Source organism: Lampris incognitus, chromosome 7, assembly GCF_029633865.1.
Source record: "Lampris incognitus isolate fLamInc1 chromosome 7, fLamInc1.hap2, whole genome shotgun sequence".
Classification (NCBI taxonomy): Eukaryota; Metazoa; Chordata; class Actinopteri; order Lampriformes; family Lampridae; genus Lampris; species Lampris incognitus.
The window spans coordinates 19731693-19875103 of NC_079217.1; the positions used below are offsets into that span (position 1 = coordinate 19731693).

Sequence of the window (143411 nt, forward strand, 5' to 3'; positions counted from 1 at the left end):
CACGTGATGTACATAACAACGTCAGTGGGAATCCGGTCGGTGAATAAACACCCAGCACGAGAGAAGTCGTCCTTGCTTTATTAATGTTTTAAGTTAACATAGCCAGAGGGCACAGATCATTACAAGAGTGTGTTTATGTGGGTGCATGTGTGTGTGTTACAATATTTACATCTACAATATTTTCATCTACAAAAGGGGGGCCCTGCAGAAAAAGTTTGGGAGCCACTAAGTCATTTCCTTTTCTGAATCTGGTGTAATCAATGCATTTTTAAAAGTCTTATGGACTTTGTGCGTGTGTGTGTGTGTGTGGGGGGGGGGGGGGTGAGAGCGGGGGATGGGCATTAGATAGTCTTGTTCTTGGGTACAGCAAAAAGTCCTCAGTGAGAAAGTACGAGTTCTTTATTATTATTACTATTATTTATTTATTTATTTATTTATTTGGAGAGTGTATGGTGCATACATGTGCCTTCCTCTTGTAATTCCAATGGAAGCTTATGGGTTCCTTTATTATGGGTTATATATGGGTTGTGAATTATGTGTTATGGGTTCCACTTGTACTATATATGTATGTTTTGCAAAACCTTCAAATTATTGCCTTTCTGAATTTCTTTCAAAATTAATTTTAGATTTAAAAATGCCCCCCCCCCCCGCCCAACCTCAACAAGTTGTTCCATTTAATTCTTTAGTCAAATATAGTCAGATTAAAGAAAAGCCCTGCTATGAGTAGTATCATGGTATTTTTTGATATAATGCTAAAATGCCTTTTTGATTAAATAACGTCGGCCCATGAATGCAGCCCATGAATCTGAGGCGGTTCCATGAGATAAGGTTTACTCGTCTATGCTTCTACCACTTAACAGCATCACAGAGGTCAGGCTGTTGTCATAGAGACAGTTATTGCACATATGGACTTCCGGTAGACAGCATTATGAAGGTTGGCTGTTTTAGCGACAGTCTAGTAAAGGAAGAAGAAGAAGACACTGGACAGCACCTGTGGTTTGATCCCTGGTAGGTGATGGAGGCCTTGAAATCTGAAAGATTTGTAAACCGACCGCTCAAAGTATGCACTTTAATGGAACTACCCAATAGGGCTGGGCAATCTTGGAAAAAAAAATCAACAAATTTTTGACTCAATACCTCAATATGATGTGATAATATTTTTGGGTATGACCACTGGCGCTTTTGTAAGATATTTACACATATTTGGAGATATTATCATTACTGTTGTAGTAGATAGGATGACAAAGAAGGTAGAAGCATTCGTTCTTTGCTTCACTACTTTAAAACAGTTGAATCTTTTCACAAACTTGTATCACATTATTGCACTGCAGCGTTGAAGATCAATGAACCAAATATTTATATCACAATATTACGATAACCAAAATCCCAGTTGATATCATGTCTTATATCACAACACTGATATTATATTGGTATAGAGCCTAGCTCGACTACTTCCTTTGTCTGTGTCCTGAGCATAGCACAAAAATAACTACAACACTGATGAAGAATATGTTTATCATTGAGACATATTTTGTGTCTGGTTTTAATAAGTTCAGTCAATTACTTGGCTTCTAGTAATTCCATTAGTCTGAGTGGACATCCCAGGCCAGAGCAATAGCTGAGCTTTATTCAGTACAATAAAGTACAGAATGCAATGATTTGCAAACGGGCATCAGGTTTTCTTTCAACTACAAACTACTTTCATACAGGTACATTGTGTATCCTTGACCTCTTCTGATACAGTGCTGTTACAGACAACTGCTAAAGTCTGTCAGACTACAAAGGTCAGAATATCTGTCTGTCAATGATGAGATCCTTCCACAGCGCCAGGATCACCATAGGCCACAGTAAGGTTGGAGCTCCATGGAGCAGCAAGTCTGTGGTATTGGGGCAGAGTTTGATGTGATCTGAGGGTAAAAAGGGGAGATGAAGGTCAGTGTCATTTGCTTTGCTCTCCTCTTTTATTCTCAATGTGTTAAACTGTACGCATAAGGTGCTTCTGCAATGGATTAAATTCCTGCAATGTACTTTTCTAGCCCAGTGCGGCGCCATACACTATATGTCATGCATGATCATACCAATATTGCAATTCAGTCTCTTTGTGGGACACTGATGATGGATCAGTTCTGACTGTCATGTCATAATGATTGTGGCAACACACTTGTGTTCAGTAGTTCAGGACAAAAAACCCTGGAGTCAACATCCATCCATCCATTATCTGAACCGCTTATCCTGCTCTCAGGGTTGCGGGGATGCTGGAGCCTATCCCACTAGTCACTGGGCGGCAGGCAGGGAGACACCCTGGACAGGCCGCCAGGCCATCACACAGGACCAACACACACACACAAACACACACACACACATTCATACCTAGGGGCAATTTAGTATGGCCGATTCACCTGACCTGCATGTCTTTGGACTGTGGGAGGAAACCAGAGCACCCGGAGGAAACCCACGCAGACACGGGGAGAAATTGCAAACTCCACACAGAGGATGACCTGGGATGACCCCCAAGGTTGGACTACCCCGGGGCTCGAACCCAGGACCTTCTTGCTGTGAGGTCACCGCGCTAACCACTGCGCCACCATGCCTCCCTTCGCTACATTGGAGTCAACGTCTTAACTCCAAATGGTTTTTATTTCCATTTTGGCAGCACCTGAATTTAATTTTACTGTATGTTCAACAGATAGTGCACACTAACTTTTCCCTTTGCGTATCTTGTAATCTATGGTGATGTTCTTCTCTTCTACGCGACCCTTCCGGGTCAGCGTGCACCTGTAGCTTGTAGTTTCATTGAAGTGCTGCAGATGGTGACCTGGAAGAGTGAGGTTACATGCATCCTTTGTTGCTTTAGCCAGCAGGGCGCCATCCCCCGTTTTAAACACACAGTGGAAGGGCGGAGAGCCGACACAGGGCGCATAATAGCACTCCAACCTTAAATTGATGAAAGATGTTCTCCTGGATTATTTTTTGAGGAGACCATTCTCCTATAGCAAACATGTCAAATGTCAAATGAATGGCAGTGGTGTCATTGACAATGGTATTAGTAGTCATCTTTAATGGCTGTTCATGTGTATGTGGATGTGAGCGAATACTCATGCGTTAGTTGAGCAGACAGGATGTTTGAACCTTAGGCTGTTGTTGCTGGTACGGCACGCAGTGAAAAGGCCAAAATCCCCTTGCTTCTTTGAAGAACTTGCACCTGAAATAAGATGACAAGATGCTTTTACACAACCTTTTCATTTCCCTTTTATTCAGTGTGAACTAACCTTAAAGAGTAGCTAAACACCAGACCATTTCAGTGAGTTTGCTGAAATCCACAGGTTAAAAACCATGGAAAGGTTAAAAATGTCAGGCTGGTCTTGGTACTCTTTGATGTTAGCATAGCAGGATAAACACAACTGCAGCTAACAGGTGTGTCAGCACATGTCAGCATTGACAGACAGACAGAGCCAGCACTAACAATTGATAATAGTACTGTCACTGCTGACTCTTCGGCAAATCTACATCCAACTGACCCATTATTAATGTTATTAGCTGCAGCTATGTTTATCATGCTATGCTAACATCACAGAGTATCGATACCAGCCCGCCATGCCTTTAACCTTTACATGGTTTGTAACCTGTAGATGTCAGCAAACTCACTAAAATGGTCTGGTGTTGTATCGCCACTCTTTAAATGTAACTCTGCAGAAGTTATGTAGAACATAGAAAATAATAATAATAATTTGATAATATCAAGATAGTGATGATAGTGGTTCATAAAGTACTTTGCATCTAAAAAAAATACAGAGGTCAGGACTATCATTGAGTACATATATCATGCATATCTATATCTATCTATCTATCTATCTATCTATCTATCTATCTATCTATCTATCTATCTATCTATCTATCTATCTATCTATCTATCTATCTATCTATCTATCTATCTAATGTAGGTCAGGTGAATCGGCCGTATGAAATTGTCCCTAGGAGTGTGTGTGTGTGTGTGTGTGTGTGTGTGTGTGAGAGAGAGAGAGAGAGAGAGAGAGAGAGAGAGAGAGAGAGAGAGAGAGAGAGAGAGAGAGAGAGAGAGAGAGAGAGAGAGAGAGAGAGAGAGAGAGAGAGAGAGAGAGAGAGAGAGAGAGAGAGAGAGAGAGAGAGAGAGAGAGAGAGAGAGAGAGAGAGAGAGAGCCCTGTGATGGACTGGCGGCTTATCCAGGGTGTAGAGACTAAGCCTACACTTAAAGTCCCTGAGGGGTTGCTAGACAGGCACCTAATTGACGTGCCTATGGCCACTTCGTGATACGTGTGTCTATGAAATAAAGTTCAGACTTGTTTAAGTTAAAACGTTGTAATTTTTATTGCTCACCACGATGTTTCAGTCTATAATCCATAAAGCGTCATACATCCACAAACAGCCCAATATTCCAAACTCACACTTGTATCGCTTGCCAGCCCAGCGTGGCCTGCAGCAGCGAAGCGGTCAAAAAACTGTGTGCTCCCCTCCGTCAAGTAACACCTGTCACCTGCATGAATGTTCCCACGGTATGGCTGTGAGCTCATAGCAATTAGAGTGACACCTAGTGGACCAATCAAGTGCTTACAAGATGAGACCAAATGGCTCCTACACTGGGTGTCTCCCCGCCTGCCTCCCACTGACTGCTGGGATAGGCTCCAGCATCCCCGCGACCCTGAGAGCAGGATAAGCGGTTTGGATAATGGATGGTTGGAAGGATGGATGGATGGCTAAAACCAACACGAATTAACCTTCACACAGCAAATAGGCTTCACTGTCAAATTTTAATTAGAATAGCTGAACAGTATGCAGATCTTTTGGAAGGTATGGCATGTAAATAAACGGGCAATTATTTTGTGTATTTGAAAACTAGCAAAAAAAATCAACTAACAGCATATTGCATTTAAAAACTTGACATGACTGGAATCCCTAATTTCAAACCGCCGAAGCCTGTAACTATCATGCACAGGAATATTTTCTGTCCCCAACTGCAAAGTCATTCAAACCCAAAGAATGGAAAAACAACAGTAACAAACGGTAATAAAAACAACCAAATGGAATAAGGAATGAACGAGTCAGGAACACTCATGTGCTGGCAGGGGTAATTCAATCCACCCAACAGAGAACAGACCCGATTAAGGCCCTTTCTACTGATTGATAAGCTCGTTACAAAGGCAGCAGCACACAGTAGTCAACCCTGCTGCTAGGACCAAAACACTGATATGTCGCCCTGAAACTTGTACATATATGGTCCCTGATTTGTTACTCCTACCTTTATCCCATCCATCCCTTATCCCTTATCCAGCCAATCACCAGCATCCACAAAAACCTAAATACATACATGAATTCATTGTTAAAATATCTATATCTACATTTCAGTTAAATCATGCATTCAAAATACTTGCACTTGAAATCATGTGTCTTCTTGGTGATTCTAATGCATCTTACCTATAAAGAGGGATAGTAGAGTGAGTGAGAGGAACATATTTTCCAACACCTCTGTGTAACTTGACAGATAAAAAGGAGAGACATGTAAAATACACATTGGTCAATTTGATGAGGCACTTTAAGGATCCTTAAAGGTACATTACTATGTCGGGGGCAATGTAAGGGTTCAACTCCACAGTAAATACTGAGTAAGCATATGTAGTATTGTCTGGATGATTCCGTTTTGATACAGAAACGCAAATGCACACATGCACACACATGCACACACACACACACACATGTGCCTGAACAGACATCCATATAGAGATATATTTCAAGATAATCTGAGCTAATTGCGTTTATTGCCCATTGGGTGATTGCCCGGCAATAGCTTACAGGAGACAGCAATAAATCTGAGAATCGATGAATTTGTCAAGAGCAAAAGTTTGATCCATAGCTTAAATCACACTCTATAGAAGAGCACTTATGTCAAACGCTGATGTCATGCAAAATGTTTCAGTGTCATACTTCACTTACCAGGAACGATGCTTCGACAGTAAGTGCCGTATTCAACAGGTCTCATGCGCTGTTTCAAGTTAAAAGACAAGCTACTTTTAACTAATATTCACACACACACACACACACACACACACACACACACGCACACACACACACACACACACACACACACACACAACAGGATTTTTTGTTCTCGTATTTCAAGTGAGACACACACAAAGCCATGCAGAGCTACCGTTTAAGGAGGTCATAGTGCAATGTATTCCAAAGTCTTACCGTCTGTCAAAAATGTTTGCCGGTTTTTGTTTTTTTTTTCTTTTTCTTTTCAAGCCAGCACTCTCACCACGATTTGATTGTCTTCCTTAATCATGAATGTAGTGTATTGCAGTAGACGAGTGCTGATATCATAGAATCACTGTTATGGCCTGGGCAGGGCACAATGAGGAAAGGCGTTAGGGGAGGGGGAGGGGGACCTTAAAGAGCTACTGTTCTGTCCAGGAAAGCGCGTGTGCGTGCAAATAAATATTGCTCTCCGTTTTAAATGACATTAAACCATACATAAAACATTGGTAACCAGAATCAGCACATTGTCAGTGACAGAGGCGTGCAAGATTTATTTTTCCTACACAAAAGTGTTTATCACCGATAACCGAATCGAAAATTTTACAAACCCATCTTGAAAATCTTGTAGATTGAGGTGACAGGTTAGTTATCTGGGGGCGTTCTGATGGGACCATTCATTCTTTCAGACCAACTTGTGTGTTGGGAAAAAACGTTCCCTGTACATAGCTGCCGCCAAACATGAAGAACCATGTTGCTAACGTTAGCAACTATGTTAGCCATGTTGTAATCCAGGGGTAATAAAACACCCTGAAGAGTGGCTTCAGATCATCTGAAGGAACTGGAGTGGTTCTGAAAATGTGCATGATGTTCAAGTCATTTGTTGTTGTCAGTTGCTTTCCTGTTTTTAATTTACGTCTCTGCTTTTCTTATCTTGGAGTCAGGCATCACATGGGCCTCTATCCGGGATCTATGATCGAAGAGGGACCAGCACTTCTGTGATCCAGCAGAAGTAAACATCGTCGTAACGAAGGAAAATGTTATGTCAGCCAAAACTGACAGAGATATAATCATTTTTGAAGCTATTCAGAGAGATCCATTGCATTGTATGTGTATTCGAATGGTCAGTGTCTACATTATAGTGACATTCTCACTTTCTTAATACTAACGGATTTACAAGGTGTTGTCATTTGCTAACCAGCCCACACTTTTTCACAGACATTTTCTAATGGTGAAAACCTACGTTCTAGTCATTGGTGCATTAGCTCCCGTAGATACTGGGGGCTGTTTCCCAATGACAATTAAATTGTGTACGTTTCCTGGATGTGAGTCTCTGAAGACAAATAAACAACCATCACCCTTTCGAAATAAAAGGTTGAGGGTTTGGGCATTTGAAAGGAAGCTGAGGTAATGATGTCAGATGAAAAAAGAAATGAATGTTGAAATGAGAGTCAACAGGACCTGCTGATATAATATATGACAGCTGAACGGATGGGTGACGGATGCTATTATGATTATTATTATGATTATGATTATTATTATGCTGTTATGATAATTATATGGATAACTATAACGTAATTTTCAAATCATTATTATATTCTCTTGGAATGATAGAAAAGTCTTCCAGCATGTTGTTTGCTCATGTTGTTAATTTTGCAAAACAAATAAAGCCTTTTTATTTTAGCTATTAAATTAAGCCAAGTCAATTTTATTTGTATAGCCCATTATCACAAATTACAAATTTGCCTCAGTGGGCTTTACAACAATACAACATCTTGTCCTTAGACCCTCGCATCGGATAAGGAACAACTCCCTAAAAAACCCTTTAACAGAGAGAAAAAATAGGAAGAAACCTCAGGGAGAGCAACAGAGGAGGGGGCGATAGTACAGCGACCATGCAGGACACATACCCACATCTGGCTTCCCACCCACAGACACAGCCAATTGTGTCTGTAGGGACGCCCAACCAAGCCGGAGGTAACATGGGGATTTGAACCGGCGATCCCCATGTTGGTAGGCAATGGAATAGACTGCTACGCTACCCGCACGCCCTTAATTGCATTTTTTTCTGATCATTTTATGCCACTATTATAGTATAAGCCTAATCATAGTTTATTAATACACGTATACCATATGAAGAAGAAGAGCTATTTATTTGCACTGAACATTGAACTGAACTGATCCTGTGGTTATGCAGGACCTCTTTCAATGTTGTATTCTGTGAATTGTGTGACCACAACGTCCAGTGCACATTGTCTGTCTTGGGAGAGAGTGCTTTGAGTGGCTGCTGCAGCTAGAAAAGCTCTATAAAAAATGCAACTTGATTGATTGATCTCTCTCCCAAGATGGACAGACGTGCAATGGATGTTGTGTGTGCACAATTTACAGAATACCACATTGAAACAGGATAACAAAATTATATGGATCATATGGATTATATGGATAAAATACAAAATTTGATGAGGAGGATGTCAAGCAGCATCCAGGCGGCGACCACCATCACCATGGAGACCTGGCAGGGGGCCAGACTACACGTGCACACAGGGGAGACTCACATCACACCATTCACACACACGGGAGAAGAGACAAGAAAAAGCAGTCACACATCAGATAGAGAGAAGGATACATTAAAACAGGATAACAAAATTATGTGGATTTATAAGATATATAAAAAATGTGATGCGGAGGATGATAACTGCATCTGGGTAATTTAAGAATGAAATAGAGAATTTTCTATTAGGATAGAATGCAGATTATTTCAAGAGTTACAATAATTTTCTTCATTTGTTGCAAGGCAAACCCACAAATACAATAGACAACATATGATAGGCTATGAATAATGTAGTCTCCCTTATGATGGAGTGACTGACAAGAATATTGCTTCCTTGTGACCTTCACTTACTTAATTCAAACAGTCTGAGTGTGACACAAATCCAGCAAGTATTTTCAGTTACAACATCACCCTATTTGTCACATCTCCCCTGGGGCTCTCAGAAATGACGGAAAAGAGTCAAAGTAAACATGACAAACTGTATTGTTAGACCAGGGTTCCCCAATTAGTTTTCCCCAAGGGCGAAATCATGTCATGCATGCCAAGCCAAGGGCCAAAACGTCCAAGTTTTTTTTCTATTGCGCCAGCAAAGGTTGTTTTATGTGCATATGTTGTTGTTACTGCTATTACAATTATTATCATTATTATTATTATCATTATTACTAGTAGTAGTGGTAGTAGTAGTGGTGGTGGTACTAATAATTTAAGCCTGGGATTCTTCTCTTCAGACCTGTTTCAGAAACGGTTCTTTCTTATGTCAACCAAGGACTGATTTTGAAGTATTTCCTGTGGACATTCCCTATAATCTCAGTTGGTTACATAGTGGTATCTAAATACCAGGCAGGGAGTGTCATGGCACACGTTCTGTGGCCTTCAAATTCATATTCTTTAGCACCCCTTGTGGTAGTTTGTTGTAAAAAACGGTGATAAATGTAAAGTGTTTTCTCAGTGGTCAGTCCAGATCATGTGACTCATAGATTAGAGGTCAACCAGGAAAAGACAGCAGTTTGCAAGACTTTCTCCATGCATCAGACAGAAAGTTCCACTCTGTTTATCTTTACGTTTGTGCAGAGGGCCGGGCAAGATGGCAGCCAGCGAGCACGTTTCGTTTTGATCTCCACAAAGCTTTGAGTACCAGCTGCTTAAACTTCGAATAGAAGGCCCGAAATATCTACCTGAAGGACTGTCACATGCAATGAAATCACATTAAAGACACTAGACCAAAACAGATTGATTACTGGATGAAAGTCGGGATGAAAGCCGTAATCGGATAAGCAACCGAGGTAAACTAACATTAACTAACCTGTGTTAAAGCTAACGTTAATCTGCCTGCCGAATGCCAACATGCCAAAATGAGATAAGGAGAAGAGGAACCTTCTTATGGACTTTAACGATGAAGGCACAATTCTGCTGTGCTCACCTGTACCTGAAACCCCCATTTCGAGTCCTAACGCCAAAAAACAAACAAACTACTACTACTACTATTTTTGGCTGCTCCCGTTGAGGGTTGCCACAGTGGGTCATCCGTTTCCATCTCTTCCTGTCTTCTGCATCTTCCTCTGTCACACCAGTCACCTGCAGGTCTTCCCTCACCACATCCATAAACTTCCTCTTTGGCCTTCCCCTTTTCCTCTTCCCTGGCAGCTCCATATTCAGCATCCTTCTCCCAATATACCTAGCATCTCTCCTCCACACATGTCCAAGCCATCTCAATCTTGCCTCTCTTGCTTTGTCTCCAAACACCCAACTTGAGCGGTCCCTCTAATATAATCGTTCCTAATGCTGTCCTTCTTCGTCACTCCCAGTGAAAATCTTATCATCTTCAACTGTGCCACCTCCAGCTCAGCCTCCTGTCTTTTCATCAGTGCCACTGCCTCCAAACCATATAACACAGGTCTCACAACCATCTTGTAAACATTCCCTTTAACTCTTGCTGGTACCCTTCTGTCGCAAATCACTCCTGAAACTCTTCTCCACCCACTCCACCCTGCCTGCACTCTCTTCTTCACCTCTCTCCTGCACTCCCCGTTACTTTGGACAGTAGACCCAAAGTATTTATAATCATATGCCTTTGTCACCTCTACTCCTTGCATCCTCACCATTCCATCGTGCCCCTCTCATTCACACATGTATTTCGTCTTGCGCCTACTGACTTTCATTCCTCTTCTCTCCACCTTTCCAGGCTCTCCTCAACCTGCACCCTACTCTCGCTAAAGATCACAATGTCATCCACGAACATCATAGTCCACAGAGACTCCTGCCTGATCTCGTCCGTCAACCTGTCCATCACCATAGCAAACAAGAAAGGGCTCAGAGCCGATCCTTGATGTAATCCCACCTCCACCTTGAACCCATCTGTCATTCCAACTGCACACCTCACCATTGTCACACTTCCCTCATACATATCCTGCACCACTCTTACATACTTCTTTGCAACTCCCGACTTCCTCATACAATGCCATACCTCCTCTCTCGGCACTCTGTCGTATGCTTTCTCTAAATCTCCAAAGACACAATGTAACTCCTTCTGGCCTTCTCTATACTTCTCAATCAACATTCTCAAAGCAAACATCATATCTGTGGTGCTCTTTCATGGCATGAAACCATACTGCTGCTCACCAATCGTCACCTCTCCTCTTAACCTAGCTTCTATTACTCTTTCTCATATCTTCATGCTGTGGCTGATCAACTTTATACCCCTGTAGTTGCTACAGTTCTGCACATCACCCTTGTTCTTAAAAATCGGTACCAATATGCTTCTTCTCCACTCCTCAGGTATTCTCTCACTTTCCAAGATTGTGTTAAACAATCTAATTAAAAACCCCACTGCCATCTCCTAAACATCTCCATGCCTCCACAGGTTTACAATCAGGACCAACTGCCTTTCCACTCTTCATCCTCTTCATAGCTTCCCTCACTACTTCCTTGCTAATCCACTGCACTTCCTGATTCACTATCCCCCATCATCCAACCTTCTCTCTCTCTCATTTTCTTCATTCATCAGCCCATCAAAGTACTCCTTCCCCCTTCTCAGCACACTCTCCTCGCTTGTCAGCACATTTCCATCTCTATCCTTGATCGCCCTAACTTTCTGCACATCCTTCACTTCTCGGTCCCTCTGTCTAGCCAATTGGTACAAGTCCTTGTCTCCTTCCTTAGTGTCTAACCTGTCATACAACTCACTATATGCCTTTTCCTTTGCCTTTGCCACCTCTCTTGTTGCTTTACGTTGTGTCTCCTTGTACTCCTGTCTACTTTCTTCATCTCTCTGACTATCCCACTTCTTCTTTGCCAACCTCTTGCTCTGTATAAGTTGCTGTACTTCCTCATTCCACCACCAAGTCTTTTTGGCTTTCTTCCTCTGTCCTGATGACACACCAAGTACCTTCCTAGCTGTCTCCCTCACTATTTCTGCAGTGGTTGCCCAGCCAAACGGCAACTCTTCTCTACCACCCATTGCCTTTCTTAACTCCTCCCTGAACTCTACACAACATTCCAGCTTCTTCAACTTCCACCATTTAATCCTTGGATCTGCCTTCACTCGTTTCCTCTTCTTGGTCTCCAAAGTCATCGTACAGACCACCATCCAATGCTGCCTAGCTACGTTCTCCTCGTCACCACCTTGCAGTCTCCAATCCCTTTTAGATTGCGCCTTCTACATAAGATATAGTCCACCTGTGTGCACTTTCCTTCACTCTTGTACATCACCCTGTGTTTCTCCCTCTTCTTGAAATATGTATTCACCATAGCCATATCCATCCGTTTCCCAAAGTCCACCACCATCTGTCCTTCCACATTTCTCTCCTTGACACCATACCTACCCATCGCCTCCTCATCACCTCTGTTCCCTTCACCAACATGTCCATTGAAGTCCGCTCCAATCACCACTCTGTCCTCCTTGGGTACCCTCTCCACCACATCATACGATTCACTGCAGAATTCTTCTTTCTCTTCCATCTCACACCCAACTTGTGTGGCATATGCGCTGATAACATTCATCAATACACATTCGATTTCCAGCTTCATACTCATCACTCTGTCTGACACTCTCTTCACCTCCAGCACACTCTTGACATACTCTTCCTTCAGAATTACCCCTACCCCATTTCTCCTCCCATTCGCACCATGGTAGAAGAGTTTGAACTCACCTCCAATACTCGTGGCCTTACTCCCCTTCCACCTGGTCTCTTGCACACACAGTATGCCTACCCTTCTTCTTTCCATCATGTCAGCCAGCTCTCTCCCTTTACCACTCATAGTGCCAACATTCAAAGTTCCGACTCTCACCTCCACACTCCTACCCTTCCTCCTCTCTCACTGCCTCTGGACATGCTTTCCCCCTCTCCTTCTCCTTTGCCCAACAGTAGCATAGTTTCCACCGGCACCCTGCTGGTTAACAGTACCGGTGGCAGTCGTTGGTAACCCGGGCCTCGACCACCGGATGCCCTTCCTGATGCAACCCTCCCCATTTATCTGGGCTTGGGACCGGCACTAAGAATGCACTGGCTTGTACATCCTCAGTGGCTGGGTTTGCATCCTCAGTGGCTGGGTTTCAAAACAAACAAAACAAATATAGCGGCAAGCAGTATTGCAAAAATGTTGTGATGATTGTATGTGACATGTTTTGTTAAGTTAGGACAATCACATCACTAGATATAGGCAATAGAATCACTATGGGTCGCACCTTACATTTTGATTGACATGTTACTTCGAAATGGAATAATATATCAAATTTCTTTTGACAACTTTTTATCAGCATTGTCTAGAGATGACGCATACCAAATTTCATGCGAATCGGATTAACAGCCTCAGACTAGTTTATTTTACTTTCACTTTCGGTTTTTTGAAAATGGCGGGAAAAATTGGCAGGCGGTAATTAGCGTGAATGGATGAGTTAGATTCGGAACCTTCCAAGGAATTAGAAGAAAAATGTCACACAGAACCCGAGATATGACCCAAAACGTAAATGTGCTTATTGTAGCGCCCCCTAGAGGTGTTTCGAGGTAATATCTCCTCTGTAAAATCGTTAACAGGTGTGGAACCTACTTCTCAAGTTTGGTGTCTGTGCAACGTATAGTTTTTGCTGCCCTGACACTTTTTCGGCAGAATTTTATAGAAAGAACGATAACAACAACAACAACAACAACAACAATAATAATCCTTAGGAAAACAATAGGGTTCCCGCCCCGCAGCTATCGCTGCTTGGACCCCTAAAAACCGATCAACCAGCCAAGAGCGGAGAGTGTCCAATGCGGACATTTTGAAAGCCATCCAGGAGTTGACGAGCAGATTTACCAAACTGGTAACAGCAAATCAACAAAAATACAACGGACATCGTGGCTATTAAAGAGAATGTCGAGATCGCCAGATGAAGATGTCTAATGAGAAGGTGCGTGCTGTGAGTCGGCGGGTTTAGTTTACTTTAGTTTGTTGTTTATTTGACAGGGACAACGCACAATTTTACAATTGCACCAGAGTTAGCCGGCAGCTAATTTGGTTTCTGAACAACGCAGAAAGATGGAAAACGCGGAACGCTACAATCGGCGTTGGAACCTGAAATTACTCAACCTCCATGAAGCTGTCAACGAAACCGCTGAAGATACAAGGAAGCAAGTTTTCGAAGTCTTCCGTCAAATTGGGCCAGATGAGAAAAATAAGCTTGTCTTTTTCTCATCGAAACTGTACACCGGATCAGACGCCCCAGGGAAGACAAGAGTCCGCGCCCAGTGATAGCACAATTCACCATGCGCATCTCAGAGCCGGCCCAAGACTTTATGGGGCCCTAAGCAGAATTTGATTTGCCCCCCCCCCGAGGGGGCGGGGTAAACCCAGGAGGGACTACACCTCAATTAGCTAGGTATAATGATGTTGGAATATAACTGCAGACCGCAAAATGATAATGTACATAATGGAAGGCTGTTATCAGAAGCAAGTCTATGCAACAGAACTTCTATTTCATAATGGTACCATGGATGCTGCCTGCCCTTCCACTACTCACCTAAGTTTTTCTTAGTAGATGATGATGCTGGTCGCGTGGCTTGGGTCCTGGACTGCTCCGTTGGCACGTGGACACTGCTTGGCATCCTGTGCATCATATTCTTCACACATTTTATGTCCATTACAATTCTGTTATCCTCTTTCAATGTTGTATTATGTAAATTGCGTGAACACAACATCCATTGCACGCTGTCCGTCTTGGGAGAGAGATCCCTCCTCTGTTGCTCTCCCTGAGGTTTCTTCCTATTTTTTCTCCCTGTTAAAGGGGTTTTTTAGGGAGTTTTTCCTTGTCCGATGAGAGGGTCTAAGGACAGGATGTTGCGTTGCTGTTAAGCCCACTGAGGCAAATTTGTAATTTCTGATATTGGGCTATACAAATAAAATTGATTTGATTTGATTTAGTCACATACTAATGGGATATCATTCCACCTGGCGCTAGGATAGGTCGAGGATCGAGGGATAGGCTATCCCATTAGTATAAGACTAAACAGAGCCTTAGTTCATAAAACCGTGGTTACGTAACCTTCGTTTCTATTCATTACACTAATCACCAACAAGTTATTTCACACAGAAGAAAAATCTTGACAGTCTAACAGTATGTTGCGTTATAATATGTTGAGAACTATCAAGGACGTGATTCAAACGCGAAGACCAGCTATGTTCTCTAGACTTTTAACTGACTAGCGAGCTAACAGTCAGTTATCAACCATAATTAATGCCTTCTTTGGTGTACATACATACAACATAACCTAGCTAGCATGCAGGAAAGTTTGCATGTTGTTTAAATATCCTAAAACAGCATTGACATCTTAAATCATCATAGCTCTATGAATAGTAACAATAGACATTTCTATCTTAAAGGGGTAACTGTCGCTACTGGTATATTTTGTTAGCTAATGTTAGATTAAAGCACTAGTCATCTAGGTAGCTAATTATGCTAGCTGACATTAGCTCACCATACCTTGGCTCGTTTGAGGCATCTATTTAACCAACGCAGGTACCAATGGAAACTGTCGAATCTGCTGTGGTGACCACCCGGGAAACAGGGAACAAGCCGCATACGCTTCCGATGGCCTTACGGTCGCTCCATCCCGCTTCTGACACCAATGTAGCGAATTCGGGGGACAACGCAACAACAGGAACTGCCGCGGCCGGGACGCGAACCCGTATCGCCCGCACCGCAGGAGGCATTGCTAACCGCTCGACTAAAGGGTCAGACCCGCGAGCCAGCGGCCAGCGTGTCTACTTATCCATGCACGTTACACTGCCTTTATCTTGCTGTTTTTTGTCCTACTCTGCTTTCCTCTTCTTTCGCTTCTCTGCACCAGACGGATAAACCCTTTTAGGTGACATATTGTCGCGATGTACTTGCTTACAGTTATAATGCGCATGAACCTGACCCCATCTCTGCCGGCGGAAATGATTAAAACAGTAGCATTAATTTGTCAGTCTGTTAACAACATGATATCAAAATATTTAGTTTTTATTTTTTGGTGATTACTACTGATATGATATATCACACGCACACAATATATATATATATATATATATATATATATATATATATATATATATATATATATATATATATATATATAAGGTAGTAATGTAAATCCGCCACAGGGTGGCACTGTTACGCTGTATGTTCCCCTGGGAATGCCGCAAATGGCGATGTTTGTCCCTTTTGCAACACCGTACCCCTAAGTCTTGTCCCGGGCAAAAGGCTACGTTGATCACATGTTTTTTTTTGTTTCTTCTGCCGGAAGCTGTGAGTATGATGAGGCCAGCGGCCAGCTGATTGATGAGAGGTGAAGTGTAAGCGAGTGCCAGTAAAGTGTCCAGGTCTCAGCCATGATCCCAAGCCTCCGCCTCTTTCCTTTTCCACGCAAACATCATACTACAACAAACACAACGCAGAGTCCCAGGGCGTGTAGGGAGACGACGGCCGAACGCAAAGTGCGGGTTACATCATGGTGCCGTGACCCGGATCGTGGTGCTTCGAGATACAGAGACTCGCGTCCTCGCCTTTGCTGCTGCATTGAACTGCGTTACCTTCAGTGACTGGACAGTGTGGTGGACTGAACTACTGTCATCGGCGCTGCAGCATTGGCAAGATACTCACCTCTTCAAATATCCTTTAAAGACTGTTGAAAGCTTGCTATATCCATTTGAGGACTTTTTATGATATTTCGATAAACTTAACTGTTATTTGAGTTGTGTAAAAGTGTGCTATGTGAGATCCTGCTATAGGAACACTGTGTTTAACATTATGCTGATATATATCATTCATAATTTTTTGGTTTTGGTTAAGGGTTGTGTATTGACCATCTGATTTTGACTCAAGTTTAATGTGAGTTTTGAGTTGATGGTGATTATTGTTTTTTGATATATTTACTGGAAAAAAGGGGAGATTTTGCATACACAGCTAAACTTATTCTGTGAACACAGTGAATCATTAATAGTCATCTGTTTTGACACCAACAGTTACACCAGTCATAATGATTTAGAAAAAAAATATATCAAAATGTTCAGTGACTATGCAGATTATCAGTCAAAGCAAGAAGGTGCCTCTGCTGCCACACCGGGTTCCCAACTGCCCCCGATGCCCACAGCCAGCCACAACTGTGACACTCCAGCCCAGACACAACCCCACCTTTCAAGCAAGGGCATAACAACCACCAGTGCTGCAAATCAACAGCAATCAGTGAGGCCAAAGCTTAACAACTACTTCACTAGCCCCACCACCACCCAACAGCTGATCCTCCCTCAAGACCACCACAGCAGTCAGCAGCCCCCATACCCAGGACTAAGTGCACCACTCACTCCACCACCCCCAATACTGTCACCTTACCCTATTCACTACTCCACTCCAGCTCATGCACCCACCTTGCCAGCCTCTAGAGCTCCAATGCAAGCACCTTCACTATGTTTTGACAGCAGCCCAGCTGCCAAACCAATCCACCGAAACAGCAGGCCAGACTACAGCCTGCCCAGTGCATCCCTTCCAGCTGTACAGATATTAGTGGAACCTAATCCCCCGGCCCAAGCCAGTGTGAACCAGCACACACACCCTTTGCCCATTCACAGCCTCTCGTGCCCCACCTCCACGGAAATGCAAACTGTACAGCGGCCGACCATGACTCACCCAGACACCCCTCCTTACCAAAGCCCTGCTGCCGAGCCTAAACCCCAGGTCTACACTGGTCCTGCATATAATCCCCCTGTGCCCCAGGCCCTCATGCCAAGCTTTCAAATGCCACCAATGATGAACATTATGAGCTACCCCTCTTCTACTGGCCAGACCCTTCAAAGTTTGCAGCATGGATCAATCCCCCAACTGCATATGTCACAGCCTGTTGCCCTCTACCCCCAAGAGGTGACCACCCCACTAGCAGTGCAACATGTAGCCCCTAACCACACAGCCCCTGCCTCAGACCCTCGAGCTATCATGTACCACAACACACTCCCACAACACGCTCCACCACCCCGCACATGCACCCACGTCCATATGAGCCCCCAATGAATGCTGCCGTCAGAGCCGCAGCCAACACAACCCTTCCACCAGCTGGTGGGTTCATGCAAACTCATCAGGTAAAAAATGTCCAAATCTTCACTGGCAATCCAGACAGCAAAATACTTGTAGAAGACTGGGTTCGTGATACGCAGTACCTTCTGGAGGCAATCGAGCTCCCCACACACCTCCGCTTTTCGACTGTTGTGCGACACCTGAGCGGTGAGGCCAGGAAGCTAGTCCTGAACCTACCCCCCCACGACCAGACTCCAGAGAAGACGTATGAGGAGCTCAGGGCTGAATACAGCGACACACAAGGCTCACTTGATCCACTAGCCGACTTCTATGAGCGCAGTCAGAGGTCCGGAGAGTCTGCCTGCTCTTATGCTATTGCTCTAGAGGCAACACTGAGAGCGGTAGAGGAAAGTCAGAGAGGGGGCAGGCAATTTCCTGATCGTGATAGTAAACTCACTCGACAGTTTCTAAGAGGGCTTATAGATGAGCTGGTGTATGCAAGGATCGCACCAATGAAGCCCAGGCTTTTGAGTTTCCGGGAGCTGCAAACAGAGCTTAGAAACCTTGCAAAAGAGACTCAGAAGTTCCAGTCACAACACAAGACAAAGAAAGCGCTCACCCAGGTGCAGGTCACATCAGAATGTGATACCAATATGAGGTCAGAGAGGTCAAAACACACTTCAGAGTGGACAGAGCTTAAAGATATGGTCAAGAAATTAGCTCTTAGCCAAGAAGAACAGATGACCAAGTTGGCTCACCTTGAGTTGAGAATTGCTGCACCTACCCCTGCACCAGCCCCTGCACCCCCACTAAGGCCCCAACCATCTCCCAGAACAGTTACTCAGGGCTCCAGTGTTGTTTGCTACCGGTGTGGGAAGCAAGGGCATATAGCCCGAGTATGTCGAGCGGTGCTCCCAGATCCCAGTCCGCCCTGGACTCACCGACCCCAGCCTGCAACCTCCGCGGAGAGCACCACGCCCCACTCAACGCAGCATTTAAACGCCTAGAGCCTGTGGTAACTGGGGCAACCATGGGCAAGCAGCAAGACCCCCCACTGCAGGTGAGCGATACTGATGATGGAGTAGAGGACATTCCTATTGTGGGTCCCAGGAATGAGGACGAGGTGGAAGTCAATGGATTAAAGTGCAGGGCTCTTATCGATTCCGGCTCTCAGGTAACCAGTATTACTCACGGATACTGGTGCAACCACCCTGACCTCCATGGACAGAAACTACGGCCCTCTAAAATACCCATAGCAGGTGCAGCAGGTCAGGATGTGCCTTACTCTGGTTTCCTGCGCATTAAGTTGAAAGTGCTGGGGAAAGAGTTCCAGAGTGTGCCGGCTTTTGTTGTCCCTGACTCTGAGTATCGCTCCTCCGTCCCACTTGTGGGAACTAATGTCGTCCGTGCCGCCAGGAGGCACCTCCAAGCAACCTATGGGGAGCAATATCTTCAGCGGGTGAAGGAAAGCCATCCAGAGTGGTACACAGCTTTACTGGAAACTGGCGACACTGAATATACAGGAGCAGACAACATGGTGGGCCCTGCTGTGTACACTGACCGTAAAATACGCATCCCGGGAGGGAAAGAGATGGACTTAATGTGCAAAATCAAAGCTGGCCCACAAAGAAAGACATACACAGCGCTAATTGAAGGCCACGCCTCCATTCGGCTTCCCCAGGACCTTGTGGTCGCCAAAGTTCTTGCAGATGTGAAGAAAGGCTGTGCTCCTGTCAGAGTGATGAACCTGTCCCAACAAACTGTCACAATCAAACCACACACACAGCTGGCCAGCGCCTTCCTGGTGGACAGTGTTGTGGATTTTTCAGCCACGGAACAGGGTTGTCATCAAAATGAGGAGAACAAAGAGACATATCTGTGTCTAAACCAAGTTGTGAGCAGTGGTGGGGTGGACATAAGTGAAGCAGCAGTGGAGAATGAGCACCAGCGCGCCCTCCTAAAAGAGCTTGTAGAGAGGAATATGGGGGTGTTCTCACAGCACTCAATGGACTACGGCCACACAAAAACAGTGCAGCACAAAATCCCCCTGGTCGACTCAAAGCCCTTTCGACTCCCGTACCGCAAGATTCCCCCTTCACAGTGGCAGGATGTGAGGAAGTTGCTGACAGAAATGGAAACAGCAGGGGTTATCAGGCCTAGTAAGAGTCCATATGCTTCGCCAGTAGTGATTGTTACCAAGAAAGACGGATCACTAAGATTATGCATCGATTACCGAAGGCTTAACGCCTGCAGCACAAGAGATGCATTTCCACTGCCCAGAATAGAGGAGGCCCTGGAGGCTCTGGGTCAAGCAAAGTATTTCTCAACACTTGATCTCACATCTGGATACTGGCAGGTAGAGGTGGCGGAGCAGGACAAACACAAAACAGCATTCAGTACTCCCATGGGGCTGTTTGAAGCCAACAGAATGCCTTTCGGCCTTCAAAACGCTCCGTCCACCTTCCAGAGACTCATGACCTGCTGCTTTGGTGATCTGAACTTCACCCATCTCCTGATCTACCTTGATGATCTGATCATATTCTCTAAAACCTTTGATGAGCATCTGGAGAGGCTGCAGCTGGTGTTCGATCGACTGAAGGAGCATGGCTTGAAGTTGAAGCCTTCCAAATGTCAGCTTGTGAGAAAGGAGGTGCACTACTTGGGTCACCTGGTGTCTGCGGAGGGCATCAGGACAGACCCAGAGAAGATCAGCAGAGTCAGGACTGGGCGAGGCCCACGAATCGTAAAGAGGTGCTTCAGTTCCTGGGATTCACCGGATATTACAGGCGGTTTGTGTGCAGTTACTCCACCTTAGCCGCGCCCCTGTACCGCCTTACCGCTGGTGACCCTAGAAAGAAACGGAGAGGGGGGAAGAAGAGGTTAGTGCCTGACCCGCCCTTTGTCTGGACTGATGAGTGTGAGGACGCTTTTCAGTCACTGAGAGAAAGATTGACAACTGCTCCAGTGTTAGGCTATCCAGACTACAGCCTACCCTTTCTGCTCCAGACTGACGCCTCGGGGGAGGGGCTTGGTGCTGTATTAGCCCAAGTTCAGGACGGAGTCGAGAGAGTCATAGCTTATGGCAGCAGAGGCTTGAGCCCAGCAGAGACGAGGTATCCTGCACACAAACTAGAGTTCCTCGCTCTGAAATGGGCAGTGACCGACAAGTTCTATGACCATCTATATATGGGCGCAAGTTCTCAGCCCAGACAGACAATAACCCCCTCAAGTATGTCATGTCGTCTGCAAAATTGGATGCTACAGGTCAGCGGTGGGTGTCTCGGCTGTCAGCATTTGATTTTGATGTGCAGTATCGAAGGGGACAGAATAATGCGAACGCTGATGCCCTCTCCCGGCTGTCTAACCAGGAGGTCACCCAAGTCCTGCAAACCTGCCCTCAGCTTGTATCAGCCAAAGTACAAAGGTGTGTAGAGGAACAATCTCCCCAACAACTGGAAAGCTCCGCTTCAGAGGGACCTGAGCATCAAGAACCTCTGTCACACACGCTCGGTGAATCCTATCAAGATGTGGGGATGGACTCTCTACCTGCATTGACAAAACAGGAGATTCGTGCAGGGCAAAAAGAGGATGCTGTAATCGGTCCCGTTTTGCACTTTAAAAGTGTGAACCAAAAACCGAGCCGCAGCGAGAGGATTGGTGGTGGCAGGCAGGTTTGCCTTCTCTTAAAAGAGTGGCGGAGGTTATTAGTAAGGGATGGAATAATGTATCGTCAGGTCCAAGACTGTCAAAGGGGAGTAGTAGAGCAGTTGGTACTACCAGAGAGATTTCACACATCCGTCAAGACTGCACTTCATGATGACTCAGGGCATTTAGGGTTTGAGAGAACGCTGCAGATGATAAGGGAGAGATTTTACTGGCCTAAGATGTTCCAGGAAATCAAGGCTTGGTGTGAGCAGTGTGAAAGGTGCTGCCTCAGAAAGACTCCAACAGCAGGCCTCAGGGCTCCCCTGGTCAGTATTCACAGCAGCGCTCCAATGGAATTTGTGTGTGTAGACTTTCTGACTCTGGAGAAATCAAAGGGAGGCATAGAAAATGTGCTTATTGTCACTGACCACTTCTCCCGGTACGCCCAGGCCTATCCCACTAAAGACCAAAAAGCCTGTACAGTGGCGAAGGTACTGTGGAAGAACTTTTTCTGTCGGTTTGGATTCCCAGCAAAACTACATGCAGACCAGGGGCGTAATTTTGAAAGTGCTGTGGTGAAAGAGCTGTGTAAGTGTACTGGTGTCACTAAGACACACACACAACCCCCTATCACCCCCAGGGTAACGGCACCACCGAAAGGTTCAACCGGACTCTCATGGACATGCTGGGGACACTAGAGCCTCACCTGAAACCCCGCTGTCATGAGTATGTGGATGCAATGACACATGCGTATAACTGCACCAAACATGACTCTACTGGGTACACACCGTATTACCTAATGTTTGGTAGACATCCACGACTCCCAGTCGACCTGATTTTTGGGCTTTCTACCACCAAAGAGCCATGTGAGTATAGTGAATATGTCCAGACCCTGCATGACTGTCTGTCGGAAGCTTATACTCAGGCTAACCAGGCCTCACGACATGCAAAAGAGCAGCAGAAAAGGTACTATGATCAAAAGGCAAAGAGTCAAGGTTTCAGCCCAGGGGACAGAGTCTTGGTCAAAATATGTCATGTGGAGGGACGGCAGAAACTGGGAGACAGATGGGAGTCACGCCCATACATTGTGGTGAAGAAACAACCCAGTATACCTGTGTATGTGGTCCGAACAGAGGATGGTGAAAAAGAGAGAGTGGTTCACCGCAACCTTCTTACACAGTGTATGTTTCTTCCGGTGGAGCGGGCTGGTGCAGCAACAAGTGCAGGAGTTGAGTCTGACATGGGGGACTGGGAGGTGGATGGCGTGGAGGTAATGGGGGAGGAACCCGAAAAAGTGAGTCAAGGGGGGGAAGAGGACATAAATGTCAGTGACACCAACGCACTTGATGGCCCCAGCCTGAGGAGGAACCCACAGAGAACTCGACGTCCCCCAAAGAAACTGTCTTACGAGTCACAGGTGGTGAGATCAAAAGAGGAACAGCAGAAGATAGAGAGGGGCTGGACATTGTGGCAGAGGGCCATAGCAGAGAGAGTAGCAAGGCACGTATAATCCACGGAAAAAAAACAAAAAACAAACAAGTTTTATTGATGGTTTATTTACTTTGATTGCATTTACACATCTACATTTCATATGCAACTCATGGTATTAATACGTCACTTTCAGTGTGATCTGTTTTAATGTTTATGCTCATAAGTTTTATTTGTTTTGTTTTGTTTGGTCTGATGGCTGGGACGCCATCAATTAAAGAAGGGGTAGATGTAAGGTAGTAATGTAAATCCGCCACAGGGTGGCACTGTTACGCTGTATATTCCCCTGGGAATGCCGCAAATGGCGATGTTTGTCCCTTTTGCAACACCGTACCCCTAAGTCTTGTCCCGGGCAAAAGGCTACGTTGATCACATGTTTTTTTTTTTGTTTCTTCTGCCGGAAGCTGTGAGTATGATGAGGCCAGCGGCCAGCTGATTGATGAGAGGCGAAGTGTAAGCGAGTGCCAGTAAAGTGTCCAGGTCTCAGCCACGATCCCAAGCCTCCGCCTCTTTCCTTTTCCACGCAAACATCATACTACAACAAACACAACGCAGAGTCCCAGGGCGTGTAGGGAGACGACGGCAAAGTGCGGGTTACATATATATTAGTCCATGGGCCAGAGCCCAAAATTTCCTATTTCGGTACACTCAAGGTGGCAAAACTTACTTATAATTTTTGAAAGGATCCATGTCTGTAGATGATATTTTGGTATGATAACCATTCCTGAGTGGCAGCTGTATCACAGTTATCAGCTCATGAAGTTAACCACCCCCTAAAGTAAATTGCATTTTAGACGCTGGTGCATATCCTGGTTTAGCCTCATGGTCAGGACATTTTTCAATGTTCTATAATATTGTCTTTGGTATCATTTTAAAGGGGACCTTCTTAGCTTTCATTCAAGCCCTGTTGTGGATATTTCTCACAAATATAGAGGTCACTTGAGCTCTTCAACCCGTCAATAACACACATCTTTCTGCAATGTTCGCCTAAACTATATACTTTCTTTTCGCCCTGTGGCATCTAGGAATATCAGGGACACAAAACACAAAAACTGGAATACTCACAGGACTGTAAAGATTCAGGAAATGTATAATATACCCATACTATTTCATTGTGTGAGGTGATTGTGAACCTTAAATTAGAAGGGCATTATTACTAAGAAACTAACTAGACCAAAGCCAGTTAGTCCATGGGTCAGACCAGATATCGATATCACCCAAGGTGACACAACTTCACTGGTGCCATTTTATTTGGTACACTAACAGAAATAAAATAATACATGATAACCTTTCCAAATGAGCAGCTATTTCATTTTTCTTTCAGGAAACCTGTTTCTGTGCCTCTCACGATTGTGTATTTGCCCAGATTTTTACAAATATAGCATTTCAACACCCCTGGTACTGATTAGCCTAGCTTAAACTCTGGGGCAGTTCTTAGTTGGCCAACAACCAAGGATAACCAGTACTGTGTACTTCCATCCATTGTGCTAAGCTAGGCTAACGTGCAGCCAGATAGCTTTCTACTAAACACATATAGAGGAAACTGGTATCTATCTTCTTGTCTCACTCTGGAGAAGATTGTAAGCTAATTTCCCATAATGTTAGCATGTTCTTTTAATGTATATGTTAATATGATTAGTTAAAGTGGCTACGAGGAACTTTCATCTTGTGTTGATTTTAGCGGCCTCATGTGGACAAAATACAGCTGTTGCATAGCAACTAGGTAATGTATCTATTTGTGGCTATGTAAGATAAATAATGGTAATATGACGCTGGTGAAGCAAAGTAAACTTTGTTTTAGTAGTGTTCATACACCTAAGTTACATGGATTTGTTTGTATGTGGCAGGTGAAAACTGACTGAATATGGCCACTGGTGAACAAGCAAGTTTTTACCCAATACCAAAGCGCCCACGGGTGGAGTGCATTATCCACTGTTCTGATGATACAGATAAGCTGGTTTCACTACAAAGTGTCGACTCATGGAGAACTCTGCTCAGGGCAGCTCAGATACGAAATCATGCACCAGTTTTGAAACTGGCAAAAGACATTCCTGAGGGACAGATTCCAGCAATCTACTACCACAGAAAGTGTCGCAGTATCTTCACTATGAAGCAAATTCTTGATGGCCTCCTTGCAAAAGAAAAGAAAAGTTGTGTCTCTGCTGAAGAGAAACAATCTAAGAGAGTAGCTCGACATGCTCCAAGTACATCTAGGACTTATGATGCAGAGTGCATATTTTGTCAGAAAAACAGCAAATATTCCAAGAGACAGAATACGAGAGAAGTACTGGTGCAGTGTCGAGAACTGCGAGCTGATGCAAAGATCAGGAGTGCAGCCACAAAGAAAAGGGACAGCAGAATCCTTGCCATTGTGAGTAGAGACCTTGTAGCAGCTGAAGGGCACTACCACAGGTCATGCTATAGACTTTACACCAAAGAAGAGGTTTCCAAAGGAGAGGTTGCCAGCAATGAAGATGATGATGCTGCAGCCCAGTATGAAGCTGCTGTGAATAAGGCATACAATGAGCTGTTCCTCTTCATCAGGGTGGAGCTTTTTGGCAATCCTCAAGTGATGACAATGACTGATCTCTCTTCTAGACTGGTAGCTTCAATGAACTCCCAAGGCATTGCCCAAGTCAAGGAATCAACCAAGAAGCACATAAGGCGAAACCTGGAGAGTGAGTTTGCTGGAGCCTTGCAGATATTCCCTGATGAGAAAGGAAAATTCCTCCTCTATCCCGATAACTTGTCCATGAGGGAACTTGCCAAAGAAAATCAGTCTCTCAAAAGGGAGCTGCAGACCCTGAAAAGTGTCAGTGCACAAGATGTTATAGCCAAAGCAGCCATCAAATTGAGAGCAGACATTAAAAGTCAAGATGTTCCTCAAACCTGGCCGCCTGAAGTCAAACCAGAAGCAGAATGTCCTACCATTCCAGAGTCGCTCATTATCTTCCTGTACTCTCTACTCACAGGCTCAAATGATCCTGATCATGCATCCCAGAGAGTGCAGTGCCTTCTGCAGTCATTTGGCCATGACATAGTATATGCAGTGACATGTGGAAATACCAAGCCTTCCAAGCACATTGTTCTGCCATTCAGTGTCAAATCGTTGACAGGAAATGTAGAGTTGATAAACATCCTCAACCGACTTGGTCACAGTGTGTCCTATTCACAGATGGAAGAGATCAACACTGCCCTGTGTCTCCAGAAACTCTCATCATCAGGGAGTGGCATTGCCCTTCCAGCTAACATCCATCCTGGCATATTCACAACTTTAGCCTGGGACAATATCGACCGTCTTGAAGAAACTGTCAGTGGTGAGGGAACATCTCACAGAGTCAATGGGATTGCTGTGCAAGCAAAGCCAGTCAACCCACTTCCTGTCCAACCCATGCCCACTGTTCCCAAAACAAAGAAGAGAAGCACTGATGGACCCCCACCAATGTTAGCAACTTACAATGCTGGACAACGGGTAGGGCCACCACAAAGCAAAAAGTCAGATGCCGATACTGCAGCCAATACTAAGCTTGCCAGAGAGAAAAACCTTCTTCGGGTCCTAGCACGCATGTCACAACAAGAAGAACAGTCAGTCAGCAGCTGGACAGGCTTCAATATCCTGACTCGAGGAGAGATGACGGTCATCCCCGACAATATAGGCTATCTGCCTACCATCAATGCTCCAGCGACACAAATGTCTACTGTCAACGAGGTGCTTAACCAGTCACTGAGCATCATGCAGTGCTTAGGCCTGAGGAAGATTGTCTGTGTCTTTGACCAAGCCCTGTATGCGAAGGCTGTCGAGATCACATGGAAACACCATGACAAGTTCCATGATATCATCGTTAGGCTTGGGGTATTCCACACCATCTGCACACTGCTGGCAATAATAGGAAAGCGTTTCCAAGATGCTGGACTCAAAGACCTCTGCATTGAGTCTGGCATGATTGCAGAAGGCTCAATTGCTGGTGTTATGGATGGCCACAAGTACAACAGGGCAGTGCGACTACACAAGCTCCTGTATGAGGCTCTCATGCGACTGACCTTGAATGGTTTCCTGTCCTGGTTGGAAGAAACTCACAGGAATGACATGGTTCACCTGAATGAGACACTGAAGACCATTGACAGCCTTGGGAAAGAAGTCTCAACATGCTTTGAAGGAGGTCCTCGAGAACAGCTCTTGTACACGCATCATGGATCTATTTGAAGTCTACCGTGAGTTCCTTAGAGGTGGAAACGGCAGCCTCTCGAACTTCTGGATGTCCTATTTGGACATGGTTGAAATCTTGTTGGGGCTCATCCGAGCATCCAGAGAGGGAGACTGGATGCTACACTTGGCTAGCATTCGAGCAATGATCCCATGGTGCTTTGCTTATGACAGGATGAATTATGCACGCTACCTCCCCTACTACTACGCCCAGATGTCTGAGCTGCCCATCACACACCCAGATGTGTACACAGAATTCATGGAAGGAGGCTTCTCAGTCCAACTGGGCTCCACCAATCCCTTTGGCCGAATCCCTGTTGACCAAGCTATAGAAGAAACTGTGAACAAAGACACCCAAACAGCTGGAGGGACAAAGGGATTCAGCTTGAAGCCAGGAGCTGTGACCAAATATTATCTCACAGCTGAGTATAGAAGCATGTACCTCAGACAGCTGAGAGACCTGACAGGTCAAGGCAGGTGCAAATGGTCTCATCCAGATCTACAGAGTCCAAGGATCAAGAGAGATGAAGCAGATGTCCAGTCTCTCATGGACCTTTTGGAGAATAACTGGCTCAATCCTATGTCCCCTGATGAGATTGATTTGGTTAGCCTCTCCACTGGCAACATGGCTCCACCTGATGTGACCATAGATCTCTTGAGAGCTCTTGAGAAAGGAGAAGAGGCCTACCAAGCATTCCAGCAAACAAGGTTAGATGCAGACCCACCACCTGTGAAATTCCACGACAAGATGACCAAGCAAAGTCTGAAAACATTCTCCAATGTCAGCACAAAACAAGCTCATGGAAAGAAAGCACAGGATGTGGTTCTGAAGGCAGATAGAAACCTTTTCAGTCACATGATCCTGGTGGCTGAAAGCAGGAAGGTGAATCTGAAGGATGTCCTTGCCTACCCATTGGACCCACTACCATGGGCACTGGCAAATGCTGATGGGTCCTTACGAAAAACAAACAAGGCTGCACTTGCCAGAGAGCTTGAAAAGAATGTATCTCCTGCAGAAGACATCCCAATCCCATCTACTTTCATCATTGATGGGATGAGCCTGGTCCAAAAAATGAATGGCAACAACAAAACCTTTGCACAGGTGGCAGAGTCAGCCTTGACCCAGGTCCTCCATGAGGGAGCACAGAGTGGGAGGATTGATGTTGTTTTTGATGTCTATCACCAGACTTCGATCAAAGATGCTGAACGACTGAACCGGGGTGGAGACATCACTCTCCAGTACAAGAATCTTGCAGGGGGACACCACGTCCAGCAGTGGAGAAAATTTCTGTGCAGTTCCTCCAACAAGACCAGTCTCATCAAGTTTCTGGTGGAAGAGTGGAAACTCCCACGATACAGAGCTATGCTGCACGGCAAGGTGTTGTACATGACCTGTGAGGAAACCTGCTAGAAGTTGACAGAAGATGGGTGTGAGGAAGCAGCAGAACTGCACTCCACACATGAAGAAGCTGACACCCGTCTGCTCCTGCATGCATTGCATGCAGCAAATGCGGGCTCAAAGTCAGTTATCATCACAGCTGAGGACACTGATGTCATGGTGCTTTGTCTTGGCTTCCAGAAGGACATCACCTGTCCCATCTACCAGAAGTGTGGGACTCAGAACCGCACACGGTTTGTCGACATCACCAAACTGGCAAGTTCACTTGGAGACGCTATCTGTGACAGCCTAATTGGCTTACATGCCTTCACAGGCTGCAACACTGTCAGTGCATTCGCTGGTCGAGGGAAGCTGAATGCCCTGAAGATAGTGAGAAAGCACACTTCCTGCCAAGAGACTTTTAGTCAACTGGGACAGACATGGAATGTGAGTGATGAGCTGTTCCAGAAAATTGAGCAGTTCACCTGTTGGATGTATGTTGCTAATAGCAGCACTGCTGAGGTGAACAAACTGCGTTACCAGCTCTTCTGCACCAAAAGGGGAGAGGTTGAGTCCAGCCAGCTGCCACCATGTAGAGACTGTCTCTTTATGCATGTTCAACGAGCCAACTTTCAGGCAGCAATATGGAAGTGCTGTCTGCAGGCTAACCCTGTGGTGCCAAGCCCTACTGAGTATGGATGGACAGACGATGAAGGCAAGCTGGCCATTTACTGGATGCGCTCCCCACCTGCACCAGATGTGGTCTTGGAAATGCTAACATGCAAGTGTGTGCATTCATGCAAAATGCCAAGCTGCATGTGCCTGTCAAATGGACTTCCATGCACAGACATGTGCAGGTTACAGACCTGCAGTAACCAAAAACAGCAGGATGGTCCAGAACTGGACTTTGAACTTGGGGAGTCAGATGATGAGAGAAACGAGCAGTTTGATGAATGACAGTGTGATGATTCTGATGGTATTACTGTGGTAGTAGTCTATTGATGCACAGGATGTTGATTCTGGACTTGGTTACCCAGAGCTTGATAACAATAATGTAACCATATTCACATATACCCATTACCCTACCCATTACCATTACATATACCCACTAATGATATGGGATTACATGTATCATTGACTAAGTATATGTAAATGTCAATGTTGTTTAAAATATTAAAATAGTTCATTACCTCACTATGGTATTCCTTTTTATCATGTATTTTGATTGTGTATTTAAACAAATGTATAGAGACCAGTTTGTGACCTAACTGGCTTTGGTCTAGTTCTCATTTAAGGCTCACAATCACCTCACACAATGAAATAGTATGGGTATATTATACATTTCCTGAATCTTTACAGTCCTGTGTGTAATGAATGAAAGGTCACGTGTTTAACTTGACCTACTCACGGGTGTACGTGCAGTGCGTGTGACGTATACAGGAAGTGAGAAGCGCATGTTATGAAGGTTGTATGTCGGATGAACGCTAGTAAAAGCTACACAGTTAAGAACCTACGAAGTCGGCTCGTTCTTGAATTATTCTTATGTCAGTAAGACAAGGCGTCTACGGGCATTACATGGTGTCAGAATAGTCTGTGTATCTGAACACGAGCGGTCATGCCGAAGTTTAATCCGCCGAGTGAATTCAAGTTTGACTGCCCCGTTGAATGGCCGGAGTGGAGACAACGGTTTTCGCGCTTCAGGCTCGCGACAAAGCTGGATAAAGACGACGGGGAGATTCAAGTGAGTTCGCTGATTTATGCAATGGGCAGCGAGGCTGAAAAGATATTCAGCTCGTTTGACTTCGCGGCGGAGGGTGATAAAGTGGACTATGATATCGTACTGAAAAAGTTCGACGGCTACTTTATTCCCCGCCGTAACATCATACATGAGAGGGCGTGCTTCTATCAACGTAGCCAGCAGCCAGGACAGACAGCGGAGATGTACATCCGGACATTGTATGAGCTGTCTGAACACTGTGAGTTTGGGGACAAGAGGGATGAACATATCAGAAATCGTCTGGTAGTGGGCATAAAAGACAAAGTGCTCTCCCGTCAGTTCCAGCTCACAGCGGACCTTACTCTGGTGAAAGTCATTGAACAAGTGCGCCAGGCGGAGGCAATAACAAAGCAGCTCAGCCTCCAAGCTAACCAACCAGAGGCCCAGCTGGCTAACGTCAATGTTGTCCGATGGCGGGACGAACGCCAAAACAAAAAGGGCGGACAGCGTCATGGTGGCAGCAGACCTGCAACCAACAAAGTAGATGAATGCGGGAGGTGCGGCAAGACGCGGCACACCGATGAGCGGAAGTGTCCTGCAACGAACAGTAAGTGCAACAAGTGTCATAAAAAGGGACATTGGGAGCGTGTATGTCACTCTAAAGCGGTGAGAGAAGTCACTGAAGAGGTTAAACAGCTGTACTTTCTGGGAGAAGTTGGCAAAGAGAGCAGTCAGGAAGATTGGACTGTTAGTTTAACAATAAGTGATGTACCAATAACCTTTAAAATTGACACGGGGGCTGACGCTACTGTTATCAACCAAGGGACATTTAAAAAGCTGAAGCCAAACATAAAACTGGGACCTCCTGACACATGCTTCATAAGCCCAGGTGGAAACATCAGCTGCATAGGACAGTTTCAAGCCACAACCAACTACAAGGAGAAACAATACTCCTTTCCAGTGTATGTGATCAAGGGGAGAGGCAGCTGTCTGCTGAGTCGTCCAGAGGCAGTGGAGATGGGTCTAGTGAAGCGGATGAATGAGGTCAGTGGAGTTTTCGGTTCAAGTGGACTGCTGAAAACAGACCCAGTGAAAATAGCTCTGGTGGAGGGTGCCCAGCCATACGCGGTGCATACAGCCAGATGGATACCGCTGCCACTTGTACCACTGGTTAAGAAAGAACTGCAGCGCATGGAAAATGAGGGCACTATTGAAAAAGTGACTCAGCCCACAGAATGGTGCGCCGCTATGGTGCCGGTGCTGAAACCGAACAAGAAAGAGGTTCGCTGCTGTGCTGACCTCAGGAGGCTGAATCGAGCGGTGAAACGTGAGAAATACGTGCTGCCCACTATGGAGGAAATAATGCCAAGGCTCGCAGGGTCAAAGTTCTTCACAACGTTGGATGCAGCAAGTGGGTTTTACCAGATCCCCTTGCATGAAGACAGCAGGGGGCTCACCACTTTCATCACCCCATTTGGGAGGTATGCTTTCTGCCGCCTTCCATTTGGTATAACGAGTGCTCCAGAGATTTTCCAGAGAAAGATGGCGGAAACTCTGACCGGGCTAGAGGGCACAGAGGTGTACATGGATGTCATCCTTATACATGGAGAGACTGAGGAAATCCATGACCGGCGCCTAGCAGAGGCGCTGGGGGTCATTGAAACAGCAGGTCTCAAACTGAACCAAGCGAAATGCAAGTTCAAACAGAAACAAGTCCGCTTCCTTGGTCATATCATCAACGAGGCAGGCATCAGACCTGACCCGGACAAAGTGGCTGGAATAGAGAACTTTCCTCAGCCCCAGAACGTGACGGAACTCAAGAGGTTCCTCGGGATGGTGAACTATTTGGCAAAATACGTCCCAGAGCTGTCCACTGTAGGTCAGCCGCTTTATGGACTGCTTAAAGCAACGACAGAGTGGCTGTGGGGACCTGCACAGAACACAGCATTCCAAGACCTTAAAGCAGCACTCGCCACCGCCCCGGTACTCACCTTTTATGACGTCACTAAGGCTACGGTGGTGTCAGCAGATGCCAGCAGCTACGGGCTGGGAGGCGTTCTGCTCCAGCAGCACGGGGAACACTTGAAGCCCGTGGCCTACTGCTCCCGACGGCTGAGTGACGCAGAGACAACGTACAAACAGATCGAGAAAGAGTGCTTAGCCAGCGTCTGGGCATGTGAAAGGTTCGAGAAGTACTTGTTTGGGCTTGACAATTTCAGACTTGTCACCGATCATAAACCACTAGTGCCTCTCATGAACAGCAAAGACTTGGATAATGTGCCCATTAGGTGCCAGAGACTGTTAATGAGGCTGATGCGTTTCAATGCAGTGGCTGAATACGCACCAGGCAAAACTTTAGCTGTGGCTGATGCACTCTCCAGAGGCCCAGAGCAGCGCTACGGAGATGGTGCTTCTCATGATGATGTTGCAGCGCACATTGATGCCATCGTGTGCCAGGTGCCTGCCACACCTCAAAGGATGCAGGAGATAAAACAGAGCACGGATGGGGATCTGCAGCTCCAGACAGTGTTGGGCTTCATCAGACACGGCTGGCCTGAGTATGTCGATAAAGTGCCGGAGACAGTCAGAGACTTTTATCAGGTGAGAGGGGAGTTATCTGAGGTAGATGGTTTAGTCATCAGAGGCAGTCGTATCGTCATTCCCACAGAGATGAGGGAGGTGATCTTAGACAGAATACACGACGGGCACCAGGGGATAGCTAAGTGCAGAGAGAGAGCTAGCCAGTCAGTGTGGTGGCCCAAAATGACAGAGCACATTACAACAAAGATACAGCAATGTCAATTCTGCAGAGAACACAAGAACACACAGAGAAAAGAGCCTTTAATGTCAAGTGAGCTCCCATCCAGACCATGGCAGAAAGTTGGCATAGACCTGTGTGAGTACAAAAAGCAAAACTACTTGGTAGTGTCTGACTATTATTCCAGGTTTTTGGAGATCCTAAATCTACCAACAACTACTAGCAGTCAGGTTGTAGCTAGGCTGAAGGCTACATTTGCACGTTTTGGTATCCCTGAAATTGTAGTTAGTGATAATGGGCCACAGCTAGTTTCAGAAGAGATGAGGAGGTTCAGTGAGGATTATGATTTCATCCATGTGACTTCAAGCCCACACTACCCCCAGAGTAATGGACAGGCAGAGAGGGCTGTTCAGATAGCCAAAAGCATATTAAGGCAGGAAGACCCTCTCCTCGCCCTGTTGACATACAGAGCTACACCCTCTTCTTCCACTGGAGCCAGTCCAGCGGAATTGCTCATGGGTAGGAGACTCAGAACCACCTTACCCACATTGCAGCATAACCTGAAACCGGCCTGGCCCAAAGAGGAACTGATCAAAACCGCTGACGCCGCAGCCAAATCGAGGCAGGCTTTCTACTACAACCGCAGGAATGGCGTGCGGACACTGCGCCCACTGAACTCGGGTGACGCAGTACTCACCAAACCTGATGGACAGAAAACATGGACAATGCCAGCAGTTGTTCACAGTCAGAGCTCCACTCCCAGATCCTACATAGTGGAGACAGCTCAAGGTGAACATTACAGAAGGAACAGGCGCCACCTGTTGGCCACACCTAAAACACTCACCTTTGTCAGCAGGGATCCTGACCATGTCACTCCAGGGGAGAATGGAAACATGGATGAGTCCCGAGCAGCAGAAAGGCCAACTTCCACACCATATGTTACTCGCTCTGGCAGGGTGAGCAAGCCAGCAATCCGGCTGGATTTGTGAGGCGTATGGACTTGTGTACTGTGGGGGATTTTTTATTTTTTTTGTGAAAAGGGGGGTGATATACAGGTTAGAAAATCATCTTAGAGGGGGAGATGTAATGAATGAAAGGTCACGTGTTTAACTTGACCTACTCACGGGTGTACGTGCAGTGCGTGTGACGTATACAGGAAGTGAGAAGCGCATGTTATGAAGGTTGTATGTCGGATGAACGCTAGTAAAAGCTACACAGTTAAGAACCTACGAAGTCGGCTCGTTCTTGAATTATTCTTATGTCAGTAAGACAAGGCGTCTACGGACATTACACTGTGAGTATTCCAGTTTTTGTGTTTTGTGTCCCTGATATTCCTAGATGCCACAGGGCGAAAAGAAAGTATATAGTTTAGGCGAACATTGCAGAAAGATGTGTGTTATTGACGGGTTGAAGAGCTCAAGTGACCTCTATATTTGTGAGAAATATCCACAACAGGGCTTGAATGAAAGCTAAGAAGGTCCCCTTTAAAATGATACCAAAGACAATATTATAGAACATTGAAAAATGTCCTGACCATGAGGCTAAACCAGGATATGCACCAGCGTCTAAAATGCAATTTAGTTTAGCGGGTGGTTAACTTCATGAGCTGATAACTGTGATACAGCTGCCACTCAGGAATGGTTATCATACCAAAATATCATCTACAGACATGGATCCTTTCAAAAATTATAAGTAGGTTTTGCCACCTTGAGTGTACCGAAATATCGTCTGGCCCATGGACTATATATATCAGCCTGTCGTTTGTGACATTCCAAGCGCTCTTGGAGGCCCCCTGCTGGGGCGGGGGCCCCAATCGACCGCTTAGTTCGCTTATGCCTTGGGCCGGCTCTGGCGCATCTTCAGGGAAAGAATCTGGAAGGCTTCAGTGAACGCCACGGTAATGAAGGAGAAGAAGCTCCGTCTCACGGAGGACCTGACATACTGGGAGAGACAGTGTTGGAAAAACCTCTGGCCACTTTTTGACAGAGCACGCAAGGAAGGGAAGAAAACTGCATGGCGCGGCCCTGACGTGATCATCGAAGGAAAAAGAGTCACCGCAGATTTAACCAAAGACATACATCATACATCAAGTCCTATTCCTTTGAAGGATTGACAAAATATAACAGGTTGGTTTAAAAGGAACATGTTGGTCTAGTTGTTAAAATGCTGTAATGCTGGTTAATGGAGCCCGTCTGCAGTTTAAAGAGTTGTTGTTTTTTTTTCTTCTGACTGACGGTACTCAAGGCTTTAAGTGGTCACTATATAGTATATAATATATATAGTCTCTCTATATTTCAGAGAGAAATTCGAATTACCCAGATGATAGAGTGGTTTTTCTGAAAGATAAACACCAAATTGAACCAACTATACAACTGATTAATGAGTTCTCTAGAGCTTCAGGATTGCATCTTAACTTAGGAAAATGTGAACTATTAAGTATTACTGATACAGATGACGAAAGCGTATGTAACTGTAACCCATATGACATAGAGGGCTACTGATTTAGAGGTGTAGTGACATGCCGCTCCTTAAGGGGCGCACTATGCAACTCGCTAGGGTAGAGACTGCTACACGCAGTCGTCTTTTCCTTTTGTTATCGTCCTGGAAATTGTGCTCTTGAACCGACGACTGAATTTCATTATACATAGCCTCAGAAAGTTAGAGTATTGACATTTTTTGATTCTGAAAAGTGTTATGTATAACCAGAATCTCATCTGAGAGCTTACGAGACGAAGGCCTGTCGAGTTTTAAGTATTTGGAACTCCGGTGAGTAAAGCACGTTTTTGTGCTAGCTTATTGCTAACCACTGAAGGGAAAACACAACGCTGGATCATATAGCTGTTAAGATACTCTTCATAAAACCAGTCATAAGAATGTCTAATGTTTGAATAGCAGGTACTTTGGTACGTATTGTATCATAGTTATGAGAATGTTAATGTTTAGAACTCACTTTGGTGCATACTGTATCATTGTGTCATGCTGAATGTTTTAGATTTACAAGATGGCTCACGCCAATAGTTAGCTTGTGCCAAGCGCTAGCTTAGTCAGTGAAGCATTGGGGAATTGTGTAGCATTAAAGATGTGTGGCATTTATCCTGTTGACGTTAAAGCCATTCCGTTTAAGTGGTTAGCGCACTTAAATGGTTTGTATTGAGGCTACACTGGGATTGCACTGCTTTTGTGTAACAGAATTATATATACACTACCGTTCAAAAGTTTGGGATCACCCAAACAATTTTGTGTTTTCCATGAAAAGTCACACTTATTCACCACCATATGTTGTGAAATGAATAGAAAATAGAGTCAAGACATTGACAAGGTTAGAAATAATGATTTGTATTTGAAATAAGATTTTTTTTACATCAAACTTTGCTTTCGTCAAAGAATCCTCCATTTGCAGCAATTACAGCATTGCAGACCTTTGGCATTCTAGCTGTTAATTTGTTGAGGTAATCTGGAGAAATTGCACCCCACGCTTCCAGAAGCAGCTCCCACAAGTTGGATTGGTTGGATGGGCACTTCTTTGAGCAGATTGAGTTTCTGGAGCATCACATTTGTGGGGTCAATTAAACGCTCAAAATGGCCAGAAAAAGAGAACTTTCATCTGAAACTCGACAGTCTATTCTTGTTCTTAGAAATGAAGGCTATTCCATGCGAGAAATTGCTAAGAAATTGAAGATTTCCTACACCGGTGTGTACTACTCCCTTCAGAGGACAGCACAAACAGGCTCTAACCAGAGTAGAAAAAGAAGTGGGAGGCCGCGTTGCACAACTGAGCAAGAAGATAAGTACATTAGAGTCTCTAGTTTGAGAAACAGACGCCTCACAGGTCCCCAACTGGCATCTTCATTAAATAGTACCTGTTAGAGCCTGTTTGTGCTGTCCTCTGAAGGGAGTAGTACACACCGGTGTAGGAAATCTTCAATTTCTTAGCAATTTCTCGCATGGAATAGCCTTCATTTCTAAGAACAAGAATAGACTGTCGAGTTTCAGATGAAAGTTCTCTTTTTCTGGCCATTTTGAGCGTTTAATTGACCCCACAAATGTGATGCTCCAGAAACTCAATCTGCTCAAAGAAGTGCCCATCCAACCAATCCAACTTGTGGGAGCTGCTTCTGGAAGCGTGGGGTGCAATTTCTCCAGATTACCTCAACAAATTAACAGCTAGAATGCCAAAGGTCTGCAATGCTGTAATTGCTGCAAATGGAGGATTCTTTAACGAAAGCAAAGTTTGATGTAAAAAAAATCTTATTTCAAATAAAAATCATTATTTCTAACCTTGTCAATGTCTTGACTCTATTTTCTATTCATTTCACAACATATGGTGGTGAATAAGTGTGACTTTTCATGGAAAACACGAAATTGTTTGGGTGATCCCAAACTTTTGAACGGTAGTGTATATGTAGTGATTAAGTAATGATATTGCAATTCATACACATGTTAATGGAAAGCATATTGTAAGACGTTCTGAATGAAAATAAGTTAATGAGATCTCATGTTAGAAACAGATATAGAATGGAATACTTACTCTTCTGCACTATTTGTGTAGATTGTTTTTTTTGAACTACCAGATAGAATACATACACTCAAGGACAAGGAGCTGAACTTTTCTTTCATCTCAAACTGCTAACACTCATTGAGGGTTGTGATTTGAATGAGATTTTCGTTGGTTTATTATTTTATTTACTTTAAAGAGCTCTATTTTGCTTTATTTCAATTCTTTTATGTAAAAGTCAGCATTGTGTGTATTTTGCTGTTGTGAGGCAATAAAATTGTCAACTGTTCAACTACACATCAACACCTCTCATGAGTTAGTCAAGGCAAACCCCTCACCAAACCTAGTTGGATGTTGGCACCTTTACTGCTACCCCCAGTTTGCACCAGAGGTGCTACAGTTGTCTTTAAATTTAGGTTCTAGACCTATGAAACGTTCTGCTGTATGAAGCACTTTAATTTCAGTAAAGCTTACCTTAACTCTGAGTTGTGCTGTTTTTTGTTGTGTGTCAGTGGTTGTTTGACAAAAGTAAAGTTAACAAACTGAAATTCAGATTTTATGCATCAACATCAATACATCTATAGGGGTGCATACAACCCATTACAATACCACCTGTTAAACAATGCTTTGACGATAACACACAACTTACAGTGTACATTATGGTGTGATTTGTTACTTTATTGCATTTTGAAATTGTTGCAGAGGTAGAACATAGTCAAATTTTCTCCAAGTTTGAAGTTCATATGAGGGACCTGGAGTATAAGCCAGTATTTGGGGTGAGCATTGTAACTGCCACAATTCAAGTAAGTGTAACACAGAACATGTTGGTGTTTGTTTGTTGAGGAGAGCTTGTAAGTAAAAAGTCAAAACGAAAACATACCAGTGCAAGTCACATCTAACAACAAGAGGAGGTCCGATGACCTTATGTACAGTTAGCAGTGATGAGTGTAGCAGTCACCTGTAATGAACGTGAGACACTTCATCGCGAACCCTGCATCATTAAAAAAGGAGGAATAAAACTGGGGTTAAATATGTCGATACCAGGCCTACCTGTAAATTATATGACCGTTTGTGAGCAAGTGCTGCCCTGGATTGTCAGGAAAAATTCCTGGAAATGTCCTGGAAGAGTCCTGGAAAATGATCTCTCAAAAAGAGTGGGAACCCTGTAAAACCTTATCTGCTTCGATACACATTTGATAAACAATCCCCATCATATTATTGGTATATTACTATTGTTATTAAAGTATTCACTCACATATTAACACAGTCAGCACAGATTACATGCAATTAATCTTCACAGATTACACAAAATATTTCAATGAATTATAGACTTTTTTTTCTTTTTTTCAAATATATCCTGCTGCTCACCTATTGCTAGATGGAGCCTGTGGCCAAAGCACAGGAGCCTGGTCCATTTATTCAGAGAAGCTCCTTTCACAATGTTTGAGCCGTTGTCTGTTGTAATGCAGACAAGTCTGTCTTCCTGCAGGCTCCAAGAGGCCATCGCTTCCCTCAGTCCTTGGGCAATTGATTCTCCTGTGTGGTCTTGTGGGAAAAATTACGTTTGTAAGCATTGACTGTTCATTTTAAAACCACCTTCGATGTAATTAATTGTCAGGCTCAAGTATGGCTCCATTGTTCTGCTTGACCATAGGTCAGTGGTAGTCGCAAAGTACTTGACAGCTGTGACATCCCTCTCTATTTCCCCCTCGACATTTTGCATACAGCGCAGGTAATGCCACTTTGGAAAAATAATTGCCTGAAGGGATCACATATCTTTTGTACAATGTGTTGACCATTTTCCTGAAACCTTTTTTTTTGATTGATTTTATTTCGAACACATTAAAATAACAAAATAAAATATATAGGCAGGAATACAAAAACAAATGGAAATAACAGTGAGCATATTTTGCAAACTTTCTGTAACAACACAAGTAATAAGTAACTAGTCCATGTTCGAAAAGGGTGTAGGATGAGGTATAGGACTTTTCTGGTCCTACCCCCTTTTTTTATACATTATCAATCAAATCAAACCAAAACAAAACTTTCAAAACAAAACAAAAGTAAAAAGAAAAAAGAAAAGAAACACCAATGCATAGAAATCAAGATAAATAAAACAGCACAAGTAAACCAAGGCACCTTACACATCATGTATCATGCCATGTTATTCCAGTCCACCTCTTTGTTCATCCGTCCTATATCTGTTCAATATGTTATTTTTAAAGAGTTGTTTAAACTTACTTGATGATTTACACATTTTACACATCTTCATTTCTTTTCCACAGTTCTATAGAATTCAGTGGTTCCCAACCTGGGGCCCGCACACCCCTTGGGGGGGAGGGGCCTGAGAGCCCAAGGGGTGCGTGAGGCTTTGTCTGCTCTGAGGGGGGGGGGGAGAAGATCACAGGGGGTGTGGGAGGCTTTTCTGCTCTGAGGTTGTCAAGGTGCACATGTTAAATAAAAGCATAATAACTGACTCAATGGATAATTTCTTTTATACAAAAGTCTGTATATAAAATATTTAAAAAGATACATTTTTGGTCGTCGTCTCCCCCCCCCCCTTCTAAATTGTAGTTGGACTACACCTAGTAACCATACGTCTGTGACCCATCAATCTGCACTATCAAACTCTGAGCGGGCAGTGTGGTCAGGTAGCTATTCAGTTAGCAGCTAATGTTAGCTCGTCTTCGTTTTTTTCCTGCAGTCAGCAGCGGCACTTTATGAATGAAACAACATGGCGGCGAACGTAAAAGTGCCGATGACTCAGTGTCAAGAAAGAAAGTGAGGCTTTATCTCGAGAACTACCTTAACTTTGGTTTTATGGAAGGACAGGACAAGTCTCGGCCAGAATGTGTCATGTGTGGTGAGAAACTAGCTAATGACAACATGAAGCCAAGCAAAATTAAACGACACAAAGAGACCAAGCATCAAGAGGCTATTGATGAAGGTCAGGAATTTTTGAGAGGGAAAAGGTGGCGCTATCAAGAAGATCCGCCGACATCAGAAAAGCATTTGAACGAGCAGGCAGTGATATGCACAGAGCCACAGAGGCGTCATTTGAGTGTTCGCTATTAATTGCCAAGGCTAAAAAGCCACACACTGTTGGAGATCAGCTTATCAAACCCGCCTGTCTGAACATTGTAGAGAGGCTGTGTGGCCCACACACAGTTGATAAAGGGAAGACCGTCCCACTCCCTGATAACACCATCAAAGACAGAATTGATAAACTGGCTGGAGACTGTCAGAACCAGCTGCACAAGAAGCTTGGGAATGTTCCCTTTGCCATTTAGTTGTATGAAACTACAACAGTGTCAGACGAGTCCGTGCTCATCGTTTATGTTCAGTATGTTGACGGTGATGACTTGAAACAAGACATTCTTGTCTACCAATCTAACCACAACAACAGGCCAGGATATTTTTATGGCTGTGGACTCCCATCTCTCATCCAACAATCTGCCCTATGAGAACCTTATTGCATGCTGCATGGGTGGGGCTGCAGCTATGATTAGCTTGCTGACCTTAAAGCCGACTCAGTTTCAAATAAATATTTCCAGGAGAACGGATACAAAAAGTTTTGGATAGTCAAAGGACTCACTGTTGCACCCAGACTGGGCAAACACGCAGTTACAAGGGTTATTCTCCCATTCAGCACTACACATCTGTCTGAGACAGCCTTCAGTGCCCTTGTAACAATAAAAATAAAAGCCCGCAACAGACTCGATGTACACCAAGACTTTAGGCTGGCTGTCACAAGCATCGCACTTGATATCCCATCCCTGGTCAAAGGAATGCAAGCCCAAGGTGGCCATTAGTTTCTGAATGAACAGGATGACAGACTCAGTAAAAAAATGTAAGGAAGAAGTTATTGTTGCTGTTATTGTGTGTGCCAAAATAACACATTGCCGGTCAAAAAATCAAACAGTGTTATTAGTTTATGAATGAACAGGATGGTACAGACTCAGTAAAAATGTTACTGTTAGAGCCAAAATAACACATAAGCCTACTGCTTGTCAAAAAACAGTGTTCACAACTACATGATATGCATGGATGGATGTCAGATGTCAGATTACAATAGTACTAATATGTTGTTGTTTCAGTGAGCCTGAGTCAGATGACAACAGTACAGATATGATGTTTCAGTGAGCCAGAGGCAGATGAAAACTAGTACTAATATGTTGATTTTTCAATGAGCTTGAGTCAGATGAAAACTAGTGCTATGTTGATATTTCAATGAGCCTGAGTCAGATGTCAACAGGCCTACTCTGTTGGGTTGTAAGAGGACAACAGTATTAATAATTTGATGTTTCGATGAGCCTTAGTCAGACGACAACAGGCCTATTCTGTTGGGTTGTTAAAAAAAATGTTGAGTTTATACAACACAAGCGACATTTAAACACATGTTCTGAGGATGGAAATGAGACATTTATTGAAGATAAAGTTGGAAAAATTACAATTGATGTTCATTTTTGCAAATAAATATTTGGAATGAATCACTTTTCTCTTTGTGTGTGTGTGCGGGCTTTTCTTAGAAACAAGTAGGGGCTCCAAGGGAAAAAGGTTGGGAACCACTACCATAGATTAACCTCTTTGATGGTTATACAATGTGGTTTTGCATTTGTCCTCACTAATTGTTTTTTGAATATACATATTCCTCTGAGATTGTGTTTTACTTTCCCTCATTTGGAACAGCTTTTTGACACTGTTTGGTAACTGCTGATTTTTTACTCTGTACATGATTTGAATTGTTTTGAAGTCAACCAAATCCTTAAATTTTAGTGCTTTCAGTTTGATAAAGAGTGGGCTTGTAGGTTCTCTGTAAGTGGTTTTGTTTACAATTCTTATGGCTCTTTTTTGAAGGATGAAGATTGGATGTGTGTTTGTTTGTATGTGTTCCCCCAGACTTCCACACAGTAGGTGATGTATGGAAGTATCAAGGAACACTACAAGGTGTATAGTGCTGGTTGATGCAGAAGATCTTTGACTTTAGTATATAATATTGCAATTGACTTTGATATTTTGCTTTAATAGACTTAATATGTGGCTTCCAACATAATTTATTGTCTATTATTACTGCAAGAAATTTGATTTCTGACACTCTTTTGATTTCTACATCATTAATCATGAGTGTCTTGTTTGAGTTTGTTGACCATGTAATAAATCACGGAATGTCCAGTCAAACGGCACAGGTTAAGTGTCTACTTTATTCAGCTAACAGGTCAGCTCACATGTATGCAACATGACCTTCACGCCTAGTCTACTGTTGTAAAACCCCTTTCGTGTACAGCCACATCTCACAGTTTCCGTCACTGTCGTGCACATTAATGAATTAACTGTAATACTATGACATCTCCCCCTTTTAGTTTTTCTTTCACCTTTTTAAAGTAAACAGATATAACATTATTTTAAACATTATGTAAAAAGTGCTATTCCTCTGTAGCATCAATACAACTCTTACCACACTGACAGTAACAATAAGGCTTCAACATTCAGTTTAACATTTCACAACCTATTACACTCTGGAACTCTTTTGACATTTCCAAATAACTCCTTAGTTATATAGTTTACCATCTGGAACTCTTTTTTTTTCTTTTGTTCACCCTTTTCTTCCCCCCTATTTTCATAAATGTACGTATATCCCCCCAAAGGCCATGAGATGAGAGAACACAGTCACTCAAAAGTCCAGTCTAACAACTGGTTTAATGACCCGTCCAGACCTGGTCTGTGACAGTTTCTCTGTACCAGCATGTATGCTGACACTGGGTGTGTGTGGACCAGTCCCCTGTCCAACTGTGTCGTAGGGCTCTTGACTGGTATCCTTGCAAACAGGTGAGACAGGCACTATGCTCCCAGCTGACTCTGGAGCAGGCATCGCCTGGAGATGGCGACGGTTACGCAGGAACGTTCCACCCTGCTGTGTCTCGAACTTGGGCGTAACTTATGGGGGGTCAGGGGGGACATGTCCCCCTCAATATTTAGAAGAGGTGAATTTGTCCCCCCCAAAAAATATATCATGAATGATAATGTTAACTCCCTCGCCAAAAAAGCTAAAATAACAACACAGACAGTCAAACTACTTAAAATGTCATTCATACTTGTTTTCCAACGATTTCATACACCCCTATGCTTGGACCATACCATTTTAACCTTGCCACTGGGATTGCCGACCTCGTTGCTGTCTTGCAGTTGCTCCTGACAACCAGGAGACCGGAGCATGAATGATCGTGTAAGCAAGTGTAAGTAATGTAGCTAGCCAGCTTGCTTGTCTAGCCCAGTACACCACCCTTTCTTACCTTTGGAGTTTCTGAGTTAGATTTTCTTACGTATTTCCGGATGAATTATAGCCTTATCTACTTTATAACTTGTGTTTGGGGTTATCAGTTCAGACCCCCTCACGAACTAGCTAGCTAGCTAGCTAACAGTAGCCCCTAGACGTTTATGTTAGCTTAAATGAACTTGAGCTAATAATTTCGGGCACATGATATAACATAATAGGTACATCTACAAACCAAAGTGAAGTATTTTTATTTTTGTGAATCCAACTGTTTGTGAACAATAGCTGAAGGAGAATAAATATTTGAAATACATGATGACAGTCTACTTCATTATTTTCCTTTTTGTGTCACCATAGGCTAGCCTATCTGAAAGTTGTTTTTCTTTTACATAAATAAGACATTTCCACAATAAATTGATGTAGAAAAAGAGCAAATTGGTGCATAAAAATTCACCAGAATGCAGGAAATTAAATGTGTGATGCTCAAAATTTCCATATGTGACATGATGTGTAGAATCTCTATGTATCTAGAGTAATAGTCTGAGATAACTAAATATTTCTGTTTGTTGTACTCACACAGTTCCAGAGCTATATGCTTCCATGGCCTGTCAGGGAACAGCGTAGAGATCAATGGCTCCTTTTTCTGTGCTCTTCTTGACTCACTTGTGTTTTACCTGTGAGGAAATGCCCGGCCACCAGACAGAGGCATTTGCCCTCTCCCGACATTTTGTGAAGCCCTGATGTCCATCATGAATCCTATCAAGAATGTCTGGCCTCAATGTCTCAGGTATCACCATTCGACATCCCCTAGTAACCATTCCCTTATACTCTGAAAGTTCACTTTTCATTGGAAAATACTCTCTTATGTTACCTGGGACTTTACTCACGTGTTCAGGCCACCCTGACCTGATGTGTCTGACCACCGTCTGTAGCGTCTCATCCACTGCTGTGGCTGCTCTGATGCTGGCCAGCTTCTGTGGAGTAGCAGGCATGTTTTGAATGACAGCTGCAATGTAGCACTCCACATCTTGAGTGTGTGTCCCTCTCGTTCTCCATGTGGCGCACAGGGCTCCTTGACAGTGTGTCTGCCACAACCAGTGTCTTTCCAGGTGCATACTCAGCTATGGGTTTAAACATCATGAGCCGCATAAGAAGTCTCTGGCACCGTAATGGAACATTGTCTTAAGTCCTTGCTGTTCATTAGTGGGACCAACGGCTTGTGGTCTGTCACTAGTTTGAAACTCTCGAGGCCATAGAGGTATTTTTCAAACTGCTCGCTGGCCCAGACACACGCCAAACACTCTTTTTTGATCTTTGCGTATCTGGTTTCCACGTCAGTCAGTCTCCTGGAGCAGTATGCTACTGGCTTCCAGTCTTCCCCATGGAGCTAAAGTAGCACGCCACTGATCCCATAGCTACTGGCATCAGCTGAGAGTGCGGTGGGTTTGTTGACGTCGTAGAATGTCAACACAGGCGATGTCATCAGGAGCTCTTTAAGCCTCTCAAACGCTGTCTGTTGTGCTGGCCCCCAGGTCCATGCTGTCTTGGACCTTAGCAGCTCATACAGTGGCTGGCCCACTGTGGATAGATTTGGCACATATTTACTGAGCTAGTTCACCATGCCAAGGACTCGTTTCAGGTCCTGCACATTCTCTGGTGTGGTAAGCTCTCAGATAGCCTCCACTCTTTGCTGCATCTGGTCACACGCTAGCGGCATCGATCACATGTCCCAGGAAGTGGAGCTGTTTCTGCGTCAGCACACACTTTTCCTTGTTGAGCTTAAGTCCAGCAGACTTGACTCTCTCCAGGACTTTCTGAAGCCGAAGGTCATGTTCTTCCATGTCCCTTCCGCACACGCCTATGTCGTCCATGTACACAGCTGCCCCCTGTAGGCCATGCAGTGTCTCTGTAATTTTTCTTTGAAATATCTTTGGTGCGCTCGTTATTCCAAACTGTAAGTGTCGGAAACAGTACCTGGCGAATGGAGTGATGAACGTCGTCTGCCTGGCACTGTCGCTGTGCAAAGGGATCTGGAAAAATCCCAAGGCTGTGTCGAGGCTGGAGAACACCATTGCTCCACTCAGCTTGGCTGTGATCTCCGGTGTAGGTAAGATGAATCTCTCTCTTGACCTGTTCATTCAGTTTCTTTAGATCCACGCATATTTGCACTTTTCCAGACCTTTTCAGGACAGGCACCATAGGGGCACACCAACTGCCGGCTCTGTTACCGCCTCTATAATGCCGTTTTCCTCCATCTGGCGCAGCGCCTCTCTAACCTTGTGCATTAGTGTTACTGGGACCTTGCGCACTGTGTGCACTGCATATGGTGTGGCATTGTCCTTTAACTGTATCTTTAAAGGCTCTGTCTTGAGAGTGCCATGCTCTCCAAATGCATTATGGGCCTCCTCGACTCGCTTCACAAGGCCCATCTCTGCTGCAGTGGAACAGCTGAGTAAGTTATTGACACTCTCCCCTCTGATAACATACACTGGGAATGAGTATGACTTTCCTTTGTCCATAGTGCATGCTTGAAATTGCCCTTGACAATTCAATTGACCCCCTGGACTGCATAGTAAATGCTGGTCTGCTTTAATTCTCTCTCTGGAATTAGCATATTGAAAGTCTCTTCACACATAACACCAGCATCTGCTCCAGTATCAATCTTAAACTCCACTGGTGTTGCACCAATGAGAAGCAGCACTGTCCATGTTTCATCACTCAAGTTTGCATTCACTGATCCCAAAAAGTATGCATTCTGCTCATCAGTCTTTGTAACTTCACTCACCGATTTGCTCTTACACATTCTTTCCCAATGTCCATTTTTGTTGCACTTGTTGCATGCTGATTTGAACGATGGGTATCTTTCCTGGTTTTTGTGTTGCATTTTTCCACATCTGCCGCACTTTCCTCCGCGCTCCGTGTTTCTGGAGTCTTTGCCTCCTTTCTTTTTAGCGTTACGTTGCCATTTCGGGTTTTTCTTCCACACGCCCTGTGCGTGCACCTCTTGCACAGCTGTTGCAGCGCTTATAGCTTCCCCTTGCTTGCTAATTTGCATGCTAATGGTCTCCGACTGACGCACTGACTGTATTGTTTGTGCTAGCGTGAGATCATTCATGAGTTGCAACTTACGAGACTGCTCTTTATCTAGAATCCCTACCACAATCCGGTCACGAATATTCTCATCCCTGTTTATCCCGAACTCAGTGCTCTGATAGCTCATAAAGGGCTCTGATAAATGTCTCTGCTTTCTCACCTGGCTGTTGCCCCTGCTGCTGGAAAATGGTTCGCTCATGGATTATATTCCGTTTAGGGAAAAAGTACTTGTTGTATTTATCAATGACTATATTGTAATCCTTCTCATGTGCTGCTTCAGCAAAAGTGAAAGACTTGAAAATATTCTCTGCTTCACTCCCCATCGCATATATTAGAGAACTAACTTGTACTTCACCATCTTTCTTGTGGAGCTTGGTCGCCATTCTGAATCTCTCGAAGCGTCTTTTCCAGTCAGTCCATTCCATCGGTTTATCAAAGCAAAAGTTTTCTGGTGAGCTAAACTTCGCCATAATTCACTATATTTGTGAATATATGCCTCACTTCTGACACCATGTAATAAATCGCGGAATGTCCAGTCAAACGGAGCAGGTTAAGTGTCTGCTTTATTCAGCTAACAGATCAGCTCACAAGTATGCAACATGACCTTCACGCCTAGTCTACTGTCGTAAAACCCCTTTCATGTACAGTCAGATCTCACAGTTTCCGTCACTGTCGTGCACATTACCATATTAACTGTAATACTATGACAGACCGATTCCCAAATATTATAAATATTGTTTTGCTTAAATGTAGTGTTAGTTTATTTGAATCAAACCAACTCTTTAGTTAAGTTCATTTCCTACTGTATCCAAAAGTTGTTCCACGTTGTCCCCACTGCAAAGTAAGTTTGTGTCATCGGCAAATAAAATTATTTTTAGTTTTTTGGAAACCTCTCGTATATTATTAATGTACAAAAACAACAATGGCCCCAACACTGAGCCTTGAGGAACCCCACACTTAACCTTCTTTAATTGTGATTTAACATTATTAATTTGCATGCACTGGCACCTATTATTTAGGTAACTGGATAGCCAAGAAAGAGCTACTCCTCTGATTCCATATTTTTGTAGTTTTATTAATAATAAGTCGTGGTGTATCAAATGCTTTTTTTTTCGATCTAAGAATACTCCTAGAGCATATTCTTTATGTTCTATAGCAGTTGTTATCACTTCCACAAAATCAGTGAGTGCAAATGATGTAGTCCTATTACTTCTAAATCCATATTGTTGTTCACACGGTACATTATGTTTTGTGATAATGCCTTCATTGCTCAGTGCTCACAGTGTATTGGACACATGTCTTCGGCCAAATGGAATGCGATTACATTGGTTATTTCAGTCTGTGGGAGCTGGATGAATATGGTGACGCACTGTAGAGGGTTGCCATTATGGATGTCTGAGTTGACGTTGGACAAGGACGGGGATTCAGTGAGCTAACGTTGGCAACGTTATTCCTCTTGGCCTTCATGCATTCATCGTACTGCAGTTTGTGGTGTTTTTTCAGATGGTTGAAAAGATTAGTTGCATTGCTTTGTGGCGCACACACAATTCTACAGCACTCTTTGCATATGATTTATTCTTGGTTCACATCTACTACTACTACTTTCGGCTGCTCCCGTTAGGGGTCGCCACAGCGGATCATCCGTTTCCATTTCTTCCTGTCTTCTGCGTCTTCCTCTGTCACACCAGCCACCTGCATGTCTTCCCTCACCACATCCATAAACCTCCTCTTTGGCCTTCCTCTTTTCCTCTTTCCTGGCAGCTCCATATTCAGTATCCTTCTCCCAATATACCCAGCATCTCTCCGCCACACATGTCATAGCCATCTCAATCTTGCCTCTCTTGCTTTGTCTCCAAACCGTCCAACCTGAGCGGTCCCTCTAATATAATCTTTCCTAATCCTGTCCTACTTCGTTACTCCCAGTGAAAATCTTAGCATCTTCAACTCTGCCACCTTTAGCTCCGCCTCCTGTGTTTTCGTCAGTGCCACTGTCTCCAAACCATATAACATAGCTCGTATCAAAACCATCTTGTAAACCTTCCCTTTAACTCTTGCTGGTACCATTCTGTCGCAAATCACTCCTGACATTCTTCTCCACCCACTCCACCCTGCCTGCACTCTCTTCTTCACCTCTCTACTGAACTCCTCGTTACTTTGGTCAGTTGACCCCAAATATTTAAACTCATATGCCTTCGTCATCTCCACTCCTTGCATCCTGACCATTCCACTGTCCTCCCTCTCATTCACATCACTTGCCCTAAATCCAAAATATTTCCAAACAAGGGATGATGATCCATTTCTGTCTTGTACTTTATAGTACTTATATTAGTAATGAATGGACCGGAGACCAAGGCATAACGTTGAACTTTTACCAGGCATATCTTCAAGTCCCAACACTCGCACATGCACACTCATTACATATCAAAACCTGCTCACTACATCTCCCCCTTTCAAACTGATACTTTCAGGATCTTTACAGAAAAATTAAATCATATGTTAATAAAGCCTAATGCTGATTTTACCAACAAGGCAGGGGGACAGCTGGCACCTTAAACATCTCTGTAAACGTGAGCATATGTAAACTGGTTAAATGAACTTCACATTTCACATCTCATATCGAGACACATTTCACATCTCATTTTCCTTTTTTTTTTTTTTTAACCTATGAACATATCATGAAACGTACATAACCTAACTGAGAGTTAGGGTAGACTACCTGATCCTTTCTGTTGTGGTATGGAGGTTATTCTGCTCCGTGTATACTCACAACACTAAACTACAAATTCAGTCTTTTAACAGGCTTGACTGCCCTGCCAACTCTGGTGTGTAGTCCAGAGTCCGGCTGGCTTCCAGACGGTGAAGGCACTACTCTCAAATGAGAACGGTTTCTTCGGAGACTGCCTGTTGAGGTTTTTGATCACGTATGAACGTGGTGTCCCTGCTGATCCAGAGACGACTCCTGTGTGTGAAACATTCCGTATCCAAACTCTCTGACGTGGTTGGAGTGGTGGTGTCTCTCGTGCTCTATGTCGTCTGTTGTCTTTTAAGCTCCTGGTCTTTCAACTCAAAAGCTCTCAAGTCTGGCCATGCTGGTTTGAGAGTGCGTGGACACACCGGAAGGGGTGTTTGGATGTTGCGCCCCATCAGGAGCTGTGCCGGTGATAGTCCATGGGCAAGAGGAGTTGCTCTGTACGCCATAATCGCTTTGTGAGGGTCCTCACTCTTCTGCAACAAGGATTTCACAGTCTTTACTGCACGTTCAGCTTCCCCATTGCTTTACGGGTAACGGGGGCTACTATTAACATGTTGAAAGTTGTAATCTTTAGCAAAATCTGCAAACTCTGCAGGAGCAAACTGCGGTCCGTTGCCTGTGACAAGTGTATCCAGCACCCCGTGGCGGCTAAAGATGACTTTTATTTTCACAATCACAGCTGTTGCTGAAGTACTTGTTAAATTGGCAACCTCAATGTATCTTGAATAGTAATCAATGACTACTGAATACTGGCCCTTCTTCCACTCAAATAAGTCAGCTGCTAGCCGTTCCCATGGGCGTGAAGGCAAGGGTGTGGTCATCAGAGGTTCTGTGGCATTTTGACTCTCTTTAGCACAAATTTCACACTGATGTACCTTCTCTCTGAATGTACCTTCTCTCTGATCTGTTTTGTCAGCCCAGGCCACCACACTGCTTCATGGCCCCTGGCCATGCATTTCACTATTCCCTGGTGACCCTGGTGAATTTTGTCCAAGATGTCCTGTTGCATGCTTGCTGGAATCAGTATTCTCTTTCCTTTCATCAACAGGCCATCCACCATCAACAGGTCGTTTCTGTATTGCCAGAAAGGCTTTAACTGTGGTGCAGAACTGCTTCTTTCCCATCCTGTGTGGATCAGGGAGGACAGCTGCTTACACACTGGATCTTCTTCTTGTACTCTCTTATTTGTAGTGACTTCTCAGGTGATTTGAGCTGTGACGTCGTTCTGAAGCGCAAGGTCTTCCTCTGTTGCAGTACGCTGGAGTGGAGCTCTTGATAGAGCGTCAGCTGCAATAAGATTTTTCCCTGGTACATGTACGATTGAGTAGGAAAAACGCAGAAGTCTCAATCTGAAGTGCATTATACGAGGCGGGACGTCATCCAGCGGCCTTGAGCTGAGAAGACTGATTAATGATTTGTGGTCGGTTTGCATCACAAAGTGTAGGCCCAGGAGGTAGGTCTGAAATCTTTCGCAAGCCCAGGTGACAGCAAGGGCCTCCTTTTCAATTTGGGCATATCTACGCTCTGTTTCAGGCATGCTGCGAGATATGAAAGCCACTGGCCTCCAGTTTCCAGGTTCTTGAAGCTGAGATAAGACCCCTCCTAATCCGTAAGACGATGCGTCTGCTGACACCCTGGTTGGTTTCTCTGGACTGTACTGGGCAAGGACAGTAGATGAGCTGAGCTCGTTTTTCAACTTTTCAAAGGCACACTGCTGCGCTGCTCCCCACATCTACATGTTTTCTGCTTTCAGGAGTTCTCTGATTGGCCCAGTGAGCTCTGCGATGTTAGGCAAGAATTTCCCCACATAGTTGACCATCCCCATGAAGCGTTTTACGTCAGCCACATCTTTGGGTGGTGGCATCTCTCTAATTGCCCTAATCTTCTCAGGATCTGCTTGTATGCCCTCTGAATTGACAACGTGTCTGAGAAATTTGACCTGCTTCACTGCAAACTGACATTTGTCATTCAGAGTTAGGCCCCGCTGCTGCAGTCTTTGCAACACTTTGCAACCTGTTATCATGCTCTTTGGGCATGGCACCGAACACCAGGATGTCATCCACATGACACAAAGTTCCTTCTAGGCCGTCAAGCATATGCGTTAAACGCTTCTGAAAATGTTCTGGCACGGATGATATTCCAAAAGGGAAGCCGATTAAAACAATAACGGCCAAATGGTGTGATGAAGGTGGTGAGTGGGGCTGAATCTTTGTGCAAAGGCACCTGCCAAAAACCGGCAGTGGCATCCAGTTTGGAAAAAATCCTAGCTCCAGCTAGCTTAGCTGGCGTCTCATCAACAGCTGGAAGAATATGTCGCTCCCTGCACACATTTTCGTTCAGGCGGGTTAGGTCGACACATATTCTAATTTTTCCATTAGGTTTTGGTACTATGACCATTCCTGAGCACCACTCTGTAGCTTCCTCTATGGGAAAAATAACGCCCTTTTCCTCCATCCTTTTTAACTCTTCTTGAACTTTTCCTCTTAAGGGCAATGGCACACGGTGTGGCACAGTGAAGGCAAAGGGAGTGGCATTTTCTTTTAATTTAATTTTGTATTCTCCCTCTAGCTTACCTAAGCCTGTGAAAACTCTGGGATATTGTTCTTTGTAGCTTACCTCAGCTGCTGTGATAGCTTGCACAGGGCTGAGCAGGCAGAGGTCTTGTATCGCTTGTAAGCTAAGCAAAGGAGTCACTAACCCTGGCACAACATACACTTGCTGCTTCGCTACAATTCCATTGAGACTAATATCCGCAGTAAAATGTCCCTTCACTTCTATGGGAGAGTTACTTGGTCCACACAGTTTTTTGGTTGTCGGTAACAGCTTTCCATGTCGCTTTTGTGAATACAAATGTGCCGGGATATCTGTCACTGCAGCGCCCGTGTCCAGCTTGAACGTCATCTGCTGACCATTCACTGCAACCGATTTCTGACAGAATGCTTTGGATTTTGTACAATTCACTGTGCCCAGGAACAATGTCTCTACGCTTTCATCCAAGTCATTTTCCTTAATGTCTTCCACTCTAATTTTCGTTTTACAAACAGCAGCAAAATGCCCCCTTTTCTTACATTTCTTGCACTCAGCAGCGCGTGCGGGACATGCATTGAATGGATTTTCATGTGTCTTCCCACATCTGCCACATTTAGTATTTGCATTATTTTGCACTCTTTCCTTTGGTTTAAAACCACTTTTTCCGTGTGGAGAGTATTTCTGTTTGAACTTGAATCTAACTGCATCCATGTTTGCATCTGCGCCATCTGTGCTACTCTGTCTCAATGCAGGCTGTTGCTTTTTAATTTCCTCACTTTGGCGGATTTTTGTGATCGCTTTCACGAGAGTCAACTCAGAATCTAGCTGTAACTTCTCTGAAAGTCCATGGTCTCTGATACCTACGACAAGGCGGTCTCTGATCATCTCATCTTGGAGAATTCCATACTGACAATGCTGAGCCAGGTTATGCACAGCAGTAATAAACGCTTCAACCGTCTCACCAGGCTCCTGGCTACGTTTGTTGAATTTAGCTCTTTCGTAGATCACACTATGCTTGCATATGAAATGTTTATCGAACGCTTGCTTTACTTTGTCCTACTTTTTCTTGTCCTCATCCGTCAGTGCTAACGTGTTCAGAACGTCATTCGCCATGTCTCCCATAGTGTAAACTAGCGAGTTAACTTGATACTCTTGACTCTTTGCATTTAGTCCTGCCGCTATGCGGAATCTTGCAAAACGTCGGATCCAATTAAGCCAACTACCAAAGTCTCCAAAGTCAAATGCTTCAGGCGGACTTATTGAAAATGGAGAATCCATCTGTTTTACCTTCCGGACGCTCCTCAAACGTTGTATCAACGCAGCTCCACGTTAGCGTTAGCTCTGCTAGCTCACTCGGCCAATTCAAAAGTTATTTTCTCACGTAGTCTAACTGCACGGAACATTCCGGTCACTTGCGTCGGGTGATTGTATTTATCTCAGAGGCGAGGATTACGACTTCTGACACCATGTCTTGTACTTTATAGTACTTATATTAGTAATGAATGGACCGGAGACCAAGGCATAACGTTGACCTTTTACTAGGCATATCTTCAAGTCCCGACACTTGCGCATGCGCACTCATTACACATCAAAACCTGCTCACTACAGTTTCAAGGGACTAACTCTTCGCCTTCTGCTCCAGACATCTGATATTCATTTTGCTCTTACTCGTCTACTCTAGACTGCAGCCGCAACAACCAGAAAAATTTTGCACAGGCAGGGTTGGCGGGGTTGAACAGCTGTGATTGGAACAGCTGCGACTGATTTTTGCACAGGCAGGGTTGAACAGCTGTGATTGGTCAGGCAGGATTTGATATGCAATGGAGCGTTCCATGAGTGAAGCACGCATTTTAACGCATTAAACGTCAATATCGCAGTCAATCATGTTCATTTAATTGTAGGAAGCCAAAATCGTGATCATGATTAATATTTGATTAATTGTGCAGCCCTAGCCCATGCTCTTTCATGCATGAAACCATACTGCTGCTCGCTAATCATCACCTCTCCTCTTAACCTAGCTTTCACTAGTCCTTCCCATAACTTCATGCTGTGGCTGACCAACTTTATACCTCTGTAGTTCAGTACAGCTCTGCACATTACCCTTATTCTTGAAAATCGGTACTAGTGCACCTTTTCACCACTCCTCAGGTATCCTCTCACGTTCCAAGATTGTGTTAAACAATCTAGTTAAAAACCCAATTGCCATGGACTTCCGGGAAGATGGCGGAGAGGGTAGCAGCGTGGATAATTTAGTCTCTCAAAAATTCGGTTAAAATAATCTCACAAATTACATGTAATTTGACAGATAAAAATAAATTATGAATAGGGAAAACAAGCGAAGAAGTCGGAAAAACAAAAAGCAAGACAAAACTGAAGAACAACCTGTAAGTGAAGAAATCCCCGAATACAGTACTGACGGTAGAGAACATAAGGGAGACGCAGCAGAGAAAATGGCTGTAGTTCTGGACTATGTGTTGATAGAATGGGTGTATATTGCATCCATGGTTGATAGTTAGCTATGTTGGATAGCAAGAAAAGAGACATTGATCCGTGCACTGTGACATGGACCAACCAGTGGTGAGTTTTAGGCACCACTTAAAAGTTTTACTGACAAAACAGCGTTAGCATTGTGCAAGAAAGAAAAAAAAGGAAAATTGAGGTGAATGAATATAAAGATTGATAACTTGATAGTTTGACCTTGTTTTATAGATATTATGCATTTTACTTTTACAGACTTTCCTACCATCACCCATTACGCAGGTCTAATGAAATAAACATGTTCAATGTGTTAAAAGTGAATGATTTGCATGATTTAATACTCAGACAAACCCCTTGTAGTGTTACTGGTTACTCAAGATTTAACTACTTTCATCTGTATAAATAGATAGAAAGTACAACATACACATGTTTTACAAGTAAAAACATGAAATTAATCTTCTAACCTTATTGTAACCCATCATGAATGAATGAGGATTTTATCATTCTGTACTGGCATGGTTACTGGAAAGAGGGGTCACTTTTGGCCTCTGTACTTAAATGATATATGCAAGATATCAAAAATATTGAAATTTGTTTTATTTGCTGATGATACGAATACATTTTGTTCTGTTGAGAATTTACAGCAGCTTTTGGAGGTGACCACAATAGAAATGGAAAAATTAAAACAGTTTTTTGCCAGAAACAAATTATCCTTAAATCTGGACAAAACAAAGTTTATGTTGTTTGGAAATCACTTGATAAATACCAAAGTAAAAGTACTGATAGACAATGTCCAATTAGAACATCCATCCATCCATCCATTATCTTAACCGCTTATCCTGCTCTCAGGGTCGCTGGAGCCTATTCCAGCAGTCATTGGGCAGCAGGCGGGGAGACACCCTGAACAGGCCGCCAGGCCATCACAGGGCCCACACAAACACACACACCCATTCATTCCTAGGGACAATTTAATACGGCCAATTCACCTGACTTACCTGTCTTTGGACTGTGGGAGGAACTGGAGCCCTGCAGGAAACCCACACAGACACGGGGTGAACATGCAAACTCCACAAAGAGGACGACCCGGGATGACCCACCAAGGTTGGACTACCCTGGGGCTGAAACCCAGGACCTTCTTGGCGCCACCGTGCCGCCATTTGAACACAACTCATTGAAAGCTCACTGCCATGGGACCAACTTCAACTAGAACAAGTATATGAAAATAAATTCCTAGATGTGATACTAGACCACAAAATCTGCTGGATACCTCATGAAACATGTGCAAGCAAAGCTGGCTAGAAGCATTGCATCATGAGAAAAGCAAGTCACATTCTGGATCATAAATCATTGCACACTCTGTATTGTTCTTTTTTCTTTCTTTTTTTACCATATCTGAACTACTGTGTGGAAGTATGGGGTAACACCTACAAAACCAACATACAACCATTATGTATACTACAAAAAAGAGCCATAAGGATCGTTAATAATGTAGGATATCGTGAACACACCAACAAGCTATTTTTAAAGTCAAGTTCCTTGAAGTTAAGGGATTTAGTAGAATTCAACACAGCACTAATAATGTTCAAAGCAAGAAACAATCAACTACCGAGTAATATACAAAAAACATTCTCAGATAGAGAAGGGGAATATAATTTGAGAGCGAAATTAAACTTCAAGAAATTGTGTTCGAACAACTTTGAAGAGCATGGGCATTTCTATATGTGGGGTAAAATTGTGAGACAGTTTGAGCATGGAACTCAAACAATGTACAAACATTACACAGTTCAAGAAGAAGTACAAAGGTCTGATTTTCAAGAGATATAGGGATGATGAAGAGCTGTGTTAACTGTTAAAGGTTTACTTATCTCCAAACATTCCAAATTACATTTTTTTCATTTTCCTTTAAATGACGCCGAGTGGACATCTGAGTTGTTATATTTTTGATCATATATTTTTTTATCATATATAGTATATATATTCTTTTCCTTTTTGTAATGTATAGTAGCTGAATTAATGAGTAGGTGAGAAGGGGAAGGAAAAATAAGTGTATACTTCCTCTTACTCCTTTTCAAACATGTAACAAATAATCTAATGTATATGGAGATTTGTTCACTGAGTTTGATGGGTGGATTTGTTGATCACTTCATATTATTGGCAGTGGATTATCTGTATTTTATATCCTGCTTTTTTACATTTTCGAAATAAATCATCATCCATTCATTCACTGTTGGCCTTTAAATTTTGGCAAGACCTTGCGATTTTTGGGAAATGAAACATTCCACACAGACTAAAGGGCAATGTTACAATGCACTGGTTAAATAGTAGTGATAAAGCTCACTCAAAAAAGGTTGAATAAGTTCATCCGGATACAACATTTATCCTCTGTGAATAGTGTAATATAGTTTTGTAATGACGAGACATACAGCTAGCTTGCAGTTCAACATGTGACCATTTACTGAATGCATGCTAGTGTACACTTTATGACATCCTACTTCATAGCTACGGAAACTCAACAGGTACATCACATCCCTCTTCTTAAGATTTTTTCTTTTGCATAGAACAACCATTCAACTTTAGATATCTCAATAAAATAAAAAATCTCTCTCTGTGTAACAGTATAGTGTTTCAATTTTTTTCTACGTCTTACACAACATTAAACAAACAAAACATCTTAACTGTTAAACACTTTTGCCAGATACATAGGCTAACACTGCTTTGTATTTTAAACACCAAAACACGAACTAGCGCTTTCTCAAACATACTTTATATATATATATATTCAGCCTCTAAACATGTTTGCATAGTCCGTCCTTGTACCTAGCAGGTATAGGTTGATCTGCCTTCCAGAACGTGTGGTGTGACATTGTGACTTTGGATAAAGTCTGTCTGGTATGACCTGCTTTGGACTGTCTGCTGACTGCTTAGCCTGAAGTACAGTCTCTGGAACATGAGTCTCTGTGTCAGCTCTTTCTGCTGGGTGTGCTCTTTCTGAGGTCTTCAGCAGATGTTTTCTGTTCCTCCTGTATATTCCTCCATCAGGCGTGCGAGCAACATACGATCTGGGCTGTTCATGCCTGTTCAGCATGACTGCTGGTTGCCTCGTTGAATCCTGATGTTTTCACCCGTCTGTAGTTCTGGTAGCTGTTTTGTCTGTCTGTCGAAGAAGCTTTTCTGTTTTTGTTGCCTTTCTTTCAGTTTGCCATGTACATTGATCTTGCTTTCAGGAGTGTGCAGTGTGGTGGAGGTAGGCAGCTTTGACTACAGTCGATGACCCATGAGCAGCTGAGCCGGAGAGAAACCCACACCATCTAGTGGAGTGTTGCGGTACTCAAGAAGAGTGATGTACGGGTCACCTTGTGCTTTCTTGAGGAGACTCTTGATCATTTGTACAGTTCTCTCCGCTTGTCCATTTGACTGAGCGTGTCCAGGACTGGAAGTGGTGTGTTGAGACTCCCAGGTTTCTGCGAAACATTTGAACTCAGCACAGGCATATTGTGGACCATTATCAGAAATGACCATATCTGGATGCCATGTCTCGTGAATGTGGACTTCATTGCAGTGATAACACCACGGCTTGTAGTGTCACTCAGCTTTGTGATTTCCGGGTATTTGGAGTAGTAGTCTACACACAGCAAGTACTCTGAGCCATTGTAGTGGAAGAGATCCATTCCTATCTTAGCCCATGGTCTTCCTGGTAGTGAGTGTGAGACTAATGGTTCTCTAGGGTTGCTGCTCTTGTTCTCATTGCAGACAGCGCACTGAGATACAATGTCCTGTATTTGAGTTGACATACTTGGCCAATAGAGAATGTCCCTGGCTCTTTCCTTGCATTTGATGATTTCCAGGTGTGATTCGTGGATTTTCTCCAACATTTCTTGCCTCAGTTGACTTGGCACTATCAGCTTTGCAACCTTGAACAGTAAGCCTGATGAGTAGCTGATCTCCTCGCTGAATGACCAGTATGCCTGGATTTCTTTCGCAACAGCTGATCTCTCGTTGGGCCATCCTTTCATTGTGATCTCTCTCAGCAGTTGCATTTCTGGATCTTCCAGTGTTGCTTTCCTGAAAGTTTGTAGTTTTTCCTCTGAGATAGGCAGCTGAGGTATGATCCAGTTGACCTTCAACTCCTCTCCCAGTAGGTCTTTGCTTTGTTCGTTGAGGTAAGCACAACTCAGTGCATCAGTGATGTGCATCTCTTTGCCTGGCTTTTATGTGACTGTGAGACTATACCTCTGAAGCCTCAAAGGCATCCTCTGAAGCCTTGGCAGGGCTTGGTGAAGCAGTTTCTTGAATATTTTCTCAAGTGGTTTGTGATCACTCTCGACGTGTACCTCTCTGCCATATATGTACTGATGGAACTTTTCACATCCATAGATGATGGCTAGCAGTTTCTTTTCAATTTGTGCGCACCTACGCTGACAGTCTGTTCGAGCTCACGACCCATATGTCACAGGTCTCTTGTCTTGAAGTATGACTGCACCCATGCCTTCTGAGCTGGCGTCTACTGATAGTGTCAGCGGCTCGTTCATGCTGTCGAACTTCAGTGTTGGTGCATTTCTTAGGAATCCTTTGAGCTTTTCAAAGCTTTCCTTTTGTTTGTTTTCCCAGTACCACGCTTTGTTGTCCTCTAGCAGCTTTCTGAGTGGAGCACTGACCTCTGATAGGTTGGGATTGAACTTGGCGAAGTATTGGATCATGTCCATGAACCTCAACAGTCCTGCTTTGTCTTCAGGTGGAGGATACTGCACCACAGCTCTCACCTTTTCTTCATCTGGTTTCAGTCCATCTGCACTCAGTATGTGACCGACGTATTTTATCTCTGTTGTCCTGATCTTGCATTTCTTCCTGTTCAGTTTGAGATTGTACTTTCTCACTCTCTGCAGCAGGTTGCTGAGTTGTTGATCATGTTCTTCCACTGTTTCTCCCCAGACTAAGAGATCATCAATGATGTTGACCATGCCATCCAGGCCTTCGATCATCTGAGCAACAGCTCTCTGGAACACGTGTGATGCAGATGAGATGCCAAAGGGCAGACACAGGAACCTGTACCTTCCTATGGGTGTGTTGAAAGTGCAGAGCTTGGAGCTTTCGTCGTCTAGCTCTATCTGCCAGAACCCTTGGTTTGCGTTGAGGACAGAGAATACCCTTGCTTTTGGCATGTTTGCTACAACCTCTTCGACTGTGAGCAGTGGGTAGTGCTCACGCTTGATCACTCTGTTTAGGTCTTGTGGATCTATACATATGCTGATTTTGTTTGGCTTGACCACTGTTACCATGCTACTGACCCAGTCTGTCAGTTCTTCCTGTCTCGCTATCACTCACATTTGTTCCATCCTGCAGAGTTCCTTGACTATTTTGTTCTTTAGAGCAACTGGAACTTTCCTTGGAGCGTGCACGACCGGTGAGACTGTGTTGTCGACTTTTATCAGAATCAGAATCAGAATACTTCATTGATCCCGAGGGGAAATTTATGTGGTGTTGTCCTGGAATGCAACCCAAGCAATTGAACAGATCATCATAGTCCTCCAAGCCATGAACAGATCATCATAGTCCTTGAATGTCATCCCCTTTTGTTGTGACTTTGTAGACTCTCTTGACCATGCCTAGTTTTTGACATGCAGTTCAACCCAGTATTGTTGGAGCATCCTCATCAATGATCTGGAACTCAACCTTGTGTCTTTGTCCTTTGCAAACACAGGTGATGGACTTTTGACCTACCGGTGACATCTTGTGGCCAGAATAAGTAAGTAGTTTGCAGGTGGATTGTTTTAACTTTTCTTTCAGTTCAAGTGCTTTGAAGACATTTGCTGACATGATGTTGCACTCTGCACCGGTGTCTAGTTTGAATGTCACATCTTTATTGTTTATCTTCAGCTTCTTAGTCTATTTTTCTTTGTCACTATCCATCTCTTCTTTGACTACAGCATTAATCTGTTTCAGTTTTCCAGTCATTTCTACCTCTACTGTGCCTATGAACATGCTGTCATTTTCTTCATCTTGTTCAACTATGTGCACTTTTTTTCGGGTGGCTTTGAGTACTTTTGCACATTTTTGCAAAGTGGTTTTTTGACAAGCTTTGCACGTTTGACCATAAGCTGGGCATTTTCTTTGTTCATGTTTGTAACCAAATCTGTTGCAGTCTACATCCATTTGTCTTGAGTTTTTGCTTTACTCTTGTCATATCTTCTCTTATCTTTCACTGCATTTATGTTGTGCACTTCAACTTCCTCACTGAGCACTTTTAACTGGTTAAAGGAGATTTCACTGGCGTGACTGACTTCTACGGCTCTGCTGAACGTGAGGTCCGTCCCTCTCAGCAACCTAGCTCTCAGCTGATCGTCTCTTGCCGCACTATTCTGTCCCTCACTAAGGAATCATGCAACTCACTGAACTCGCAGTCTTTGGCCTTGTTCTTGAGATCAGTGACGTAGGCGTCAATGCTTTCTGTTTGACCCAGCGCCCTTGTGAAAAATACGTGTCAAATGTAAGGTAGGTTTTTTCTTGGCTCACAATACTGTTGAAACTTCGTCTTTAGTGCAGCTATTTTTCCTCTTTCAGCTTGCACAAAAGTAAAAGTATTGTAGACCTTGATAGCCTCCTCTCCCGCGACGTGCAGGAACGATGCACATTGTACCTTTTCATCTTTTTCTGCGATACCACTCGCGACCAAGAACAACTCAAATTTCTGGATCCAAACTTTCCAGATTCCCCTCTAGACTAAGACTCGACGGTGGCTGTAACTGTGCCATTCTAAGCTTCTTCTGACACCATGTAATATAGTTTTGTAATGACGAGACATACAGCTAGCTTTCAACATGTGTCTGTTTACTGAATGCACGACAGTGTACACTTTACGACATCCTACGTCATAGTTACACACTCAACAGGTACATCACAAATAGAACACATGGCCATTGTAACTCACACCCATATTTGCATATGAATGCAACTGTACTGTTTTTAAGAGTGGGGATAGCTGCGGCCAGTTTAGACTGAAGAGGTCACTTAGTTGAGTGACAAAACATCCATCCATTCATTATTCGAACCACTTATCCTGCTCTCAGGGTCGCAGGGGATGCTGGAGCATAGGCCGCGGAACCGGTATGGCCAGTAGGGCCGTGGCCATACGCAAATACGTTACATTCTTAAAAGTATTGCACTTTTGCGCGCTTCCCGGGCTAATTTCCACTAGCTGTAAGCCTACGTACAGTACGTAGCCTATCACAAGCAACAAACTCTGTTTCCTAATGATTGATTGGTTATTTGTGTCACGTGAGCTTAGCGTCACACGGACGTGATTTCACAGAACAAAATACCAGCGCTCTATGTAAGTAGACTAACTGCTAGTGTGTTCGCTAAATTTAAGCAATAGTAACGTTAAAATTAATGATGAAGCGTCGAAAAACAACTGATTTCTTCGGGTCAAAGTTAACCAAGGTAGCTGAGACAACCACCGTTACTCCAGCCCACAATGAGCCCTCTGAGGAACCAGAAGTAGAACGTCTAACTGCCGCCGCTACCCTCAACGTTATGAGCCTCGCCCCAGCTGACAATGAGCCCTCTGAGGAACCAGCAGTAGAATTGCTAATTAGCCCCAGAACTTGACTTTGACAGTTTACGCGCACAGTTGAATATGCTGCCAGATGCGATCCGAACGTCTGGAATTACCTTCACAACGGTAGCATCAGTAACATCTGTAATGAATGCTGCTCCGGTAGCGAAAACCCTATCGCCAGATGTCCACAGGCTGTTGAAATTGTTCTATACAATTCCCGTGTCAACTGCCAGCGCCGAGAGGTTTTTCTCAACCCTTCGTCGTATGAAGACTTATCTAAGGTCAACAATGACTCAAAGGAGACTCAGTGACTTGATGTGCAGCCACACACACAGGGATGCTTTGGCCAGTGTGGATGGTCTCGCCATTGCCAGTGACGTCATCCAGCACAACGCGAGACGGAGGAACTTCTCTGGGAACGTTTAAGACGGGGTGGTGAGCGTTGACATTTTTTAATCCTATGCAACTGGACTTGACGTGTCAAATGATTTATGCTTTCTAATCATACTGATTATACCATTTGATTGTGACTCAAGTGTAGGCTATAATCAGGACAAATAAAAACGGCAATAATAAATAATGTTATGCGTTACGAGTGTGGCTTGGGGGGGGGCGCGTTACGTCATTCGTGGCCCTACCCATTCGAAATGCATTCCGCGGCCCATTTGCTGGAGCCTATCCCAGTAGTCACTGGGTGGCAGGCGGGGAGACACCCTGGACAGGCCGCCAGGCAATCACTCACACACACACATTCATTCATACCTAGGGGCAATTTAATATTGCCGATCCACCAGACCTACATGTCGTTGGACTATTGGAGGAAACCGGAGCACCCAGAGGAAACCCATGCAGAACATGCAAACTCCACACAGAGGACAACCCGGGACGACCCCAAAGGTTGGACTACCCCGGGCCTTGAACCCAGAACCTTCTTATTGTGACGCGACCACACTAACCACTGTGCCACCGTGCCGCCCAATAAACGTTGTATCCAGGTGAACTGATACAACTGTCTTTGATTTTCTTACCTGGATTATTGAGCATGCATCAAGACAGTGATAAAGCTGTTTGATTAAGGTGATCCTAATGGTCCTAAGAATGGCCTTCTGCCAGTCCATCTCAGTTTCTGCTATGAAAAAAGTGATTTTTTTTCTCCATCCATCCATTATCTGAACCATTTGGTGTGATAACAACAATTATAGTTTAAATTATTGAAGAAATTAATGTCAGGATCGACATCTTGTTCAAGGTTCATTCATTTTAATGTCCAGTAGTCCAATATTGTACATCCCTGCATCCATTATCTGAACTGCTTATCCTGCTCTCAGGGTCGTGGGGATGCTGGAGCGTATCCCAGCAGTCATTGGGCGGCAGGTGGAGAAACACCCTGGACAGGCCGCCAGGCCATCACAGGGCCAGTCGACACACACACACACACACACACACACACACACACACACACACACACACACACACACACACACACACACACACACACATTCATTCATACCTAGGGACAATTTAGTATGGCCGATTCACCTGAATTACATGTCTTTGGGAGAAAACCAGAGCCCCTGGAGGAAACCCATGCAGACACAGGGAGAACATGCAAACTCCATGTAGAGGACGATCCGGGATGACCCACCAAGGTTGGACTACCCCGGGGCTCAAACCCAGGACCTCCTTGCTGTGAGGTGACTGCGCTAACCACTGCACCACCGTGTCGCCCCAAGGTTGGACTAACCAGGACTCGAACCCAGGACCTTCTTGCTGTGAGGCTGCGACTGAAACTTACCAGTTATCCTTTAACCTAATGTATCCTTATCCTTATTTTCAGATTTCCACCTCAAGGCGACCACGCTAACCACTGTGCCACCGTGCCGCCATTTTTTCCCCCCCACAGAGAGAAGCCGACCACTCATTAAAAGTAATTTGGGGGGGGGGGTCATCATGTTGTAGCTTTGGATTTAAAATGATTTTATTTTTTTTTAAAACAAAAAAACATGAACTATGATTAACAATGTGATCGTAGAGGACAAAAACTCTAGCATGATATCTTTTCCTTTTTACACACTGCAAAACTTTTCTTATTGATCCACACTGATAGTTTCACTGAGGTAGCAAATTGAAGAATAGAAAGACAAAGACAAACAGACTAAAATTATTAAAAAATATTCTAAGACTATAGTGAGAAACTTGCTAGAAGCTGTATCGCAAATTTACCAACGTTTGACCCACTTCTAGTGTTACTGTCATAATTACAGTTACTAACTTCTCGACATTTATCCCAGGTTAAGTGTAAATCAGTGTGACGTGATAGAGTAGTTGTGGGAATACACTGCCGTCCCATTTTCAAGAATATATGCTCACAACTGCAAATGCTCTTGTGTAATTGGCTAACTAAACATTGCTGAAACCAGTATGTAAATCATTGACAAGACTGTAGAAAGCTCATCTTGACTGCAGCTCTAGCTGAAAGTGTACACGGGTATTTCTAACAGAGTGTTGCAAACATTTAATACTGATTGCAGATGTTTCAGAGGTCTTGGCCTCCCACACGAAGTTCGCCTGTTCAAATGGGTTTATCTTTGGAGATTGACGCCCCCCCCCCCCCCCACTATGTATTCTGTGTACGGTTGCCCAACCAACTGACTATGGCAGTAAACAAAACATTTTGAATTAATGAAATAAAACAAAAATAAAACAAAAGAACAGATAACAAGAGTTGACTTTGTAATCTGAGTTGATGGGATGGGGCCCATGGCTGACAGCATGCTATATCAACCCATTCACATTTACCAACACAAAAACCATGCTATTTTTGTGCTGTATTCTGTCCCCAGATGTTAAACACTTGGAGCTGTGGTAACAGGACAGTAGAGCTTTGTGTGACTCTGATCCTCTTTAGGAACGTCAGCATTGATTTGACTTACTGTTTATAATAAATGTTAGTTAACTTTGGCTAAGTGGTTAAGTGAAAGCCAAGAGAAATGCTCACCCCCACTACCAACAACAGAAATGTATTTAATTACAGTTACTCCAACTGAGCTTCTTAAACACAAACAGCACAAGACTGATTATTCATGTAAGCTGCCTGGTGTGAAGGAGAGAAGACGTGTGGATTTCAAGCAGGGCGTTGCCAGAGAAAGAACAAAATGCTTGCACTGTCAGCTTTCCAGAGGTAAAATAATTGTAAAAAAAAGAGACTAAACTTTGAATTATTTGATGTAGTTCACACTGGCTCTCCTTACAGTCAAACTAGTCAGTCCATCGATTGAAGTCTTCACAGTAAATGATTGACTTAAGTCACATATTTGGCTGCCATTTACTATTTGGTTACTTGAACGTTTATCTTTGTTTTTGTGTGTCTGTGTATTTATGTGTAGGAGGGTAGTGAGGTTGTTACTCTCCCAGATCCTATTTAATAGAGAGTGCCCCAGAGACAGACAGAACCCAGGCAGCCATGGCTCTTTCTGGGTTGCAGATGTGGAGATGGATACTAGTCACCTGTCTAAGCTGTATTTTTACAAAGCAGGTGGTGGCAGAACCGTAAGTCTACTAATGTTGTGTTATGAACAACATCATCTAATGTGTGTTGTGGCAGTGTAGTGTAAAGTAGTTTTGACTTGTTCAGTTCATTGCATCTGCAACAGCAACAGATTTCCACTTAAAACTGGAGGATGTTTGGTTACTGCTTTGCTTGACCATTCCATGTTAAATCCAATAGGCATATTTTTGTGGTTGCAGACACTACATGGTGGCCATCCCGGCAGTTATGGAAGCAGGCTCTGAAGCCAAGTTCTGTGCCAGCCTTATGCAACAAAATGAGTTGCTGGATATGATCATCACTCTCATCTCAGAGGAGGGAAATGTGACCCTCCTTGAGGAGTCCACCAGCACCAAATTCCACAAATGTGTTCAGTTCAAGGTTGACTCTTCTGACCATTTTATTATTTTGATAATATTCCATGTTGTTCTTTTCTGATAATTCAAATTAACTTGTACAGGATGCAAGTGCACTATTATCTAACTTGGTTACAATAGTGGTGTAACACCCTTACTTGGGTGTTGCACCACTCTTAGCTGCACAATCATAGATTATTGATTATGGAACGATATAAAAGAAATTTGTTTTGCTGGTTTCATTCACATGGCATGTTATTGCAAAGATTTAATTTCCGTTTAATAGATCCAGTGGGACGCATGATCACCATCTCAAAAAAATCTATGAGTAAATGATTTAATTGATATTTCTCTATATAATCTGTTTTTCTTAGGCTCCGTCAGTGAAGACAGAACAGATACAGAAATTTGAGGTGTACGTTCGGGGCCAAACATTTCAATCAAGAGAAGTCAGGAAAGTCCTATTTAGACCCTACAATCCACTGACATTCGTCCAAACAGATAAACCAATCTACCTCCCGGGACAAACAGGTACCCTTAACTGAAAGATATTAGTCTCTGTGTGTACAAAGTATTGATGGAGAAGTAGGTAGAATCTCATTGAACAACAATCTTACATATCACATGATTTTATGTTATCTTTGATTTAAGTGGTATCCATTTAAAATGATAAATTAAGAGTGAGTGAAAAAAGTATGAAAGAAGAATAGAAGAATGAGGACATGGTACAGTCGCAGTACAGTTTGCAAATAATGATGACCGATTGGAGGAAAAACTTGCTTGTTTAATTTTCCTATCTGTTTAAAACCTTTTCCTGGATCACTTATTCTTTTTACAGTGCAGTTCAGAGTAATTTCAATGGACAGCACTTTCGTACCTGTCAATGAACTGGTAAGTGCTCAAACAATACCGGTCGCAAAACTTTTAAGACCTCATGTACCAGGCCGCTCTAGAGCAAACAATTTTAATGTATCAGGATACACCCACTGCTGCATGGTCAGTGTGAAAATTTTGATCTGTGCCTCACTGATTTACAAAAAATACTAAGACTGAGGGAGAACTGAATGTAGTTCACATGATAAGTGAGAGACCAGTTCAAAACAATGTGGTTTTTAACCTGTTACAAACTGTTATATCCAAGTAAATCGGGCTGTGCTGAGCTGAATGTCTGAAAACTTTTTTTTTTTCTTCTGATTCTGTAATAAATTCATTTACACTTCAGACTAGTTTCCGGTTATAAAAGTGGAATTGCAAACTCGAGTTCCCTGTCCTGTGAACACCTTGTTAAAAACCAAGGAAGTTTGTGAATATTTCTGCAAAAGTAATCTTTCACTTTTCACGGTGACAGAAATAAAGCACCTTTGACTAGTTAATCACATTTGTATTCTGATTAAAGAGATTATCAAGGTCCGCGGTGGTGTAGCGGTCTAAGCATCGGCTCTGTGTCGATGCAGTTGCCCACTGGGGACTGGGGTTCGCGCCCCGGTCTCGTCAGATCCGACTATGGCCGGACTCGACGAAGCAGCGATCATTGGCAACGCTGTCTTCGGGAGGGGGGCGGAGTCGGCTTGTGTTCGTCACGTGAATGCGTCTCTGTGTGTGTCGGAAAAACAGTGGTTCGGCTTGGAGTCGCCTTGTCACGAAAGTGGCGAGGCGGTCTCCTTCGAGACTGCCGGCCGGAGAGATGCAGTTGGCGAACGCATACAGTGCGAGGGTGGGTGTTTGAATTAAAATAGGGATCGATTGGCCACTAAATTGGGAGAAAAAAAGGGAAAAATCAGAAATAAATTTATAAAAAAAAAAGAGATTATCAAAAGAAAAAGACTTGTGGAGATACTTATCTGTGTGGTGAAATTTATGGAAATAAGATATCTTAAAACAAATCAGAAATGTTTCAGAATCTGACTCAACCCTCTGTAGAGGATCGAGTGATGAAAAGTCTTCCTTTGTAATAAAGTCCATTTCTGTTCTCTTCCTGCAGTATGACATCATCGAAATTAAGGTAAGACTCACCAGCGTAAGTGTGTAAATATCAATAGAATATTGTTTAGGCACAAACTTTTGATGGATGATTGATCCATGAGAAATGGTTCGGTTTCTGCTGAATGATGTCTTGTCAACTTCTTGGAAATATGTTTATGGGCAACTTGTATGCATTTAATTACGAAGAATTATTCAAGACAGAACTAGTTTCAAAACGGTTTTACAGAACTCCTACACTGGGAAAGAAGAGTATGGTACAAGCTTCCTCTGAACCTTTAAAGTACACTTCAAGCTGTTTTATAGCTTTATATTTTTTTACACTGAGGGAAGAAAAGTAGATAAGGCACCTATACTATATCAAAGGTCTGTCTGTTAATAGGGCGTCCATAGCGGTCTATTCTGTTGCCTACCAACACGGGGATTGGCGGTTCGAATCCTTGTGTTATCTCCAGCTTGGTCAGGCGTCACTGCAGACACAATTGGCCGTGTCTGCGGGTGGGAAGCCAGATGTGGATATGTGTCCTGGTCACTGCACTAGCACCTCCTCTGGTCGGTCGGGGTGCCTGTTCAGGAGGGAGGGGGACCTGGGGGAAATAGCGTGATCCTCCCACGCACTACGTCCCCCTGGCGAAACTCCTCACTGTCAGATGAAAAGAAGTGGCTGGCCACTCCACATGTATCAGAGGAGGCATGTGGTAGTCTGCAGCCCTCCCTAATCGGCAGAGGGGGTGGAGCAGCAACCAGGATGACTTGGAAGAGTGGAGTAATTGGCCGGATACAATTGGGGAGAAAAAGGGGGAAACCCCCCCCCCTCCAGAAAAAAAAGTCTTGTTTATTAAAATTTAAAATTTCTATGTATATAAAATTCGAGCAAATAAGTGTTAAATACTATAAATTGATATATTCATATCATGGGCAGTGTGACAGATTTACAAAGGCAGAAAAATATCTGTCCATGTACAATATATAAGCAGAAGTATGACAAAATTAATGTTAGGAATACTGTACTGTTAACTAGGCTGACCCATAACTGATTGACAGATGTACATTGATTTAATAAGGACCACGTTTAAATATACACTGATCAGCCAAAACACTAAAACCACCTGCCTAATATTGTGTAGGCCCACCTCGTGCCACAAAAATAGTTCTAACCTGTCAAGGCATGGACTCCACAAGACCCCTGAAGTTGTCCTCTGGTATCTGGCACCAAGACGTTAGCAGCAGATCCTTTAAGTCCTTTATATTGCAAGGTGGGGCCTCCATGGATTGGACTTGTTTTTACAGCATACCCCTTAGATCAGGGGTGGGCAATCTTATCCAAAAAGGGCCAGTGTGGGTGCAAGTTTTTGTTCCAACCAAGCAGGTACACACCTGATCCCACTAATCAACCAGTAGAGTCTTTGCTGAGGAACTTGATTAGGGGACACAGGTATGTAACTGCTTGGTTGGAACAAAGATCTGCACCCACACCTGTCCTTTCTGGATAAGATTGCCCACCCCTGCCTTAGGTGCTCAGGCAACACCTTGAACTCTTTGTCATGTTCCTCAAGCAATTCCCGAACAATTTTTGCAGTGTGGTAGGGTGCGTTATCCTGACGAAAGGCGCCACTGGCATTAGGGAATACCGTTGCCATGAAGGGGTGTACCAATGTTCAGGTAGGTGGTACGTGTCAAAGTAACATCCACATGAATGCCAGGACCCAAGATTTCACAGCAGAACATTGACCAGAGCATCGCACTACCTCTGCCATCTTGCCTTCTTCCCATAGTTCATCCTGGTTCAATCTCTTCCCAGGTAAGTGACACACATACACCTGGCTGTCCACATGATGTAAAAGAAAACATGACTCATCAGACCAGGCCACCTTCTATTGCTCCATAGTCCAGTTCTAACTCTCATGTGCCCAATTGTTAGACTCTTTCGGTAGTGGACAGGGGTCATCATGGGCACTCTGACCAGTCTGCGGCTATGCAGCCCCAAGCAAGCCATGATAAACTGTGTTCTGACACCTGTCTATCATAGCCAACATTAACTTTTTCACCAAATTGAGCTACGGTAGCTCTTCTGTGGGAGTGGACCAGAAGGGTTAGCCTTCACTCACCACATGCATCAATTAGCCTTGGGCACCCATGACCCTGTTGCCGGTTCACCGGTTGTCTTTCCTTGGACCACTGGCAGTACGTACTGACCACTGCATACCAGGAACACCCCATAAGACTTGACATTTTGGAAATTCTCTATCTCAGTCGTCTAGCCGTTACAAGTTGGCCCTTGTTAAAGTCACTCAGATCTTTACACTTAGCAATTTTTCCTGCTTCCAACACATCGACATCAAGAACTGATTGTTCATTGGCTGCCTAATATCCCACTGCTTGGGAGGTGCCATTGTAATGGGGTAATCAGTGTTATTTCCTTACCTGTCAGTGGTTTTAATGTTTTGGCTGATCAGTGTCTCTTAAAAGTGAAATTAATTTTAGTGACTTGTTTAGTTACTTGTCTTCATAAATTGTCATGGTACATCTTCCCCACCTTATTTTCCCAAACAGGATGTTCATGAAAACCGTATTGGACAGTGGTTGAACAAAACATCGGGCGGAAAAATATTGCAGCTTTCTCACAGCTTGATCTCTGAGCCCCCTGAAGGAACCTACCACATTATTGTGAGGGCTGGTGACAGCACAACCTACCATAACTTCAAAGTTGAGAAATATGGTAAGTTATGCTCCTCTTGTTTGCCATACATAACACACCAGGAATAAGGAATCCTAATTCTTTTGTTTTGTTTTTTTGTTTTGTTTTCTTTCTTTTTTTTTTGGCCTAGTTTTGCCAAAATTTGATGTACAGATACATGTGCCTAAAGAAGTAAGCATTAGCCAAGAGGAGCTCAAAGCTGATGTATGTGCGACGTAAGTAGACCTATGGCAGATTGATCTTTTCTTATTTTGAGTCTACTTTACTATGGTAGCACCTACACTACCGTTCAAAAGTTTGGGATCACCCAAACAATTTTGTGTTTTCCATGAAAAGTCACACTTATTCACCACCATATGTTGTGAAATGAATAGAAAATAGAGTCAAGACATTGACAAGGTTAGAAATAATGATTTGTATTTGAAATAAGATTTTTTTTACATCAAACTTTGCTTTCGTCAAAGAATCCTCCATTTGCAGCAATTACAGCATTGCAGACCTTTGGCATTCTAGCTGTTAATTTGTTGAGGTAATCTGGAGAAATTGCACCCCACGCTTCCAGAAGCAGCTCCCACAAGTTGGATTGGTTGGATGGGCACTTCTTGCGTACCATACGGTCAAGCTGCTCCCACAACAGCTCAATGGGGTTCAGATCTGGTGACTGCGCTGGCCACTCCATTACCGATAGAATACCAGCTGCCTGCTTCTGCTCTAAATAGTTCTTGCACAATTTGGAGGTGTGTTTAGGGTCATTGTCCTGTTGTAGGATGAAATTGGCTCCAATCAAGCGCTGTCCACTGGGTATGGCATGGCGTTGCAAAATGGAGTGATAGCCTTCCTTATTCAGAATCCCTTTTACCCTGTACAAATCTCCCACCTTACCAGCACCAAAGCAACCCCAGACCATCACATTACCTCCACCATGCTTAACAGATGGCGTCAGGCATTCTTCCAGCATCTTTTCATTTGTTCTGCGTCTCACAAACGTTCTTCTTTGTGATCCAAACACCTCAAACTTGGATTCATCCGTCCACAACACTTTTTTCCAGTCTTCCTCTGTCCAATGTCTGTGTTCTTTTGCCCATCTTAATCTTTTTCTTTTATTGGTCAGTCTCAGATATGGCTTTTTCTTTGCCACTCTGCCCTGAAGCCCAGAATCCCGCAGCCGCCTCTTCACTGTAGATGTTGACACTGGTGTTTTGCGGGTACTATTTAATGAAGATGCCAGTTGGGGACCTGTGAGGCGTCTGTTTCTCAAACTAGAGACTCTAATGTACTTATCTTCTTGCTCAGTTGTGCAACGCGGCCTCCCACTTCTTTTTCTACTCTGGTTAGAGCCTGTTTGTGCTGTCCTCTGAAGGGAGTAGTACACACCGGTGTAGGAAATCTTCAATTTCTTAGCAATTTCTCGCATGGAATAGCCTTCATTTCTAAGAACAAGAATAGACTGTCGAGTTTCAGATGAAAGTTCTCTTTTTCTGGCCATTTTGAGCGTTTAATTGACCCCACAAATGTGATGCTCCAGAAACTCAATCTGCTCAAAGGAAGGTCAGTTTTGTAGCTTCTGTAACGAGCTAAACTGTTTTCAGATGTGTGAACATGATTGCACAAGGGTTTTCTAATCATCAATTAGCCTTCTGAGCCAATGAGCAAACACATTGTACCATTAGAACACTGGAGTGATAGTTGCTTGAAATGGGCCTCTATACACCTATGTAGATATTGCACCAAAAACCAGACATTTGCAGCTAGAATAGTCATTTACCACATTAGCAATGTATAGAGTGTATTTCTTTAAAGTTAAGACTAGTTTAAAGTTATCTTCATTGAAAAGTACAGTGCTTTTCCTTCAAAAATATGGACATTTCAATGTGATCCCAAACTTTTGAACGGTAGTGTACGTTATTTAGACAAATTATCATGTTATTCGGATAGAACACTAAGCGTCAGCAGTACATATATTATTTATTTATTTGTTTGTTTATTCTTTATTTAATTAGGTATACATTTAAACAGCCTGTGCCAGCTAATGTGGTATTTGAAGTGTGCCGACCTATGCAGCGTTATGTTCCATTGATCATCCCAGAACATCCAGAGCGAATCCTTGGGATATCCCCCCCTTGCCTAAACGAGTCGAAACAGGTACAGTCTGAGGAAATATTAAAGGAGTCTCTAAAATGGCAACTCTTTTTTTCAGTGTGCATTTCTGTGTTCTGTACCTTTTAATGATTATCCCCTATGGTAAAATCCGACCCTGTCCTTACCGTCCATTTGTTAAAACAAGATTGCAAGTACATATTGACACTGCCGGTAATATTTATCACCCAGATTAAATAAAAGAACATGCCTGGCATGCTTTTCACCAACCTGAAACTATTGATTGGATTTTGGTGGTGATTCACATCTGGGTCCGAATCCAGGAATTTTCAATTTGTTTAACATTACTGGATAGGAAAGTATTTGACATTTTGGTCAATAATTTGAGAAAAATTGAAATGTTGTTCTGAAAACAAATTGTGATACCTTTCCCATGATGGTTTATCCAAAGAAGGAACTGGCCAGGGAACCAAAGGCTTAACAAATTAGGAATGATTGTTGATGAGAACAGTTCAGCCTTGGCTGAGATTTGTACTATCTAAGTACCATTGTGCTTGTATTAATTATTCACAACCTTTACAGTTATCTGAATGGAAGTTTTGGGCCTATGAAGGACTGACATGCTGAAACTTCCTGGGCTTAACTGATGTACAAAGATTTCACAGGAAACATAAGATAATGATAATCAAAGTATTCTTATTGATTATATGGTAATAATAACTGATAGCAGGCAAGATGGTGACAGCTGTGTGATTACATTCAGTTTTACTGATTGTCAAAGCAGCACAAGATAAACTATATCTTCAGACACACCAAGAGAATAGAAGTTACAGTTTTGTTGGTGTTTATTTTTGCCTTCAGCTGAATGAGGATGGCTGTGCCACTTTTACCGTCCCCATAGCAATATTCACAAAAACCCACAAGTTTCTAAAAGACATACTGTTCCTCACTGCTGAAGTGAAAGAGGAGGGGACAGGTAGGTTTTCATACTGTTTCCCTATTTTACCAATGAACATTTTGATGTGGCTTTACCATCTTTCTGTGTGATGAAATTGTTTTCTCCTGCACAGATATTAAACAGAGCCAAGGCAAAACAATATCCCTGTCTCATATTATCGGAAGACTCTCATTTATTGACACCCCCAAGGTATATGAACAAGGATCTCTTGTGGAAGGAAAAGTAAGTGCTGTTGTCTTTACTGCTTTAATGCAATCCTTAACACTGGATCCAAATATCACTCATAGTTTGTAATCAAATATTGTTTCCATCAGGTGAAAGTGGTCTACTTCAATAGAACACCCATTCCAAACCACCCAGTTTATCTTTCTAAAAGTCAAGGCTGGTTGAAGGAACACATCCAGAACCTTACAACTGACAGTGACGGTATTGCCAGTTTCTCATTAAACACAACCGGCTCTACAGGGGACATCATGCTCATAGTAAGTAAGATATAGGGTTGAACTTTAGCAGTCATGTCATTTTTCCCTGGGGCCCTTTTGTGGAAACTAGTTTCATTCACCAGCATATGATCCCAAATTCAAGATTATTTGTCATGTGTTTGAAATAGACATGGTGAGAAATGATGAAATGGTTAGCCACAAGCTCACCCCTAAACCTCTCACTTACATTAAAGCAATGACAACAAAGTAGCAGTAACATCTCTCTCTCTCTCTCTCTCTCTCTCTCTCTCTCTCTCTCTCTCTCTCTCTCTCTCTCTCTCTCTCTCTCTCTCTCTCTCTCTCTCTCACACACACACACACACGCTTGCTTGCTGGTAGTTCGTTGAGTCCGATGATGACATCCCTCCTCATTAACGGTGTGTTCTTTGATGACTGTAGAGTCAAATTCTTGATCCACAACTATTATTGCACGTTGGGCATATGAAGTCAGAGTTAGTGGGGGCAGGCATGGTTGTTTGTCTCCTTAGTCTTTTCTGTTGTTTATTCACATTCCTCTCAGTTTCCAGCTGTTCCATAACTCTCTGTGGCAGATCTCCCGCTAGTTGAACGGTTGATGGCAGCTTGCTCCAGTCTCAAGGGGTTGATACAACACTTCTTCAGTGATGTTTTTAGCTGGTCTTTGTATCGCTTCTTCTGACCACCTGCGGACCAGATGAAGCTGTCCATACAGGACTTGACGTGGCAGGAGTTCTTGGGACATCCGGATGACATGCCCAAGCCAGCGCAGTTGGTGTTCAGTGACCGTGGCTTCTATGCTCTTGCAGTTTGTCCTAGCAAGAATCTCAGCATGAGGAACACAGTCACGTCACATGATCCCCATGATTCACTGCAGACACATTATGTGGAACCGCTCCAGCAATCTTAGGTGGCGGCTGTATGTGACCCAGACTTCACAGCTGTATAGGAGAGTTGGGATGCAGACGGCTTTGTAAATGGAAATGTTGGTGTGCAGGTGGAGGTGTTTGTTTTGGAAGACCTTACGTCAGAGTTTGCCTGATCTACTACTAGACAAGATGGCGCCATTGTGTGCGGCGAGCTACCTGTCGGGTCTGTTTGGCGTATTGTTTGCTATTGTTCTGTTTTACCGCAATGCTGTCATGATGTCTTTACTCTACTCGTATATGATTTCCAAGCGCTTCTTAATATCCGAGCGTCTCATGAGTTGCTGTTAAAGCTCGATTTGGGAGATCCGTTCTCTTCCTCCGTTGCTGTCGGCTATACCGGCATACCTGCGCCTCCCACCTTGTGTTATTCCCCGTAGGAAGTACCCTAGAAGACGGGGAAAGCGGGGTGGTGTTCGGGTGAGGATCAAGGCTTACTTAACGTCCTCCCGTGGAAATTATCCTCGCCACCTTCACAGCGGATGTAACTTTTTTCCGATTCGATGGATCCTGCATGTAGTTCCAGGCATTGCTGTGGGCCAACTTCACCTGCCGGTGGAGGCTCCTCTTCCCAGGTGGATGTGGGCCCGTAGAGGTGGCGTGTATTACAAGAACCTTCACCCGCTGGATCGTGCATCAGCATCGGACAAAGAGGGGCTTACTGTCCGTCTGGCTCTCATTAATGCTAGATCGCTAGCTAATAAGACATTCCTGCTTAATGACATCTTTAATTCTCGGGAATTGGATTTTATGTTTCTGGAGGAGACCTGGTTTCACACTGGTGAGTTCACCCCATTTTCTGAACTTCTTCCCCCTGACTGTTCATTCATCAGCTCGTCTCAGACCACTGGCAAAGGTGGAGGTCTAGCTTTTGTATTTAAATCCAGCTTCCACTGCCAACAGCTTCTCCAGCTTCGAGCTGCAACTTTTTGAAATAAAGTGTAATTGTCCCGTGCTGTGCGCAGTGGTCTACCGTCCACCAAAATTCAAAAAGGACTTAATTCAGGAATTCACAGACTTTGTGGTAGGGACTATAGTGAACTACGACAGTTTCTTAATTGTTGGTGATTTTAATATCCATGTCTGTTGTAAGTCCAGACCTCTGGTCAGAGGTCTTATTGACTCTTTTAATCTGACTCAATTGGTGACTGGCCCGACGCATGAGAAGGATCACACACTGGACCTTGTGTTGTTGGCCTTTGGTTTAAGTGTATGCATCAGTGAAATATGTGATACACGTATATCGGACCATTTACCTGTGTTATTTACTGTGACACTGCCTTGTTCTCAGGTTAAATTGCGCACCCTGGCACGCTCCCTGCGCACAATTAACCCTTTGATGGCGTCTCGGTTTTCTTTGCTTTTAAAGGCTCTATGCTTCACACCCTGGATGACTCTTGTAATCTCAGTGCTGAGGACATTACCACTCTTTTTAACTCTACCAGCGCTAACATACTGGACTTGGTTGCCCCTGTTGCAACTAAACGCCCTACACCAGTGACAGAGCCATGGCTCAATGACACCACCCACGGTCTTAGCGCCAGTAATGAGAGACGACATCAATGAATCACACAACGCAGATGGAAACGTGCGGCAGCAGCCATTTTGTTGAAACAGGAAGAACAACCGAGACTGCAACGCAGGCAGACCGGAAGGGAGGCTTGATAACTATAGCAACCACAACCAATACTGGCGTCACCCCTTTTTTTCCAAAAGAAAGACCCCCCCCCCCTTCACACAGTACAACAATAACACCACAGAACACCAGGCAACATCACAGCTCAGGTTATATAACTAGACCTGTAAGGTAAGACAAAACATTATCACCAGTACACACAACCAACTGGCCTAAAGTTCGAAGTCCTCTAAATGCCGCGGCAAGTGCCGGCGACGCTCCGAGCGTTGAGGTGCAGCATCAGGTGCAAGAGCAGGCACACACTCGTCAGAGGAGCTCCCCCCCAGGCTCGACCTCGACGGGAGGAACAGTCTCAGTATGTCAGGGCAGTGCGGGGCAGGGTTCTCCAAGTCCTCATCAGACGCAAAATCGTCCGCGAGGGGTTCAGAGGCCGTAGAGGGACCTTCCACTTTGTAGCAGTCACCCAGCCTGACCCTGTAGGAGGTGCGACAGAGTTGAGACCCGTGAACTTCTGGATATTGCACCATGAACCATCCACGCTCGTGACGAGGTACCTGTCACGGGCCTTTGACTTATTCCGGTCACCATACCGGTACACCAGTTCACCAGGTCGAATGACGGGAGGCACGGCCACGCGACCAGAGTGCACCTTTGACTTCATGCTGTACGGATGGTTGGTGACACGCTCCGAGTGTTGTTTCAAGATGAGGTCCTGGTCGACCACAGGCAACTGCCTATGGGAGAACTGGTCATGCTGAAGCAGCATTTCATGGGCAGACAATCCACGTGACCTAACACGACTGTTCAGGTTGGCCGTAGCGACAGAGAGTAACAGCCCTACAGTTAGGCTCGAGACGAAGAATCTCCCCCTGAATCTCTTGAACAGCCTTCTCCGCCACTGAGTTGTTATTGACATTCTTGGCGTTGCCCACCTCAACAACTAGTCTGTGCATAGCGAGGGCCCCATCTGCTGCCAATGCAGCAAAACCAGGGGCAGGGTCAGTCCTGATCACAGCAAAGGGGCCGTCAAGAGGGCACAGACCCACACATAAGCGGGTTAAAGCGTCCCTGAGAGTGTCTCTGCGCTCGTCGTCGATGAGACTCTGTCTGAGGTCAGAGCACTCTGGTTGTATGGCAAGCCAGGCCGACCTGTTGGTGAAGGGCAGAGGTAGGACAGGTCCCATGTTCACCCTGGCCTGGAACGAACCCACAGCGCCGTTATATCCTTCAAACTCGGGATCAAACACTACATCAAACTCTCTATGCAGGGTGCAGAACTCATCTCTGATGTCAGCAGGCATGATGTTATCTGGGTCCAGAGCGACAAGGTCAGAGGACGAGGCTGACATTGTCGTTGCGGCCGGTTTGGGGGGGATCAGCTGGCACGGCGGCGTCACTGAGTGACGGGACATCTGTGGCGCGGACACGGCATAGGTGGTGGCTTTTCTGGACCAGCCGCGGCTCGCCAGTGAGATTCGGGACATGGATCTTCCTGGACACACCCTGTAGCAAAGTTGGGGCAGGCCACTGCTGTGTGTCAGACTGGTCACATGAGACATCGACTTGTGGTTCAACAGCCAGCTCACTGTCCACATTGCACAGCTAAGTAGGCAGCTCAAGCTCGATGTACTCCCCTGGCCACACAGTAGATTTATCCGGAGCGTGGAGCACGTGCGCGCGCCGTACGGCATGGCTGTCCATCGGCGTTTGGAGGGTGCCGTAGCGGTATATATCCTCGCCCAAGCAGATTTGGTGTTTGGCTGGTCTGATGGAGACGTCGTTCTTTTCCATAAAGGGAATTCCAGCCAGGATGTCAGATTCGAGATTCTCAACGATGAGGCCCTCAAAATAGAGGTCATGGCCATCTCTCTGGAATTGTGTCCGTGTCTCTCCCAATACTTTCACAAGGGACGAGCCATCTGCTTGGAATGCGGACTGCGTACTTCCTGTGATGGTGACGCCCAGCCTGGTCGTGCATGAGGCCCTCATCAATTGCCTGTTGCCCCACTACCAACGGTGAGACGCACAGGGCAGTGTCCATGGAAGGCATCGAGGTACGGGGACTGTTTGATAAGTACACGTTTCATACCACTAGATGGCGCTGGCTCCCCACTAACGCACTCCTCTACCTCATCATCAGTCTCGACCTGCTCTCCCAAAACCTGGCGCGACTTTGCCATGTACATTTTGTCTTGGGGGGGGGGGGCAGAAAGGAACAATTGCTGAGGAAAGGATTATCAGGCCTGCCGGCACATTTACAAAGGGGACATGACCTCCTTGTCTGGACAGGGATGGATTGCTTTGACTTGGGGAGTTCAGACACAGCCCCGGTGCACTGAAAGCCATAATGTAGACGAATAGCTTGCCATATGCTGTCAATAGATGTGGAGTTCCTGACTATTCCATGACGAGAGATTACAGGACAATAATTGGCTATCTGTCCCAACATTAGCTCTAACATGGCTACCTTCTGTTCTTTAATGCGACGTCGGGGCACGGGAATATCTTCACCGTCATCTGTGAATCCCCGGGCAGGGGACGTTTTAGACTTCTTCTCCCACTCCACGCCATTGTGCAGGAAGGGGGCAAACCCAGCATCGAGTGACAGTATATAAAGCAGGTTCTGACGTCAGTTCTCAAAAGAGTTCACTGTCTCGGTCTTTGTTAAACACCACTGCGTCGGTGCTCTGTGTGTCACCATGCTGCCCACTTAGCTAGCACAACTGTGTCTGAGCTAGCCCAGCTGCGTCTGGTGGTAGACGTAACTACCCTGTGATTCCCCTGGAAGGGCTACCGCGATTAATTCGGTAAATATCAGTCCTCGGGACTTAAGTCTGGTAAGTGCTGCCACCACGCCAGTAATGAGAGACGACATCAATGAATCACACAACGCAGATGGAAACGTGCGGCAGCAGCCATTTAGTTGAAACAGGAAGAGCAACCGAGACTACAACGCAGGCAGACCGGAAGGGAGGCTTGGTAACTATAGCAACCACAACCAATACTGGCGTAGATGCACACGTAGACGCGCTGAGAGAAAGTGGAAGAAAGACAAACTTCATGTCTACTTAGGAATTTTAAGAGACTGCTTATCAGAGTACCAGAGAGCTGTTAAATCTGCAAAAACACAGTTTCTATCAAACGTTGGGTCCAACAATTGTCATAGGCCTCAGGTTCTTTTTAATACTATTAACTCTGTTATAAATTTGTGTGATTCTCCTTGCATTGTGCCAACACCCACACTCTGTGAAGGATTTCCTAAAAGTTTTTATAGATAAGATCTCTGCTGTTAGGGCCCCACCTCAGATCCTGCTGTTTATTCTATGTGCCCAGCTGTCTTAGAGCAGTTTGAGCCTGTGTCCATCTCCTTTCTATCTGAGATATAAGATAAGATAAGATAAGATAAGATAAGATAAGATAAGATAAGATAAGATAAGATAAGGTACTTTTTTGTCATTGTGCGCACACAATGAAATTACATTTGGTGACTCTCAGACCAGCAGCACAAGTTTAATCAATTACAAGGTAATTGATTAGAAAAAAAAACAAGATAAAAACAAGGACAAACAAAATTTAGTATAAACAAGTGAGGTAGTAAAAATAAGTGAGGTAACAAAAATTATAATGAGACGATAAAACATAGCAGTGGCTTTTTAAAGTTCAAAATAGTGCATGGGATTATAGCACATAGTTGTCCATATTGCAGCGGCTTTAGTAGCTCTCAGCAGCTATAGGGAGGTGTGTGGGGGGGGGGGCGATGGAGGCTACAGCTCTGGGGAAGAAGCTGTTCCTCAGCCTGTTAGTCTGGGTTTTGATGTTGCGGTATCTTTTCCCCGATGGCAAGGGAACAAACAGACAGTGACCTAGGTGTGTTGTGTCTTTGCTGATGTTGCTGGCTTTCCTCTGCAGGCGGCCAGCATACACAGCATCCAGGTCTTGGAGCACAGCTCCCACAATCCTCTGTGCTGTCTTTACCATGTGGGCCAAGGCCTTCCTATTCTCTGCTGTGCAGCTGGCATACCACACTGTGACACATTCACAGAGGATGCTTTCTATAGTGTTTCTGTAAAAGTTGATCCACAGCTGAGACCAGGTTGTTTAAGTTTCCTGAGGAAGAAAGCCTCTGTTGTGCTTTCTTCACCAGGTGGGAGGTGTTGAGTGACCATGTGAGTTCTTTAGTTATGTTGATTCTCAGGAATTTGATGTTATGCACAATATCTACCTCTTCACTGTTTATGTGCAGTGGGGGTGGGGTGGTCTTCCTGGATCTCCTAAAGTCCACAATGATCTCCTTTGTTTTACTAGTGCTCAGGACCAGGTTATTGTCTGAACACCACCCAGCTAGATGTTGGACCTCCTCTCTGTAGTGTGTCTCCTCGTTGTTGGTTATGAGTCCCACTATAGAAGTGTCATCAGCAAACTTCACTATAGTGTTGGAGGAGTGAAGGGGGGGTACAATCGTGGGTGAAAAGGGTGAAGAGGGCTGGACTGAGCACACAGCCCTGCGGCACACCTGTGTTCAGGATGATAGTTGTATGGTTAGCTATCCTGACATTTTGTGGTCTGTGAGTGAGAAAGTCCATAATTCATGAACAGAGTGAGGTGGTTAATCCTAGGTTGCTGAGTTTGTGTATCAGTTTATGGGGGATTATCATATTGAAAGCAGAGCTGAAGTCAGTAAAAAGCATCCTTAAGCATTTAAGGCGTTCACATTGCCCCCTAGACAGTATTCCACCCAGACTGTTAAAGGATGTTTATACCACTGTGGGATCTCGCATTGTAAATTTGATAAACACCTCTCTCTTTTCGCAGGCTGTGTTCCAGCTGCTCTCAAACATGATGTAGTACAGCCCCTCATCAAAAAGAGCAATCTTGATCCCTCTGTTCTTTCTAACTTTTGGCCAATTTCTAAGCTGCCTTTTCTCGCAAAAGTCTTAGAGAAAGTAGTTTATGTACAATTACAAATGCACCTAAAAATTAATGGCATTTCTGTAAAGTTCCAGTCTGGTTTCAAATCACGTCACAGCACTGAAACAGCCCTTTTAAGAGTTTTTAATGATCTTCTTTTAACTGTGGGCTCTGGGAACTCTGCTGTTCTGGTTCTTGAGGGAGTTGATGGCTGCAAGTACTTCTTGAAAAGTTGGTGAGTGGTCAAGCTCTTGGATGGGTGGATGAATTGACAGCTCTTCCAGGATGGATTGGTTGGTTGGTGAGTGCTGGTTAAGTAGGGCTTCAAAATGTTCAGACCACCTTTCCAGGATCGGCTTTTGGTCTTTCAGGGTTGTCAGCCTGTCCACTGATTTTAAGGGTGTGATAGAGCAGTTCCTAGGGCCGTATATAGTCTTTATAGAATTGTAAAAGTTGTGCATATCATTTCTGTCTGCATATGATTGAAGCTCGTGAGCTTTGTTCATCCACCATGTAGTTTACAGAGTGCGCAAAGTTGTTTGTACCTCCTTACGGGCTGTTTGCCACTGCTGCCGAAAGATGGCAGATGCAGGGCAGTTGAGAATAGGCCTGTGTGCCCTACGCATGGTTTCCAGCAGGGATGTGATGGTGTCAACATCAGTCCTGATGTTTTCTGGCTCTGTAGACTATAGAGTTGATTACAGCTTTATGTAGCAATGAGGTTAGGGAGGTCCATTTCTGATCCATGGAATTGTCAGAACTCAGAATGGCCTCAAACTCTAGTGCCATTGTGCCTACAGAGCAATGGAACTCATTCCATGCTGGGGCTGACTTCAATTTAGCACAGTTCAGTTGCGTTTTATGGGCTTCTTGAAATGCTGTGGGGGGGGGAGTACTTTGATGTGGCACTTGGTCATGATCAGGCAGTGATCCGTCCAGCATTCTGCACCTCTCATGGCCCAGGTCAGCAAGACATCCAGTCCAACACCATGCTGATGCTGTCCGCAAAGGGGATAGCCTCTCCTGTAAAACATGTACCCTCCTCCTTCCTCTCTCAGGGAGCCTTCACACAGGAGCCTGGTTTCCCTGAGAGCAGCAATGTCCATATTGTAGTCCCTCAGTTCCTCAGCAATTAGCGCGGTCCTTTGATGTGGTCTGTTGCAATCATTATCAAGTAGAGTCCTCACATTCCATGTTGCCAATTTGAAGGGGATCATTTTCTTGTTTTTACCACAGGATGGAATTCCCGGTAGATGCGTTAACCTACCCAAGAGGTTGGTGGAGTGGACAATTTTTAGGCCACCTTTTCTGGGGTGAGAAGTGTGGTCCCTAAATAGGGCTGCTCAGTCACACAGGTGTCTGCCGAAAGCAGCTGCTATTCAATCCCAGCTGCTAGCAACCATATACCCTGTGCTGCTTATGTGCAGGGTGCTGACTAGGAGCTCCCAGACCAATTCTACTCTGCTCCCATCATCAGACATCCCAAAGCCACCAGATTTCAACCGGATATAAGGCCAGATATTGTACACCATGGTCAGAGGTGGATACCTAGGCAAGGAGGTTTCTAGACTTAGACTGCTTTTATTTGTCATTGCCTTATATAGTACATGTCTCCATACATTCAAGGGAACAAAATTACATTTCACAAGGACCTCAGTGCCACATAAAAGCGAATAACACACAATAAATATTAAAAACAAAAAGTGCATTAAAAACAAGAATTACTTCACAGACCTAAACATCACAAGCACACCTGACACGGACAGTTAGTAAGATGGTCAAAAAGTCATTTTATGGAGGTCTACGTGTTTAGGCTATTGAGAAACCTCACAGCCTGAGGCATGAAACTGCTGCATAGTCTGGTGGAGGCAGCACGGATGCTCCAGTACCTCCTGCCAGAGGGTAGGAGGATGAAGTGCATGTGGGAAGGGTGGGTGGGGTTCTTCATGATGCAAAGAGCCTTCCGGTTGCAACGTGCATCAAAGATGGCCTGGATGGACGGGAGAGCAGTTCCTATGATCTTTCCAGCGGTCTTCACTATCCGCTGTAGGGATTTGTGGTTGGTGGCCTTGCAGCTCTATTCTAGAGTGCCACAGGAGGTGAGCAGTCCTCAGTAGCACTGTTTTTGCCATGACAGGTTGGTCCTGGTGGCAAGGGCTTATACCCAGGATGAACAGTCACTCATCATGACTGCAGGGGGCTTCTAGAAACTTCCAGACTGTTGAAGAATCACCTAATGTGTGCCACCAAACACGTTGCTTTTCTCTTTGGCTGTGCTCCCCTAGTCTTTGTCTCAATAGACTTCCCACAAGGCAGCGGGGCAGTGGTTTGCCATGGACAGCCTCTGGGGACCACTGCAGTGCCGAGATCCCCTACCAAGTTTGCCTGAGGCTGTGAGGTGCCCAGTTACCATGTGTGTGTGTGTGTGTTTCGCACAGGGTGATGTGATATGTCTAGTGCAGTAGTTAGAGGAAATATGCATGCTTGCTTACCGCCTGCTTTTCTAACCTCTCGCTTACAGTTTGCTGCCGCTGGCTAGCCCTTGTGGTGAACAAGGAAGCATGCCTGTGCCTAAGCCTTTCCCCGCCAGTACATAGCCTCTCCTTCACCAAGACCCCTGCCAAGCCTCCTTGTGGCCACACATGGGGGTACACACACACACACACACACACACACACACACACACACACACACACACACACACACACACAAACCCCTGAAAATATTTAAAGTGGCTTCTTTAAAAGTACTGAAATGGCTCAAAATTGTTGCTATCTTAGTCTGTTTACATTTTCACACCATTTATATACTCATACTCTGCTCTTTTTTGTAATTTTTTGCCTTAGGGAACGATAGCCATTCAATCCCAGAATCATTAATACAACTCTCTGCATTCTTGCCCAAACTAAAATGCTTTCTTATGCCAGTTGTGAAAAGAGCAGCCAAGCTAGAACTAACCTCATGACACCCATTTAACTGATTTAAATCAGCTATGTCACCGTCTAGCTGAGGTAGCAAATTTTACGATTTTATCAGTAAATATGTTTGCTGTCATGGCCCAGTTAGTGTAATATAACTTTTGACTCCCTTCTGTAGTCTTAGATCAATGCAATAAAGCTTCTCAAAAGAGTAAATTACAGACAAAAAGTTAGCCTACACTTTAGAAAAAACATACCCGAGGAAATAGGATCAGTGAACATGGTATCTTTTGTAAGAAGCAACTGGAAGCTATTTTCTGTGAATCTGCATTAACTGGTCATTTATAGGATATTAGTAATATCTTATAGCTGATTGTTAGTTGATGTAGATATTGTTTGTTCCTTTTATTTCACACCACTTTGTGAGTTTGCTGTAAAAAATTTGGTTGTGTGTATTTCATTTGAGGCTCTAGGCTGTAAAAAGCAGACCCTGCTGACAATAGTAGGTTGTTGCTGCTGCATTATTTAACTCTAGTTATTACTGTTATTCTTTACTGCTGTCTGTATGTAATATGTTTACCTGTATGCTATCTTGTGAAATATCTGGTTTCATCAAAATTACAGTTTTAAGAGAACTGAAACACAAATTTAATACAAGTAAGCCTCGATGGATCAAAAATTACCCACTATTACCTGCTGAACTTGTACATTGGGGGCTGTGTTCAAAATATATAACTTTTGGGGCATCCGGGTAGCGTAGTGGTGTATTCGGTTGCCTACCAACATGGGGATCGTTGGTTTGAATCCCTGTGTTACCTCCGGCTTGGTCGGGCATCCCTACAGACACAATTGGCCGTGTTTGCGAGTAGGAAGCCGGATGTGGGTATATGTCCTGGTCACTGCACTAGCGCCTCCTCTGGTCGGTCGGAGCGCCTGTTAAGGGGGGAGGGGGAACTGGGGGGAATAGTGTGATCCTCGCATGTGCTACATCCCCCTGGCGAAACTCCTCACTGTCAGGTGAAAAGAAGTGGCTGTCGATTCCACATGTATCGGAGGAGGGATGTGGTAGTCTGCAGCCCTCCCCAGATCGGCAGAGGGGGTGGAGCAACAACCGGGGTGGCTCGGAAGAGTGGGGTAATTGGCCAAGTACAATTGGGGAGAAAGGGGGGGGGGTAAAAAAAAATTAAAATTTTAGATTTACTTTTAAGAAGAAGCATTGACTCAAGCGTATTTTGTGCTGAACAAAATAAGATATGGGAAAAGACAATCAGTAAAAAACAAATGTTACAATATATTACTTTACACTATCAGTTGTTATTATAATAATGGTACAGTTATTGTTTGTGTTATTGCTATCGGGATTTGATTAAGATTTCATGGCCAATCACACCTCTTTTTTGTGGTAAGAAGACCACATTTGTTGCTGATCAACTATTTTCCGATCCCCCTTTTACTGCTGTCATCAAGGCCAGTAGTGAAGTTGAAATCAGCCCACGACAGTATAACATGCCATACTATGAAAATGGGGAACACACAATCTCCCTGGCCCGCATTGCTACACCAGAGACAAAAACAGTCAGCTCCTTGGAGGTGGTAAAGAGTGAGAAACCACTTCTCTGCAATGAATTTGTGGACGTCACCATCCGCTACTGGATAGTTGGGGAGACCAAGGGACCCGTGGATGTGTTGTATCTGGTAAGTGAAACAAAGACAAGTGGTTAGCCTGCCATAAGCTCTCTTCTACAGCTAAATTAACTGAGTTTGACATGTCACATGGAAATAGAAATTCATCACATATCACTGATAACTCACTGAGAACTGTAACTATGACTAGCAATTCCCTGGAACACTCGCGCTCTATCATATAAAGTGGATAACTTTCACTTTTTATTTTTTTATTTGAGAGGGGGGCGATTTTCTCTCAATTTTGGGATCTTGAAAGATACAAAATAATATGATTTTCATACTGCAACTTAGATATGATTAATCATATTAATCTCTATTGTTCATTTTAAGTTCTGAGTAATCCAACAATATTCTGAGTAATAAGTTCATTTACAATTGCATTATTTAAGGGGACATGTTTACCATTGCCTTGTTTATTTTATCTTCACAAATATCTCTCTCTCCAGATCTTGTCCCATGGCACCATTTTCATACAAGGTGTTGTAGAGGCTCAAGTTCAAGATGATTCAGGTACTGAAAGCAAAGATATTGGCGTTAATGACCAGGGATGTACTTCTCCACATACAAGCCCTTTTGAAACACTTGTACCCAACCGCTAGTCTTATTTCTGTTTTAACTAATGTTGAAGAATTTTTCCTTTTCTAATTGAGATGTTCAGATGAGATTTAAAAAAGGGGACCGGAGGGTTTGCTCCAATTATCAGGGCATCACACTGCTCAGCCTCCCTGGGAAAGTCTACTCTATGGTGCTGGAAAGGAGGCTCTGACCGATTGTCAAACCTCGGATCCAGGAGGAACAATGCAGATTCCGTCCTGGCCGTGGAACAACGGACCAACTCTTTACCCTTGCAAAGTGCTGAGGGAGATACAGGAGTTGGACCAGTCAGTCTACATGTGTTTTGTGGACGTTGAGAAGGCTTATGACCATGTACCCCGGGGCACTCTGTGGGGGGTACTGCGGGAGTATGGGGTACTGGGGCAGTTACTACAAGCCATCCGGTCCTTGTATAACCAAAATGAGAGCTGTGTCCATATTCTTGGCATACAGTCAAACATATTCTTGGTGGATGTCAGACTCTGCAAAGGTTTTCCCTTATCTCCGATTCTGTTTTTGATACTCATGGACAGGATCTTAAGGCGCAGCCAAGGTGAGAAGTGTGTCTGTTTTGGGACCCTCAGAATTGCATCTCTGCTCTTCGCAGATGATGTGGTTTTGTTGGCTTCATCAGAACGTGACCTCCAGCACACACTGGGGTGGTTTGCAGCTGAATGTGAAATGGTCGGGATGAGAGTCAGTACCTCCAAGTCTGAGGCCATGGTTCTCTACCAGAAAATGGTGGATTGCTCCCTCCAGGTTGGGGATGAGTTGTTGCCTCAAGTGAAGGAGTTCAAGTATCTCGGGTGTTGTGCCTGACCATTGTGGTGAAGAGAGAGCTGAGCTGCAAGGCAAAGCTCTCAATTTACCAGTCAATCTTCGTTCCAACCCTCACCTATGGTCATGAGCTTTGGATAGTGACCGAAAGGGTGAGTTTTTGCCATAAGGTGTCTGGGCTCAGCCTTAGAGATAGGGTGAACAGCTCGGACATCCAGAGGGAGCTCGGAGTAGAGCCGCTGCTCCTCCGCATCAAAAGGAGCTGCTAGTTGAGGTGGTTCGGGCATCTGATTAGGATGCCTCCTGGGCACCTTCCTTTGGAAGTTTTCTGGGCATGTCCAACTAGGAGGAGACCCCGGGGTAGACCCAGAACTCGCTGGAGAAACTACATGTCCAATCTACCCTGGGAACACCTTGAGATCCCCCAGGAGGAGCTGGAGGGCGTTGCTGGGGAAAGGGACGTCTGGAGTGCCCTACTTAGCTTGCTGCCACTGTGAACCAACCCTGGAGAAGCGGCTGATGATGAGATGACATGATGAATGAGATGTCACATGGACAGAACTTTTGATTTAGTCAGGGACATCATGTGCCAGCAAAATATGAATGGTTTGTGAAAACTAGTAATTCTAAATAACATTAAAATTCAAATATAAATGTGATTTCCCACTTGAGGCACCCATACTGTAATGTGGGCAGTTGTTTCATTGTGAAATGTGTTGTATCGTAGGACTAGAGAAATGCTATACGAATGCAGACATTTGTTCATTCATTCATTAAGGACTTTGGGTGTCTAGAAAAGCAGTGTATAAATGTAATGATTATTATTATTGTGATTTGAAGATACATCCTAGGATGTACTGGGACACATCATCTGTGATGTTTCCTGAGGTCCTCGGGTGTTTCGGGTCTTTCAACATCATACACCCTTTCAACATTAGGCGACCCAGCCAGGGTTGATCATGCCCTGGCTTGTGTCCCAATAGCATTGGCCCACAGATCACTCCTTCTGATCCAAAGCCATCTGGAGGCCCTCTCTGCAGCCTCCATGGAAGTGTTGATGGCTTTCCTTCTTTGCAGCCCCAATGAGGCCAAGTAGAGTGTAGAGCTTGTGCAGTGAGTGGCCAGCAAAGCCTTTACACCCCACTTCAATGGGCTCACAATGCGCCTTCCAGCCTTTCCTCCAGCACTGATCAACTAGCTCCTGGTGCTTGGACCACTTTCACTGATTTACTCAATCTTCCCAGGGAACCATCAGCTCTACAAGGAGCACCTGTTTTGAAGAGGCTGACGATAGCACTATGTCTGGCCTCAACGAAGTTGTCATAATGTGGCCAGCTCTACAAGGAGCACCTGTTTTGAAGAGGCTGATGGTAGCACTATGTCTGGCCTCAACGAAGTTGTTGTAATGTGGTCTGGGAACCGTAGCTGCCCCCCCCCCTCCCCCAGGTCGACTCACAGATCCCAGTCTGACGCAGAGGTGAGGAGACCGGCTGCTGATCTGGGCTGTGACTGAGGTTGCTCACCAGCCCCAAAAGCAATGTTTTTCTGTCTGCAGGCTTGCTTGTTGTGGGCCACAGCTTTGGAGATGGCCTCTGCAAATGTCTTCAGCATTTGGGCATGTCACCAGCAGTAACGGCCCTCCCCCAGGGCTCATGGGCAGCTGCTGAGGATGTGCTCAAGTGAACCTTTTCCAGGGCACAGAGGACAATCAATATTGCTCCAGAAATGCTGGGCTAGGCAGTACATCATACACAGCTTGTACCATGAACTTGAGCCGCTGCAGTTCTGTCTGCCAGATATCTGCCCAGGATATCTTCCTCTCCAGTGCACCCTCCCACCTTGTCCATGCTTCCTGCTGCCACATGTCCACCATTCTGCTTATTATTATTCATTCATTCATCAAATAGCGAATGAAATTCGGAAAGATCTTATTCTATGTTCAAGTCAAGGCCCTTAAAATCGATGCAAATATGTGGCCAAATACACTGTGGATTTCCACTTTAAGTTTGCTATAAAGGTAGTTGATGGTAAAATGATAGACTCTCAGATGAGGTTTACTAACAATAATTGGTTTGCTGTTTCAGTGACTGAGAAGGAGGTGTCCATTAAATTCCAAATGAAACCTGAGATGGCGCCACTGGTCCAAGTGGTGGCTTATGCTGTACTTCCCAGTGATACTGTCATCGCTCACAGCGCGAACTTTGACACGGAGAAATGCTTCGTGAATAAGGTCTGTGTGGAGTTAAATCTGAGGGTGACCATGTATATCCTTTTGTCATTTTTACACGACAGGTTATTATAATGAAATGAGATGAATGCAGTGTGCAAATTACACCAAGTCATTCAATTGGGGGGGGGGGGGTTCAACCTTGTTTAATAAGAAACCATGTCCAATACAATAATCAAAAGATTGAACACCAATATGTGCTTCAATTCAAATTTAGAGCTTCCCTCTTATGATACATTTTTGCGTCTTTAAGGGGGGCTCAAAGGTCTTTCAGCAGTACTTAGCCCCCCAGACACCCCCATAAATTGCACTCTGGATGCATGTGAAGCTCAGCCACTTATTGGAGGACAGAAGTGAACATTATAGCTGTGAAGTCGACGTGGTGTGTGTTATGTTTCAGGTGTCGGTGGCATTTTTTCAGTCCTTGGCAGTTCCAGGAGAAAGGTCCAGCATGCAGGTGTCAGCTCTTCAAGGTTCCCTGTGTGGCCTCAGTGCTGTTGACCAGAGTGTTCACATCAAAGCACCAGGGAAGAAGCTGGATGCAGACAAGGTTACGGCTTCAATTATTTACAATAGCGCCATCATTCACTTTACTTTATTTCTTCAAGGCGTTAAAAATATGTATTTTAATATCTTCGTATTTAACTTGATATGATTTTTTGGTAATATTTTTCAATTTTTGAAACATGCGGTACTCCCAAAAAAAAATCTAAGGATGCATTAGTATAATAGCAGTAGATGGCGTTAATGCTTTGTGTGGGGGTTGAAGCTTAACGATTGCCTGGACTTAACGATTGCCTGGACTTAACTCATGGACGTTAACTTGAGAAGGACAAAACTTCCACAGGACTCAGATGTAAGAAAGGACAAAACAAGTATGTTATTCCACAGTTTGTCATACGTATCTTCTTACAGGAATATTCAAGGATACGTTCTCTTTAATCAGCAACCGTACTACGGTAAGAAACGTGTGGCTCGGTCGCTACTTGAGCCTCAACTCCACAAAACAAAATGTCCTCACCCGAGTTCCCTTTGTAAACCCACAAGACCTATCTCTTCAAGCGACAGTACCTAAATCACTGTTCTAACAGAAAGTACACATAGTGTTGCCTTTTACAAAATATCATGCTTACATCAACATGAATTAAATCAAATGATTATTAGCTGACTTAACAACTACTATTAATTAACTTATTCAATAAAATTACTTATCTCAATTTACGTAAGCTATTAACCCAATACAGACTGTTTATTTATAGAACTAAACATATATAAATGTAACTTGGCTCCTACATACCAGCCCCTAATTGTACTCTTAACCGGGGACAATTACCAACTATACACAACATGTGGAGCCCAAGAAATTGAAGTCCTTCTATTTAAGCAGTCTTCTTTCTTCGTTGCTTGATTTACCATTTATCTTGGGGCTCAGAGGTTACTAGCACGTGACCCCAGTTGAAGGATAGTCTTTACCACTGCCTCATTTAGCCTCCTGTAAGAAACAAATCTTTGTGATGGGCCTATCCAGTATACTGGTCCTAGTCTTGATGCGGACCTGACGTACCAGTCCAAACTTGTCTGGGACTGTCTGAATGACCTTTCCCGTTGATCCAGGAGTTGCATGGTGCTGAGTCGTCAATGATCAGCATGATGTCTCCAGTGGTGAAGTTGCGAGATGAATGGGACCACTTGTGGTGATCTTGCAGCTGTGGTAAATATTCTGTTGTCCATCGCTTCCAGAATATGTCTGCCATAGACTGGATCTTTTCCCACCTCCTGCATGCACAGAGATCCTGCTTATTGAGCAGGCCTGGGGGTAGAGATGGCTTGGTCTTGAGGAGCAAGAGGTGATTAGGCGTAAGCACTTCCAGATCATTTGGATCGCTGGACTCCTTGGTTATAGGCTGACTGTTGATGATGGCCTCTGCCTCACATAACAGGGTGTGTAGGCCCTCCTCGTCGACTGTCTGTAGCTTAAGGGTGGCGCTCAGGATCTTCCTTACAGACCTGACCAACCTCTCCCAGAATCATCCATGGTGGGAGCCAGTAGGAGGATTAAACATCCACTGGATGCCGCTCTGATGTAGAGTGTTCTCGATCTTGGAGCTATTCCACTCTCTAATGGCTCTCTTCAGCTCATGCTGGGCTCCAACAAAGTTCATTCCATTGTCTGGCCGGAGGATTTTTACCTGGCCTCCTCTAGCTATGAAACGACGAAGAGCAGTTATGAAGGAGTCCATATCCAGTGACGATGCTACATCTAAATGTATTACACATATTGCCAGGCATGTAAAAATGACGCCATACCTTTTCACCGTACTTCTTCCACATTTTACTTCGAACAGGCCGAAGTAGTCCACTCCAGTGTTGGTAAATGGAGGCTTATCTGGCAGGCCTCTGTCTCAGGGTATGTCAGCCATCTGTTGTTGCCCTGGAGCTCCATGTGAGCATCGACAAACATGACACTTGGATAGGACTCTCCTTATAGCCAAGTTTGCTTCAGGGATCCAATACTTGGACCGCAACTTGGAGAGCACATGATTGCTACTGCTGTGACCCAAGTGTTCATGGATTTCTCTGAGGATCAACTTTGCGACATGAAGATCCTTGTCCAGGATCGCTGGCTGCTTTGACTCCTCAGGCATAACAGCCCTGCTGAGTCTTCCTCGTACTCTGAGGATGCCCTCTTGGAGGACTGGATTAAGCCTGAAAAGGGTACTGCTTCTCTTCACGCCCTCACACCTTTGAAGTGCAGAGATTTCTTTGGAGAATGTCTTTCCTTAACAATAGCGAAGGATCTCCTGCTCTGCTTCTGTCAGTTTGCCTATTGTGCGCTTACCAGTGTCTGCTCTCTTGAGACTTGCCTTGAAGTTCCTCATCTCCTTATCGACGTCAAGTGGAGAGAGAGTAGCGTCCAACTCCTTCCTCTTACGACACAGGCTCAGCAGAGTGTTCTTAACCTTAAGCATCCAAGTGACTGCCTTCCTAAAGCAAAGCCAGGAAGAGAAGTACTGCATGAACTCCATTACTGCATCCCTTTGATTGTTAGCTGCAGTAGCACTGACCACAGCATTCCTTACCTCTGGGTCCTCTGTGGTTAGGTCCCCAGGGTGGTCTCGGTTCTCGGGCCAGTCTTCCGTAGGCTTAGTGAGAAAGTCCGGCCCCTGCAACCAAGTATAGCTTTGGGTGAGTTTCTCTGCCTTGAGTCCCCTTGACGTGTAGTCTGCAGGGTTCTGTGAGGTATTAACATATCTCCATTGATATGGTTTAGAGATCTTCAAGATAGTCTCTACTCAGTTAGCAATGAAAGTGCAGAATCTGCTTGTTCTGTTTCTGATATACTTCAGCACAGTTGTGCTGTCTGACCAGAACACAGACTCTTGGAGTTTCAGCTGCAGTTCCGCTCTCAACGTCTTGTCCATGCGGGCAGCCATTGTGGCTGCAGTGAGTTCCATGCAAGGGATAGTCATGGGCTTAATTGGATCTACTCTGGCCTTCCCCATGACAAACGTGCAGTGGACTTTGTTGCTGCTGTTCTTCAGTAGCATGTAACTAACTGTCCCATAACCTTTATCGCTAGTGGTGCAGTTGGCTGAATACTGCTTCACCAAAGTCTGCAGGCTTGAAACACCTAATGACACTGAGTTCCACTAGCTGGTGAAGCCCTGTCCTCCAAGCAGACCACTCACAAGCGAACTCATTAGGTATCGGGACATCCCAGCCTAGCTTTAGTCTGCACAGCCTTTGCAGGATTCCCTTCTCTGGGAGCATGACTGGTGCCAAGATACCCAATGGATCATGAACAGAACTTGTGATGGATAGGATGTTTCTCCTGGTGGGCGCTTTGTCTGGTACGATGATCTTGAACCTGAAACTGCTGGACTGGGTACACCAATTAACTCCCAAAGCTCTCTCTATGCGAAGTGCATCGCAATCCAGGCCAAGGTCTTTAACCTCTGTTGCCCTCTCCTCTTCTGGGATGGCAGACAGTACAGCCCTGCTGTTGCTTACCCACTTGGTGAGTCTGAATCCACCCTTTCCACATACAGCTCGCAAGGGGTGGTACAACAACACTGCCTCTTCTTCTGAGTGGACTGATTTAAGACAGTCATCCACGTAGAAGTTGTATAGCACCATGTTGACTGCTTGGGCATTGGACTGATCACTGCTGTCTTCAGCACATTTCTGCAGGGTGAAGCTGGCACATTTCAGAGACGAGGCTGCACCAAACAAGTGCACCACTATCTTGTACTCCTCCATCCCCTGACTGATTCAATTCAATTTATTGTCATTAGAAACAATGTGTAGGCACATTATAAAAATGAAATAAGGACTGCGCTTCACCAAACAGTGCAAGACAGACATAGACAAACACAGCAAACACATATATACACAGATGAAGACCAGTAAGTGGTGCCCTGGTAAGATGCTCCACAATTGAAGACCACTCTGATCTTCTGCTTCTTGGGGTGATAAACCCCGTGGTGCGGCAGGTACCAAACTCTACCATCGTCACAGCTTAGGTCTTTTCTGGGTACCTTCATGGCATAGCCCTTGTCAATGATGCCACCCATGAACGTTGAGTACTCTGCATGGAATGTTGGATTCTTCACAAACGTCTCCTTTAAATTCAGAGCGCGCTGCTCAGCAATCTTACAGTTGTTGGGCATCTTCATGCCCTTATTCCTCAGTGGCAGGGTGATGTTGTAATGTCCCTCCACAAGTCTAGCTGAATGTGAGGTCATGTCAAGGAACTGAAGATCCTTTCTGGACATATCTAGCTTATCATCTTTGTCGCACTCAGGGAAGTCACTCTTGAACTGCTGACTCCAGAGTTCATCCAGTCTGGCAACTGATATACAGTTGGCTGAAACCTGTGCCAGCCCACTTGTTATAGTGTGGTGAGTGCCTTTCTGGAGAGGTCCATTGATGATCCAGCCAAGTCGTGTTCTTACAGCATATGGACCGTCGTCTATGCTGGCAATGACCTGCCAGGGTTCAATAGCCTTGGGTGCATTAGTCCCAATTAGCAATCCTATCTCTGCATCTATTTTTGGGAGTAACACCTGCTGAAGATGAGGCCACTTGTCGATATCCTCTTGTAAAGGAATCTTACCTTTAGTTGCCGGAATGGTCTTCTGAGAGTATGTATCTGGGAGCCCCAGAAAATCGTTGCAATCTAAGCTGCTCACCTCCCAGCCAGACACCGTGTAACTGCTAACTAGCTTTTTCTGCCCCTTGGTCTTTAATAAGATGCGTGTCTTTCTGCCTATGAGGTTGAGTTCTTTCATTAGTTCCTCAGTACAAAAGCAGGCAGTACTACCAGGGTCGAGGAAAGCGCAAGTTGTTGTCACGTTTTGGCCTTTGTTGGTCTTGATTTGAGCTGCCAAGTCTGCACACAGTCTTACCCTACAGTGTTGCACATGAAGGCCAAAAACAATGTTATGAGCAAGGAGGTAGGGCTTGAAGAGGAGTCATACAAAGGTGAGGAAAGACTGTCAGAGTCCGTTATAATTGGGTTTGTGGGTACAGATACAAGGACTTGTGGGGTGACAAGTGCTGAAAACACAGAGCGCATCTTAGCAATAGCGGCATATTTCAAAGTGACTCTCTTTCTCCTCTCTCTACTGCATAGCTCTTACTCCACTGTCCTCCCTTCTGAACAACACCAGTTATGGTTATACTACAGGTTCATGCACTATTAACCATATAGTCTACATGGACAACCTGAAAACCTTTGCCAAGAATGACGAAGAACAAACTGGCCTTTTGACCATTGTAAAAGGCTTCAGTGATGATATCAAAATGGAGTTCGAACTAGACAAATGTGCCAAAGCTACATTCAAAAAAGGAAAACTTACCACCACTGAAAACATCCACATTGACCTAGACACCGCCATCCATGACCTAGAACTAGAAGGCACATACAAATACCTGGGAGTGAATGAAGGGGACAGAATACAACATGCCAAAATGAAAGAAAATATCAGAAAGGAGTACTACCGAAGAATACGAATGGTAACAAAATCCGAACTCAATGCATCCAACCGAATGGAAGCCATCAACACCCTGGCTACACCAGTTGTAACTTACAACTTCAACATCGTCGACTGGAAACTAGAAGAGATCAGGAAACTAGATAAAAAAACAAGAAAAATATTCACCTTAGAGAGGATGCACCACCCAAAATCAGATCTGGATAGATTGTACCTCTCCAGAAATGAGGGTGACAGGGGTCTAATCCAACTAGAAACTGCCTACAAAACAACAACAATAGGCCTAGATACTTACCTTAACAACAAAAATGACCCCCTTCTCATGATTGCTAGAGAGCATGAAAAACAAAACAAAAAGTACTCCGTAGCTAACCAAGCCACAATATTCAGAAGAGAGCTCAACCTCCCTTAAACACTGCAACCTGAAAATGAAGCTCCAACCATCCATGCCCGAAAAGTCAAACAAAAAGCAAAGCGTCGTGCCCAAGAACAAATGAAACAAAAATGGGAGGGGAAACAAATGCACGGACAATACCCAAAAACAGTAGGTGAGAAAGATTTAGACAAACATATGACCAACCAATAGCTCAAAACTGCTGGGCTGAAATCCGAAACGGAGGGCTTTATCATCGCTGTCCAAGACCAGGCCATCAAGACCAATTACTGCCGGAACAAAATCCTCAAAGATGGCACAGACCCAGCTCGCAGGATATGTGGCCAATTCCAGGAAACCATTGACCATATTGTGGCAGAGTGCCCTGAGCTGGCCAAAACTGAATACCTACAAAGGCACAACAAGACCGCCACATACCTGCACTGGAACAGCTGCAAAGAATTCAACATCAACACAAAAGAAAAATGGTACGAGCACGAGCCCCAAACAGTAACAGAAAAAGGCGACATCACAATCTTATGGGACATGCCAATACAGACAGATTGTGAGATAAAGGCCAACAGACCAGACATCGTCATCAAGAACAAAAAAGAAAAAAGCTGCCTACTCATCGACATGTCTGTCCTGACTGAAAGGAGCACTTCAGTAAAAGTAACTGAAAAACTGTCGAAATATAAAGACCTTGAAATAGAGATTGAACGAATGTGGGGAATGAAAACCACAACAATACCAGTAGTGATAGGAGCCCTGGGACTTGTAAAAAAAAAAAAAGGATGGAGAAAAACACATAACGGACCCCGGGTAACATCAAAATACAAGAACTACAGAAGAAGATCACACTACTTGGAACATCTCATATTCTAAGAAATGCACTATCCATCAAATAGACTTCTACCTCATTCTAACCCTAGGCCCAAGGAATGGGCCCGGTTATTATGTTGTATTATGGCATGAAGTTAGAGGAAAATAGATTGAGTTTGTATCTTGAATTAGTTGTAATTCTTCTTTACTTGTGGTATCAAACCCTTCAACAACTGTCCATTGATCCAATTGGAGCAGTGTTTCTTACAAATGTGGGGGTTGAAGCTCAACGATTGCCTGGACTTAAGTTGTGTACATTAACTTGAGAAGGAAAAACTTCCGCAGGACTCCGATGTAAGAAAGGATAAAACAAGTATTTTATTCCAAAGTTTTTTATATCTTCTTACAGGAATATTCAAGGTTAAGTTCTCCTTAATCAGCAACTGTACTACAGTAAGAAACATGTATGGCTCGGTCGCTACTTGAGCCTCAACTCCACAAAACAAAATGTCCTCTCCCGAGTTCCCTTCATAACCCACAAGTCCTATATCTCTTAAAGCGATTGTAACCTAAAACACCTTTCTAACAGAAAGTTCACATAGTGTTGCCTTTTACAAAATATCACGCTTACGTCAACATGAATTAAATCAAATGATTATTAGCTGATTTAACAATTAATATTAATTAACTTATTCAATGAAATCACTTATTTATCTCAATTTATGTAAGCTCTTAACCCAATACAGACTGCACTTATTTATAGAACTAAACATATATAAACGTAACTTGGTTCCTACACTTTTTTGGTAGCAAATCAGCATTCCCAAAAAGAAAAAGAAGAATGTGACTGGTGGGCATTCCTGCACTCCCAGGATGGGAACGCCTTGCCAAAACAGGAACACCCTGCTGCAGCTGAAGCAGACCACATATCGTTCATGTGCTGAGACATGACATCAGGGCATTTAAAGAAGTGATCTGAGTTGTCAAAATAGTTTCAATGAATTCTGCTTAAAGCAGTACTGGGTAACTGTTTGCTGTAACATATAATTAAATTCATTTTGGTTGCGTAGTGTGGTGGCTATGGGAGAATGACACAATCACTGTTCAGATCAGTTCCCTAGAAGCCCTATTTTGCTATGTATTTTGTCTGCCGTCGGGCATTAAACTACCCGGGAAATAATAGAGATTGCTTCATGACAAACATAAGTATTGCAATTTTACTTTACTTTACTAATCAATATAGGAAAAAGAAAAGCCCCTCGGGTTGTCTTTGTGACAGTTGACGTAAAAGATATTGCCAGAATTCAAAAAATTGACTTTTGGAGAGCGCTATCTTAGCTGAGCTCTTGCTTTTCAATCTTTAGTTTTCAACATTGTCTATCTACCCAAGGATGTTTCCCATGATTTTACTTTACCTTAATTTTATAACAATTTGATTTTTTTTGTCTCATGAAATTCAGTTTTTTTTTTTTACCATAATAATATTATTTTTGGATTTTAATTTTGGCAAGAATTCACAATCACAATTTGGATAGCTACAGTTTCCAACAATCCACATGAACTTGCACAAGAGTATCCTGGCCATAGCTTTCAAGAAATCTTTCTCGGTCAGAGCCATAGAATAATGAAAATTGTTCAGATGTAACTGACTCTTATTCTGTCTTCTCAGATATTTGACTTGTTGCCCATCAAGGCAATATCACATATTCCATATGAGGTTCAAGATGATTCACCATGTTTGCCTGTGAGGCAAAAAAGATATGTATTGCCATACCCAGGACATGGGAAGGATGACCCATACACAGTTTTTCAGGTAAATTTTATGCCCTATTTTCCGAATTAGTTGTTGATTATATCCATTTTGGAAGCTCATTTTTCTGTTAATAGATTTGCAACTATCAAATGATATGCCGCACAGTGTGCATTATGCACAACAGTTGTAGTAACACCTACAATGTTGTCATTTCATCCAGAATTTGGGGCTGAAGATGGTAACAGATTTGCATCTCAAGCTTCCATCCTGCCTCTTGTTCAAGGGAAGAACATACCAGGAAAATTATGGTGACATTTTTCTCTTTTGATCTGTCTAATAAAGTATGTTGACTGTAAACTGATATAATATCACTTGAAATTACTGTGTTATTTTTGCCTTCAGTTTCTGGATTAACATTGTCTGGTTTCTTCAGTTATTGTGGCAGACAGGCATCTATATAGAACCAGCATGCATCAGAGCATGCCAGGTGTAGGGGGAGGACTTTCACGTAACAGTTTCCCCTCACCAATAGAGACTCAGCGCTCGTTCTTCCCTGAGACATGGATATGGGACCTTGTAGAAGTAGGGTAAGATCGCATCACAAGCCATACAACAATACAGAAGTGTAATTGTAGGCTCATTAATTTACAATTTCATATACATACCACTGGGAGCAGATTTTTGTTTTCCTGTATTCTTAGTGTATCATTAATAATTGAAGGTCACATTTTAAAATTTACTTTATTTTCCTTTGTTGAAAATTTTTCAATTATCTAGTATGTGTATCATCAACAATCCAGGTGACATCCTGTGTCTGTCTGTGTTTTAATCTAGCCATACTGGAACAAAGGATGTGTCTTTCACTGTCCCAGACACAATCACCACTTGGGAAACGGAGGCCTTCTGCCTGTCCCCTGAGGGCTTTGGTCTGGCTACTCCTCAGGAGCTCAGAGTCTACCAACCCTTCTTCATGGAACTCAGCTTACCCTACTCTGTTGTTCGGGGAGAAACCTTTGAACTGATCGCAACCATATTCAACTACCAGTCCAACACAATTGTGGTAATAAATACTTAATGAAATCCAAGTCACGTTTGGTCCACGACAAGTTGCCTATATTTCACTCCTATTTAGCAGTCCATTGCAATATTATGGTCTTTTTAGTGGCTGTAATGCTATTCATTCTTGTAAGATATATAGATGACTAGTCTTAAGCTCTACTGTATTTTTCCCAATGCTCTGATCACAGCCAGCCAGGGAACCACTATTTGGCAGTCTAACCTTGGTCAACTGTCAGACATGTAAAAAAATGACTCATTTAAGGGCATCCGGGTGGCGTGGTGGACTATTCTGTTGCCTACCAACACAGGGATCTTCAATTTGAATCCCCGCGTTACCTCCAGTTTGGTCGGGCGTCCCTACAGACACAATTGGCCATGTTTGTGGGTGGGAAGCCGGATGTAGGTATGTGTCCTGATCGCTGAATTAGTGCCTCCTCTGGTCGGTCAGGGCACCTGTTCAGGGGGGAGGGGGAACTGGGGGGAATAGCGTGATCCTCCCATGCACTACGTCCCCCTGGTGAAACTCCTCATTGTCAGGTGAAAAAAAGCGGCTGGCGACTCCACCTGTATCAGAGGAGGCATGTGGTAGTCTGCAGTCCTCCCTGGATCAGCAGAGGGGATGGAGCAGCAACCAGGATGGCTCGGAAGAGTGGGGTAATTGGCCAGGTACAATTGGGGAGAAAAAGGGGAAAATCCCCCCCCCCTAAAAAAAAATTACTAATTTACTTAACTGAAAATGAATGTGGGATGGATGAGACAGTGGGTCATCAGATGGGTAAATTCTGTCACAGCCATGTCTCATGCCCATCATTAGGTGGTTAAGTAATATAGAAAAATTAAAGAAAAAAAAAACTTGATGTTGGGCGGCTTTTGATAAGAATTAGCGTAGCTAACCACGTACCAGATAGCCTACAATGCATCAGGTGGTGGGACTAATAGAGCCCTGTTGCAGAACTTGACTGGATTTTGTACCAGCCAGTATGCAGCAGGACAAGATTAGTTCCAATGCATACCGGAGGACAGGAAAACAACCAAGATGAAATCATTTACTAATGCTGGGTGGAGTTTAGGATTGGACACTTGTTAATTAAATGGTCTCAGGTGTTGATATCCACAAGGAAGGCTGAATTCCGAATCTTTTTTTTTAAAGTTTTTTTTTATCGCTTATTTTTTTCGATAAAGTCCAACAAATGAACTTCTTTCACAGGTCAGTGTGACTCCAACCACCTCCACAGACTACACCCTCACACCCCTTGTCTCTCGTGAAGAGGACCAATTCTGCCTGTATGCGAAACAGCGCAATGTCATGAAATGGAAAATGACTCCCACTACCCTTGGTAAGAACCAAACATGTATGCCAATTTCTCACATGGCATTTTTTTCATTTGGATACTAAGTATTACGAAGTTGAATGAATGTTTAAATGTAGCATCATTTAGTTTTCTACATAAGGTAATCAAAACCTTATCTTAACATGCTTGTAATATTTCTTTAGGAATTATTAATGTGACGGTGAAAGCTGAGGCCTCATCATCACAGGCATTTTGCAATAATGAGATTGTGGAGGCGCTGGAGAGAGGTCGTATTGACACGGTCACGCGCTCTTTAATCGTGAAGGTACCTAATTTAGGGCTGACTTAATAATTTGTTTCAGATGTACAATAGCATTAGCCTTGTTTGCATGTTCTAGACATAATAATGCCTGTTAGCAATAAAACTTCAGATCCGGCAGTGATTAAACAAGGGAAAATTATTCTTCATTTCCTTCCTTTTCAGGCTGAAGGAATAGAGCAGACAAAGACTCACAACTGGTTGATGTGTCCTAACGGTTAGTAACAACTTGACCTGGTATGGCCAAAACATTTTCAGTTTGCAGGGCAAAGGACTGAAGCAAAAGATGGGATTTAGACTGCAGGCAAAAAAATCCAATTTGACAAGTACGGTAGGAATTCATTTGTTTGGTGGTCATGGTGATTGTGTCCTGTAGAAAACAAGTTATCTCACATTCACTGCTCAAATGTGACATTGAAAATCACAGAAAAAAAAAAAACACTAGCCACTACCCTCTGGATCTCTTTAGAAGGCCAGAAATTTATTTTATTGTGGGCCAAATTCAAGACCCGATTTTGAGTGGCAATTAATCGAGTCTTTAATTGACGTGAGTTTAAACATGATTGATGCAGTCCTAAACTCCTTTCTGACCATGTGGTCACCTAATTCAGTCGTTTTACTAAGGTAGTTCTTTATAAAAAAAATACTTTGGACATGTTCACAATGTTTTTCTTCTCTGTATCTAGGACATCCTTTAACTGAGGAAACAGAGCTACAGCTACCTGAGAATATGATTGATGGATCTGTCCGCATTTCCGTATCAGTCTTAGGTAAGCATGTGAATCAATGTTCTGATGGTTTAGGGTTGCTTGGTAAAGTACTTACAGGTTAACAGGCTCAGCTCACTTCTCTCAAACAATAGAGTACACTGACTGGGTGTGACCTCACCTTCACCGCAAAGATATATTGGTTTGAGCAGCAGCAAACAGGTATATGTTACATCAACTAACTTAAAATAACATCGTAGAGACAGTCTTAATAAATCTAAAGATAATAACAGAATGATGGAACAAAAGTAGTTGCAGAAATAATGTACAATGGAAAAAATGCACAAACCTGTTTGCACAGTTGAAATGTCAGATTGTACTACTGAGGTATAGGTATTTCGCTTCCATGTAAACAGAGGGTATTTACATAAGTAAAAAGACAAAAGTAATTTAGAGTCAAGTCTGATGTTCATCTTTATGTATAGATCCAGTTGTCAATCCCCTGGTAATAGGGGGAGTTGTTATATATAGTTTGATGGCTGTTGGCATATGGCACTTTCAACACCCCCCTAAAAAAAAAGAGTGGGAAGTGTTGTCGATTCTCCACCACTGTCTCCCGAGGGTCTAGTCCCATCCCTAAGCTAGCAGTCCCGACCAGCTTGCTCAGCTTTATTTATTTATTTATTTATTTACTTACATGGTGTTGCTGGTCACCTGGCTCAGGTCCTGGGCTGTTGCGGTGTCATCTGGACACTGCTTGGAATACTCATCATATTCTTCATATAACTTATAAGTCCATTATAATTTTGTTATCCTCTTTCAATGTTGTGTTCTGTAAATTGTGTAAACACAACATCCATTGCATGTCTTGGGAGAGAGATCCCTCCTCTGTTGCTCTCCCTGATGTTTCATTCTATTTTTTCTCCCTGTTAAAGGGTTTTTTTTTTTCAGGGAGTTGTTCCTTATCCGATGCGAGGGTCTAAGGACAGGATGTTGTGTTGCTGTAAAGCCCCTTGAGGCAAATTTGTGATTTGTGATATTGGGCTATACAAATAAAATTAACTTTACTTCTGGGCATCCCCCAGAAGTAAACAAGAAACACCAGCATAAAATATTACACAAGTCATTACAAACAATTCACTACAGACAACCAATGACCTCAGACTCCTAAGGAAGTACAGGCTGCTCTGTCCTTTATTGTCCAGGGTATCCGTGTTTACAGTTCATTCCGGTTTATTGTCCATTTTTCTGAATGTACTCAGGGGTTACAAATTTCATTTAGTGGCACATCTGGACCCGTAAGTTATCATCAAGTGTCTCAGAATGTGTGTTATAACTTCATGACTACTGCTCTAGTGAACAGCAAAATAGACCAAAAACATTAAATGTAAACAAAAGGCAAGTTTATCATGGTTAAATAATGAAATACATTTTTTGATATTTGCTTTTATTTATTCAGTGTTTTTTTTTATTTATTTTTTTACATTTTATTCCTACTTAGTTTGGTCTTATTTTTTTCCATTGTTGTTACCTCCTCTTGTCGCAGTGGGAGCAGGAATTGGGGACCCAAATGGACACTGGAGACAGACTGGGCTAGAACAAGGCTTTAATAAAACAAACAGACTTAGAAAAACAGTAACATAGATACAGGCAGCAAGGAAGGTTCGAGACAAGGTGTAAAGCATCTGGCCACCAAAAGTCAACATGACGATCTGACAGTGCACCAGGGCAACCAGGGTGAACATAACTGCTGGGGAGCCAATCAGGGAAATGGGGCGCAGGTGAACAGGGCAGGACAGGAACAGGCATGCCAATCAGGGAATGGGGAAGATGAGAGCAATGCTGGGGCAGGAACAGACATGGCAAGTCAATCACATAATGGGGGACAGGTGAGCAAAGCAGGGGCAGAAATGGCAAGCCAAATCAGGGAATGGGAAACAGGTGAGCCTAGATGACGCAGACCACACAACCATGACAGGAGCTCCTCCAAGTGTTCTTTCCACTGTTCATGCTCGACAACATCCCCAGTCTGGGTCAACAGTTCCCTTTCCGCCTGAACACAGCCTGAGTCAAGCCCTGCTTCCCTTTCCTGAGTGATGATTTGCCAGAACTTCCTTGAGGCTAACCAAAAGTCCTCCTCCATAGCCTCAGTGAACTCCCATACCCGAGTTTTTGCTTCCGCGACCGCCGAAGCTGTAGCCCTTCTGGCCTCCTGGTACCTGCCTACTGCTTCAGGAGACCCCTGGGCCAACCAAGCCTGAAAGACCCCCTTCTTCAGCCTGATGGCTTCCCTCACCGCCGGTGTCCACCAGTGGGTTCTTAGGTTGCCACCTCAACAGACACCGATGATCTTATGACCACAGCTCCTACCTGCCGCATCTGCAATAGAGGCTTTGAACATGGCCCACTCGGACTCCATGTCCCCAGCCTTCCTTGGGATACACGAAAACTTCTTCCTTAGGTGGGAGTTGAAGACCTCACGGACAGGGGCCTCTGCCAGATGTTCCCAGTTCACCCTCACTACACGTTTTCGGTTTGCCAGGTCTGTCCGGCAGCCTTCCCCATCATCTGACCCAACTCACCACAAGGTGGTTATCAGTTGACAGCTCTGCTCCTCTCTTCACCCAAGTGTCCAAAATATACGGCCGCAGATCTGATGATACGCCTACAAAGTCTATCATCGATCTTCGGCCTAAGGTGTTGTGGTACCAAGTACACTTATGAACTACCTCATGTTCGAACATGGTGTTTGTTATGGCCAATCCGTGACTTGCACAGAAATCCAATAATTAGGCACCGCTTGGGTTCAGATTGGGGAGGCTGTTCCTCCCAATCATGCCCCTCCAGGTTTCTCCATCATTGCCCATATGAGCATTGCAGTACCCCAACAGAACTATAGAGTCCCAAGGCAGAGCCCTATCCAGGACACCACCCAGAGACTCCAAGAAAGCCGGATACTCTAAACTGCTATTCGGTGCATAATCACACACAACAGTCAGAGCCTTCCCCCCAGCAACTCGCAGTCATATATCAGTGACCCTCTCATTCCTCAGGGAGAACTCCAACACGGTGGTGCTCAACCGGGGGCTTGTGAGTATCCCCACACTCACCTGGTGCCTGTCACCTTGGCCAACTCTGGAAAAGTAATGAGTCCAGCCCCTCTCCAGGAATTTGGTACCAGAGCCCATACTGTGTGTGGAGGTGAGCCCAACTACATCTAGTTGGTACCACACCGGCTCAGGCTCCTTCCTTGCCAGAGAGGTGACATTCTATATCCCGAGGACCAATCTGTGATGCTGGAAGTTGGCATGCCCCGGTCCCCGCCTTTGCCTGCCACCCAGCCTACATTGCACCCTACCCCCAATGCCCATGCCCGTGTGTGGTGGGTCCACGGGGTGGTGGCTCCATGTTGTTTTTTCGAACTGGGCCCGACCGGGCCCCATGGGCCAAGGCTGGCCACCAGATGCTCGCCAGCGAGCTTCCGCCCCAGGTCTGGCTCCAGCAGGGGCCCCCGTTTTTCCTTTTCCGGGTGAGGTGCTATAACTCTGCTGGTGTAATTTCACTAGGTTTCTCATCACGAATTTTTGTTTTCTTAAATTCGTTTTCAAATGTATCAACAGTCTAGCCCCAGAGCCTCTTTCCAGATATAGCCAAAGACAAGGTAGTAACCACACCGGCTCAGGCTCCTTCCTTGCCAGAGAGGTGACATTCTATATCCCGAGGACCAATCTGTGATGCTGGAAGTTGGCATGCCCCGGTCCCCGCCTTTGCCTGCCACCCAGCCTACATTGCACCCTACCCCCAATGCCCATGCCCGTGTGTGGTGGGTCCACGGGGTGGTGGCTCCATGTTGTTTTTTCGAACTGGGCCCGACCGGGCCCCATGGGCCAAGGCTGGCCACCAGATGCTCGCCAGCGAGCTTTCGCCCCAGGTCTGGCTCCAGCAGGGGCCCCCGTTTTTCCTTTTCCGGGTGAGGTGCTATAGCTCTGCTGGTGTAATTTCACTAGGTTTCTCATCACTAATTTTTGTTTTCTTAAATTCGTTTTCAAATGTATCAACAGTCTAGCCCCAGAGCCTCTTTCCAGATATAGCCAAAGACAAGGTAGTAACAGAGTAACTAGGAGCATGGTGAATGGCAACTGTGAAATACCACATCGTAGCTCTAAATTGGGACAATCGGCTTTCTCCATAAAGGGCTGTCAACTTTGGAACACATTGCCAACTGAAATCAAATTAATTCCAGATATAAAATCTTTTACAACAAACTTTAAGTGCTGGCTAAAATCAAACCAGAGCTGTACCCAGTTTTAGCTAATTGTTTTGCATTGTTGATTTTTTTTTCTTCAAACCATACATCACAATCAATATATTTTGGTATCTATGTATTTTATTGTAATTTCGTATCTGTAGTGTATTGTGAGTTATGATAATGAAAGCTGTATATCTTAATTACACTGTACATGTAAAGCCCGACAAGAGTTGAATATTAGCAATAGCTATAAACTCTCTGTGTAGTACATCAGTTTCCTGCTCCATATTGGCACCATGTTAAATGGCTTCCTGCCTATCAAATAACAGATATACCTTGACTATGTGGAGTCACTCCTAAAGATAATCCCATGGATGTTCGCCCTTGACCACTATTCTATGCCCGCTGGATGACAGTTCATATGATTGACTTACTTGCTCTTGAGGTCAACAACATATGCTGAGTTCCTCCACAATGGAAACTTTGTGATGCAAACGTGTTTTATGGTGGCCATCTTGAGTTTTAATTTTCAGCGGGAACCGTAAGAGTGATGTCGTAGTTCCCACTATTTTTGAAATCAGCATACTCTAAAACCTCCATGTACCCTTTTTATGCTTTTATCCAGATGTGCACGCTTTGAGTAAAAAATTTTACATACATGAGAGGTAGTTATGAAGCATCTCACACCCACCTTCAGTGAGGAGTAGGACTTCCCTTTTGAGAATGAATGACATCATGATTTTACAACAGTCTGAGTCACAAAATGTAAATCATGATGATATCTTGTAGTTTTTTTTTTTAGTTGCGCTATGAATTCAACACACTCAGAGCCTATCTAATGCACATGATTTGATGCGGGAAATTTTTCAAACCTTCGAAAAATATTGAGAGTAGGAAATTGGACTCAGCTACAAGATTGCACATGCATTGATGATAGTGCAGAGCATCTGTGGGTTGTGAGACACCTCTCCATATGGAAAAATTGAACCTTCTTTTCCACTGACCAATTCCTCTTTCAACTACACTTCTTTTTATTTTGTATGCCCAACAGGTGACAAAAAAATCACAGAGAGTCATTTAATTTTATTAGAGCTTGATAACACAAGCCTACATACAGTATGAAAATGTATCTCTCCTATCAAATATAGAGCCGCAGTCTCATTGGTGACAATTAGACAAATGAAAGAACTTGCAGTATTTGTATTAGATTTTACCTGTTGTAATTAAGCTGAGCACCAGCAATTGGCCTCAGAAAAGGGGTCATCAGTAATCTCTCTTTCGGGATATCCTTTATTACCAAGCAAAGTGACATCTAAGGAGGACCGTGCTTGTGCTCAAATAAAAGCTTTAAACTAGTCTCACTGAGTACTCTTGTATCATGTGTAGAGCCATATGGCCATAACATCAAGGGCCACATAGTTTTTCTCCATAACCACTTATGTGCTGATGCTATGGAATTGCTTACGATTCACATATACCTCTTCATTTATGCTTGGGGCAGTGATCTCAACATTCGTGCCATCTATGACACCTACAACTCCAAACAAACCAGCGATTTGCATAGATGCTGCTGGTTTTTGCATTACTTCACATCTTGAAATTTTTGGCTGTGACAGACTCATCATCACTGTTGCAAAGTTGCACGTTCCCAGTTGCTTAAAAATGTAACATTACAAGAAATTTGGTGTCTTTTGGAGAGGGCACCCTTTTCCCTATAGGTGGTGGGATTGCATCCCATACAAGGTCAGTCACAAAAATTATTCCATCTCTATCCAAATTATATTGTTTGATAAGCACGCTGTTGTTAAATTCTCAGAGCCTTCCCACTCTCTGCCCAGAATGTGTGTACTTTTCTCTGCCTGAGTGCCATCTGCTGGGAACTCCTTATGGGTTAGTTAAGAAAGTAGATAAAATGCTCTTACTCCATTGCCTAAAAGTAGGACCACATTTGCATAATTTTTTGGCCTGTTAGAACTGATTTCCTTCTCTGAGATGTTTCATCAGTATGGGCCCTGGCGTTAAAACTTTATTTTTCTCTGTTTTTTGCAGGAGACATCTTGGGCCGGGCCCTTAAGAACCTGGATGGGCTGCTGCAAATGCCATATGGATGTGGGGAGCAGAACATGGCCCTCCTGGCCCCAAATATTTACATCATGGAATACCTGAACAACACACAACAGCTGACCGCAGCCATTTCTGAAAAGGCTAAAAATTTTCTTGTCAGTGGTGAGTCTCAGTTAGTGTTGTAAAAAGAAAAAAAAACAGACCAGTGTGGGAGTACAGGAATGAACAGACAACGAGGTGGTTTCTCTTTTTCTCTTTTGCCGGGTCGTTTTATTCCTTCCACCTAAACACAGGACACACAAGCATGTAGCGTGTTATCCAGCTACCAGCTAACCATTTTCCCCATAAACCACACCCCCCAGAACTCTCTGTCTAACTTCCACTCTTAAAGGGCCTGCAGAACATTAAGGTGAATGTCTCAAGTTCTCATGTGCAGCTGCCACACTTGCCACCGCCCCCCCCCACCCCAGAATTCACCTTACAAAAAAATAAAATATAGGAGACAACGGTCGACGATATTGGGGATGAACAGGGCACCCATAGTGGGTCCACCTAACAGGAGAGAGGGCAGAAACAGGGACAGCGGGGTGACGAGTAGCCAAGACAGGAGCCAGTGGAGGGATGGGGGAAGTGGCGGGGCAGGGGCGGGGGTAGTGGCAGGGGCAAGTGGATATCCAAGCCATGGGGGAAGTGCCAGCTCCACCAGTCTGTCCAAGTCGAGATGGACTGACTTGAGGCGGTCCACTGAGACCCCCCCCCCCCCTGATGTCCACTATGAAGTATTTGGTCCCCACCTCCAGGACGCAGAAGGGCCCATTGTAAGGGGGCTGCAGGGATGGCCGATGTGCATCACGCCAGATAAATACGTTCCCAGCCAACAGTGGGCCCTTAGGAACATGGGCATAATGCAGGCCATGTGTTGACGTGGGGATAAGAGCAAAGTCACCGGCATCCTCCAAGGGCACAGTCCACTGGCGGGCGGCAGACCAGGGAGTTGTGGTGATGGGATTGAAGTCCCCCGTGACCTGTAGCGGCTGGCCATAGACCAGCTCAGCCGATGAAGACTGGAGATCCTTCTTGGTGGCGGTCCACAGGCCTAGCATGACCCAAGGAAGCTGGTCGACCCAGCTGGTGTCAGTGAGGCTGGACCACAAAGCGATATTTCATGGAGTGATGGAAACGCTCACGAAACCCATTGCTCTGTCAGTGGTATGCTGTGGTGTGATGGAGTTGTATTCCCAGGCCCTCTGCGACGGCTGTCCAGAGCTCAGATGTAAACTGAAAGCACTGGTCCGAGGAGAGGTTGGATGGAGTGCCAAACCGGGCTACCCAGGATCCGATAAACTTCTGGGCCACCTCCACCGATGAGGTCAATGACAGTGGGACTGCCTCAAGTCACCTGGTGGTTCTGTCCACCACAGTGAGGAAGTGGGTGAACCCCCGGGAGGGGGGAAGGGGCTCTACTAGGTCCACATTGATGTGGTCAAAGCTTCTCTCTGGAACCAGGAAAGGGGCCAATGGGGCTCTGATGTGACAGTGGACTTTGGTGTGCTGGCACACCATGCAGGACATTGCTCAGTCCCTCACGTCACTTCAACCCAGGCCAGACAAACTTGGCAGCCACCAACTTCATAGACGGCTTCACTCCCGGGTGCGAAAGACCATGGACTGCATCGAAGATGCTCTGGCGCTACCTAGTGGGAACCATGGGTCTAGCCCAGGGGTCCCCAATTACTTTTCATAGCGGGCCACTTTTAGGGCCACTTTTAAAACCACGGGCCACTCAACCTCCAGCAGCATGTTGTTCGTTAGTTTGTTTTGGTGTCGATACGTTGCAGGTATTATAATTCAAACAGATTTTTCATCTATTTTTCGATATATTACTAGTCTTACTTTTACTAAGAAATAAAAAAAAAATTTGGTAGGGAAATAAAAAAAAATTCTTCCTTCTGGCATTTCTCCAAAAATTATCGCGGACCATAAATCAACCCGTCACGGGCCGGACGTGGCCCGCGGGCCGCCTATTGGGGACCCCTGGTCTAGCCTGACCCATGGAGACTGCAGAAGAGTGTGGTGCTGGTGTTTCCAAACACCACATCCTGCAGCTGTAGTCCACTGTCCGCTGACCGGTAAGCCTGCAGATTAGCATCGCCCGCCTGATCTGCAGCCACGTCAGTGTAGTCGAGATCCAGGTGTACGGCACCCGCCACAGCCCGGGAGAAAGAGTCAGCAATGAAGTTGTGTTTCCTGGCCACATGCTGGACGTCTGTGGTGAACTCAGAGATCTCCGAGAGCTGGTGCTGCTGGTGCCCAGTCTTCAGTGGTTCAGCCTTGGCCATGGCTGACACCAGCAGCTTGTGGTCCACATATGCAGTGAAACGGCAGCTCTCCAGCAGGAATCTGAAATGCCAAATGGCGAGAAACAGCCCAAGGAGCTCCCGGTCGAAAGTACTGTACTTCCTTTTGTGACTAAAGAAGGCAAGCAGCTGCCAGGCCCCACCTACCCAGTGCTCGTACACCTCTCCTACAGCCTACAGCGTAGTCAGATGCGTTGGTTGTGAGGGCAACCGGGGCAGTGGGTGATGGGTGTGCCAACAAGGCTGCATTAGCCAGTGCAGCCTTAACATCCTCGAAGGCCTTGTCCGTCTCTTGGGACCAGTTTACAGCACCTTTGGGGTTCCTACCCCACAGGGTCTCGTATAGGGGCTGCATAATGTCAGCTGCCTGGGAAATGAACCTGTTATAAAAGTTTACCATCCCCAGGAATTCCTGCAGGGACTTCACAGTCCTGGGGCACTGAAAGTTGGCCACAGTGTCCACCTTGGTGGGGAGTGGGACCACTCCCTCCTGAGTGATTCGGTGTCCAAGGAAGTCTATGGCTGACCGGCCAAATTGGCACTCGACTGGGTTGATGATGAGCCCATGTTTGCTGAGCCACTTGAACAGCCGCCAGAGGTGGGCCAGGTGCTACTCCGCGGATATGCTGGCTACGAGGATGTCGTCCAAGCACACGAACAAGAATGGCCTGTCCAGCAGCACAGAGTCCATCAGTCACTGAAATGTCTGCGCTGCTCCCTTGAGGCCAAAGGGCATCTGCAGGAACTCAAAGAATCCAAACAGCGTGATAACTGCTGTCTTCGGCACATCCTGAGGGTGGACTGGTACCTGGTGGTAGCCCCACACCAACTCCACCTTGGAGAAAATGGTAGTCCCTGCCAGGTAGGTGGAGAAATCTTGAATATGCAGGACAGGGTAGTGGTCAGGGGTTGTGGCGCTGTTGAGGTGACAGTAATCACAGCATGGGTGCCAACCGCTGTCAGCCTTTGTTACCATGTGCAGAGGGGAACGAGCTCGGGCCAATGTAACCTCTATATTCTGGTCACGACTCCAAAGCACAAACCACATCCACGCAGGTACGTTGGGTTCAGGTGACAAATGTCCCATTTATTATTGTCTGGCAATGAATCAAAACAACAGTTGGTCAAGTTCATTACAACATGAATATTACACAATCGTCATGGAAAAGTGGGACTACTCTAGTTAACCAGTGAGATCGTATAGTTTGAATGATACACACATACTAGCTAATGAACCCACGTCACATGAACCCGTTTTCTCATTCTAAAGTACGACAGTCTGCTAGCTAACATGTTAGCATGCAAAGAACAAAATACCAAATTTATTACAGGGCAGAAAATACGCAATAAACATACCTGACCTGCAGCTATCAAAGTGGGCATCAGAAGATTACAGTCGTAAACTTCCAAAGTCAAATCACACACACCCTTTGGCAACACACGGTTTCCTCCACAGCCAACCAAAACTATGTCAGGACTGTCCTCCACAGCAGTATGCAAGGCCCCAGCTTCAATGAGTTTCTCCACCACCGTGTGGCTCAATGAACAGATCATGGAACCAGTATCTAGCATAGCTATGATTATGAGCTTTTTATTGACAACGACCGGTGTATAAAAGAGACTGTTGGCACTATTTATGTGCTGAGTGTTCTGGAAACATGGGCTGTCAGAGTGGCCCACGATGCTGAGGCGTTCCATAGCAGCGAACTCCTCTGTGGCAATGGCGAGCTTGGCTGGGTTGAGGTGCCGTGCGCATGGGTAGACTGGGTAGCGAAGTAATGCTCCACCCGATGCGTGGCCACTGCTGACGAGAAAACAGGTGCAGTGAGGTCTTGAAACTTGCTGAGGAGGCATTGATTTCATGGCCTGTTGATCCCGTCAGGGTCAACAATTGTGGGAGCACAGGAATGAAGAGACAACGAGACGGTTTCTCTTTTAAGACCCCGGTTGGGACATTTTATACCTTCCACCTAAAAACAGCACACACAAACATGTAGCATATTAACCAGCTACCAGCTAACCATTTCCCCCCACAACCACACCCTCCGGAACTCTCGTCTCGCAAGGCCCGTCTAACCTCATCTCTTAAAAAGCCCACAGAACATTGAGGTGGCTGTCTCAAGTTCTTATGTGCAGCGGCCACACCAGTGTCTTAACCTTACGGCTCCTTTGTCTCCATGTATTTGTGTCATATTGATTATGGACTTAACATTTGCTTTTAGCTTGTTTTTGTTTTTTTCAGAAATAGTAGTTTGAACAAAGGGGATAGGATTTGAGAAAAACTATGAGATAATATCTGATTTCAATATTGCACAGAATGCTCAAAAATCAAGCACCCTAAAAAAAAAACGAAAAAAAAGAAAAGATAGCTGACCTCCCCAAACAAAAGTTTTCATTGCAATGGCCTAGGGACATCCAATAATCATTTGTGAATATGAACACATGCTAAATTAAATATGTATCTATATATACCCATCTCTCTTCCATATGTATCTCTATCTTTCTCTATCTTTCTGTCTGGCTATCTGCCTGCCTGCTAATTGCAATGTCAACTGCACACAGGCTACCAGAGGCAACTGAACTACAAGCACAATAATGGCGCATATAGCACATTTGGAACAGGAGTAGGGAATACATGGTAAGAACAGTATCCATCACATTGTCCACTATCTGCCTTTACAAAGGTCTTTATTTAGTTATTCAGTAAATGTGTAACCATCTCTCTATTCTTAGGTTGACAGCTTTTGTGATGAGATCCTTTGTAAGAGCAAAATCATTCATCTTTATTGACCAATCCAACATTGATGATCCAAAACATTGGCTGGAGCATGAACAAAAACCTAGCGGTTGTTTCCGTATGTTGGGACACCTCTTTAACAACAGAATGAAGGTATGATGGAGGACTTATTATACTGATGCTGATTGATGCTGTGGAATATAAATACTGAGGGGAGAAATGTTGGTTTTTTTCAATAACTGACACCTATTCCTCCACCAATTGTTGAAAAACCAATATCCTAAATGTGCCATTGACCAGACCCACTCATTGATATGTAGCATTTCACTCTGGATGCCGGGGTCAAAAACATAACTGAAATAAGTGATGTTTCCTCTACAGGGGGGAGTGTCAAATGAACTGACCCTTACTGCTTATGTTACTGCCGCTTTCTTGGAGATGAACATACCACCATCTGTGAGTAGACTCTTTTTAGATCTTCCCCTGGCTATTTCATTAAATGCTTTAAAACCTCACTGTACAATTGAAAGAAATTACTATTAACAATGCAGGGAGCAATTTCAGTTCTGAAACAATTGCTTATTATAAGTGTATGGCTTTCTGTGCTGATCAAAGCGTTTTCTATTGGATACAGCATGCTGTCATACAAAACAGCTTATCTTGCCTGAAGAATTCTACCATTGTTTCGGGTAACAACTACTATACAGCTCTGATGGCCTACGTTTTCACTCTGGCCGGCGAAAAGGAGACCAGGACCAAGCTTCTTCAGCAATTGCACGAGGTCGCATCAGAAGAGGGTGAGACATCTCCTTAACTCTCTTTGCAGTTACTTCATCACTATCAATGTAATTTATGCCATGCCTCATTGTATATGTGTGTTTGGTCATTTGCATGGTTCCTCAGGGGGTCTCATCCACTGGAAACAATCCTCAGAAGAGACATCATACTCTCTGTCTGTGGAGATCAGCTCCTATGTTCTGCTTGCCACCCTCAGCACCACCTATACCACTGAGGACCTGGGCTATGCCTCCCGCATTGTTAGGTGGCTCGTCCGCCAGCAGAACTCTTACGGAGGTTTCTCTTCAACACAGGTACATCCAAACAATCTGCTCTGCTCGATGAGGTAGCGAACAGCTTTTCGACTGTCCCTCCATGATTAATGTCTCAGATGTTCCACCCTTGGAAATGTTCTCATACAATGGCAATTTATGTCCAAGTTTGTGTGTTTTGTAGGACACAGTGGTGGCTCTTCAGGCACTTTCTCTCTATGCCACTTTGGTGTTTAGCGAAAAGGGCTCCAGCACAGTGATGATCCACTCGCCCAGTGGCCAGCTGACATTTGTTGTGGACCAAAGCAACAAACTGCTCTACCAAGAGAGGGAGTTGCAGGATGCAACAGGAAAATACAGGCTGGAGGTGGATGGTACTGCGTGCACCTCAATACAGGTCAGTGGATTAGCTATTAATTAGCCTATGGTTGGTTCCTCCTTTGTTCTGATGATATTGATTGTCACTTGAAAACAACTCACTGTACATATGTATCAAATATGGGTTGGGTTGCTGTTTAAGACCGCTGAATAAGCACCGTTGTACCTATTTCCTAGATGACTCAGCGGTTCAACATACCAACTCCCACTGATGTGAACAATATCAGCATCCAGGTCAAAACTGAGACAGACTGCACCAGCACATCTCTGAGGCCTAAACTCACTTTGAAACTCAAGTCTCTGTAAGGGCTAATCCACTAGGCATAAATTATTGCAATATTAATCCACTGGTTGTGATTATGTTAATGTCAAGGGAAATTAACATAATATGCCAAACAATGTTGCTCTTTCATGGTTCCAATACAGGTATAATGGAAAGGAGACACCTACAAATATGGTGATCATAGATATCAAAATGCTATCTGGATTTGTCCCAGACCCAAACTCTTTGAAACTGGTGAGTGATTAGTGTTTACATGAATAGAAACGTTTATAGGGTGAATTGTTTGTAGGTATAATGATGGCAGCACCAAGTCTTCAAACACTTATTCATGTATGGCCATTTTAACATTGTCTCTTCACAGCTCAAGCGTTCCGTTGGGGTGGACCGTGTCGAATACAAAGATGATCACGTTTTCGTGTACATAACAAGGGTAAGATGATTTCACAGCACCAAACTCTGTATGATGTCACCCAGCTCTGTGACTAATTATGTCCTTTATGTTTCTTTTAACAGTTGCATTCTGGCATACCCATAAACCACACCTTAGACATTGTACAGGAAATCGTTGTGAACAACTTGAAACCAGCTGTGATCCAGATCTATGACTACTACCATACAAGTACATTAATAATTAATCCTTCACATAACCTCCCAGCCTTTATTTGTCCTCCTGAAATGAGCTGCGGGAAAGATGTTGTTGAATACCTGCCGAATACACTGAGAAAATGTCAAACTGAAAAGTTGAAGCTTAGCGTTTCTAGACTTAAAAATGTTCAAGTATTCCTAAGAGGAAAACGTGATTTACAGAGATCCCCAAGCCAGGGTTCCTTCATGACCAATGTCACCAGAGGAGGAGTTGAAAATATAAAGAAGTAACCTCTTATTAGCGGCAAAAGTTGACATCTGTATCACAATTTATAAAAACAAAAGAACTTATTTTGATTTATGGTGCAATTTTTCAAAAAAAGCTAGAAAGAAGCATACTCCAGTATCAGAAACTGGAAAGAAGCTGCACTGTTTTGCCTGTTCAGCCTCGTTTCTTTAGGACTAATTTTTATTTATTTATTCTTTTTTATCAGGTGACCAGTCTGAGATGGAGTACAACTATCCATGTGTCACAGGTAATGCATTCATCAAACTTACTGAGACTTAGTCACTATGTGATATTATTGCAATTGCTTACTACCATTAGGACCTTGCTTTTAAACTGGTCGAACTTCTGAAGGTTTAACTATATGTTCAGATTTTTACTAATCTATAACTTCACTTTCCAAATGGATGTCAAACATGAGGGCAATCCATAATTGTAATCGCTCACTGAAAATCATGTACTGATGAGCTAACTTAAAGAAGAATTAAAGCTAGTGATATGTATTAACTTGAAACCCCCAAATATTTTCTCTGTTATCTACAGGAAATTGAAGGGAAATGTGTGTTCATCGCTAACATCTGAGGTGGAAAATGATTTCAACCAAATGCAAACCTCTTTTTTTTTTTTTTTTTTTTAATTGAAAATGCTGATTAGTATATTCACAAACACAGTTGGGAAAGTATCTTAAGTTTGGGTGTCAGTGCAATGATGCATTTACATGAAGCCATGCGGCAATGTGTGTTATAATTTTTCATTAAATACAATCATCAGTGTTCTGTACATTATGACAGGCAAAACTGCAACTGCACTTTATGTAAAAATTTCAATGTCATTAAAAGTCAAAATAAAAAGAGTTGTAAGGTTATCTTTTTTTTTAACTGTTTTTTTGAGAGGAACAATTGATTTTGGACGAGTACTAGTAGCTATAAGTAAGCAAGTAATTAACATGTTTGACTACAATGTAAATTCTACCAAGTTAAGTTTTTTTTTTTTTTTATTAGAAAACCGATGACCTTGGGAAAAGTAAGCAAATGAACTAAATTGTGTCAAACTACAATGCATCCGGAAAGTATTCACACCCCTTCACTTTCCCCACATTTTGTTATGTTACAGCCTTATTCCAAAATGGATTAAATTCCTTTTTTTCTCATCAATCTACATACAATACCCCATAATGAAAAAACGAAAAAGGTTTTGTAGAAATTTTTGCAAATTTATTAAAAATAAAAAAACTGAAATATTGCATGTACATAAGTATTCACACCCTTTACTCATTACTTGGTTGAGGCACCCTTGGCAGCGATTACAGCCTCAAGTCTTCTTGGGTATGAAGCTACAAGCTTGGCACACCTATATTTGGGGTATTTCTCCCATTCTTCTCTGCAGATCCTCTCGAGCTCTGTAAGGTTAGATGGGGAGCCATTTTCAGGTCTTTACAGAGATGTTCAATGGGGTTCAAGTCTGGGCTCTGGCTGGGCCACTCAAGGACATTCACAGACTTGTCCCGAAGCCACTCCTTCGTTGTCTTGGCTGTCTGCTTAGGGTCGTTGTCGTGTTGAAAGGTAAACCTTCGCCCCAGTCTGAGGTCCTGAGCACTCTGGAGCAGGTTTTCATCAAGGATCTCTCTGTACTTTGCTCCATTCCTCTTTCCCTCGATCCTGACTAGTCTCCCAGTTCCTCCCGCTGAAAAACATCCCCACAGCATGATGTTGCCACCACCATGCTTCACTGTAGGGATGGTATTAGCAAGGTGATGAGAGGTGCCTGGTTTCCTCCAGACGTGACATTTGGCATTCAGGCCAAAGAGTTCAATCTTGGTTTCATCAGACCAGAGAATCTTGTTTCTCATGGTCTGAGAGTCCTTTAGGTGCTTTCTGGCAAACTCCAAGCGGGCTGTCATGTGCCTTTTACTGAGCAGAGGCTTCCATCTGGGCACTCTACCATAAAGGCCTGATTAGTGGAGTGCTGCAGAGATGGTTGTCCTTCTGGAAAGTTCTCCCATCTCCACAGAGGGACGCTGGAGCTCTGTCAGAGTGACCATTGGGTTCTTGGTCACCTCCCTGACCAAGGCCCTTCTCCCCCGATTGCTCAGTTTTGCTGGGCGGCCAGCTCTAGGAAGAGTCCTGGTGGATCCAAACTTCTTCCATTTACGAATGATGGAGACCACTGTGCTCTTCGGGACCTTCAAAGCTGTAGAAATGTTTTTGTACCCTTCCTCAGATCTGTGCCTCGATACAATCCTGTCTCGGAAGTCCACAGACAATTCCTTTGACTTCATGGCTTGGTTTCTGCTCTGACATGCACTGTCAACAGTGGGACCTTATATAGACAGGTGTGTGCCTTTCCAAATCATGTCCGATCAATTGAATTTACTAGAGGTGGACTCCAATCAAGATGTAGAAACATCTCAAGGATGATCAGTGGAAACAGGATGAACCTGAGCTAAATTTTGAGTGTCATAGCAAAGGGTGTGAATACTTATTTACATGCAATATTTCCGTTTTTCATTTTTAATAAATTTGCAAAAACTTCTACAAAACCTTTTTCACTTTGTCATTATGGGGTATTGTGTGTAGATTGAGGAGAAAAAGGGAATTTAATCCATTTTGGAATAAGGCTGTAACATAACAAAATGTGGGGAAAGTGAAGGGGTGTGAATACTTTCCGGATGCACTGTATGTGAAATTATTTCACATAAATAATTTTATTTGACACAATTAATTTCATTTACCTACTTTTGCCAAGGTAATTGGTTTCCTAATTTTTTTAAAGTAAACTGTGGTGTTCCCAACACAGAACATTAACCAGTGTGGGTTGGTTGGTTTTGAATGTGCACATTCAAATATGATTGGTGCTGAATGAGGTGGAGGTCAGCTATTGGTTGTTCCTGAAGAGTATATAAGGCAGAATCGCCACCAGGGCGTTCCCTTGGTACTCCGCTCTACTTGGGATAGCTAGGTTGTTACAGCGTAAGAATAAATATACTACGTTACTGTCATAAGTCTGCCGTGTGCACTTTCCAGTTATCTTCTTAAACAGTTTTAGAACAGTATTTGTGTTTCATACGCCACAGTTTGGCGACGAGGATGGGATGTTTAAGTTGGAAGTCACAGAGTTAGCATGTCAAGCGGCTCCAGCGAGGCAGAAGTAAACGACGAACAACCAGAGAGACGTTCAGTGAGTGAAAGGACCGTCGAACAGAAGATGGCATTCGGTAAGCCAGAAGATTTCCACTTCGAGGAAAGTGAGGAAAGTTTTGATAGTTATCGCCAGCGGTTAGAGCAGTACTTCGCAGCAAATGGATTGGACACTCGAGATGAGAAAACCAAAGCGGTATTTCTTACGGTGGTAGGAAAACGGGCACATAGCTTGCTGATGGATTTGTGTGCACCAGATAAGCCATCGGTTAAAACATATGAAGTACTGGTGGGAATGCTAGAAAAGCACTACATCCCAAAAACCAACTTTATTGCCGAGAGATGCAAGTTTCACGGAAGAAACCAAAAGGAAAACGAAACAATAAGTGAGTACATTGCAAGTTTGAGAAAGTTAGCAGCCACATGCCAATTTGGAACATTTTTAGAAGAAGCACTGCGTGATGGGTTTGTCTGTGGAGTTAAGAGCAGTGAGCTAAGAGATCGGTTACTCAATGCTGCTCACACAAAAGACTTAACGTTACAGCTCGCAGTTGAAATGGCGCTTTCTTTTGATGTAACAAAAGGCAACAGTGCGCAACAGTTTGCACATGGGGTGGGGAGTACTTCATTGGTAGGTTGAGTGGTTGTGAATGCAGCTCCAGGCCTGACTCCTCCCTCAGCCAACCCCCTCATCAGGGCCAGGTTATCTAAGCCACCTGTGCAATTCTTTTTTTGCCTTCTCTCTTCCTCGTCGTCGCATGTGTCTGGTAGTTGGTGCTGCAGTTCCTGAACTTCTAGCGTGGAACCTCTAGTGTTTGCTGCCACTGTTGTGCTGGTTATCAGGAGTATTTCCTGGTGTCAAGGTTCCCTGCTGGAGGTGGTTCTGCTGCTGTTTTGCCTTAGTTTCTTTTGATTACTAACTGGGTTGACCCTTCTCTAGTTTGGGTTTTTGTTGTTGACCTATTTGACTTATTTTGTTAGTTATTCCCCTCAGCGGTCTGAGTGTCATCTTGTGGGAGGCTAGGCACTTGTGGTGAGGTCCCTGCATGTGTGTGTGTGTGTGTGTGTGTGCGTGCGTGCGTGAGTAGGAGCACCGGGACACGTGTGGCGAGTTCACCGGTTTGCTGTGCTGCACGGAAGGTGAGTATTGGTAGCACTCCTCAGTTAGTCTGCCTTTCACAGTTGGCCTCAGCCTAGCTTTCTAGTTTGGTTACTGTAATGATCTTTCCCCTCTGGCTAAGTTAACTTATAACATTAATGAAGCAAGGACGACTTCTCTCATGCTGGGTGTTTATTCATCGACCGGATTCCTACTGACGTTGTTACGTACATCACATGACTTTGTTGTGGCGCTACGGAAAGCCGTAAGGGACATTAGCAAATCAAATATTACTAGCAAATATTACATCTCCCTTTTTCTGAAAAGTGCTGCTTTCTCTGCAGAGATACAGACCACGTTGAGCACGTTTATAAGCGAATACAATCTTAATAAGAAAGAATATGAAAGTGGAACGCTAATACAACTGGACTGCAACAAGTAGTGTAAAACATTTCCTTCACTGTCTAAATGTGACACTGTAACATTTCATCTTTTTTTTTCATTTCATTACTGGTAACTGCAAACAGCAGGTAGGTACACAAGGTAAGTGAACGCTGTAAATATTTCTTTTCAAAACATAGCAGGTATAGTACAGGTTGGTGTAAAATTCTCTCTTTTTTTAACATTCATAAGTCAAGGATTTGTCTTGGTTTGATCGTGCGACCTGACCTCGTGGTGTAACCAGGCTGTGTGTCTGGTTGTCGCTGATTGTTCGTGTCTGGAGGTTCAGCATGCTCTTGCTGATGGGCTTGTGTGTTGTTGTTAGCGCTGGTAACAGTCTGCTGTGAAGTGTGTGTGTGTGTGTAGTGTGAGTGTTCACTCTGCTTTGTCGCAGGTGTTGACGGTTGCGTTGGTAGATCTGACCTTCTTTGGTTTGGATGTGGTAGCTCCTGTCTGTGTTCGCTGGTCTTTCCACAGTTGCAGGTCTCCAGGATCCATCCTCCTGCCAGAAGCGGATTGGTTTGGCTGTTCGGTTGTAGTATGCCTGCTGGCGCTGTTGACATACCTCTCTCCTTTTGTGAACATCCTCCTGACTGGTGATCTGTGGCTGCAGGTGTTTTGCTGTTGATGGGAGAATGGACCGCAGCCTCCGACTCATCAGTAGCTGTGCCAGTGATTTCAGGTTGTCCACCGGTGTGTTGCGATACTCCAGTAAGCTCATGTAGGGGTCTTTGTTCTCAGCTTTGGCTTTGTCCAGGATGCATTTGGCCGTCTGGACAGTCTTCTCGGAGAGGCCGTTGCTCTGTGGGTAGTGGGGGCTTGTGGTGGTGTGTGAGAAACCCCATGTCTGTGAGAAGTTGCGGAACTCACCAGAGCTGTAGCACGGACCGTTGTCGCTGATGATAGTCTCGGGGATTCCGTGTCGAGCCATTGCTGCTTTCAGCTTCATGATGACGGCAGATGAGGTGCAGCTGTAAAGTCTCTCTAGCTCGAAGAATCTGGAGTAGTAGTCCACAGTGACTATGAAGTCCTGTGAGTTCCATGTGAATAGGTCTGTGCCTATCACTTGCCACGGCCGCTCGGGTATGGCGTGTGACATCATTGGTTCCTTTGCATTTGCGCTGCGCCGTTCTTGGCATATGCTGCAGTCTGCTACCGCATCCTCGGTCTGTTTCCCCATGCCAGGCCAGAACAGTAAGTCTCTTGCTCGGCATTTGCTTTTTTCCACGCCAAGGTGGCTGGCATGGATGCGCTGTATCATGTCCTTGCGAAGCTTTTGGGGGACAATGATTCTCTCACCTTTGAACAGGATACCGTCCATTTCTGAGATTTCTGCTCTGTGGTTCCAGTATTCCTGGATGCTGGGCGGGCACTTTTTCTTTGTGTCTGGCCAGCCAGTGAGTGTGGCTCGTCTGAGTGCGCTGAGCTGTGGATCTTGCGCTGTTTCCTGCTTGATTTCTGTGAGTCTTGTGTCGCTCACAGGGATGTTGCTGAGGACTGTGTGCACTTGGGCCTCCATCCCTTCCTGTAGGTCACTGTCGTGGTGTTCTATTGACTTGCGTGATAGTGTGTCGGCCACCGGTATGTCCTTACCGGGGCGGTGGATGATTTGGATGTCGTATTTTTGGAGCGCCAGGATCATCCGTTGCAGCCGGGGTGGTGCTGCTGCCAGTGGCTTTTTTAGTATTGCCTCCCGAGGCTTGTGGTCTGACTCCACAATCACTTTTCGTCTGTACATGTACTCGTGGAACCTCTTGCAGCCGAAGACCACAGCGTAGAGCTCCTTCTCTATCTGTGCGTAGTTTTCTTCAGTGCTGTTGAGTGACTTGGACGCATAGGCAATTGGTTTGCCATCTTGGAGCATGACAGCCCCAAGGCCACTTTTGGATGCATCCACTTGGAGTCGCAGCTCTTTCTGCAGGTCGAAATATGAGAGTACTGGACCTGCGTGCTGTGTAATGAGATTCTTCATCTCTTGGAACGCCTTGTCGTGGACTGCATCCCACACACTCACTGTCCTGTTTCAGAAGCTGTCTGAGGGGTGAGTTTATCTGTGAGAGGTGTGGAGCGAATCTGGCGAGGTAGTTGATCATGCCGAGGACTGTCTCCAGCTCTGCTTTGTTCTGTGGGGGTTGCATGTCCTTGACCGCCTTCACCTTGTGTGGGTCTGGTTTGATGCCTTCGTGTGAGAGCGTGTGGCCGAAGTAGCGTACCTCGGACACGCATATGTGACACTTGTCGGGGTTGAGCCTCACCCCTCGCTCCCTTGTGCGCTTCAGCATCGCTCTGAGACGCTGGTCATGTTCCTCTTTAGTCTTGCCGAACACTAGTATGTCGTCCACTATGGCCGTCACACCGTCCAATCCTTCATATGTTTCATCCACGCGTCTCTGGAACTCGTCTTGAGCGGACACGATTCCGAATGGCAGTCTGAGGAAACGATACCTGCCAAACACTGTGTTAAATGTCGTCAACATTGAGGATTCAGTGCTCAGTTTGATGGCCCAATAGCCTGACCGCGCGTCTAACACGCTAAAGTACTCAGCTCCAGCGAGCTTTGTGGTGGCGTCCTCCAGCGTGGGGAGGGGGTAGTGAGGTCGTTGTATCACTTTGTTAAGAGCTCTGGGGTCTAAACACACTCTAAGTTTGCCTGTCTTTGGCTTCTCAACAATGACGAGTGCGTTCACCCATTCTGTGGGTTCTGTTACCTTACAGATCATGCCGCCTTTCTCCATGCTGTCAAGCTCGTCCCTCAGTTTGCTGCGTAGGGCGATGGGGATTCTGCGTGGCGGGCAGACGACCGGCGTTGCATCTGGTGTGACGCGGAAGGTGCACTCGCCTGGGAACTCTCCTATTCCCTGGAAAACATCTGCATACTCATCCATTATGCTCTGTGATGTGACATTGTTTTCCTCGCTCACAGCCATCACTATTTTTACCAAGTTTAGGTCACGGCATGTTTTCATTGCCATGACTGGTGGGGCGTTTGTGTCAATGACGTAAAAGTCCAGCATCATTGCATTGTCTCTGTACTTACATTTGAGTTTGCATGTGCCTTTCACGCTCAGCGCGCCTCCTCCATATTCAGTGAGTCTGTGTATTGCTGGTTTCAGTGTCACATTTTTGAACAGCGCCTGGAACAGGTTGGTGGGAATAGTATTGGCCTGTGCCCCAGTGTCTAGTTTAAACTTTACCTTCTGTGGAGGTGTGCGAATTCCAACCTCTACGTAAGCCTGCTCGTTGCTTTTTCCGTTGTTCTCTATTGAGATGCAGTCTATGTACAGCTCTGTCTGTTCTCCCACAGCGGTGCTCTCCACTGTAATGTTGTCGAAGTACAGTTCTTCCTGCTCTCTGTCAGTGGTGTACTCTTCTGGGTTCTCTCCGACGGCATGTACTGTGCCGCGGTAGTACTTTGTCTGTCCCTGGGAGCTAGACTTGCATACTTTAGCAAAATGATTGAGCTTCTTGCATTTAATGCATTGTTTACCCTTAGCTGGGCAAGTGGCTTTAGCACCGTGTAGCCCTCCACAATAGCTACACGCCCTGGCGGCGGTGCTAACGTTACCCTCCTTTTGTCTGAAGTTAGCGTTAGCTGCTTTGGGTGCGTTCGGTTTGTAAGTCTTTCTGCCTATTGCGTGCACCGTTTCATGTGTGCTGCCCTGGCCCATAAACTTTAGCTGTTGCTTTGCTAGCTCGTGTGAGCGGGCTACATCTATGGCTTTCTCTAGCGTTAGCTCAGCTCCCTGGCTAAGTAGCTTTTCTCTCACTCTGGGTGAGTTAGTGGCAAACACGATGCGGTCCCTGACCATCTCGTCGGCATTTGGGTAGCCACAGTCTTTGACTAGGAGCTTTAGCTCAGTTACAAATCGTTCGAAGGATTCACTCTCTCCCTGAATCTTTTCATGAAATTTATATCTGGCATAAATTGGGTTTGCTTTGGGGGTGATGTACTCAGTGTACTTATCGTAGTACGTTTCTAGCTTCTTGGCTTGTTCTCCGCTGAGTGTCCAAGTGTTGTGCACATCGCGCCCTTTTTCCCCTATCCAGAGCAGGAGGTAGCTGCATTTCTCCTCTTCGTTCTTCCCGCGCAGGGGGCCCTTGAACATTAGCTCCGTTGTTTGTCGAAATCGTCTCCATGCTTCAGGTAAGTTCGCCGATTCCCAGTCCATCCGTGGAGCTGGAACGCCGTACGAATCCATATTGGGTATTTAAACTCCGCTACTCTGACACCATGTAATGATCTGTGCCCTCTGGCTATGTTAACTTATAACATTAATGAAGCAAGGACGACTTCTCTCGTGCTGGGTGTTTATTCATCGACCGGATTCCTACTGACGTTGTTACGTACATCACGTGACTTTGTTGTGGCGCTACGGAAAGCCGTAAGGGACATTAGCAAATCAAATATTACTAGCAAATATTACAGTTACCATTATTTTTGTAGGTTGGGCATTTTTTTGGTATTTCAAAGTAGTTCTTTTACATTTTCTTAATTGTATTAAAAGATAATTTTTACAAATTATTTGTAATACAGATTCAATGGCTTCATGTTGGTTTTAATCTTTTTTTTCCTGATTTCCTTAGCAGCTCCAATTCTGGTCCTTTCTTGTTTTGATTAATTAAAAAAAGTATTTATATTTTGAACCACGTCTCTGTCCTTTTTCAGTAGCGAATCTGTTCACCTGGTTAAGCTCCTGTACCCGGATCCTTAATACTGGTTTTAAAGAGAACTAGTATTTCCTGGGGTGCAATTCCCCAGGTGGCGTTGTCGGCCCTTTTCTTCGTCTTAGCCCTCCGTCACACACAGAAAGGCTATAAAGCTAATGTGGTCGAAAAAAAGGCTAACCTAAAGCATAGAGAGGCTACGGTAAAGTCTACGGCTAATGGAAAGCCCTGCTATCGTTGCAATGGAAAAGGCCACAGACCGGATGAATGCAGGTTCAAGGACGCAGAGTGTCACCAGTGCAAGAAAAAGGGACACATCGCAAAAGCATGCCGTTCACCTAAAGAAGGAGGCTATGGCAAGGCATCGAAAGGGACCAGGCATTTGGAATGTTGCCACGCTCTCAAGCACGGGACATGTACAAATTCCAGCGCTATCAAGCAGCAGGGAAGACTTGGTTGCAACGCTCCCCAGCACGTGGACCAGATTAACGCTCACAGTCTTCGGGCAGATGGAGATCCTATCCAGCCTCAGCTCTGCAGTTCCAGAGACGACTGCGGTGTGCCGACAAGGTGCATGGTGGATGCTGTACAGAACATTGACGGGTCCTCCCTATAGTCCCCGGGTCCTATGTTCCCCGTTTTGTATGAGACCGGGGAATATCGGACCTTTTTGTGTACAGAGGGCCCTATATTCCCCACTTTTCCCCCAAAAGGGTCCTATGTTCCCCGTTTTGTATGTGCAAGGAAACATGGGACCTTTCCTTAAAAAGGGTCCTATGTTCCCCTAGGGCACCCGGGGAACATAGGACCCTATTTATAAAGAAAGGTCCTATGTTCCCCGGTCAGCAGGTTTGACGCTGTTTGGCGCAAAAAGTGCATTTTCAACAACGAATCATACGATTTCTATTTTTATATCACAAAAACGAATTCACAAAGTCCAGGTTGGCTAAACTATGTGGAAACTTTCGACACTAAACCAATTTCAACTTATTAGGCTATAGCCTATATTTGGGCGCATAACCCACCACGGTAGTTCTCTGATATTTATGCGTGAAATGTGTCACTTATCGAGGAAAATGCGCCTCGCCGAGTAGGTGAGCTGGCTCGTCTGTGTATGAATGTAATATAGTAAGCCTATGTTCCTTGGGCAATTGTACCCGGGCATAGCTCAGTCGGTAGAGTTCTCGCCTATGGATCGCAAGGTCGTGAGTTCGATCCCGGGTGCCGCCAACTCAGCGTATGAGTAGCACATTGTGCGAGAAGTGCTGTGAGCTGAGGATAGATGTGTTCCGTGCTCAGCAGTCCATCTCCCAGAGGTCTAGCGCATTGTACCAGGGATAGACTCCTGCGAAAGCTGGCTGATACCGACAATAGGCCAATTCCGACCCACTTCTTCTATGTTCCCTAGAAAGCCGTCGTTCCCATCATAACCACACCAGCTTATTGGGAAAAGCATCTGACAGATATTAGATAGAAACCATCTGCTCAGTGTAGTGATATAATGCTATATATATCCACTGGAACTACACTAGGTGTTATGTACTACCCGGACTGTTATTATGGTACACCACTACCATGTATGGTTATTACGTCTGCCTACTGAGCCACGATTAAACCGGAGTCCTATAACCCGGTGTGGTCATTGATCCTCGACCAATACTACCCCAAGTATTACTTCATGGTGGCAGCGGTAAAGTACTCTCTATGAAGAATGAAGATAGACTGATAAAATTGTCCGTGGATAATTTCTGTCATCATTCAAGCAAGAGTGCGCAGGAGCTGAGCTAGCTAGCTAGCTAGCAACAGGAGACGTCATGGCATCGCATCTACCGACGATGAATTGGTCAGACCCGGACCTGGGTGAGGCAATTTCACTGTATAAACAGAAAATGACTCTGTATTTAGAAGATGAAGAAATAAATGGCGCAGCTAAACAAGCTAGGAAAATATGTCGTGGAATCGGAGATGAAGGATTAAAAAGACTGAACGCCAGTGGTCTCACCGATGATGAAAAGGAAAAAGCCTGCCAAACTATGGGACTTCTTTGAAAAACAGCTAAAGTTGAACGTAAATTTCAGAATCCATAGACTGCAACTGATGCAACACAGACAGAAACCAGATGAGAATATTGATGATTTTGTGACCAGAGCCAGAACACTAGCACAGAAATGTCAGTTTTCAGACGAAGAGCTTAACGAGCGTATGATTGAGCTTATTATTGCGAGCACTCCCCATGCTGCCCTGAGGAATGATCTATACAGCAAACCAAAAGAATATTCCTTAGCAGAGGTTCTGGCCAAGGGACGAAAATATGAAGCCCTGACAGCAGGCAATGAACAGTTAGACAATCTTAGCCTGTCACACAATGAGAGAATCCACGCTGTGGACAGGGACCGCATATGTCGTAACTGTGGGAGAAGCCACAAACCACGTCGATGTCCTGCATATGATGAATGCAATGCGTGTGGTGCAAAAGGTCACTGGGAGCGGTGCTGCAGGAAGGCCAAACGAGAGCGCCAGGAACACTCCAGCCAGAGCAGGAGCGGGGAAAGTAAGTCCCACACACCACAAGACAAACGGCACAAGCGCAAAGCCTATAAAGACAAAAAGCAACAGAGCAGGACTCGCATATATGCTGTAGAGAGTAGCAGTGAAACGGACAGTGAGAACGAAAGTACCTACAAGAAACCGTTCCACTCCATAACTATCAGTGAAAAGTGCATGCATAGCATAGACAGCAAGCCAGCAAGAGAGGAGGCGTACACAGTCCTGAAGGTGACACCACCTGACCTACCTGGTCGTGGATACACACTACGGCTGAAGACAAGACACAGGTGCGTCAGGCAACACACTCCCAATTACGTACCTTCAAGCAGATGTACGGTGAAAATGCATGCACCCAGAAACGACTGAAAAAAACCAACAGGAGGCTATCTGCATACAGTGGTCACGCCATCCTCTGCCTAGGCACCATTGGCATTCCATGCCAGTACAAAGAATCCAAATGGATCAATGCAAAGTTCTACGTTGTAGACGTACCAGGGCCAGCCATAGTTGGGCTGCCAACATGTGAACTGTTAAACCTAGTGACTGTCAATGTAGATGCAGTGACCGAGAAAGGAAATGCAAACCAGAAAAAAGTCAACACAAGACAGACAAAACCCAAAATGACCATATCTAACAGTGCAGACCTAAAGAGAGCATACCCAGACCAGTTTGACAAAATTGGCAACTTCAGTGGAAAGGCCAAGCTCTTCCTGAAAAAGGATGCTGAACCATTCATAGACCCACCACGTAAGTGCAGCATTCACATCAAAGACAAGCTTTTGGCTCAAAGACACTGGACGACTGCCAATCCAGGTACAGCAACATAGAGCGAGAAATGCTGGCCATAGTCTATGGAATGCAGCGATACCATACCTACCTGTACTTCAGTGGAAAGGCCAAGCTCTTCCTGAAAAAGGATGCTGAACCATTCATAGACCCACCACGTAAGTGCAGCATTCACATCAAAGACAAACTGAAAGATGAACTGAATAACCTAGTTGAACAAGATGTGTTAAGAAAAGTAGAACAGCACACAGACTGGTGCTTGAGTCTGGCATACAGTACAAAGAAAGACGGTTCCCTTCGTATATGCTTAGACCCCCAAAAGCTTAATGCCAGCCTTAGGAGATGCCCACACAAGATTCCTACTGTGGAGGAACTGAAGTTTGCAAATGCAAAAATATTTAGCAAACTTGATGCAAAAGCTGGATATTGGTCAATACACCTAGAGGAAGAGTCACAACTGCTAACCACATTCCGAACTCCATTTGGTAGATACTGCTGGAAACGTTTGCCATTTGGTCTCAGTGTCTCTCAAGATCTCTTCCAGGCAAAGATGGACCAAATCCTGGAGGGGCTTGACGGTGTCGTCAGCATAGCCGATGATATCGCAGTCTACGGAGCAAGCGAAGAGGAGCATGACAGGAACCTGACCAACCTGATGGAGAGAGCAGCCAAGACAGGTATTGTGTTCAACAGTGACAAGTGCATAATCAAACAGACAAGCATCTCATTCTTTGGCAACCTGTACACAGACAAAGGTATCAAACCTGACCCAGCCAAAATCAGGGACATCCAGAAAATGCCGACACCCCAGAACAAAGATGAACTGAGCAGATTCTTGGGGATGCTGACCTACCTGTCACCCTACATCCCAAAGTTCGCAGACAAAGCACACACACTGAGGGTGCTGCTGAAAAGTGACGTGCCTTGGACATGGGACACTGACCACCAAAAGAGCTTTGAGGACCTGAAATCAGTTATCAACGAACATGACTACCTGAAGTACTATGATCCAAGCACACCTCTGACACCTGAGGTCGATGCATCACAGAAAGGACTGGGCGTAGCATTAGTGCAGAACAAAAGACCCATAGCTTTTGGCTCAAAGACACTGGACGACTGCCAATTCAGGTACAGCAACATAGAGCGAGAAATGCTGGCCATAGTCTATGGAATGCAGCGATACCATACCTACCTGTATGGGAAGTCATTCATTGTAGTTACAGACCACAAACCCCTCGTTACCATATGCACAAAGCCACTGCATGCCGCCCCGCCACGGCTTCAGCGAATGTTGATAAAAACACAAGGATACAACTACGAGGTCACGTATCGACCAGGAAACCAGATGGTCCTGGCAGACACACTCAGCCGACTACCCAACCCTGAGAACAACAGCAACATCGAGCTGGACGAGCGCATTGACGGAATAGAGGCAGAAGTCGAGGATCCAGAGATGCTCACTGTTGCAATGATAAACTTCTCTCCCGAGAAACAGGACGCACTCCGCACGGAAACCACCAGCGACCCCAGACTCAATGCACTGAAAGAGCTGATCCACCAGGGATGGCCAGACAACATCAAAGCTCTACCAAGACAACTACGTGAGTACTGGTCATTCAGAGATGAGCTCGCAGTTGAAGCAGGAGTCATATTCAAAGGCAGACAGGTGCTCATCCCAGACTCCATGACTGATTCTATACTCGAACAGCTGCATGTAAGACACCTGGGCATCGAAAAGACACGGCAACTGGCGAGAGAAAGTGTCTACTGGATCAAAATGAATGATGACATCGAAAGAGTCTGCAGGTCATGTAGCGTATGCGTGGAACATCAGGATGCAAATCCAAAGCAACCTCTCAACCCACACAACACACCGTCAAAACCATGGCAATCCCTAGCTTCTGATCTATTCGAGCTCGATGGACATCAGTATTTACTGATTGTGGACAGATATTCTAAGTTCCCTCTAGTGGACGAAATGCCCATGCCTGTGTCCAGCCGGGCAGTTGCACAAAAAATGGAAATGTACATGTCTCTTTTTGGAAGGCCTGACGAGATACTTACAGATAATGGACCCCAGTACACAGGGCACGCGTTCCAGAAATTCACGGCTGACTGGGGAATCAGGCACGTGACAAGCTCACCCCACTATCCAAAAAGCAATGGATTCATTGAGAGGCATGTGCGACACATCAAATCCATTGTGAAGAAAACCATGAGACAAGGAGGTAACATACAAGTGGCCTTACTACAGGTCAGAGCAACACCCATCGACAGTAAACTACCATCACCAGCAGAACTGATCTTCGGAAGGCCAGTCACCACCCTGCTGCCGAGTCGATGGGACCCAGGCAAGGAGGAAAACCGACTCCACCTGGAGCAGAGAACAGCAAACATGAAGGAACATCATGACCGCAGCAGCGGCAGAGAACTACCTCCACTCGGTCCCGGACAGCACGTATCTGTCCTAAACAAGGAAAAAGGGACTTGGTATCCAGCCCCCATCGTACAAAAGTGCGATGAGCCAAGGAGCTACATTGTGCAAACATCAAATGGGAACAAACTCAGACGTGGCAGGAGCCACCTGCGGGAAATTCACCACCCCCATGCACTGAGGAGCGCAAGAACCCGCTTCACAGAACCTCAACAGGACACTCATGCAGCTGGAACCTCTTCCAGCCAAACCTGTGAAACACACAAGACAGTACACACAAGATATGGAAGAGCTGTTTCCAAACCAGCTCACTACAAGGACTATGAGTAGAGACAATCACACACAAAAGGAGGGCTCTGAATATGTTTATTGTTTTTTGAGATGGACAATTCTGAGTGTGTTGCCTAAAAAAAAATTTTTAAAAAGAGAAGGCAACCTCTGTGTCATGACTGTACAATGCTGATCAATGATTGTACCACACTGGAATTGTGTGATATGATGGTTTATATAACCGAATGTTCTAGAGTATTTTGATACCGTAAAAACTGAAAACTAAACAGGGGGGATGTAGTGATATAATGCTATATATATCCACTGGAACTACACTAGGTGTTACGTACTACCCGGACTGTTATTATGGTTACACCACTACCATGTATGGTTATTACGTCTGCCTACTGAGCCACGATTAAACCGGAGTCCTATAACCCGGTGTGGTCATTGATCCTCGACCAATACTACCCCAAGTATTACTTCACTCAGTAAGGCCCTTTAAGCATCATAATTGTAATGATAATAATAATAATAATGACAATAATAATAATAATAATAGCCTAATAATAATAATAATAATAACAATATAGCCTTATATTAGAAATGCTAAAATTGGATAATTGAAATATTTATAATTATAAAGTAGGCTAATATAGCATGGTAATAACAATAAAATAATAACAATATCTGCCTGGTCTCTTAAGATTCTAAGATGCTGTATGCTACAGAAATAACGGGACATAGGCCTAGGCTAATGAATACGCCTTTTTGACAAAATATGAATGAAAGGCTAATCAACAACGCTAAAGCTGAATCACAAAACACATATTGCTCAAAAAATAATTTATAAATGGCCAAATGCACACATGATTTCGAGTTTGGAAATATTTAAAACTTGTCGTGGATGTGTGGTCATTGTCGTGGATGTGTGGTCATCTGCACGCAAGTTTCCTGGCGTTCTAAACCACATGATCAAAATTCACCAATGTCTAAACCGCCCACCAACTTGCAACAATCGGTTGTTATCGGTGATAACTCATGGACTCACTGTCATGTGCTTATTAGCCTACAAGAAGACAAACAATGGCGATAGTTATGGATGGTGATCGAGGGGGCAAAGTGTTGGTACATGTTTTGAAGAAGAAGAAAGCCTTAACGTTAGGCTAGTTAGGCCTTGGAGATTTTTGTTTTAGACCATGCCTTTTCTGGGGGGCTTCTGCCATAGACCAACCCTTTTTCAGCCAAGCTTTTACTAGAAGCATTTTGTTATTAATAGCCTATTATCAGTGTTACTATTGATAGTATTATGCCTGTAATTGTTATTTGTTATTAGGCCTCTTTTATAATTAGGCTATTATTATTATTATTAGGCTGTTGTTATTATTTATTTATTTATTTATTATTATTATTATTATTGATATTATTACTATTACTATTACTATTATTATTAAAGAAGAACATCAAAGGATGTAAGGTAGCACTCATCAAATGAAAAAAAAAAGACACAATTCTCTATTTTACCATTTCATTGTTTGGCATCAGTCATTAACTTGGCCGGGTGGTCTTCTTCAGAAACCTTAATGACTGATGCCAAACAATAAAATGGTGATATAGAGGACTGCCTCTTATTTTTTTATCATTTGGTGAGTGTTACCTTACATCCTTTGATGTTCGTCTTTGATTCATGTTTTTGGTTTAGCACCTCCACAAGCCTTTAGTTTTTTGAGAAGCGCATATTATTATTATTAGGCAATTAGCCTATTGTGTAAGGTAGGCGGCCCCCGTTGATGGATACTTTGTGCTGGTCCTAAATTCCAAGTCCTGGTCTAAGTTCTCTGCCTAAAAAGTTCATCATTAAAGTCTTTTTGAAAGAAAGTCTGCCAAGTGATTTAATATGGAAAACGAACTACAAAGTAACAAGAAAGTGGCTGAAGTGTCCAGTGCTGTGCAAATTGAACTTTGAGCGAAGGTGGAAATGGCTAGGTTATACTGGTAGGTGGGCCTACTGCAAGACAAACTTGCGTTGATTGCCGACTGTCCATGCTGAGCCGGAGAGCCAACTAACTAGGCCTACTGCAGTAAATATTGGTAAGAAATAACAATAAAGCAAATTACAGCCTCCTCTAGGCCGAATTTGGATACGCACTCAAGGTGGCCTGCGATATACAACAGCCAACAATGGTAATACGGCCTAATTTAATCAGCGGAGGAATAGATTGTCGTAGCCTACAACTCAGCCATGACCCCAGTTTTTATTATTTTGGACCCGTTAAGGAAATAATTTGCAAAAAGGGTTCTAAGTTCCCCGGTTTGTTCCTCGATTGGCAATAGTGGGGAATATAGGACCCTTTATTTGGAAAAAGGTCCTATGTTCCCCTGGAAACAGCAGGGAATATAGGACCCTTTTTCCAGAAGAGGGTTCTATGTTCCCCGATGTCTATTGCAACCGGGATTATAGGACCTTTTTAGGGGAAAATGGGGAATATGGGACCTTTTTTTTCCCGAAAGGGTCCTATAGGCACAGCCCCACATTGACACTGGTCAGACTGGACAGTGGAGGGGCTGAACTTTTTGCAATGGACACGGGTAAAGGTGACATTGTGAAACCCTACTATGTGTATGTCAGTGTAAATGGTACAAGGGTGAAAATGGAGGTAGACACTGGCGCAGCTGTGTCAGTGATATCTGAAACTCTACTTAAACGCAGGTTTAAAGATGTGAAACTTAGTCCTGCAAATTGTGTGCTGAAAACCTACAGTGAGGAATCATTGCCGTCGATAGGAAAATTCGCAGCAAAGGTGAAATGACAGGAACGCTCAGAAAAGCTAGAACTACTAGTCGTGAAAGGAAGAGGTCCTGCATTAATGGGCAGAGACTGGATAAGTCGATTAAAGCTAGACTGGTCAAGAGTCAACAGAGTGGCTCCTGATACAGTGGATGTTGTGTGTGCCAGACATGCATCAATGTTCAAACCTGAGTTAGGCAAGTTAAAAGGTATTGAAGCCAGACTACATGTAGTTCCAGATGCAGTGCCCAAGTTCTGTAAGCCTAGAAACGTGCCTTATGCATTAAGAGAAGCTGTAGAGAGAGAACTGGCAAAATTGGAAGCTGAAGGTGTCATCTCATCCATTAATTACAGTGAGTGGGCAGCTCCAATAGTTTGTGTGCCTAAAAAGGATGACAGTGTGAGAATATGTGGAGACTACAAGGTCACCATCAATCCATGGTTGAATGTGGAACAGTATCCACTACCCAAAACCCAAGATTTATTTGCTAAACTAGCAGGAGGTCAGCAGTTTACCAAATTAGACTTGTCGCAGGCTTATCAGAAAGTTCTGTTAGAGGACAATTCAAGACATTACCTAACTATCAACACACACAGAGGGTTGTATCACTACAATAGGTTACCCTACGGTGTTGCTAGCGCCCCTGCTATTTTTCAAAAGATTATGGATCAGGTTCTTCAGGGCATGGAAGGGGTCATCTGTTATTTAGATGACATCTTAATTACTGGAAAAGATACAGAAAGGCACCTGACTAACTTGGAAGAGGTGCTTAGTAGACTTGAAACTTACAATCTCAGGGTTAAAAGAGAGAAGTGTGCATTCATGCAGAACAGCGTTTCATACTTGGGGCATGTCATCGATGCCAGGGGCATACATCCAATGAAGGAAAAGACAGATGCTATTCAGAGGGCTCCAGTTCCGAAAAATTTAACTGAACTCAGGTCATTCTTAGCTCTGTTAAACTACTATGGGAAGTTTATCCCTAATCTATCTACTCTGATTCATCCAATGACAGCATTGCTGCATAAAGATGCAACCTGGGAATGGTCAGAGAAATGTCAAAGTGCATTTGATAGTGCAAAGAAGTCTCTTCAGTCAGATAAATTGTTAGTACATTTTGATGCAGAGTTACATATCATACTAGCATGTGATGCTTCTCCTTATGGAGTTGGTGCTGTAATCAGCCACAAAATGAAAGATGGAAGTGAGAGACCTATCGCATTTGCATCCAGAATGTTAACTAAAACAGAACAGAATGACTCTTAACTGGAAAAAGAGGCACTGGAGTTATGAAATTCCATGAGTATCTTTATGGAAGGAAATTCTTGTTATTAACAGACCACAAGCCACTGTTGAAAATTCTGGGACCTAAAACAGGTGTGCCAACACTGGCCGCCGCTAGATTACAAAGGTGGGCTCTAATTTTGGCAGCGTATACATACGAAATCCAGTACAAGAAATCAGAGCAGCATAGCAATGCTGATGCTTTATAAAGATTACCTGTGAAGCCTGATGTAGATGTGGTGTCAAACCCAAATTACAGAGTGTTTTACCTGGAAGACTTACCTCTTACTGCTAGAGAAATAGCCAAAGAAACAGACAGAGATCCTGTGTTAAGAGTGGTTAAACAGTTGGTGTTAACTGGATGGCCTAAACATGTGCAGGATGAGTCACTGAAGCCTTATTTTCAGAGAAAATTAGAGCTTAGCATTGAGGATGATTGTTTATTATGGGGTTACCGTGTGGTAGTGCCTGATAAACTAAGAGACAGGCTATTGTCGGAATTACATGAGCACCACTGGGGAATAGTTAAAATGAAGTCCCTCGCCAGAAGTTTATTCTGGTGGCCTACATTAGATGACAGTATTGAACATGAAGTGAATCAGTGTACTAATTGTCAGCAGCAGCGTAGCATGCCTGCTACCGCACCGATACATACATGGAAATTGTCTTCGAGTCCATAGGAAAGAGTACATCTTGATTTTGCTGAGGACCACAAGCAGATGTTTTTAGTAGTGATGGATGCCTATGTTAGATGGCCAGAGATAGTTCCCATGACCACTACTACTTCATCTAAGACAATTGAAGCAATGAGAAATTTATTTGCAGCTTATGGGTTGCCTAAAGAGGTTGTAACTGATAACGGACCTCAGTTCGTATCGCAAGAGTTTGAGTCATTTTTGACTAAAAATGGAGTAAAACACATCAAGTCACCTGCATACCATCCTGCAAGTAATGGTTTAGCTGAAAGATTGGTCAAAAATCTTAAGAACTCCCTTGCAAAGAATAGAGCCATTGGTGGTATGACGCTTGAGCACTGTGTAGCAAATTTTCTGATTGGGTACAGAAACACACCCCGTACTAAGACAGGAAAGACCCAGCTGAGCTATTTCTGAGAAAACAGATGCGAACCAGGTTGTGTCTTATCAAACCAAAGTTCTCTCAGAGAATGCAGACCGATTCTGAACCAAATCTTCCCCGTGTTAGGTCTTTTAAGGTTGGTCAACACGAGTTGGTAAAAAATTACAGGGGAGGGGAGAAATGGTTGAATGGAGTTATAAGTGAAGTGTTGGGTCCTGTCACATACAGTGTTGAAGTAAATGGAAATTGTGTGAAAAGACATGTGAACCAGATGTTGGGTGTCAAGGGAAATCCAGATCAGACTCAAATGGACTCTTGGGAGATTGATGATTTCAATGCAGACACTGATGTGTCAGAACATCCTGAACCACAGGTTGTGGAAGAACGATCTGTAGAACCACCACCGCCAGTTGTGGAAAGGAACACTCGTCCTGTGAGAGACAGACGTCCTCCTGATAGACTGAACTTGTGACTGACATGCAGATTGGTTATGAAAAAAAGAAAAGAAAAGAAATCTGTAATGTAATGTATGGTTACTGTTGAAGGAATACTGTACATGGTTATGAGCTTAAGAGCAAAAAGGATATGTTAGAATCCTAGAGAAAAAAAAGAAGTTTGAATTTACAGGGGAGGAGCTGTGGTGTTCCCAACATAGAATATTAACCAGTGTGGGTTGGTTGGTTTTGAATGTGCACATTCAAATATGATTGGTGCTGAATGAGGTGGAGGTCAGCTATTGGTTGTTCCTGAAGAGTATATAAGGCAGAATCGCCACCAGGGCGTTCTCTTGGTACTCCACTCTACTCGGGATAGCTAGGTTGTTACAGCGTAAGAATAAATATACTACGTTACTGTCATAAGTCTGCCATGTGCACTTTCCAGTTATCTACTTAAACAGTTTTAGAACAGTATTTGTGTTTCATACACCACATAAACTTGTTAGAATTTACAGTGTATGTACTATATTTGGAAGGCATGGCGGTGCAGTGGTTAGCGCGGTCACCTCACAGCAAGAAGGTCCTGGGTTTGAGCCCCAGGGTAGTCCAACCTTGGTGGGTCATCCCGGGTCGTCCTGTGTGGAGTTTGCATGTTCTGCCCGTGTCCGCGTGGGTTTCCTCCGGGGGCTCCGGTTTCCTCCCACAGTCCTAAGACATGTAAGTCAGGTGAATTGGCCATACTAAATTGTCCCTAGGTTTGAGTGTGTGTGGGTGTGTGTGTGTGTGTGTGCTCTGTGATTGCCTGGCGGTTTGTCCAGGGTGTCTCCCCACCTGCCGCCCAATGACTGCTGGAATAGGCTCCAGCATCCCCGTGACCCTGACAGCAGGATAAGCGGTTCAGATAATGGATGCATGGATGTACTATATTGGACTTTGGACACTAAAATTCATTAACCTTGAACAAGACATCGATCCTGACATTGACTTCTTCAATAATCTAAAAATAATTCTTGTTATCACACCAAAGAACTATTTAACAAGAGTATTAATTGAGAATTGTTTGTCAATCATCCACTTTTAACAGTAGAAGTCTATATACAAACTTTAAAAACATAAACAAATATTTAAATCTATTCAAGAAACTTCAATATCATAGCGATATCTGAGACCTTTGATTTTGATTTGATTTTGATGTACTTTAATGGTCCCCATAGGGAAATTACGCTCTGCATTTAACCCATCCTAGCTGTGTAGCTAGGAGCAGTGGGCAGCCACCATGCAGCGCCCGGAGACCAACTCCAGTTCGTTTTGCCATGCCTCAGTCAAGGGCACAGACAGGAGTATTAACCCTAACATGCATGTCTTTTTGATGGTGGGGGAAACTAGAGCACCCAGAGGAAACCCACCACAGACATGGGGAGAAGATACAAACTCCACACAGAGGATGACCTGGGATGACCCCAAGGTTGGACAACCCCAGGGTTCGAACCCAGGACCTTTTTGCTGTAAGGTGACAGCGATAACCACTGCACCACCGTGCTGCCCAAAAATTGTCTGTCCTCGGTTGCAACACCCATTACTGAGATCCAAACTGCCTCTAGGAGTAAAGTCATCAGAACTGTTTGTCAGGAGCTTAATGAAATGGGTTTCCATGGCCGAGCAGCCGCACAGAAACCTAAGATCACTACAATGCTCAACAATGAGAAAGTGGTGGATTTTGAGATGGATGGATATGACTTAAATTACCTAAATAGGAAGAACAAGAAAGGAGGTGGTGTGGCTCAATATGTAGACAGCAACCTCAATTATAAGGTAGTAGGAAACATGTCTACAACTATTGATGATGTAATGGAATGCATTATCATTGAAATGTACATGGAAAAAACATAATTGTTAGTTGTGTGTACAGAGCACCTGGATCCAGCATTGAAATATTTAAGGAAAGGATGGAAGAAATGTTTGCTCGGTCAGATCAGAATGTTACGTTTATTTGTGGGGATTTTAATATAGATTTGCTGAATCCCAACAAGCATAAATTGACTGACGAGTTTATCGATGCAATGTATAGCAGGAGTCTTTATCCAACGATGTCAAAACCCAGCATAATAACATCACACTGTGCCACTCAAATAGACAACATATTCTCAGATAATATGGACAACAATATAGTGAGCGGGTTGTTAAAGAATGATTTAAGTGACTATTTGCCAGTTTTTGTGATCTATGGCTGTGATTATGTGAAGGGTAAGGAAGACAATATGATTAAATACAGGAGAGTGAGAACGGAGGAAGCCATGGGTGCATTTAAAAATGAATTATTAAAACAAAACTGGAAAAAAATTATATGAGGGAAATTACACTGACAACGCCTATAATAAATTCTCAGTATATCTATAACACTATAGGACAAAAACTGCCCAATAAAACAATACAACAGGAAGCAAAACTATGAGGATAGACCATGGATTACAAAGGGACTGCAAAATGCCTGTAAAAAAGAACGTTCTTTATAGACAATTCATAAAATGTAGAACAGTAGAGGCAGAAAATATAGATGCAAAAGATAAAGAAGTTAATTATTATTATGAGCATGTGCAAGAAGGAACATCATAACAAAATATTAGAGGAAAACAAAGATAATATTAAGGGCACATGAAGAGTATTAAATAGCATCATTAGAAATGGATCAACAAACAAGTTACCCTCAGTATTTCATGGACATTGATAAAACTATAAATATGGATGATGTGGTAACTGGGTTTAAAATTTTTTTTGTAAGTATGGGATCCAAACTGGCAGAAGAACCCAATGACCCACAGCCAAAAGAGAGGGGGGCTACTGAGGCTTATAGAGACAGTGCGGTGGCCAATGATACAGAGAAATTACAAAACAGTCAATGAGACGAGGATCCTTCAAATAAGACTTTTATTGACGCATCAACAAAGTCTGAGTTGGTCTGCAGAGCAACCGAAGTTCAAACAAAAGCCTTCCTCTCTTTATACCATCAAAAATCTAGAGAAAAACCTACTTGTGTTAATCAACATCCTGCTTTTAATCAGGGACCTTGTTGATCCGGACATATTGGTGGAGCAGGCGCCTCTCTATCTATGCAAGGATGTCTTCAATCATTCCCCTTTGACACTCTAATGGTCGTCCTGACATTCTAATGATGATAATAATAATAATAATAATAATAATGGTTACACGGGCATTTTGGAATCTCACTTATCCGGCCTTCGGACATAAACAAGTACATCTTCTAATAACTTTTTGTCCTTGTTATATAGCCTTGTGCTTCTTGCCACAATTGCTTGTCACTCTAGTCCCACAAAATGACAGATACACACACGTGCCCTTACATGTAAAAATATATCATGTATTTCCCCCCTTTGAGGCCTCAACCTTGCTTTAAACCCTTTCTTTTTCCTTTCTTCGCTTGCTTTTTCCTTCTCTTCCAACTTGACTCTTAATGCCTGCAATTTATCTAATACTGAAGCTTCCTGTACTAGGAAACCCACATTCCATGACGCAAATGGCCAACTAATTCCTGTTACCTGTTTCGTCTCTTTACTTAGCTTTTTTGTTGTTACTCTTACACTCTTACCTTTATTCTTATTATTCCTCACTTTGTCTTTTTAAGCACTGTTAGATTCTCTAGCGGTGATCAGCCCTGATAATCTTTCTTTCATACAGTATATCATATGCAGTGGGTCTTTTTTTAAAAAATTTTTCCAAACACTCATCCTCGTTATGATAGGGCAGAATCCAGTCTACTGGGAGCCATTCTCACTTACAATAGAGTAATGTCACTGTCACCCTAATTTTTGTCTGGTTTCTTGAGCTTAGGAAAATGAGAGCACCTAGTGCGGTTTCTCACCCTTCCCTATGCACCAGTTACAAAATGGGGGACAAATCAGTTCCCTTTCTGAGTGTCAGGTGTTGTTGTGCTGCCGTCTCTGCTGTTTCTGTTGCCAGTAGGATCTCAAATGGCCCGGTCCACCTCTATTGCGTCCTTCTTAGGTTCTTCACCACTACCCAGTCCCCTGGCCTCAAGTAATGTAGTGGTCCGGTTACCGGCTTGGGAAGGACTGCTTTAACCTGCTTGTGTATATCAGAAAGCACAGAGGAGATGTTTGCACAATAACACAACATTTCATCTTCATAATGGCTAGTTTATAGGAGTTGCCTTTTAACAGGTCCAATCCCAGGTTTAGCTGTTCTATCCACATCATCAGTTGTTGTATCCACATCTTATGTACCTCTGTAACTGTTCCTGCTACTATTTTTGGTGTACACTCATAGTCTATAGTGTCCTTAGGTTCAGTTCTATCATTCCCAGGTAAGGGTGGAGAAATCAGTCGTTGGGAACTCTGCAGTGGAGGGTCTCCACAATCCTGTGTTGCCTGTTTCATGCTCAAGTTCTTCTCTTGCACTTGGTGGGGGAGTGCCTTCACTGAGGGCAACACCCAAATTAGGTATCCTACCATTAGGAGAATTCTCAGGAAGCATTGCCTCCCTTGTACCCTCCTGATTTTCAATATGCTCAGGCTCCCTTATTGGGTCCATTCATAACTGGTTGTCATCTTCTTCCTGTGCTGAGTCCATGCTGTGATCTCAGCAGACGTATCTTCCTCATCTTGTGGTGCTTGGACGCAGAGGTTGAGATGATACCATGTTGGGGATCCCTCTACTTGGACTGTAGTCACTGAAGCTCTCACCACTCGATCTGAGTGTTCCACTTCCTCCTGAAGGTTTGGGACCTGGTCTGTACACCGCTCCTTCTCCTTACTCTTCTCCTGTTAATAGATAACGCGATAGATATTAGACCGTTGTTTCACATACAATTTTATTTCACTTTCCAGTACCCCCAATTTCAGTCCCTTTTGCACGCATCTATACAGCTGTGTAGGCATGGGCCGGCCCATTAGCATTTCATGTGGGGTTAGTTGCATTTTGCAGTTAGTTTGGGACCTACATGCCATTAATGTGAGCGGTAATGCTTCTACCCAGTTCAGTTTAGTATCAGCACATATCTTATTTAGCTTAGCTTTTATTGTTCCGTTCACCCTTTCTACCATCCCTTGTGATTGAGGGTGGTAAATACGTCTAACCCTTTGCTTTATCCCTAATTTCTGATACATTCCTTTAATAGTTTTCTGTACAAAGGCCTTACTGTTGTCTGAGCTTATCATAGATGGTATCCCAAATCTAGGGATTACTTCTCTACATAAAAAATGTATGACTGTGTCAGCACGCTGATATTTGGCTTGAGTGGCTTCTACCCATCTACTGAATCAATTCTCCACTGCCAGCATGTATCGTTTTCCCTGAAGCGGCTTTATCATATCTACGAAATCCATTGTGATGTGTTTGAATGGCCCTTCCGGAATAGGGATGTGTCCAATTGGGGTAGTTATGCCTTTTCTAACAATGTTTTTTATGCAGATTTCGCATCAACCTAGTACTGCATCTACCTGTGTTTGTAATTTTGGTGACCAGAATCCCATTTGTGCTATTTTCCTTAGTACCTCCCCCCCTTGCACAATGGTAAATACCATGTGCATCCAAAATCACTAGGGAGAGCAGGTCAACTGTTATTGTTGCACTTTTGAGAGCATGCCTACAAAATATTGTTTACGTTTTAGTGGCCACTTTTCTGTGAAGAGTTCAGAGCTGAGCCCATATTGCATCGAGACAGCTTGCTTTTTCCAGTCCTGTTCGTGATGCCAAGTTTTCTCTGTAGTGGCCAATGAAAATGCAAAATGCCTGTAAAAAAGGATGCTCTTTATAGACAGTTCGTGAAATGTAGAACAGTAGAGGCAGAAAATAGATACAAAAGATAAAAAAAATAAGTTAATTAATTTTATGAGAATGTGCAAGAAGGAACATCATAATAAAATATTAGAGGAAAACAAAGACTATCAAG

At 44.1% G+C, this 143411-nt stretch overlaps 1 protein-coding gene and 1 long non-coding RNA gene across 2 annotated transcripts; one reads left to right on the plus strand and one right to left on the minus strand.

The window, feature by feature from the left end:
• Positions 1–1743: 1743 nt before the first annotated feature.
• Positions 1744–4467, minus strand: LOC130115336 (uncharacterized). Its single transcript, XR_008810484.1, has 4 exons — positions 4355–4467; positions 3130–3202; positions 2702–2987; positions 1744–1907 (listed from the first exon to the last, which is right to left on the minus strand). It is a non-coding gene; the product is annotated as an uncharacterized LOC130115336 (long non-coding RNA).
• Positions 4468–65887: 61420 nt separating this feature from the next.
• On the plus strand, positions 65888–117372 carry LOC130116165 (alpha-2-macroglobulin-like). The gene is made up of 36 exons (XM_056284120.1): positions 65888–65993; positions 66192–66372; positions 66722–66878; positions 67186–67238; positions 68329–68349; positions 70881–71046; positions 71156–71240; positions 73026–73167; positions 73984–74098; positions 74193–74302; positions 74395–74562; positions 86394–86621; positions 87059–87122; positions 90068–90213; positions 90611–90760; positions 99071–99214; positions 99375–99462; positions 99588–99741; positions 99989–100214; positions 101421–101550; positions 101709–101830; positions 101990–102041; positions 102511–102594; positions 108830–109006; positions 113764–113839; positions 113935–114091; positions 114320–114394; positions 114573–114735; positions 114842–115029; positions 115172–115384; positions 115543–115667; positions 115792–115882; positions 116010–116078; positions 116162–116267; positions 116728–116769; positions 117063–117372. The coding sequence occupies exons 1-36, from the start codon at positions 65908–65910 to the stop codon at positions 117068–117070; spliced, it is 4362 nt and encodes a 1453-aa protein (XP_056140095.1). The 5' UTR covers positions 65888–65907; the 3' UTR covers positions 117071–117372.
• The last annotated feature ends 26039 nt before the right edge of the window (positions 117373–143411 follow it).

Coding starts and splice junctions, on each gene's coding strand:
- LOC130116165 (XM_056284120.1), top strand. CDS start 65,908: ATGGCTCTTTCTGGGTTGCAGATGTGGAGATGGATACTAGTCACCTGT. Junction 114,395..114,572: donor AGATGAACATACCACCATCT/GTGAGTAGACTC, acceptor TATTGGATACAG/CATGCTGTCATACAAAACAG. Junction 116,079..116,161: donor TTTTCGTGTACATAACAAGG/GTAAGATGATTT, acceptor TTCTTTTAACAG/TTGCATTCTGGCATACCCAT.